Below are 116,618 nucleotides of genomic sequence, written 5' to 3'. Positions count from 1 at the left end.
GCAGTAAGGAAAACAAAAGAAAAATTCGGAGTAGGTATTAAAATTCATGGAGAAGAAATAAAAACTTTGAGGTTTGTCGATGACATTGTAATTCTGTCAGAGACAGCAAAGGACTTGGAAGAGCAGTTGAACGGAATGGACAGTGTCTTGAAAGGAGGATATAAGATGAACATCAACAAAAGCGAAACGAGGATAATGGAATGTAGTCGAATTAAGTCGGGTGATGCTGAGGGAATTAGAATAGGAAATGAGCCACTTAAAGTTGTAAAGGAGTTTTGCTATTTAGGGAGTAAAATAACTGATGATGATCGAAGTAGAGAGGTTATAAAATCTAGACTGGCAATGGCAAGGAAAGCGTTTCTGAAGAAGTGAAATTTGTTAACATAGAGTATTGATTTAAGTGTCAGGAAGTCGTTTCTGAAAGTATTTGTGTGGAATGTAGCCATGTATGGAAGTGAATCATGAATGATAAACAGTTTGGACAAGAAGAGAATAGAAGCTTTCGAAATGTGGTGCTACAGAAGAATGCTGAAGATTAAGTGGGTAGGTCACATAACTAATGAGGAGGTTTTGAATAGAATTGGGGAGAAGAGGAGTTTGTGGCACAACTTGACAAAAAGAAGGGACCGGTTTGTAGGACATGTTTTGAGGCATCAAGGGATCACCGATTTAGTATCGGAGGGCAGCGTGGAGGGTAAAAATCGTAGAGGGAGACCAAGCGATGAGTACACTAAGCAGATTGAGAATGATGAAGGTTGCAGTAAGTACTGGGAGATGAAGAAGCTTGCACAGGATAGAGTAGCATGGAGAGCTGCATCAAACCAGTCTCAGGACTGAAGACCACAACAACAACAACAACATGCAATATAAATTTTTCTCATGACGGATCTTATTGCAAAGAAATGACCCATATTTTTATAGGAGAAGTGCTTGCGGAAACTACGAATAAAATACAAACGTATGAACTGGAACCAAAATGCTTGTTTGGTTATGAACCATTGTGTCGAGAACGCCATGTACTCAAAATTGCGGATTGTCTTGCTGTTAGGGTGCAACGCTAATTTCTTGTGCTTAGACCTTGGCTGCGTTGCTGCCAGAAGCGGTGACAATTGCCCCATGTATCAGCTATCTCGTGCGTATCATTTTGAGATTGTACAAGTAATATGGGTTGTAATTCTAACGTATTTTGCGAGTGTAATAAAAGACTAACGTAGACTATACACGTCTCACTTTACTTTAAAGCATCTGCAGTGGACTGATTTCTTGTGCCTTGCTTCCTTGCTAATGTTTTCTCCACATAGGTGTTCGATTTCAGTAGACATAGGTAGTGTTCGCATAAGAGAGAGATTACTGATTCAGTGAGCAATGTCAATGGAATACTATTATTCCACGCGGAAAATGGAAGACATGGTGTTCTGCTATAGTTAAGCCAACGATGTTAATCAATACGCACATATCATATAACGTAAATGGATTCTTCGCCGCTACATTGTATCTGAAGAACAAAAAACAGTAAGTTGCTGCTGCAGCTTGCAGACACAGGATGATTTGAAACAAGGGCAAGCAATCGCGTGAGACCTCATACGATTCACACGGCAGATATAGAGGAATCAGTCTTATGGCGAGTAGAGCATGATCCCGAACAACTGTACCGTGAAATGAACGTGCTGAATTTGTTATATTACTTACCGTAGGACAAAGTTCTCAGCCTACAAGATAAATTGTAGCTCTGGCAGTGATTTAAGACGGGGTTCTGAAAAATCTACAGTTCACAGCTTGTAATTTGTTTCTGGAGGAAGCGACATTCATACAATATAGATCAAGAAACTACCACAGTAACCACGTGTGAACAGATGACAGTTGTAGCGAAAATATGGAAAGGCACTAGGTTTACTTTAGAATTAATGTGTGGGCAGGCATTGTGGCCGACAGGTTGCTGCCCATATGGTTCACCAGAGAGATCAACTGATAATGTTTACGGCCAGTTTCTGCTCTACGAATTACTATATGGTTACCCTAGCAGAAACATATTGGATAGGTTCGTGCACGAAGGTCTATCAGCATGGCTTCCACGCGTATCTAAGCTAAAGTTTCTTTCAACGGAGATATTTAATACTATTTGTGTTTCTCAAACCTGCCAAAAACGTGCATACGTGTACCTCATGCACGTCACCAAATCAGGGGGCAACCACATGTCTTCCTATGGGCTTCTGTTTTTTGCGAAGGAGACCTGAGGAATTTATGAGAATGAGTGATAAAAATATTGATCACTTACCCGTATGTTAACGAGTATTTGTTTTCGGAAGTATGTTTGCAGCATCCTTCTTTTAAGTTCGTTTGGCACATTACACAGATATACAATTCGACCACAGTGTTGGCAGTTCGGATGAAATTCACCTCTATCTGCAACTTACTGATCATAATAACCCGCTTTATGTGTAAATTATTATAGACAGGAACAATCTCGCAGTTGTTCTGAGTAATTTGTAGATACATCAAAATTTTACCTAGTGTACTTCGCTGCAGAAATCAGGCACAAATCTAAAGTCAATCTTGTGGGATCACATGACTTTATTCGTTGCCATTCGAATATTTGTGAAAGAGAATTATTTAAAGTTTGAATGCACTTATGGCAGTCAGTTCGATGGACTAGCAACAGGTTACGCTCTTAGTCTGTAACACTATCAAATTTTCATGGACAATTTGGAACTAGACTTCATATAAAAAGCCATTGAATTTCAAAATTATATACTGGATCAGGTATCTAGGTGATCTGGTTTTGGACTAGTACCGGATTTGGCTTGAGAAAAAATTCAGATATGACAACTATAGAGCTGACTGTTAAAAGTACAACAGCATAACTAAATTAATATTCAGTAGTAAAGAAAAGACTTTTGTCAGAGTAGCATATAAAAAAATCACCTGAAAGTCCTGTGGTAGTGTATTTTGGTCAGTTATGCAGAGCTAGGGCTGTTAGGGTATCGATACATGAGAAGTTGGAGACTAGAAAAGACAGATTCAACATCATGGAACTTCTCTTAACAGAAAACACTTCATACAGTGAAGACTGTGACGACTTGAAAATCAGACTTTAGAAAATCAGACAGCTGGACCTACGGAAAATACTTTAACTGAATAAACATCACACAGAAGCCAGTTTAATTTTAAATGATGGAGCATATTTTCCTTTTACCGCTCTGTTAAATTTATTTCCAACCATGCAAATGACAGATAAAGTAATGAACCCAATTTCAATTTTTATCTTTAGTTGTATGTAATGATTTCCGCTTACCGTAAAAAAAACTTCATTTTTTTCTTTTCGTTTTAAATGCAACGATTGCTGAATATTGTTAAAAAGTTATACCGTGTCATCATTATCTATCTTCTGTATAAGCGATATTAATATGTGTGTGAGTTGCACGTCATTTTATGTATCTTACGGTATTCAGTTGTCACCCTACGATGGTTTGAGAAGCCGAAATCTTGTCGTGATAAAATAAATTACGTTAAACAGAAGATTAGGAATAAATTTCTTACGTAACATTATCATCACCTTCTGTCAAGGCAAATAAAAAACTTTTCATTGAGAACTATTTTTCTTTTAAGAGGCTGTTGAAGGGCATCGTGCTCACAATTGTCTTTGCCATATCTGACAGGCTTCAGCAAAAATGTACTATAAAGCTTAATGAAGCCAAAGCACAAAACATGTTGATGGTTCATTCTTTAATGTTTCTGTCGAGTTTTGCTTCTATGATTTGTGTTTATTCATATGCTCACTTGCATATAATTAGATATTATTTTGGAATTGATTATTTTTCTTTTAGTTTAATTTTGTTGAGTTTTGAATTTGTTCTTTAATAATTACTGCTAGAGGTTCAGTTTATTTGAGTTCTTATCATTCAATTTTTTTGTTTTTATGGTTTTAATTTGAATGATTATGCTTTATTGTTCATTTGCTAGATTACTTTTTTCATCATGGTTGTTAAACCTACAATTTCTGAGAGTTGTATGATTTTCAGTTTTATTAAAAGTTCTAATACATCTTGTAAGGAGAACCTTCAATCTACTTTATTCACAGAAGCTCCTCCACGGACGTCGCGTCGTAATCAGAAACGTAGTGATTTCCAAAAGTCAATTCTCTTCTGGAAGAGACCCTTCTTCACTTCCAACTTTTCACCTATACGTAGGTACTGCAGCTCTCTCCCAAACGTCACTTGCGGCCAGTGCAATGGATCGTTATCCGGAGTTGGATTCCTGCAAAGTGTAGAACAACTTACTTAGGAACTATGTCACAAAAAGTGCAGCAAATATTGCCATACATAACTAAAAGCACTTACCAACAAATAAAATAATAATTGGTAAATTTATATCAGTTTAATATGCCACAGCGAAACGCAAGGCAAATGGGCGAGAGCAATATCCACATACAGCACGTTTTCAGAGAAGGCAGCTACAGTTACATAGTTCCAAAACAAAATAAAATATTATTGAACATAGGATCCTTCGCTCAAGTTATTACTACGTACCTCTCAAGCAAAAGCTGTTAGCTGTTCCATTCTTAATGACCAAAGAGTCTGAAGAAGTGAAATACAAACAACAATAGTTATTTGTATGCACTGCAACAGCAACTCGTAGTACAAATGGATGGAAAATCGTTTGTAACAGTCTATTGGCAAATTTTCTGGTTTCAGGATCGCATGCTTTAAGAAGCAGTGAATTGGGGCAGTTGGGTCTTATAGTTTTTATAAAAAAATAACTGATAAATGGACATTTCATAACACAAATATAAGTAGAAGAGTAACGTATACCATTCCTAAAGCTTGCTAAGGAGTCGCGGTAGTCCTGGTAGCAGTAGTAATCGTTACAGATAATACTTGTAGTAGAGTAGCTTTGTCTTCTAATCATTTGAGTCCGGAGATGACCGTATAGTCTTATGTGAGAGGTACGACGTAGTTTGCTTCAATGATGACAGGTGGTCCCAGTTGGAGATTTCCTCCCGGTGGTTCCTTTTCTTTTCCACGCCGCCTCTTATCAGTCGCTGTGTGTCTGTTGTTTTCTTCGAAAAGAAGTGTCCTGTGATGGACTAGTAATCTCTAGGATGAACGGTCAAGGGCTGAGGTCTCCCAGCTATTGATATATCTTACTGTTAGCCTTAATTAGGTCCCTAACTCGTTTTCAATTATCTCCCACACAGTGTTTGTCTATTGTTAAATCAGAGTAAAACATCTGTTTGATATGCAATTATTAGGCATGCTGACTAGATGCCCTACCTATTGCCACTGATGTCTTAAAACCATAGCATCTGTACTGGCTGTATGTCGCCGTTCAAGAATACTGACACTTGAAGGGCTACAAAGCTAAAGACACTAAGCTGAAATTTGCAAACATTGTGTTTTCTACTTGTTAGGTGGTTTGTGACAGGGCTTTTACAGAATAAAACGGGTCTGTCCAATGATGGCTAATGTAGTCGCTACGAAAGCCAGTAGACGTCAGGACAGGTGACTTCTGTGTGTTGTTCATACTAAATGGGTAAGTGTAGAACGAGTGACAATAGTTGGTTGTACTGGACATGCACTTCCGTTTGCTCCTGTCGTTTTGCAGCCTGTCTCTTGTGGGTCTTCATTGGCGATTAAATGGATAGTGAAAACAATATGAATTAACATAAAAAAGTGACAACGAGAAGCCAGTTGTTAAAAACCGCAAAGATGGGGGAATCGTTTTGTTCTCGATATTGTAATCAACACCATAGAAGTGGTTAGCACACTGGACTCGCATTCGGGAGGACAACGGTTCAATCCCGCGTCCGGCCATCCTGATTTAGGTTTTCCGTGATTTCCCTAAATCGCTCCAGGCAAATGCCGCGATGGTTCCTTTGAAAGGGTACGACCGACTTCCTTCCCAGTCCTTCCCTAATCCAATGAGACCGATGACCTAGCTGTTTGGACTCTCCCCCAAGCAACCCCAACCAACCAACCAAACACCATAGAAACAGTTCTCTATTAGCGAGCGTTTAAATTTGTTCACATAAAAAATTTTATGGACTTTCAGCAAGTTGCTGATATGCTGATAAACATAGTTACGGTAAATACGAGTTTTGCCTCATTGATTAATTCAGATATATATGGTAATTTAGACAAAAAAGGTATTTGGTGAAGTAGGGGGATGGGACAAATCGTGGCGAATTGAAGACCATATTGAATGATGTCACTGTGCAAAAACATTATTTTCAGAGAAGACAAGAGACATCAAAATTATGATGAAATACCTGCCTGAGGGGTTCAGTCATGCAATGAATTGTTCCGAGACTGAACAGTAAAATTGTTACTAGAGATAGAAACATTACGAAAGGTGTTTGGTGGACTTAGCCCGTCTAGCATTTCAGTGCAAATTTATTTATGTTTTCTTGGTGTTTTTGGCTCATGCCAAGTGATTTCTTGGTTTGCTAAAGTCAATGATCCAGTGTTAAAGTGGAGTTAGTGCATATTTACGTTCAAGCTCTTTGAATAAAGTTGATTCTCAGTGACCTAGAAAGTAAATTTTGTTACTTAGCCCCTTTAGCATGATAACCCTTCATTTGTTCCTCTATTTTGACATATTATATGCAGAACTCTTCACATTCATAGCTCTTTAAGATGTTGTCTGCAACATGTTCAAAATTCAGACCTATAAAACAACTGAATCGTATGAAAAGTTTTAGTTACATGAACCATGATTGTCAAATACTCAAGATCTTAATCTGACAGAGGATACTCCAGCACGATTAATTCTGTAACGAATTTCCGAATCTATAATTGTAGCATGTCGGGTGCTGTTAACAGCGCTGTGTATCATATTTACCTACATAAACATGGTTGTTTTATCGATCTGTTCGCAACGTATGATCCCGTAAAGTAACGGCTCGATTTGCTCGCGGTTTTCTGTAAAATAATCAGCCTAGACCATAGACGGTTTGTAGCTATATAACTTTTCCAGCAACAAAGTATCGGTTTTCTGTTGAAACCGCGGCGAGAAGACGATGATGAACTTCTCGAGATTACAAAAAGCCTCAGTGTCTTGCGAACGTACAATTTTGGCAGCAAGAAACATTGACGTCAATATGATCAACTATGCCATCCATGAACAAATAGCGGTTGAGTCTGTTTCCCACGAATCGTTTGAATGCGTCGTGAATGTGGACGGTTTTTGAAACTGTCCACTTGGGTTTTTGAATTCATGGGATCTTCCCTGTGTCTCACACCGTATATATCGTCACTCGAAATCGGAGCACCAATAATTTTTTTGCGCAACTCTTATCCATTTCGATTGTGCAGTCGAACCAGGCTCGTCGTCAAAGAACTTATGCCGAATGTTCCTGGGCCGACAATTCTGAGTGGTGTGTCAGACAGAGATGTGCTCATTCCACGCATTCTTTTCATTCTCTCCGACATGAAACTTCATTTCAAACGACAACCTCATATTCTCAGATGAATAGCAGCAAAGCGCGAAGAGTGTGTATTAAGTATGGAAAATTTTAGCTTTTTACAAAGTCAGTTATATGTAGCGTACTGACGATTGGGAGAGCCGAAAACTTGTTATAATTGTTATTATTATTTTGCACATGATGGTAAGATAAAAACGTTGTGTGCCCCAAAGCACTTGAGTAAACTTATTCACATACCTGTTTAATGCCATGATGAATAAATTATTCTTTTATTTGTTTTTTTACGTATTTAAGTGCTTTGCTTATGTGTATCTACTTCCAATAAATAACAAAATGTTTGATAGAGCCTTTACAATGCATGCCCAGTATTAATTAATTTACTATGTAATTAATTATTCGAATCGCAATGGAATGTAAGAAGGCGCGTAGGAAAGTAATGCCTCCGAATTTTTTATGGTAACGTTATTCGAATTCCATCCATGGAAAATCCAGTTTACCATAGAAATAGAAAAAGATGGCAAACTTCCTCTTTCTGACGCCCTAGATCGCCATAGGCCCTACGGATCGTTTTCCCACAAAGTAGACCGCAAGCCAATGCATACAGACTTATATCACCGTGCCTCCAGCTGTCACCGTCCCTCGAAGAACTAATGCGTGATTACTCACTTGCATAGGGCACACACCCTGCCGGCCGGAGTGGCCAAGCGGTTCTAGGCGCTTCAGTCTGGAACCGAGCTACCGCTACGGTCGCAGTTTCGAATCCTGCCTCAGGCATGGATGTGTGTGATGTCTTTAGGTTAGTTAGGTGTATGTAGTTCTAAGTTCTAGGGGACTGATGACCTCAGATGTTAAGTCCCATAGTGCTCAGAGCCATTTGAGCACACTCCATCTCAGACGAACAAAGTCAGGGGGCACAACTGCGGCACCTGTAATCCGTCTTCCTCTAGGATGGATACAGCAGTCTTCGGACGGTCCTGCGACGCAAGAGCCCCGAGAACGACACGGATGCCAAAAAACACGGGAGAAGACGAAAAGGATACCGCTTTAATTTTTTTTGCTGCCATATCGTCAAAAGTTGGCAGACTAACGCGGAAGCACCACGTAACACCACTTTTCCGCCCGCCAGGGATGTACGAAAAATGTGAAGAAAAAACTTACGCTGGGCAAATGATCACACAATCGAAGATCGATATACAGAACATGAGCGCCACACGGGTTAATTGTAGCCCAACAAGTCTGCAATAACAGAACACTACATCCAAAATGACACCAAATGAATTACTAGCATATTAAAGACCTGATTGCCATCGAAAAAGTTGGAGACTCCATTTTTGAAAGTGATTAAAATCCTTGTGTGAATGATAATTTAATCAACAGGGACATGGGTTTCCAACTGAGCAAGCTATATGGGAAGCAGTACTAAGCTCCATCAAAGACATGTGGAAACTGACTTCCCTCCTTCCCCGCTACCATCGCCACAGCGGCTCCACTATCATCACCGTAGCAGTACGCCCCTCCCCACCCCTCATAACAACTCCCAGCACGGCACGTGGCCGGTGACGTCTGAACGTATACCGCCAGTCCGCAGAAACCACATTATTCCATCTGCTGCACTAGATGATGGCGAAACGGTTTTTCGCCGAAATATCGTGGACCTTTGACGACTGGATCTGGCTGTCACCCGAAAACCTTGGAAGCAGCGTATACGCCGGGAAAACCTCAGATCACATGAGCAGTTATGTTTCTGAGAACACGAACATGACATTAGAGATTCGACAAAATTGGAGCAAGTATCGGTAGAAACGAAATGGATATTTATCGCCTTCAAAATGAAATTGAACTCATTAGTTGTATTTCAAAAGAACGTATAACAAGAATGAAGAGCGAAAGACTGTATCTCAACGTTACGAACTACAAACGAAGCTAATGGAGAAGTCTAGGCAGACGGAAAGACCGATAGCTATCTGGCCAAGCACACGCCACTTTCCTGAAATGAAGAATGGCTAAAATGGTTCAAATCTTTCTGAACACTACGCGACTTAGAGCTTAGAGCTACGTAAACATAACTAACTTATGGGACATCACACACATCCATGCCCGAGGTAGGACTCGAACCTGCGACCGCAGCAGTCCCGCGGTTCCGGACAAAAGGGCCTAGAACCTCTCTGCCACAGCGAACGAAGAATAGTTTAGAGAAGTATCGTCATCAGAATCACATAGAAGGCAAAACTGGATGAATGTTAGAATTATCAGACGAGTTGTCTAACGTTTCGCCCTTTTAAATTTCCACTAGAATAGTATGAATGAGGTTAGAAAGCAAACCTGAAGACATACTGGTCGATTATTTGGTTAAAAAAAAAGAAAAGCTAACACAGAATAAGTTTCAAATAAAATAATGAAAGGAATGAAAGAAACAATGTATATTTCCAATCCATTTTTTAGCTAGATATGGCATTACTGACACTATGAGTAGCAGTAGAGATGAATAAGTTGGGAGCAGATCAAAAGCGAAATAATTAAACGGCAATTTTAGAAGTTTTGTCTATAGCACGTACGTGGTGGCCATACAAAGACGGGAAGAGACGGAAAATGGTTTCATTCTAGTAAAAATACTGACGACTGTGAAGTTATTGGTAGAATTCCTCATATTTCGCGTCCTCAGTCATGAATGGTTTGATACCACGAATTCCTCTCTTGTGCCAACCTTTTCATCTCAGGATAGCAACTGCATTGTAATAGCAACTGCACTGTACGTCCTCAATTATACGCCTGATATATTCGAGCTCTGTCTTCCTTCACAGACCGAGCAAGGTGGCGCAGTGTTTAACACATTGGACTGGAATTCTGGAGGACGACGGTTCAGATCCGTGTCCGGCCATCCTGACTTAGGTTTTCCGTTATTACCCTAAGTTGCTTCAGGCAAATGCCGAGATGGTTCCTTTGAAAGGGCACGTCGACTTTTCTGCCCATCCTTCCCTAATCCGATTGGACCGAAGACCTCGCTCTTTGGTCCCTTCCCGAAAACAACCAACATATCTACAATTTTGTTCTCTGTAGCTGCCTCTAGTAGAGGACTTGACAACATAGAAGTTACTCTGTGAAATATTATGGCTACAAATGAATCAAATAAACAAAACTGCGAGTGTGCCACATTATCTTATTAACATATACTTCTACATTATTCTCGATTTTGATAGATGCAGCGTGCAATTTAGGTTAGTGTGAGTTTCTCAGGCGCGAGTTATTACTTTTTATTGCAGTGCACAACTGTTCACAAGCAAACTTGGAACGGATCGTTGATTATTACAGTAGCCTCCTGTTTGTGCGTGTCTATAGAATTCCAAGATCTTTTGTATTGATATTTGTCTTTGCACTCTATGTCACAATAATTTCTAATTGTAGTTCAGGTCTAATCTCTTCAATCTTCGGCTAAATATGGAGAAAGCAACAGATTCAAGTCATGGTCTAATGCCTTCACATTTGGAAAATATTTCTCAGATTCATCCTTAACGGATACTAAAACACATGAATAACGTCGAAAGTCTTTGTTAACAACAGCATGTTGCACTGAAAATAATGTGGCAAAATGAGCGGGATTCTTTTGAACAGCTGCCATTTTGCATACCTTTCGTACTGTGCAAAAGGTAATATTCCTCGCAAAGGCACTGCCAGTGTTATGCAATACCGACTCACCGCTGCTGCTATTAAGATGGTATCGCTGTCAAAACTGACCTCCCCTAGTTCACAGTAGACGCGCGCGCATTTCCCTCACATCCCGCCATGCTGCAGCTGCTCAGCTAGCGAATAAGAACATGGGCAGGCGCAAGTGCTCACACTCAAAATCTGCGAGTTGTTAAGCCCTGCTCTAGCGCCATGGAACTTATCCCCTGAATTCTTATTACAGGTCCTGTCATCCTGCCCCTTCATATCAGTGTTTTCCATATATTCCCTTTCTCGCCGATTCTGCTGAGAAGCTCCATATTCGTTACCTAATGTCCGTCTAATGTTCAGCGTTATTCTGGAGTGCCACATCTGGAACGCAACGATTCAGTTTTGTTCCGGTTTTCTCACAGTACATGTTTCACTACTATACATTTGTGTGCTCCAAACGTACATTCTCAGGATTTTCTTCCACAAATTAAGGTTTATGTTTGATAATAGAAGACTTCTCTTGGCCAGGAATGTCTTTTTTGTCAGCTCTAATCTGCTTTTTATGTCCTCCTTTCTCCGTCCATCATGGGTTACTTTTCTGCCTAACTAACACAATTCCTTAACTAATCTACTTCGTGACGATCAATCCTGATATTAAGTTTCTCGCTATTCTCATTTCTGTTACTTCTCGTTAGTTTCGTCTTTCTTCGATTTACTCTCTACATATCTTATGTCTTCTTCACTTTAACTGAGGATAGCAATGTCATCGTCAAGTTTTATCATTGCCGTCCCTTCACCCTGAATTTTACTCCCAGTCTTGAAAGTTTATTTCCGTCATTGCTTCTCCATTGAACAGTAGGGGCGAAAGACTAGATCACTATCTTATTGACTTTTTCATCCGAGCACTTCGTTCTTGGTCTTGGAGTCTTATTTTTCCCTATTATTTGTTGTACATTGTATATTACCCGTCAGTCCCTATAGCGTAGTTGTCGAACTCTTATTCCAAGTCGACAAATCCTATGAACCAGTCTTGATTTTTCTTCCATTATCAACTGAGACATGAGAACTGCCCCTCTGCTGCCTTTACCTTTCCTTAAGCCAAAACGACCGACACCTAACATATTCGCAATTTTATTTTCTTCCTGCTGTACTCTTAACGTTAAAGTCCTTGCTTTTAGTTTATCTATAGGTGATTTTCACTTTTCTGTGTGCTGAGTTAGTCCTTCGAACAATCAGTTCATTTTCGATTTCTTCACATTTTTGATGTAGTCATTTTGCCTTAGCTTCCTGCACTTCCTTTTCTTTCATTCTTAAGTGAGTTATGTTTCTGTATTTCTGAATTTCCCTGAGCGTTTTTATACTTCGTTCGTTGAACTACCATCGTCGATACAAGTCGCCTCAGATTTAGAAATCCTGTCATTAATGTGACGGCACATACGATCGTACAGTATACACACTGAAGAGGCTAGCAGAATGTAAGAACTTGGCGTATTTATCGACTCTTAATTTTTCATCATGGTTTGGTCATAAGGAAAAATGTAATTGCAAGTTTCTGCCATACTAAAACATGCCTTTCGCTGTTCATAAAGTTTAATTTCTCGCCTCGCGCTCCAGAACGGTTATTATTATTCTATTGCGATTATTGGTTTATTATTCGCTGCTATGTTTGGTGGTAGAATTTTACCTTGATTAATTTTTCCTGTTTCTCACATAATCTTCTACACCCTTGAAAATGAACTTTGTACAAGCGAAGCAAATATTAGTTTGTTACTTTTGTTAATATAGGTTGTTACGTCTTGTGGGGAAAAGCCTGTTTCTTGTGTAAAATAATTGCTATATGGATCCATAAACCGTTGCTTTATTTTAAAAGGGTACCTAAAATATGATTGTCTTATATTTCTGATGACTTTACAATTTCTTTGATCCCGTATTATTAACAGTGAGTAATTGCCATCTCGGATTTGATCCATAAACATTTTCTTTGTCTTTTCAGCATTCGATTCACTAATGTTTTGCTTCATCGTACTGCAGTAGTTCCGACCACGTCTAACGTTGCCATGAGTCCACTTGTCCACCAGTTTTATTTTTTCGTCTTGAACAGGTTAAATACTAAGCCGTGTTGGCTCGCTTTCCTTTTACAAACTGCCCCCACCGTCCGTGTGCGTTCGCGGTCGCGTTAGTAGGGCGTGGTGGTGGTGTCGCGGTCGGGGAAGCGAGCCGTTGCTGCCACAAGCAGTGAGTGAGCTGTAACCGGTCGTGCTCGCGTCGCGACATCCTCCTCTCTCTCTTTGTGTCACGTGACTTGAATTTCTGGCGAGGCATAGTCACTTTGGGCGAAAGGAAGTTTGTGTGTACAACAGCTTTCATGGGTCTGGCCCTTTCTTGACGTAGAGCTCACTCAAGTCTTCCTCAAGTGATTGCTTTGCCATGTCGTAATCCGGTTGCGCATGATAGCTGATTCGTCGCTGCGGAATTAAGCCCCCTTGTTGCTTGTTCGCCTGGTGTGATCTGTGACACCGACAGGCCCACTCCTTGTCTGAAAGCGTAGAGCGAACTTCGCAAGTGAGCGTCATTGTACGTCTCTTTCCCAGTACCGGAGTTGTGTTCCGAATTTCTGACTCTTTACGTTTGTTAGTCCATGCTTGGCAACAATTCTGGAATTATTTTTCTATTCTACCAGCTTGTGATACCCACTGTGTGTGTGTGTGTGTGTGTGTGTGTGCGTGCGTGATGTAACACATTTCGTCAGCCTAGCCATCTCGCTGAGCGGTGTAACTGCGGCAGTATCGACCATGCAGTAGTCGCCCGGACTTAACACGCGCCTTTATACTGTTCCAGCGTCGCTGGCAGCGCTGTCTGCCGACTTATGGGACTTTTGGACCGCAGCGCCTTTGCCGCTGTCGTGCACCATCATCGCCGAGGACGATGATCCTCGCTAAGTTACATTATTCTAATCTATTACCTTTTTAATTTAAATGATTTTCTTCATTATAAAGGCCTAAACGGTCAGTGGAGGTCACCGCTCGCTAACTTACTTAATTGTAAGATTGTAACTCTTTCATGTAACTGCTGTTTTTCTCATTCCAAGGCCCTAAGCGGCGAGTTACTCTATCCCAGATCAGTACTCCTTGTTTTAACATTGTAATATGCTTTTAAACTTGGCCAATTCTTCATTAATTAGTCTGTGAAGATACTCCTACTGTAAACAGCTCATCTTTTGATGTAGTACATTATTTAATGTAGTCGCCCCCTCCCCTTTGTTTTAATGTCGGGGAGTGTGACGGCACTGGTTTTGGGCACGTCGCACTTGGTTTGGCCACAGTTGCGTGTTTTTCTTAAACGCGGTGCCCTTGGCTTAAACCTCGTACTGGAGACATAGAGGCAATACCTAGTCAGAACATTTCATATTTTTTACCTTTTTTTTTAATTCTAAAATGCAGACCGTTGCTCCTTAGATTCATGGATGTTTAAATGGTGAATTAGCCACAGGTTATGGAAAATTGTATCTGACCTATATGCGCCCATTACTGGTGTCCCAAGCTGTGACCTTTGTTAAAATAAATAGTCTGTAGTTTCACCGGCAATAACATTTAGTCGTAATTTGACATTAGAGGTTTCCAGTTCTATGGGATTTTCTATAAAGAGTTATAATTTGGTAAAAGGCCCTGTTTCATTTTATAACTGTTGCTGCTGACTCAACTGTTTTCTCTTCTTTTTAACTTGCTGTTTAATGTATTTGTTGCTGGTCTCAGGAATTGTTTCTCTTAGTATATTGTTTCTTTTTAGGTAGTAATAAAGTTTGTTAATTGGTGAAACATATGCACTTAAAACCCTGGTTCAATTCTTTCACCTGCTTGATGTTGGTTAAGCCGCACTCTGAAAGGTCAGATTTCAAACATAATTCGTTTTAATCTGATTTTCTCCACTCATTTCCCTTTTTTTTTTTCTTTTTTTTTTTTCATCAGTCTACAGACTGGTTTGATGCGGCCCGCCACGAATTCCTTTCCTGTGCTAACCTCAGAGTAGCACCTGCAACCTACGTCCTCAATTATTTGCTTGACGTATTCCAATCTCTGTCTTCTTCTACAGTTTTTGCCCTCTACAGCTCCCTCTAGTACCATGGAAGTCATTCCCTCATGTCTTAGCAGATGTCCTATCATCCTGTCCCTTCTCCTTATCAGTGTTTTCCACATATTCCTTTCCTCTCCGATTCTGCGTAGAACCTCCTCATTCCTTACCTTATCAGTCCACCTAATTTTCAACATTCGTCTATAGCACCACATCTGAAATGCTTCGATTCTCTTCTGTTCCCGGTTTCCCACAGTCCATGTTTCACTACCATACAATGCTGTACTCCAGACGTACATCCTCAGAAATTTCTTCCTCAAATTAAGGCCGGTATTTGATATTAGTAGACTTCTTTTGGCCAGAAATGCCTTTTTTGCCATACCGAGTCTGCTTTTGATGTCCTCCTTGCTCCGTCCGTCATTGGTTATTTTACTGCCTAGGTAGCAGAATTCCTTAACTTCATTGACTTCGTGACCATCAATCCTGATGTTAAGTTTCTCGCTGTTCTCATTTCTACTACTTCTCATTACCTTCGTCTTTATCCGATTTACTCTCAAACCATACTGTGTACTCATTAGACTGTTCACTCCGTTCAGCAGATCATTTAATTCTACTTCACTTTCACTCAGGATAACAATGTCATCAGCGAATCGTATCATTGATATCCTTTCACCTTGTATTTTAATTCCACTCCTGAAGCTTTCTTTTATTTCCATCATTGCTTCCTCGATGTACAGATTGAAGAGTAGGGGCGAAAGGCTATAGCCTTGTCTTACTCCGTTTTTAATACGAGCACTTCGTTCTTGATCGTCCACTCTTATAATTCCCTCTTGATTGTTGAACATATTGTATATGACCCGTCTCTCCCTATAGCTTACCCCAACTTTTTTCAGAATCTTGAACAGCTTGCACCATTTTATATTGTCGAACGCTTTTTCCAGGTCGACAAATCCTATGAACGTGTCTTAATCTTTCTTTAGCCTTTCTTCCATTATTAGCCGTAACGTCAGAATTGCCTCTCTCGTGCCTTTACTTTTCCTAAAGCCAAACTGATCGTCACCTAGAACATTCTCAATTTTCTTTTCCATTCTTCTGTATATTATTCTTGTAAACAGCTTCGATGCCTGAGCTGTTAAGCTGATTGTGCAATAATTCTCGCACTTGTCAGCTCTTGCCGTCTTCGGAATTGTGTGGATGATGCTTTTCCGAAAGTCAGATGGTATGTCACCAGACTCATATATTCTACACACCAACGTGAATAGTCGTTTTGTTGCCACTTCCCCTAATGATTTTAGAAAATCTGATGGAATGCTATCTATCCCTTCTGCCTTATTTGACCGTAAGTCCTCGAAAGTTCTTTTAAATTCCGATTCTAATGCTGGATCCCCTATCTCTTCCTAAATCGACTCTTGTTTCTTCTTCTGTCACATCAGACAAATCTTCACCCTCATAGAGGCTTTCAATGTATTCTTGCCACCTATCTGCTCTCTCCTCTGCATTTAACAGTGGAATTCCCGTTGCACTCTTAATGTTACCACCGTTGCTTTTAATGTCACCAAAGGTTGTTTTGACTTTCCTGTGTGCTGAGTCTGTCCTTCCGACAATCATATCTTTTTCGATGTCTTCACATTTTTCCTGCAGCCATTTCGTCTTAGCTTCCCTTCACTTCCCATTAATATGTGTAAGTAGGCTGTTTATGTTTTCTTATTGGTAACACCACATAGCGCTCTGTATGAAAAATCACTGGCTCTGCTGTGCGCAGTCTGTGGCTAGTTTGCATTGTTGTCTGCCATTGTAGTGTTGGGCAGCGGCAGCTGGATGCTAACAGCGCGTAGCGTTGCGTAGTTGGAGGTGAGCCGCCAGCAGTGGTGGACGTGGGGAGAGAGATGGCGGAGTTTTGAAATTTGTAAGAATTGGTGTCACGAATTGATATATATATATATATATATATATAATGACTATTAAGGTAAATACATTGTTTGTTCTGTATTAAAATCTTTCATTTGCTAACTATGCCTATCAGTAGTTAGTGCCTTCAGTAGGTTGAATCTTTTATTTAGCTGGCAGTAGTGGTGCTTGCTGTATAGGAGTAGCTTGAGTAACGAAGATTTTTGTGAGGTAAGTGATATGTGAAACGTATAGGTTAATGTTAGTCAGGGCCATTCTCTTGTAGGGATTACTGAAAGTCAGATTGCGTTGCACTAAAAAATATTGTGTGTCAGTTTAAGCTCAGTCGTGCATAAATTGTTCAAAGGGGACGTTTCATATGTAGTCAATAACTTTTCTTCGGAATCCCATATCTTCATTCTCTTACATAGAAATCGTCTTTTGTTTTATTTTTATTAAGCATTTACATCCCTAAAGCAATTACCCATGAAATTCATGTGGTGTCTCCCGTCTCGTCTCTCAGTTCTGCTTACCACTATATTACACAGAATTTTATACTAAAGGCTTCACAGTGGTCAACTTTCTTGGTTTGTGTGTCAACTTTCTTACGCTGTATTAGTTCTCTTATTGTGATTCGACATTTTGGTTTCTGCTTTCGAAGACAGTGCTCTGAATATTTTTTTTATAAAAGAACTTTATTAAAGACTGCAGCTCAAAACTGGAAGTAGTTCCTCCCAAGAACTCGGATAAATGTACAACTAGTATTTCTTTTCGTTGCGTGGGGTACTTACGGAATATGTAATTCAATAACATGTGAAATTCTGGGCAGGAGTTAAATGTTACATTAACGATACCACAGAGAACAAGGATTAAAGTCACTGAATGTGCCGTAGAATTTTTGATGAACTCACCCTGTTTTTGCAAAGTCTGTCCATAGTTTAGTTAACTTCTTAGCCATTTCAATATCCTTTGCCGGTAGCTCTCCAGTTATTGGCATATATGGATTGTTTGAAAATAAGTAAAACGCTTCATCTCCATGGGCAACACCTGTAAAAACATACAATGAAAGTTATTTCTTCATATAATGCATATGGGTATTATGCACTACATACTGCCAGTAAGTCTCGAACAGCGGATCCCTGCTTTCCCTCATAAGTAACATATAAGTTTTTATTTAATTTTGGAGACTATTAGTGTAGATTTTATGTGTGTGACCACTGAAATATGAGGTCCTTGTGAACTAATAAGAATGTTTTGCTTGTAGCAACGTTTCAGTGCGAAAATTATGTAACTAGACATTTGCAATGATACTGTGATTTTTTATTTCCCTGCGTTAATATGGTTTCCAATGTTGAAACAGATTTGGAGATACATTAATGAACGTGTATCTGTTTCCTTACATAGGGAAAGAAGGTGGTTCAAACGGATGTGTGCTCATAATGATTTACATTTCTACTATTTCACTTAATCGAGCCAGGGGAATGAGTGGAGGTGCGGATTTAGCAGGTTCGCTTTCTCTGTAGGGACAAAACTTGCTTGATCCTTCTTGCATCACTTATAATTCTAAAGAAAATGGGTTTACCAGACTTACTCTAAAAGTCAGTGAAGAAGTCGATGCGACCATTGAAAAATACAAAATTTCTTTATCTGTGCAGAACAACAAACATATCTTCCCCAACAAAGTAAATACACTGGCCTGGAGCTTACCACGTGAAAAATGATGATTGTAAATAATGCAAATATCGGTAAATTATTTAAGTGATTGAAAAATATGATTATAAGGAGTGTAAACAACGTGGAAAAATTAAATGTGAATACCTTAAATACTTATAAAAATGTAAATAATGTAAGTAAAGGAAACAAAATTGTACATAAATAAAAATGTATGGAAAAACAATTTTGTATCAAAAATTTTATATATATCATAGTTTTTCTGTTTGAACTCTTGTTTTTCCTTCGTACTCCCTTTATAGTTTCTCCTTCACATAGCATAGAATGTTAGTGTGTCTCTGTCTTAACACAGTGTTTTAGATAGGCTGTGTCTAATAAGGCTAGCTGAAATGTGCAGAGGTAACTCTCTGCAGTGGACTCCATCTCTCAGAAGCAGCAGCAGGTGAGAGCTGAAATTACTCTGTTACATGCGTACTGTATGCACGTGTGTCAGTTACTGACAAAAAAAGTTCGAGTTCTTGAATATGTATACTTTATAGAGAGAAGGTTGTGAGTTAACATGTAATGACGAGAAAAAAAGTCCAAAGAGGGGGAATATTTAATTTAAAGGAAAGAAAAATGCTTCGTGTGTGTGTGTGTGTGTGTGTGTGTGTGTGTGTGTGTGTGTGTAATTACTTTCAGTTTTCTTTCATTAGTTCCAATCCATTGTGTGTACTCATTAGACTGTTTAATTGGAGAGCCAGCAGTTCTTCCTCATTTTTACTGATAATGACAACGTTATCAGCAAATCTTATCACCGATATCTTTGCATCCAGTATTTTAAACCCACTCGTGAACCTTTCTTTTATTTTCATGTATGAACAGTAGGGGCGAAAGACTACTTCCTCTCTTATACCATTTATAATCTTAGCACTTCGAACTTAGTCTTCGATCCTTAATTTTCCTACTTGGTTGTTGTACATAATTTGTATTTCCCGTCTTCCCCTATAGCTTACACTGGTTTCTCTGATAGCCCCTCTGGTGCCTTTACATTTCATGAAGCCAACTCATTATCATCTAAGAGATCGTCCCCATCAGGTCTACAAAAACCATCTAGGTGCTGTATGATTATAGTCACCACTGCTGGCCACAGGATTCACCAAACCTAATACTCATTTGGAGAATCGGACTTTCGATGTTTCCACTATCATCTTGACATTCTGTCGACTTCACATATGGAAACTATTCTCAAAACACGCACGAGATCAAAGCAGTAGCTTAAGTATTCCCGTGAACTGGCATTTGGTGGGACTTCGTCACTCGCGAATAAATTATTTCACTTCCACCTGATGAGAAATCTATCACTGTCTATTGATTAGCTAATTACAGCAAATATGACCAACGGTTTTGAGCTATGCTTTGCCATGCATGTTGCAAGACTGAACCACACTGAGGGAGCAAACTGCGTAAGTGTTCGCAATCCAGCCGTCATTTCAGGTAGACTAACTAAATACGAGAAAACGTTTGTTACGTCAGGCATGTAGCAGCACTGTTAAACAGTGGTATCAGGTCTTAAGCCATTGAATAATTTGTCATAGCTGACATTATTTATAACAAAGAAGAAATGGAAAGATTGTAATGTCCTGTTGACAGAGACATCGTTATGAGTCGTTCCCAGATTTGTGAGCTGCCTGAATACCCGTGTCACTTCACTGTGTACTCAGTGACTATGTTGACTCTGGTCAACAAAGTGCAGCAACGTCGACTGACGAAACTGAAAAATATAGATATCGGAGAGAAAGCAGCGCCATTACTCAGCCGCAGTGCAGTACTAAAAAGTTATTTCACCTAACAGATAACATACAATTTTATTTTTGTGTTTGATATAATAGTGTCAGAGATGAGATAAAACGGATGTTATTATTGGTAGAACGTGGTATGGGTTGGTCACTGTAGGGAACACCAGTTTTCTTTCATAAAAATAAGAAAACAGCTACTGTGCCACACACTATTACAGTTGATTTCAGTTACTCTACCCTCACTATATGGTATTCAACCTGTCACCTGTTTTGTTTTGTTGCGGCGAACATGCACCAACAACGTATGTACTCTGTATAATACAATATCACATTACACGTTAGTCGAAAATAGTCTTGATATTGAATCACTTGAGCAGCTGGATGCGCTTTTGCACTGTTATATATTTATGTAGTTGTAAAATGTCATTTCATCACATGGAAGTTCATAAGCAATACCTTGGCTGTAGTTCATCCATTTCTTAATGTTGCTATTTCTTCCTGGTTTGCTTGTCGTGAAAGATACGTAGGAAAGCGTCCGTGAAGTTTATAAACTGTGACTGAGGTACTGAGAGAACTGAGGGTGTTAGAGATGATCGTGTCTGCATAGTTCACACAGTAAGAGCGTTATTCGCTCTGGCTAGCTGACTTGGAATCCCGGTCCGGTACATTGTTTTAATTGTCTAGGTAGATTAAACAGTACACTCTCAACTGCAACGTGAAACATTCATTCCCAGAATAATTAATTTTATTGTATTTTGGAGTGAAGTTTAAAAAGCAACGGAATGGGTTAATTGACGAAATAGAGCAACCAGCCACTTTCTATGTAATCTTATTGCTGCTAAAATATCTTCCGAACTTTCAGCCATTTTCAGCTAGCGTAATATATTTGTACATCAGTACGGTCTCTTTGTCTATTTTGAGTTAACTGAAATCTTCAGCTTACTTTTATTCTGTAACTTGTACCTCCTTGATTTGCAATTACACGCATAACGCATGAGGTATTAGCTGCACTGATGTACTGATTTTTTTTTAGTCTTCACTCTTCTGACTGGTTTGATGGGACCCGTTACGAATTCCTCCCATGTGACATCCTTTTTACCTCAGAATGACCCTTGCAGCTTATGTCATCAATTATTTGCTGGATGTATTCCACTTCTGCCTTCCTCTACAATTTTTACCCTCTATAGCTCCCTCTAATACGACATGTCCTATCATTCTGTCCCTTCTTCTTGTCAGTACTTTCAATTTATTCCTTTCCTCGTCGATTCTGCGGAGAATCTCCTCATTTCTTACCTTATCAGTCCACCTAATTTTCAACACTCTTCTGTAGCATCACATCTCAAATGTTTCGACTCTCTTGCGTTCTGGTTTTCCCACAGTCCATGTTTCACTATCATGCAGTGCTGTACTCCAAAAGTACATCTTCACAAATTTCTACTGTTGCCAAAAACGCCCCTTTTGCCTGCGCTAGTTCGCTTTTTATGCTCTCCTTGCTCCGACCTCATCGGTTATTCTACTGCCTTGGCAGCAGATTTACTTAATTTTATGTGCTTCATGATCACCAATCTTGGTGTCAAGTTCCTCACTGTCGTCATGTCTACTACTTCTCAGTACCTTCGTCTTTCTTCTGTTAACTCTGAGTCCATATTATACGCTCTTTAGACTGCCCAGTTCATTCAGTAGATACTGTAATTCTTCTTCGTCTTCGCTGAGGATTCCAATGTTATCAGCAAATCTTATGAATAATATCCTTTCACCTTGAATTTTAATTACACTCTTGGAAATTTCTTTTATTTCCATAATTGCTTCTTCGGTGTATAGATTGAACAATAGGATGAAAGACTACATCCCTGTCTTAGGCCCTTTTTAATCCGGGACTTGGTCAGATACAGCACAGCATTCACCATGTGAGAGACGGAACTAGATTTAAGCATACCAGTAATATACTCCTACTTTTGTTTGGAGACACACACACATCAGCGGACTTGAGGACATATAAGAAAACTTGCGAGAATATAAAGAGTGCGAATTTAGTCACGCAGCGATTAGAGAATAGACGTCTTACAGGGGCGATCAATGCTGCTGCTTTCGACTCGTTTTTGAAGAGTCGTTAGCAGTCAGGTAATGCCAATGATTGGTCACGTGGGTGACTATGAAGTATAACCAAGAGAAATTGATGACGACTACGTTACGCGCGTGGTTCCCTGTTAGCATGAATTAAAAAGAAAAAAAATAGTGACATTCCATGGTTTAATGCAGCCCTTTTGCTCAGTTTCATTACGAAGTTACTTTTACAGAGGACATGGAATAACAAGTTGACAAACTTCTGTACCACTGCTCCGCCCCTGTCTTTACTGTATCTGAGATACTTCTCGTTCGGGCATATACATCCTTGATGGCTTGTTAATATATATATATATATATATATATATATATATATATATATATATATATATATATATATATTGCACAAATATTAGACATACTTGATTGCCATGTTGTTAGAAAATACTGCAATTATTTAACACTATTTGTTACCTGTGGCTGAGTTCGCACATCAGTAGTGTTGTTATGATGATTGATGGTGACTAAGTAAGCTATTAGTTTTATTTTTTACGGCCCCAACCGACGAACGGATGTGAAACACTGCAGAGTGGTTTGCTATTTAAACTGGCACGCTGGCATACGTTCTGGAGAACAGGGATTTAGCGCCACCACCTTTCCTTCCCTGCTGACCAAATACAGGATAGGAATGGGCTTACCTCAGCATCGAGTGCCACTGCTCCAGCGTGCATTAGCGACATTGGACATAGAGGAGGGTTAAATTAGGTGCTGTACATGCAATAACGTTAGCTGCCCTGACGTGTCTGTCCCTTTGGGTGGAAATAGCTCGTGATGCACAACCCCCCCCCGGACCCCCCCCCCCCCCCCCCTCACCCGCGGACCGTACCGTGTTGCCGTTGGTGGAGAGGCTTGCGTGCCTCAGCGATACAGATAAACGTACCGTAGGTGCAACCACAACGGAGGGGAGTCTGTTGAGAGGCCAGACAAACGTGTGGTTCCTGAAGAGGGGCAGCATCATTTTCAGTAGTTGCAGGGGCAACAGTCTGGATGACTGAGTGATCTGGCCTTGTAGTACTAACCAAAACGGCCTTGCTGTGCTGGTACTGCGAACTGCTGAAAGCAAGGGGAAACTACAGACGTCATTTTTCCCGAGGGCATGAAGCTTTGCTGTATGGTTAAATGATGATGGCTTCCTCTTGGATAAAATATTCCGGAGGTAAAATAGTCCCCCATTTGGATCTCCGGGCAGGGACTACTCAGGAGGATGTTGTTATCAGGAGAAAGAAAATTGGCGTTCTATGGTTCGGAGTGTAGAATGCCAGATCCCTTAATTGGGCATGTAAGTTAGAAAATTTAAAAAGGGAAATGGATAGGTTAAAGCTAGATATAGTGGGAGTTAGTGAAGTTCGGTGGCAGGAGCAACAAGACTTATGGTCAGTTGAATACAGGGTTATTAATACAAAATCAAATAGGGGTAATGCAGGAGGAGGTTAAATAATGAATAAAAAATAGGAGTGTGGGTAAGCTACTACAAACAGCATAGTGAACGCATTATTGTGACATAGATAGACACGAAGCCCACGCCTACTACAGTAGTACAAGTTTATACGCCAACGAGATCTGCAGATGATGAAGAAATTGATGAAATGTATGATGAGATAAAAGAAGTTATTCAAATAGTGAAAGGAGACGAAAATTTGATAGTCATATGTGACTGGAATTCGATAGCAGGAAAAGGAAGAGAAGGGAACATAGTAGGTGAATATGGATTGAAGGTAAGAAATGAAAGAGGAAGCCGCTTGGTAGAATTTTACAAAGAGAATAGCTTAATTATAGCTAACACTTGGTTCAAGAACCATGAAAGAAGGTTGTATACATAAAAGAAGCCAAGAGATACTAGAAGGTTTCAGATAGATTATATAATGGTAAGACAGAGATTTAGTAACCGGGTCATAAATTGTAAGACATTTCCAGGGGCAGATGTGGACTCTGACCACAAACTATTGGTTATGAATTGTAGATTAAAACTGAAGAATCTGCAAAAATGTTGTAATTTACGGAGATGGGACCTGGATAAACTGAAAAAACCAGAGGTTGTACAGAGTTTTAGGGAGAGCATAAGGCAACAATTTGCAGGAATGGCGGAAAGAAATACAATAGAATGGGTAGCTTTGAGGGATGAAGTAGAGAAGGGAGCAGAGGATCAAGCAGGTAAAAATACGAGCAGAAATACTTGGATAGCAGAAGAAATATTGAATTTAATTGATGAAAGGAAAAAATATAAAAATGCAGAAAATGAAACAAGCAAAAAAAGGATAACAAGCATCTCAAAAATGAGATCGTCAGGAAGTGCAAAATGACTAAGCGGGGATGACTAGAGGACAAATTTAAAATCCACGGAGAAGCAATAAAAAAATTTAGGTTCGAAGATTGTAATTCTGTCAGAGACAGCAAAGGACCTGGAATGGACAGTGCCTCGAAAGGAGGATATAAGATGAACATCAAGAAAAGCAAAATGGGGATAATGGAATGTAGTCGAATTAAGTCGGGTGATGCTGAGGGAATTAGAGCAGGAAATGAGACATTTAAAGTAGTAAAGAAGTTTTTGCTATTTGAGGAGCAAAATAACTGATGATGGTCGAAGTAGAGAGGATATAAAATGTTGACTGGCAATGGCAAGGAAAGCGTTTCTGAAGGTGAGAATTCTGTTAACATCGAGTATTGATTTAAGTTTCAGGAAGTGTTTTCTGTAAGTATTTGTATGGAGTGTAGCCATGTATGGAAGTGAAACATGGACGCTAAATAATTTGGACAAGAAGAGAATAGAAGTATTCGAAATGTGGTGATGCAGAAGAATGCTGAAGATTAGATGGGTAGATCACATAACTAATGAGGAGGTATTGAATAAAAATGGGGAGAAGAGGAGTTTGTGGCACAACATGATTAGAAGAAGGGATCGATTGGTAGGACATGTTCTGAGGCGTGAAGCGATCACCAATTTAGTATTGGAGGGCAGGGTGGAGGGTAAAAATCGTAGAGGGAGACAAAGAGATGAATACAGCAAGCAGATTCAGAAGGATGTAGGTTGCAGTAGGTACTGGGAGATGAAGAAGCTTGCACAGGATAGAGTAGCATGGAGAGCTGTATCAAACCAGTCTCATGATGAAGACCACAACAACAATAAAAACAGCACAGTTCCCTGCCCTTCCCCACGTGCTCCCCCCCCCCCCCCCCCTCCCCACCAACCCTCTCGGCCACAACACACGACGATGTAGCATTGGCAGGCTCACTGTCTTGCACTGCATGCGGAGGTCTGAGACCAGCAGGAGCGCACATATACGCAACGTGCTATCGAAGTAGCTGTAGATTACACAGTTTTTTATGCAACATATTTAATGCTTATTTAACATGCTTTATGTTCACTGATGTAAACAATGGTGTCCCAGCCCCTATTTCACAGTCTACGTGATCGACTTTTTTTCTTTCTGAAGTAGCCTGTGTTCTTTATCAGGGTTAACGCTATCTATGTACCAGATATCATGGAAACAGATTCAGCCATTTAGTCGTACTAATGTAACAGACAGTTATCTTCGCATTTATAATCTTAGTGTATGAACGCTTCTTGCATCACTAGACACAACTCTATTCGGCAGTCATCTTACACAAACACTTAATAAGGCATGCCCTGTCCAGATTTTCAGAAATTGCGAATTGTTCAGCAGGTAAGTCTCCATTTACCTATGAAATCAGTCATTGGATAACCGTCGAAGCTACTTCATTTCTCATTTATCTTGCCAATCCCCTTCATAGAACCCTTCCTATAGAAACATTACATTTCCCCAGCCTTTTTAGGCCATATTCTTCAACTCACTTTCTCGACATATTCGTGCTACGGTAAACGTTACTTTCCAGTTGTATCTACGATTTTCCACTTTATTGTCATATAGCTATTATCTTGTTATAGCTTTATCATCTTATCCCAGAAATGTTATTGCTTCCGTTCCATATTTTGATTTTAAGTCTGAGAATTCTTTTGCATTATATCTTCTTCAAAATTCACATCTTTTTTCAGGTGTTCTGAAATGTTCTACAACTTTACTGTAGATATTGTGTGACATCTTTTATCGTTTTTGAGGACCAAAACGCAGAATTCAGTTTATGTATTGCAGATTTATTCTGCCTGGTTACGTCGTTTGGGCATACGACAGGCATATGCCCCTGATGTCTTAGTTATTCTCAAATACTCAAAATGTATCCAGGCTGTAGTCCTCTATGTTTCAATGTTCAGGTCGTCCTCCATATTTTATCGTTTTTGAAAATATCGGATTTTCCTTATATTTATTATTTTGGCCCATATTTAACAAACTTGTTTGTTCCAAGAACAACGGATCAATAAACGCATCATCGACAGGAAGAAGAGTATACATGTTAGAGTCTTGTGACTTATTTTCTCTGGTTACCACGTTTTCTTCCTGATGCATTAAAAGCTTGAGTTACATGTAGAATTGAAGAGAGTTTCTACTACAATGTGGCATAATGGCTTGTGTCTGCTATTTGTGATTAAAGTTTGCTCCATATTTTCACTATGATAATATGATTGTATTTCTTATTTCTACGTTGCCATTTGACCAAAAAAATTCATTGTGTCGCACCAAAACTGATTTTGTGGAAGTGTGTCTCAGTTCTTTTGCAGCTCAGCAAAAATCAAGTATCTAGTAGTCCTCCGTTCTTTTCTCTACAAGATTTTGTGATGTCAGTTTCGTAACGAAAATATGTGTACGTATTCTAAGGACGTAAAATTTATATGGTGGCATGAACGTTTTTCAGAGCAACGTTCCCAACTAACGACGTCCTATTTCTTACCTTGGGAAACTTAGAAGACATATTATAAGTCATGAAAACTTGGCAAAGTTATTAGAGAAGAGGACCCTAAAGTATCAAGTAACATGCCATAGTGACCCTTCGAAAAACTTCTAATAATTTTGTAGAAATGTTACGTGGGCACTGGTATTTATCATGAAATAAAGATAATGGTTATTTCGTACTACATTATGCCAGTAATAGCTATGGACATCACGTGGTATAATTACATGATATTAAGTATTAAGAATGAAGAAATCGCGTGTGTTTATTCACGTGTTTTTCCTTTGTAAATACAGGGTGACAATTAATGAACTATAAGAAAAGAACTTAAATTAGTTACTAACTACGGCATGCACACACTTTATTCAACATGTAAACGCCACTACAGATATTCAGATTTAAGTTATGACATCTCCAATATGTCTGCCATCATTGGCGATGATATGGCGCAGACGAATAGCGAAATTCTACATGACCCAATAAAGTGTCGGAACATCGATGACCTCCTGAAAGTTTGTTTTCAGCTCAGCAATGGTTTTGGGGCTATTGCTGTACTTCTCGTCTTTAACATAGCCCCACAAAAAGGAGTCGAACGTATTCTGATCCGGAGACCACGGTGGCCAAACGGGGCTTATGTCAGTGTCGTTTAGGTACCCAGAACAACAATGCGGTCCCGTAAGTGCTCCTCCAGGACATCAGACACTCTCCTGCTTCGATGGGGTCGAGCACCGTCTTGCATGAACCATATATTGTAGAAATCAGTGTCACTTTGGATAAAGGTGATGAAATCATCATCCAAAACCTTCACGTACTGTTCGTTAGTCACCGTGCCATCACGGAATATCGCACCAATTAGTCCGTGACTGGACATTGCACACTCCACAGTCATCTGTCGATGGTGAAGAGACTTCTCGATCGGAAAATGCGGATTCTCAGTCCCCAAAATGCGCCAGTTTTGCTTATTGACGAACCTGTTCAAATGAAACCAAACCATACATGCTCCTACTTAAAAAATCCTACATGCCCCTGGCCATCCGTGCTGTTTGGAGTTCCTAAAGCAAACCGTTCAGAAGTTATGACGATTTTATTTCATATAGTTCAATAATTGTCACCTTGTATGTGATAATGTTAAGGGCTTCGCTGATTCTAGGCATGCATATAACATCGGAAAATCCTCCGTCATTCTCTTACCTATATTTACGTCGCCAATTGCATATATATCTGACATACTATATTTTCCTCTGTACGAAAAGAGGTAGTAATAAGTAGCTTGTGTATCGTTGTACCTCCTAATGGACTCGTCTGTTTTCCATGTAAATAAACCATCACTGATCATCTGAAAAAAAAGAAAACAGTATCATTTATTGAATGAAGTAGGTGTTTTTGATAATGAAACAGTTGTTTTGAGGAATTCTGCTCATAAATGACTGTGAGAACTTGGCAAGACACACAAATTTCAATGCACGATAGTGTCCTAAGAAACCATTCCTCACGTGACACGTTATTTTGTCTTTATACGCCGATAAGGTTTGCTGTAAAATGGTAAGAATTGTAGTCCGGTTGGGTTCTCACCGTACTTACCACTCCAACAGTGGAATACGCACAGCTAGAAAAAATTTATTGTTGCATTAAAACGACACTTCTGGTGTCGGTAGTTCTGTACCTGTTTACTGTATCGATGGAGATGTCTGACTGACCGAAGGTAGATGTACCAAAAAAACGATCTACTGTCTCATTCAGCTGTTGGTGTAAAACGTGGTACAGATAATGAAATTAACTGCAAATTGAGGCTCGAGAAACATAAACAAACAAAGGCGTTTTAGACAGGGAAAGATGTCCGCTCTCCTATAAATACTACACGCACTAGAATGATTTATCAGATTTAGATGGAAATCAATAGATTTCATGTATATGTACATACAAACAAATGATTAAAATTCCAGAAAAACAGGATGATTTATTCGAGAGAAAGAGATTTACAAGATTATCTACCAAGTCAATAACTCGTTGGTTCACCTCTGTCTCTTATGAAAACAGTTATTCGACTTGGCATTGATTGACAGAGTTGTTGGTTGTCCTCCTGAGGGATTTCGAGCCCAATTCTATCCACCTCGCTCGTTATATCGTCAAAATTCCGAGTTGGTTGGAGGGGGGGGGGGGGGGGGGGAACTACCCATAATACTGCAAAGTTCTCAACTGGGGAGAGATCCAGCAACCTTGCTGACCGAGGTAGGTTTTTGGCAAACACGAAGACAAGCGGTATACACTCTCATTGTGTGCGGACGGGCTTCACATTGCTGAAATGTAAAGCAAAGATGGCTTGCCGTGAAGGGGAACAAGCCGGGGCGTAGAATATAGTCGACGTATCGCTGTGCTGTAATGGTGTCAGGATAACAACCAAAGGCGTCCCGCTAAGAAGTGAACTGTTGCCCAGACCACCACACCTGGCTGTCTGGTCGTAGAGTTTATGGCGGTCTTCAGTCAGGTTGGTATCCCACCGCTATCAGGAACGTCTCCAGACACGTCTTCGATGGTCATTTGGGCTCATTTCGAAACGAGAGTCATCACTGAAGACAGTTCTACTTCATTCAATGGGATTCCAGGCCGAATATGCCCGACATCACTGCAAACGGGCTCCTGGCTCAATAGAAGTCGGCGCAGGGGGTGCCGTGAGGTCAGTCCCCTTTCTTCTAGCCGCTTATTGATGATCTTTGTGGTGACTGAAGTACCACTTGCACGTCGGATCGATGATAATGACGAATCCAGGTGCCGTTCTGATTACTGCTCGGTCCTCATGTTCTGTTGTCTCCCTAGGCCGACCTCTTCCTTTTTGACTCTGTGTCCGGCCTTGATTCACCCATTCCTGCCAACATCGTTAAATAGTGACATCTCTCCTATCAAAAAGTTAAGCGATTCACCGATTATCCCAACCGGCTTGTTTGAGCTCAACTGCATTTCGTCTCTCAAATGCTGACACTTGCGTACGTTGTTCAAACGCCTTTCTGCGAGGCATAGTTACTCTCCAACTGAATACACGGAATGAAATTCGCCAACACTTTTTGCCCTGGTGTCGACATGTCTGTCCACTATTTACGATCCTTGTCATCCTTGTCAATGGCGCGGAGAAATTGCACTGCAGCGTCACATTCAATTCAATGGCCACAAAAGTTTACGATTTTGCATTTTCCGTCAATACCTGCATGAATATCAGTTTGTGATTCTTTTTGTCTTAGTGAAAACGCCACCAGTCTCTTACGATTATTTATTTAGCCTGGAAAAGTTTTTAAGAGCAAAGTATTCTTCTAACATGGTGGATATATGGTGGGTCATTGACTTTCGTGCCGGGGTGGAAGTAATTCCAAAACTGTTAAGTCTTAAACAGATCGCGTGCCGCCGTGGTTAAAACGTACCGTGCGTGACAGATTGGCGCTATCCAAAACTAGTGCCTAATTATTGTGGTGCACCACAGGTCATAGATAACAGAGGTCAACAACGGCTGAGGAGACGTGTATGGGTGCACAGAAGTAGAGCTGTTCAGCAACTGACCACCGAGATGAACCAAGGGGCTACCAGCAATGTCTTCTCAAACACTATTCAGCGAAAGTTGCTGCGTGTGATTCATGCACCCAAGTCGACTGCTGTTCATCGGCTATGAAGGCTGAGATTTGCACACCATTACCGCAATTGGACGACCAATGTTTGGAAAGGTGGCTTTTTCAAATGAATTACGTTTTACGTTCCATTGGACAAGTGACCTGCAACAATAGTCGTAAGGGTCCAGACCGGAGGAGGGAGCGTTATGATATGGGGTATGTTTCCGTGGGATTCCCTGGGTGATATCGTCTTTCGGAAGGCACAATCCATCTATACTGGGGAACGTGACGACGAGAAACATGCAGTTTATTTTTCCTCGGTGAGATGGCATCTAATAGTGGGACAAAGCTCACAATGTAAGTACCTGGTTTGAAGAACACTGAGTTCCTAGCTACCAGACTCCCCGGGTATAGCTCTATTGGGCTGTTAGTGACAGCCGGCCGGTGTGGCCGAGCGGTTCTAGGCGCTTCAGTCTGGCATCGCGCGACTGCTACGGTCGCAGGTTAGATTCCTGCCTCGGGCACGGATGTGCGTGATGTCCTTAGGCTAGTTAGTTTTAAGTAGTTCTAAGTTCTAGGGGACTGATGATCTCAGAAGTCAAGTCCCATAGTGCTCAGAGCCATTTGAACATAGCCTGCTGTGCACGGCACGGGTGTCGGAACGGCTCAATATCCTTGTCGGTACCTTCCCAAACCTAAGTGATTTTCTTCCACGCTGAAAAGCTTAGTTAATGAGACTTCTGACAGGTGATCAAATTAATATGACATGGCCTGTATCTTAAAACCTATATTCCAATAAATACCACTCAGGCTTCCCAATACACCACGGCACAGTAACTGCATTAATCAAAATCTCTCCAAATCACTTTTCGGCATGTACCTGCTGCTTGCTACTCTCCACTTTTTCACCAGGACTCATTTTGAGCACAGCGACAGGACCTCACATTAAACTTGTAATCTCTCTAGATACACTGATGAGCCAGAACATTATGACCACCTACCTAATCGCACGTATATCCACCTTCGGCACGGATAACAGCGGCGACGCACCGTGGCATGGAAGCAATGAGGTCATCGTAGATCGCTTGAGGGTATTGGAACCCTATCTGCATACACAATTCACCTAATTCCCGTAAACACCAGAGAGGGGGCGATAAGCCCTGACGCCCCATTCAATAACCAGGTTTGTTCCATCGAATTCGGATCTGGCGAGTTGGTAGGGGGCGAGGAAAGCACTTCAACTGGAACTCGCCACTTTGTTTCTCGAACCACTCCGTCATGTTCCATGCCTCGGGACATAGCGCATAATCCTGTTTAAAAACAATCGTCATGGAGGGGTGTATGTGCTCTGCAAACAGTGAATGATTCTCCTTGGTGGTCATGGTGCCTTGCACGAGCTCCACTGAACCCATCGATGCCCAGCTGAACGTTCTCCACAGCATAATGCAGCCTCCGCAGTACAGATGACAAGAGCTATGCCCCGGGAAGACGACGACTTCGCGCGCTCCCATTGGCACGATGAAAAATGGCATAGCGCCAGCTTCCATTGCCGATGATCAAGTGCCCATTTCAGTCATTGTTTCCGATGTTGTGTTGGATGGGTCATCGGCTGCGAAGGCCCGCCGTGTTCCTACATTCTTATTCTCTGCCCAGCATTAAAGTATTATCTTAGTTCCGCCACAGTTCCCCGCCTAGTCCTGTTTTACCAGTATGCCCAGCTTACGATGTCCGACATCTGTAATGAGGGGTGGCCGCCCAACCCCACGACGCCTGGACGTGGTTTCACCTCGGTTCCGCTACGTGTTGGAGACACTCTCCACAGCACTCCTCAAACACCCAATAATTCGTGCAATTCCGGAAAAGCTCGTGCCGAGCCTCCGGGCTATTACAATCTGTCCTCGGTCAAACTCAGATAGATCACGCGCCTTCCCCATTCTACACACGGATAGCACGCACATTAATACTGCATGAAGTGTGCGTGTGTCTTGAGTAGCAGTCATTCCTCGCCAGGTGACACTGCTATCGCCTGGACGGGTTCATAACGGTCGGAGGTCATAATGTTCTGCCTGATAATGTGGGTGTTTCATTTCATTACAAGTTACTAAATCAGGCCTGCAGCCGAAAGACGAATGAAGACACGAATGCATTAACAGTCCAATACATGTTACCATTGATCAACACTACTATCAGTTTTACAATTTATTGATAAACTGTAAGCACTTTGTACCTTAGTGTCTGATCGATCTTTAAATTTTTTTAAACAACTTTTTTCCTAACTTACATTAGTAATTGTACTGAGAGAAAGTTTGTATTTAAAATAACTTAATTTTTTGCGTACTTACATTTGTGGATCCGTTGACTGTAAGGGGGTTGGATGAGAAATAAAAGTTCCGAATCCTCTCAGTTACCAGTTTAGCTCGTGGTGACGTCTGATAAGCGAAGCAGATGGGGAAAAGCTTGTCGCTGTTACGGTCCAGGTCTTGTAACATCGTGTTATATTCAACGAAAGCTGTAAACATACGTTAGAGCTCATAGGATTTGTATATATAATAAAACAGCTGCTGCTTGTTGTACTAAGAGCTTAGATTATGTCTGGTGATCCCTACTGCATATATCTTGGGTGTCCATATAACTAGCCCTTGAGACCGACATATCAAGTTTTGAATCTCATTGGGGCCGATAAACAAATTTTCTAAGAAATTAGATAATTGTAACGAAATTAATTGTTATTTGACACGAACGCAAGATTCAGTGAAAACATCACGTACGACTTACTACCGTTTAGTACGATTTGTGAGAGATATAAAATTTTTATTCTGAATCCATAATTTTTTCAGACTGTGACTCTGACTTCCTCTGTTGTATGAGTAAAATGACTTGTACTTCCGTATTTAAAATGCATAAATTTCATCAAAGAAAATATCTGTTGACAGCTGTAGGTGGTGCGAAACAGAGATGGTGAACTTCGTGCACATTTTTTGATCTTGAGATAGTTTTCTTATGGAAGAAACTCTCAAAACTAAACAAGGCTTCCTTCTTTAAACTTGTCGTTCACATTGTCATCAGACTGCGAATTAGTGTTTTCCGCCTGATCATCTTCCACTTCACAGGAAAAGGAGGTCCGCAATTTTTGGGCCTCCTTAGAATGCGCATCTATATCTGAGAACTGGGAAGAGAATTCTTTCTTCAGATAAGGCATTTCCATTGTAAACAAAAGTGGAAAATTTGAACCATGTTCACGCTCCAACGACCGACAGTTGGCGAAGTATGAGAAGATTTTTTCTGTTTCACGTTGGGTTAAGAAAATATCAGTTTCTGTCAGAAAATTTTAACTTGTGTAAAGGTCACGAATAATATTGTCGTCCCCTTGAAGTTTTTTATTCAGTCCATTCAAATTTAGAGGACTTCAGCCAACAAAGCTACATTCCATAGCTGTTCTCTGTTCCTATATAACAGACGACAGACACTGGTTGCTTGTCTTTCAGTCTAATGAAAAATTTCGTAGTCCACTCTGTATTGAAGATACGATGCTCGCTATCTACTTTTTACTTTTAGTTTCTACAGACATATTTTCACACGCATTCGAAGTAAGAAAACTTGAAATAACAAACCGGCAAACAGCCGGGAAGTCACAGTTAACTTCAGTCGGGCGCTCCTGGTCGCATCCCCGTTATTTATTAAATCCCTTCACGGGCCGGATGCAACCCGCGGGCCGTATTTCAGACATCCCTGGTATAAACAGTCAGCTTCAGTTCTTCTTTTACGTGTGTGTCAGACACACACTGAAGTTCCGAAAATGTGTTACAATGAATATTTACTGGAGGCGCATTAAGATGACTACAATGGGAACATAAATCAATTATTACAACAAAAAATAAATGTCCTTAAGCAACAATTTTTATTATTACGAGTCAGAAGCATCGTCAGATGTGGGGACTCAAAAATAAATAGGATTTAACAAAAAGGTTGAAACAGATGCATTGAAAAGGTACACGTACAAATTTTGTTGTTACTGTATACAGCAAATCAGTATAGATCTATTTATGAAAAAGTCACAGCAAAATTCATTTAGTTCCACATCTTAATACGAGTCATTTCTCTTAGTTGGACAGATGAGTTTAACAACAAGTTGGTCTTGTGATTTAAAATAATGTTACAGTTTACTGTTATGCTGCTGCATCGTATATAAAACTGTTTCTGTGTTCATAATGTTATATTATACTATAAGCACCAGTAATAATAAAATATAAAGGAATTATGAAACATGATATTAAAATATCACAAACAATGTGTAGTAACCGTAATAAAAGAAAAAAAATGTTAAGATGCGATACGAGACTGCGTTGTCCAGAAGCAGAGCATGTCATGCAACGAGCATGGCCTGCATTGTTTATTAACCGGGCAAGCTAACTACACGGTTTTTCTGCCTCAGACTCTACAGATATTACGCATCGCACATCTCATGAACGTTCTGTGCGAGAAAACGATTACACAACTTTATATAGAGTGTCATCGTAAATTTTGTAACAAGCGGCATGGAACAAATCATTTTGCTCGTTAAAATCTTCATCGCGGTCTTTTCTAGTTACAATGTAAATTTTCAGCAGTAAAATTTTGATAACGCTGTGCATATCATTTTCCATTCATCGGCGTACAAATATATTTCAAACGCAATTTTATTCTAGGTTTACGGGTGTTCATTAAATTAGTTTGTAAACATGCATCTGTCTGCCAGACATGAATTTTCGGCAGTCAGTACATGCCATTTTATAGGTCCGCGAACGACAACATTTCTTGGTCTTTTGTGAAACATCATGTCACACAAATGTTATTCGTTTTGAATGTAGCTTTAATGCTGACTTTACATAACGAATACTGTTTTCTCCGATGGAATCCTGATAAGATACGTTTCATAACAGCCTATTTTTCTTAATTATATGTTCATTTCCATGGCTGAAACATCGTGAAAAGTCAGTGACTTTGTATTTCAGTCTAAGCTAACAACTAAAGGAAAATCAGGGGATTTCTGAACGTGTAAACAAGAGGCAAAAACATCCTAAATGCATTGTGCTCCAATTTTAGGTATAAGTACTATTATTAATCAATAAATACAAAATGTAAATACATATTGTGTATACCAATTTCCTGAATGCCTACTGATGATACTTTACAAACCAAAGCGAAACGCATCTGATTAAAAATACTCTTAAACTACACCGAGATGGACAAGCCAACAATAATTAACAACAATTATTTACAATTAGATCAATACAATGAAATGAAAACCTTAGCCCCATACAGATGTTGATATACATCAACGGGGACCGTTGAAAATGTGTGCCCCGAGGGGACTCGAACCCACGATCTCCTACTTATATGACAGACACTATATCCATCTGAGCCACAGAGGATACAAAGGATAGTGCGACTGCAGGGTCTTATCTCTGGCTCGCCTCCCGTGAGACCTACATTCCCAACTTATTGTCCCACACTATATTCGTAGTACCCCTGCTCATTACACTAATTACTAGTGGCTTTACCGATTCCCGTAAGAGTTCGGGCAATGTGTGTGTATCCGCACAGAAGATGGTCAAATGGCCGGTCAGCCTTAACTGATATATATGAAGGTGGTATCTGTTTTTTTGGAAATGTCCGAAGGAACAAACGCCATCGGTGACCGTGCAGCTCGTTAGAATGAATTAAAAATCAAATTAATAAAATGGAATGAATACCCTTAGCTGCATACAGGCGTTGATATACGTCAACTGGAACACTTGAAAATGTGTGCCCCGACCGAGACTCGAACAAGGGATGTCCTAATGTAACTCTTCAGGCTTTCCCAACGAGATCTTGACATGTGGGATAATCGGGTCTACTGCCGGATGTTTGTGTCGCTCTGGCACAATATTTCGGCCACGTAACTCGTTGCCTTCTTCAGGTGCTACCTGAGACTGCCGTGTTGGAGGATCTTGTCCAGTATTTATGCTCAGAGGGCGCTGGGTGCTCTCTCTGCACACATTACAAGCAGCGCCAGGTGGGCGCGGACGGCAGACAGAGCACCCAGCGCCCTCTGGGCATCAATACTGGACAAGATCCTCCAACACGAGTCTCAGGTAGCACCTGAAGAAGGCAACGAGTTACGTGGCCGAAATATTGTGCCAGAGCGACACAAACATCCGGCAGTAGACCCGATTATCCCACATGTCAAGGGATGTCCTGGTTACATGGCAGACGCTACATCCATCTGAGCCACCGAGGACACATAACGTCTGACATATGAGCAGGAGATGTCGGGTTTCTAGTCCCGGTCGGGGCCCACATTTTCAAGTGTTCCCGTTTACGTATATCAACGCCTCTATACAGCTAAGAATATTAATTTCATTGTATTGATTTAATTATAACGAGCTGCACGGTCACCGATGGTATCTGTTATTTCGGACATGTCCGAAATAACAGATACCACCTTCATATACAAGAATTATTGATGGTTTTGTGTTGCACTTTTTTGCTTCTTACGTTGTATACTATTATTTTACGTTGTAAAATGTTGTTCACCCCTGACTGGCCATGTCCGCACTCTGCGACCATTTAACCAAAGAACTGGAGGTGATTATAAAAACTTCCTGTGATAACAGTAATCGCATTATCTTCTAGAACGCAGAGTAACAAAATGATTTTTTATGCTGAGCTGAGAGAGATGATGTTTCATAAATAATTTCACTTTAGCAAGGTGGCCTCTTAGAACTAGAAAAGCAGTGTTTTCCTTTTACTACTGAAATAGATAACAACAAATAAGCATTCTCCTTTACAGTTAACTCTCTGATTTCATACAAGTAACACATGTTTGGAATTGAGCTATAGTCGTTCTTGTAACAACTTTGTTAAAATTTACCTTACAGTTATTTTGAACCTGAGCTTTACTTACAAAATATATGCTTAGAACAAACGGCTCGCATTTTAAAATACACGGCGATAACGATAGATGATTTGACTTTTAGACAGTTTATTTATCCTTGAGTGTCGTTTGAGACTTAGAACGCCTTACCCTCAGGCCATCTAAATCAAAACAATAAAAAAGCAATCTGAAATAGTTTTAGTTGCATGTATTTAGAAACAAGTCTGTGTTTGCTTGACAGCTAATAATAACAGCATTTGGTTGAAACAACATTCTAATTTAGATACTTGGTTAATAAACAACAAACTGCACTAGTTTCTCGTAATAGTAGGTTACTATTTGAATATAAAATCCATTTGTAAAATGGCACGTCATTAAATAAAAATTTTATGTCGGTTTATGTGCTGGAGTGACAAAAAACAATCTTCGATCCTAAGAATATTTCAGCTAAATAACGTTGTGTGATTCCATTTCTTAAATCATAACTGAGTTGCGGTTTTTAATCTATTAATAGCAATACAGGACGCTTCATGTTTACGAATGACTATGGTCCACTGAAAATGGATTTGTTACTGTTACGCCATAGAGAACGAGGAGAGTGATCAAGAAATACTTTATTGATTAGTTCGTGGAAGAATGTAATCTGGAATACATTTTATGACTACGAGGTTTGGCAGATACTAGTCTACATCCTCAGTCATAGCTGGTTCTAAACTTTCACGTAACAAATAATCTGGCTGGCAAGCAATTCTTCGCCCTTTGTGCTGGTTTGGAATTAGCGATTATTTAAATTATTCTTTACAGATTTAAATCTTGAGCCAAATTCAAACACAAGAATTCTCATGTAAACTATTCTTTGGATACAAAATCACTACATGGTACGTAAGTGGTTTAGGTGCCATACTCCTTTCTTTATTTATCGCTAGCTGAGTACCTCACGTTGCCTGAGTAAGTATTTATTTCAGAGTTATATTAGCCGATCTCCTCCTTTCCCCTCTCAACCAGCCCTCTCTCTGTCCAACTCCACCACTCCTCTGTCCATCTTCTCCTCCTTCCTTTCTTTGCCCATCTCCTCCTTTCCCCATCCGCCGTCCATTCCCTCCTCCCCTATGTCTGACCATACCGTACTTCTCCTATCTGAGACTGTGTCCCCCACATCATTCGCTGTCTGTCATCTCCTTGTCCACCTTTCTCTTTCCACATCATGACACACACTCCAATAGTAGGATAGGGTTTCTTACCCCTACAGTATTTCCTTCCAAACTCATATGTGCACCAGTTTCATTCAAATAGTTCCAGGGGCTTAGTATGAGCTTTTTACCAGTGGATTTGCTTGCTTATGCACATTTAAATATTTATTTCACACATATTAATATATGTTAACATATTTTGGTTGTCTGGTTGATTCAGTGGAGGAGACCAAACAGCGAGGTGATTAGTCCCATCGATTTATGGAAGGAAGTCGGCCGTGTCATTTCAAAGGAATCATCCCGCCATTTGTCTAAAGTGATTTAGAAAAACCACGGAAAACTTAAATCAGGATGGCTGGACGCGGGTTAAAAAGACATCCAAAGAAATGCGAGTCCAGTGAGCTTACAATTGCTCCACCGCGCTTGGTAAGCATATTCTACGCGTATTTGTACACATACTTCACTTCTGTGTTAGCGAATTTTCCCTTGCAGTTTAATTTTCACTGCGCTTAATGTTTGTGAACTACACACATAAAAAAGGTATTGCATCACCCCAGTTCCCAGAACTCCTAAATATAGACATTGACAGTGGATATTGTATCACAGACACAGTCCCTTTGACTGTTCAGAGATGTCACTAAACCCGCCCAAACATGTAAAAACCATACAGGGTCAGCGCCTATTAGACGGAGGGGATGCGACAGCCGATCAGTTCCAGTCATTCCACCAGAAAGAGCTACACAGTTCCTGTTGTCTGTAATTCAACCATGCCTAGGCGGTCAATAACGCGGTTCGATCGCGTCCGCATTGCTACTTTGTACCAGGAGGGCTCTCAGCAAGGGAAGTGTTCAGGCGTTTCGGAGTGAACCAAAGCGACGTTGCTCGAGCATGAAGGAGATACAGAGAGACAGGAACTGTTGATGACATGCCTCACTCAGGCCGCCCAAGTACTGCTACTGCAGTGGATGATCGCTACCTATGGATTACGGCTCGGAGGAACCCTGACACCAACGTCACCATGTTGAATAATGCTTTTCGTGCAGAGACAGGATGTCGTGTTACGAGTCAAACGGTGCGGAATAGGCTGCATCATGCACAACTTCCCTCCCGTCATTCATGGCGAAGTCAATCTTTGCAACCACGACACCATGCAGCGCTATACAGATGGACCAAACAACATGCCGAATGGACCGCTCAGGATCGGCATCACGTTCTGTTCACCGATGAGTGTCGCGTATGCCTTCAACCAGACAATCGTCGGAGACGTGTTTGGAGGCAGTCTGGTCAGACTGAACGCCTTAGACACACTGTCCTGCGAGTGCAGCAAGCTAGAGGTTCCCTGCTGTTTTTAGGTGGAATTATGTGGGGCCAACTTAAGCCGCTGGTGATCATGGAAGCCGTAACGGCTGTACGATATGTGAATACTGTCCTACAACCGATAGTGGAACCATATCGGCAGCATTTTGGCGAGGCAGTCGTCTCCATGGACGACAATTCTCGCCCCAATCGTGCACATCTTGTGAATGAATGACTTCCTTTAGGACAACGACGTCACTCGAATAGAGTGGCCAGAATGTTCTCTAGGCATGAATCCTATTGAACTTGCCTGGGATAGATTGAAAACGGCTGTTTATGGGCGACGTAACCCACCAACCACTCAGAGGGTTCTACTCCGAATCGCCGTTGAGTAGTGGGACCATCTGATCAACAGTGTCTTGATGAACTTGTGGATAGTATGCCATCACATTTTTGCTACATTAGGTCTTTGGTCGTCTCCATAAACGCCCTCATCGAGGTGAACGGCGGCTCTAAACTTGCAGCGCACCACGGACGCAAGCTTGTGGGAGCAATGTTATGCTATGGGACACATTATTCTGCGCTTGCATGGGACCTGAGGTAGTAATCGAAGACACACTGACATCTGCGAGCCATCTGCATCCCTTCATGCTTGATGTCTTACCCGACACGGACGTCCTATTTCAGCACTATAATTGTCCGTGTCTAGTGCCAGAACCGTGCTACAGTGGTTTGACTACCTTTATAGTGATGGCGGACCAAATTCGCCTGATGTGAATCCTGTGGAATCCATCTCCATCATTATCGGGCACCATCACAGCGTATGAAAATCAGCACACGTAACCGATCCTTGGTTCTCAGAACCAGTGATGTATTTATTTCCAAATAGGGACAAGAGAGCTATTAAGGAAGTGGTCATAATGTTTTGGCTCATCAGAATACATCCGTTTTTATAATTTATATGTATTCTCAGGAAGATAGGAGGCTTTGCATGTACTGTCACTGTTGTGAGAAGTTGTTCAATACCTTACATCCCAACACATCAACATTTTTTTTTCTCAAACACTGAAGCAATCGAATCACTGCTGTATCAACGTCCACAAAGGAGATGCAATGGTCTTTTACCTCCAGTAAATACGGCTCCTTCTTCTGAATTAACTCCTACAAGCCATGGAATAGAAGAGTGAGGCTTTAAGTTCAACGGGTCGTCGGACAGGAATGAATCTTCACTTTTTTTCTCCACTACTGGGCGTAATTGCGCCATAGGGCAGAAGAACCATTTCTGAAACAGACGAAACAATACTGTAAAGTACGATGTATAAAGCATTGTAGTCATATTCGGCATCCAGACCTTTGCGTCCTTCACAAAAAGTGTGACTCCGCTGAAAAAAGTCATTTTGATATTTCTACTGCTGACAGAATCTTCCAAGCTGCAGATTTCACGTTTCATTTCAGACTGAATAGTATATCAAGGAAAACGTTTTGCTGACAAGAAACAAAATAACTAATTGCCATTAGCTGTCATTCAAATATTCCATATGTATCGCCGAGCAGTTTCTGAAAAAACGGAAGACAGGAACGGAATCCAAACAGTTGAAATGCAAGACATGATAGACTGTAGTTAGGCGTCTTTAACACATGGGCTTCTTAATTTTTTAGCTGTGTAACAGAGATTTATCGATAGAATTTGGTGAGTTTTCTTCCAGGAAAAAGATGGCGGATAGAAAATATACTGAAAAAGCTGGATTCCTACTTACATGGATCTAGAATGTAGTGATTACGAAATATATTCATTGGTCGTAAAACTAAGTTATATCTCGTAGTAGAGAAAATTCTATAGTATAGTCCCAGCCTTTCATTAAAAAATATAAATGTTTTCAATTTGTACTGGCGTTCAGGACCGCACTGTTTACTTATAAATCAATTAAATTAATACTGCGTTTACTCAGAAATTTAAAAAAGTTTCGACGTCTTAGTAAATACATAATAATATATCTCAAAACGGGAACGAAATCAAGACTTTCTTTATTACAAACATGTAGAACAAGAGGGAAAAACTAGATGTAGATTTTAATGTTACAAATATCGAAGGAATCTGACAGAATAACAAGATTTGTTTTTAAAATAAGCAAAATATATTACATAGAAATCATTTTAGTGTATGCAACAAACCGTTTACATTCTAACCATGAAGTGTAAGATCTCAAAGAAGAGCTGCAGAAGCTGATAAAGTCAATCCCACGAGAAGGTAATAATGGAAGTTTTTCGCTTGACAGTAATATAAAAACTGAAGAACGATTGTTCAGTGGAATGCTTCGGATACGACACCAGAAATGGCAGGTCACACATCAGAACAACTGTCAAAGCACAACTACATGTTCGCCTCCAAAGCCATTCACAGAAATAAAACAGACAATTAACGTAGCAAGGACCAAACAGAACTAAAAATGAAATTTACAAGATTTCATCAAACAAATAAGAAATTGTGGAAGATGTGGCGGACCTAAACCAACTTTATATTATCATGTGATCATAGACTCCTGTGAGTAAGCATGGGCCGCACGAATACTAAAGAGATCGTGAACACCAAGGTCAGGAGGAACATAAGAATCGAATCGGATCACTATTTTACAGAAGTCCAGTGCTAGTGGATTCCAAACAGGGGTAGACAGCTCCAACTGAAAAGAGCACTCGGAAACATGTAGATAAACAGAAAAAGGATGCAAACGATCCAAATACAAGAAAGGAAAATGAATGGGATGCTGTGCAGCAGAACATGGGGAAACAGGCTGACATATTAGGAAAGAAAAATCAGCAAAAAACACCTGTGGTTGAACAGGTACTGTGAGGAAGCGGTAGAGAACAGCAGAGAAAACTAGGGAGACCAGAGCTGGACTCGAAAAAAAAAAAAAAGGTTTTCAAGGAAAAAGGAAGGAAGTGGTCAGAACTATAAGGTGGATCAGAAGACAAAGGATGAAGTAGGAAGTGAACCAGGTTGAAAAGAACTACAGAAAAACAAACTGTTGAGTCTTCTTCGGGAAATTCATAGAGAGTTTGACTGGACAGAAGGTCAGAGAACAGTTTATAAGTGATCAGAAAGACAGGTTAGGTTAGGTTAGGTTAGGTTAGGTTAGGTTAGGTTAGGTTAGGCTAGGTTAGGTTAGGTTAAGATACTTGCAGAGTACTTGCACAACCTTCTGAAGTACGAGCTGTAATTGGAGTAGACAAAGAAGAGTGTCACACCTTCCAACTAGAGATGAGGCCGAACAGGCCATAGTCGATCTAAAGAGTAATAAGGCAGCTGTAGAAGAATGAGGAGCACCCGAGGTGATAAGTGGGGAGGCGACAAGGCGATAGGCAATAGGACCAACGTTAACTGTCAGATTTGCAGAACAAAGACGTTATCAGAAGAATGGAAGAACGGAGTCATACTACCAAAACATAAGAAGGAGGACAATAGGATGAAAACAATTACAGCGGAATATCGCTACTGGGGATCGGCTAAAGGCGAGATCAACTGTCACTGATTTTGTTCACCGTAGCACTGGGCGAAGTGGTCAGGCAGTGGAGAGCAATAAACAAGAAATGGCACTACCAAAGACACAGCCGGCCGCGGTGGCCGTGCGGTTCTAGGCGCTCCAGTCCGGAGCCGCGCTGCTGCTGCTACGGTCGCAAGTTGGAATCTTGCCTCGGGCATGGGTGTTTGTGATGTCCTTAGGTTAGTTAGGTTTAAGTAGTTCTAAGTTCTAGGGGACTGATGACCACAGCAGTTGAGTCCCATAGTGCTCAGAGCCATTTGGACTACCAAAGACACATCCTGGGAATAAAAGGACACGGGGCCAACTAGATTGTCTATCCTTTACGGACAACATAGGGATAGTAAGTGCAGGAGAAAACGCAAAGACGCAACTTGACAACCTTAGTGAGATAGCCAGAAAGATGGGACTGAGGATCGCCTACAATAAGACAAAGACTTTGATTACCATTGGAGACTGTAAAACACCGGAAGGTACCATGCAGCAGGTGGGTAAATTTGAATACGCCGGAGGAACATGGCAGGAACAAATAGGAGCGTGGAGGCAAGAACACAGAGGATAAGGAAAATGAGGTCAGCCTTCTATATGACCAGAATATATACAATAAAAATACATCCACAGACGGAAAGATCTGAAACTACAAGACAACGGTGAGGAATGTAGTATTGTATGCTGCTGAGAAGATAACATTAGGAAGAAATTGAGCAGAACAACTAGAGAAAGAAGAGAAAAAAATACTGAACAAAATACTTAGCTCTAAAAGAGGTGATGAGAGATAGTTGCGAAACCTAGGGATAACTGTACCTGGACACGGAGATAACATCAGGAGAAACCAGATTATAAAGTTTAAGGTTTGCCGGACATGAATATGGATAGAATGACAGTGTGGGAAACAACAGGGAGGACAAGTGGAAGGACAGGACCCGAGCTGGTTGTTGAATTCTGGAAGACTTGGCAGAGATTGTAGATCAAGGTGGAAGAAAACGAAAAGCCGAGAAGCAAAGACACATCGCCGACCAGTATGCCAGGCATCGACGATGGGAAAGGATACAGGAAAAAATAGTCACCAGTGAAGCAGAGAAGAGAAGAGGACACTGAAGATCTCCGAAGAAGAGCGGATTGGAAGAAGAGAAAGGTTGAATATTTTCTGGGAAGAGAAGAGGTCATTGCAACCTATAAGGGGCTACCCATAGTCCTACAGAAGCCATAACCCAAGAAGAAAAAGCGTCACAAAGGCACAAAGAAATTGAGTCATCAGGCAGGAAGTCACAAGAGTAGGTTCCAATATTTAAAAATAGCAAGGTTTCTAGACTAAATTAACCAATAATTTAAGGATACGCAAACATAGACATAAAAAAGAGCTTCTAAAAAGGGAGGAGGGGGGGGGGGGGGGAGGAACGTGATGGAATATATTCTCTTAGATACTATCAGCTACAGTAAAATTCTTCTGGCTGTAGGCAACATAATCTTGTAAAATACTGAATCAAACAACGTTGCGTCCAGTGTGCAATAAAATAACAAAAAATCGATTATGAATTACAATTGATAGTGTTTAAGTTGTCAGCAATGTTAGGATGTAAGTTATAAGCGATAACTAGATGGAAATAATTTTTTCCACGAAAACTTGGGCATCTCATACTTATCCAGGCTCTTTGGGAAGACATACGTTTGTAATATCTTTGTAACATAGTTTGTTTTCACATGAACACTATGAGTCATGTGTGAGGATTTTTGTACACTAAAGGAGGCACAGTACTAGTAAGTAAACAGACGAGTAATACTATTTGCTAACATTAGCAATAAAACATCACAAGATACATATAAGAACTGCAGCAATAGAATAGAAGCAGAAAAACACACCCACACAAACATTACACAGACGCATGGTATTACGCACGAAAACATGTAACTGGTGCAGTGATTTATTACTTAAATCATAAATTAGTAAACCTTAAAACTATCGCAATATACCGTTGAATCATGTGTAATGTATTGCTGAGCTAATCGGTCCTTCAAAGGAACTTAGAAACTGTGTCTTCGATGTTTCACAGAGCAACTGACAGAAAGTGAAAATCTCTATGTACTGTATCTGCATCCAAACAAGTAACCGATTTGCAATATATTAACGAAAATTAGGCATTCTGATATTGCGCCGAGATCATCTCAGATGTTTGAAGCAGTTGAACATACAGGGCGATTCAGCAACTCCTACCGCTGTCGTTTGGTGCAGCCCTAAATGTTATACAGGGTGAGTCATCTGACGTTACCGCTAGATATATTTCGTAAACCACATCAAATACTGACGAACCGATTCCACAGACCGAACGTGAGGAGAGGGGCTAGTCTAATTGTTTAATACAAAACATACAAAAATGCACGGAAGTATGTTTTTTAACACAAACCTAGGTTTTTTTTAAATGGAACCCCGTTAGTTTTGTTAGCACATCTGAACATATAAACAAATACGTAATCAGTGCCGTTTGTTGCATTGTAAAATGTTAATTACATCCGGAGATACTGTAACCTAAAGTTGACGCTTGGGTACCACTCCTCTGCTGTTCGATCGTTTGTATCGGAGAGCACTGCAACATACTTCTACAGAATGATCTGCCAACGATGCTCGAAAATGTCCCACTGGAACGCGTCGACGTATGTGATATCAGCATGATGGTGCAACTACACATTCCGCAATTAACACTAGGCTGACCCTTGATAGGATGTTCGACGGGCGTTTCATAGGACGTGGAGGAGGCATAAATTGGCCAGCCCATTCTCCTGATCTTACACCTCTGGACTTCTTTCTGTGGGGTACGTTAAAGGAGAATGTGTACCGTGATGTGCCTACAACCCCAGAGGATATGAAACAACGTATTGTGGCAGCCTGCGGCGACATTACACCAGATGTACTGCGGCGTGTACGACATTCATTACGCCAGAGATTGCAATTATGTGCAGCAAATGATGGCCACCACATTGAACTTCAATTGGCCTGACATGTCGGGACACACTCTATTACACTCCGTAACTGAAAACGGAAACCACGTGTGTACGTGTGCCTCACCCCTCATGCTAATGTACATGTGGGTCAGTGAAAAAGACCAATAAAAAGGTGTTAGCATGTGGACGTAATGTGCTGTTCCAGTCTCTTCTATACCTAAGGTCCATCAACGTTCCCTTTGGATCCCTACGTAATTCTGTGCTCTCCGATACACACGATCGAACAGAGGAGAAGTGGTACTCAAGCGTCAACTTTAGGTTACAATATCACCGGATGTAATTAACATTTTACAATGCAACAAACGGCACTAATTACGTATTTGTTTATATGTTCAGATGTGCTAACAAAACTAACGGAGTTCCATTTAAAAAAACGTAGGTTTGTGTTAAAAAACATACTTCCGTGCATTTTTGTATGTTTTGTGTTAAACAATTACACTAGCCACTCTCCTCACGTTCTGTCTGTGGAATCGGTTCGTCAGTATTTGATGTGGTTAACGAAATATATCCAGCGGTAACGTAAGGTGACTCACCCTGTATAAGGTGTTTACAAACTAGCTGCGAGATTTTCATATAGCTCACTCGCAACGTGCGGGCTATTAGCTTTACAGAAGAAATGAACAGCGTCTTTTTTTTGTAGGGAATTTAATGTAGCTAAAATTTATACAGGGATCCGTCTGCGCTAAATGCCATAATCTTCTAGTTATTTGAGAAAAACGTACAAAAGTAACGCACCCCCCTCCCCCTCCCTCCATATCCAGCGACTGCACGAACTATTCCCGCTATTAGACATTTTTTTGTCTTTGCTGACTAGCCTAATTAGGCCACCGGCTTGGCGGAGCACTTACAGATAATAGACGAGACGTTAGTGTAAATATACCTAACAATTTAGTGAGTTTTAAACAGCATGAAATAAACAATAATGTGTTGTGCTCGTAAGGCCTTCTGACTAGGAAACTACAATGATTGTAAGGGCTGAGTCTTGATCGAATCGCCAATGTAATTACTTTTAACGTAACGTTTACAAAAGTCGGCTTTCTTTCATCACCTTCAAGAGCACATTTAAAATAATGCTGTTAACTAAACAGACGACTATGCTGTCAGCGTAATGACACAACCAATATACACCAAAAAAGGTCGTTTGTCGATAACAGTTCGTGTAGCCGGAAATTTTTGTGCAATGGCAGGGGGGAGTGCCACGAAAAACAGACTACAAATCCTGAGTGGTGAGGGATGAATGTGACTGTGGAGGTGCGTTTTAATATATCTTTTGTAATTTTTTCTTGAATAACTTGAAAACCGGAGGCCAACAAGGAAAACGTGTCCCAGTGCAAAATTTAACTAGATTAATTTTTCTACAAAAACTGTACCATTCATTTGTTCTATAGGAGTAATAATGTGCGCGTAGCGAGTGAGAGAATATGAATACCTCGCATGTGGGTGTTGAAGGCTAGATATAAAACTGCGGATGGCAAAAAACAGAGGTACAAAAAGAAATGATTGTACGGCCAGTGGCCGGGAGTTCCCAGGCGGGAAGTTGGGCCGCCAAGTGCAAGTCTTATTGAGTGCGAAGCCACAGTGAGCGACGTACGCGTCGACAATGGGGATGAAATGAAGACAACAAAACACCCAGTCCCTGAGGGGAGAAAATCTCCCACCCCAGCAGGGAATCGAACTCGGGCCCCCTTGCCTGGAATTCCAACGCATAAAACAGCAGTAAGGATAGCAGTTCAAGAATCACAAGAGGAGGAGGTATACTGGGAAAAGATCGGATGAAACGGAAAGATTTCAATTAGATTTCGTCACGGTCAGACATAGATTCCGAAATCAGATACTGGATTGTAAGGCCTTCGTACCCAAGAGCAGATGTAGACTCAGATAATAAAGTGGTACTGTTGAAGATTAGGCTGAAGTTTAAGAATCAGGAAGAATCAACACGCAAAGAAATGGGATACTAAGGAATGACGAGATACTCTTCAAGCTCTCAAAGGCTAAAGATACAGTAATAAGGAATAGCTCAGTAGGCAGTACAGCTGAAAAGGGATGGACGTCTCTAAAAAGGGCAGTCAAGGAAGTTGGAAAGAAAAAACATAGATACAAAGAAGGTAACTGCGAAGAAACCAAGAGGTATCAGAAGAAATACTTCAGTAAGTCGATGAAAGAAGGAACTAAGAAAATGTTCATGGAATTTCAGGAATACAAAAATAAAAGTCGCTGAGGAATGAAATAAATAGGAAGTGCAGGGAATCTGAAACGAAATGGCTGCATGAGAAATTGGAAGAAACCGAAAAATAAATGTCGGAAGGAGTGACTCAGCACATAGGAAAGATAAATCAACCTTCGGTGAAACAAAATGTAAGGATAGTATCATTAACGGTGCAATAGGAATTCTACTGTTAAAAGCAAAGGGAGAGCGAATAGGTGTAAAGAGTATACTGAAGTTCTGTATGAGAGGCAAGATTTGTCTGATGTGATAGAAAAGGAAACAGGAGTCGATTTAGAAGAGATAGGGAATTCAGCATTAGAACCAGAATTTTAAGGGACCTTGCGATGACTTAATTTCAGATAAGGCAGAAGGGATAGATAACATTCCATTAGAATATCTAAAATAAGTTGGTGAAGGGGTAACAAAGCGATTATTCAAGTCGGTATGTAGAATGTATGAGTCTAGCTGCAGACCATAGGACTTTCGGAAAAATATCATCCACACAATTCCGAAGACTGCAAGGTCTGACAAGTGAGAGAATTATCGCACAATGAGCTTGACAGCCAATGCATCAAAGTTACTTACAAGAATAATATACAGAAGAACGGAAAAGAAAATTGGGGATGGATTAGATAATGATCAGTTTGGCTTTAGGAGAGGTAAGACACCAGAGGAGGCACCAGAGAGGCAATTGAAAATGGCTCTGAGCACCAAGGGACATCTATGGTCATCCGTCCCCTAGAACCTAGAACTACTTAAACCTAACTAAGCTGAGGACATCACCACATCCATGCTCGAGGCAGGATTCAAATCTGCGACAGTAGTAGTCGCGCGGTTCCGGACTGAGCGCCTAGAACCGTTGACGTTTTGGTTAATAATGGAGGCAAGACCAGAGAAAAATCAAGACACGGTCATAGGATTTGTTGACTTGGAAAAAAAGTTCGACAAAGTAAAATGGTGCAATATGTTGGAAATTCTGTGAAAAATAGGAGTACGTTGTATGGAGAGACAGGTAATAGACAATACGTACAAGAGCCAAGAGGGAATAATGCGCGCCGATTGCAAAGAACGAGCTGTTCGGATTAAAAAGGGTGTAAGACAGGGATGTAGTCTTTCGCCCCCACTGTGCAATCTGTACATCGAAGAAGCAGTTGTAGAAATAAAAGAAAGGTTCAGGAGTGGAATTAAAATTCACGGTGAGAGGATACCAATGATGTGATTGACAGATGACATCGGTATTCTGAGTGAAAGTGAAGAAGAATTACATGATCTGCCGAATGGATTGAACAGTCAAATGAGTACAGAATAATTACTGAGAGTAAATCGAAGAAAGATGAAAGAAATGACGAGTAGCAGAAATGAGAACAGCGTGAAACTTAACATCAGGTTTAATGGTCACGAAATAGATGAAGGAATTCTGCTACCTGGGCACCAAAGTAACCAATGATGTAAGGAGCAATGCGGACATCAAAACGAGACTATCACTGGCATAAAGGGCATTCCTGGCCAGTAGAAGTCAAATAGTATCAAACATTAGCCTTAATTTGAGAAAGAAAGTTCTGAGAATGTACGTTTGGAGCACAGTATTGTGTGGTAGTGAAACATGGACTGGAAAAGTGGAACAGAAGAGAATCGAAGCATTTGAGATGTGGTGCTACAGATGAATGTTGAAAATGAGTTTGACTGGTAAGGACTGAGGTGGTTCCGCGCAAGATGTAAGAGAAAAGGAATATGTGGAAGACACTGACAAGAAGAAGAATAGGACATCTATTAAGACGTCAGGGAACGACCTCCATGGTACTAGAGGGAACTGTAGAGGGCAAAAACTGCGGAGGAAGACTGAGATTGGAATACATCCAGGAAATATTTGAGGACATAGGTAGCAAGTGCTGTTCTGAGATGAAGAGGTTGGTACAGGAGAGGAATTCGTGGTGGGAATTCGTGGCGGGCCACATCAAGCCAGTCAGAAGAATGAAGACTGAAAAAGAAAAAAAGAAAGAAAGTGGCTCCTGAATCACCTTGTGTATTACTACGAGGGGTATTCAATAAGTAATGGAACACATGTTTAATCTCGGACATCTTCGGGTGAAAAAATGTGGATTTGGTTGTGAGGCAACTTGGAATTTTCCCTCTTCAGCCCCTATGGTTTCCATTAAGTTCCAGCTCTTGGCGGCGCTATACGTAAACTCAAAATGGCGTCTGTAACCGCAAGCATAGAGCTGGCCTTGAGTTTATTCTGGCGGAAAATCGGAGCGTGGCGTAGCTTCAGTGGCGCTTTGAAAACGTCTACATAGACATGGCAGCGAACAAAATCACGGTGAGTCGTTGGGCGAGTTCGCGCTGTCATGTCCGATCTCTCCTAAGGCCCGGATCTCGCAACTTCCGACTTACATCGGTTTGACCCAATAAAGGACGCATTCCATGGGAAGCAATACTAGGATAATGGGGAGGTCACTGATGAAGTAAGACGTTTGTACAACGTCGACCATTAGAGACGTAACATGCGGGCATACCGGCCTCTCAGTAAGGTGGCGTAAGGCCATCGCATTGAACGGAAATTATGTTGAAACATAGGGTTTGGGAGCCAAGAGGTTAGAGAATAATATGATGTACTGAAATACTAAATAAAATAAATCTGTTTTCAGACAAAACAATGCGTTGCGTTACTTATGGAGGGCGCTCGTACTTCAAGGAAACATTTCTGCACTGCGTATCTTGCACTAATGAACGTAGACTCTTTGACCTAACCATTTGTAGTTAGTAAGTCGTCAATTATGTTTTACGCAATGTGAACATTCACCGGTAATTGATGCCTCTGAACTTCAATCAAATGGTTGAAATATACTAGTTCTTAGCAGTTCTAAGTTTATGCTGTGGAAGTAGTCATTGTGTTTTTTGTTAAATAAATATTATTACAGTGAATAGCGCTTCGGATCCATAAAACGAATCTTATGTAAGTTCTAGTGTCAGCCGCACAAACGATGCAATTCAACTGCTGTTACCTGGATAAAAATATCTGAGTCGTTGATATCAAGATATATCAGACGTTTTTAGATATAGTTTATTAGAAATTATATATAACCTTAATAATATTTGAGTTGATGAGTTTGGACTTCAAGTTACATCCGATATTTCATAATATTGGTAGGGCCTCTGCATTTCTGTAGAGATTAGCATCTTTGCAACAACTACTAAAAATGTATTCAAAAGATATAATAATCCCTTGAACTGTTGTTACTATTCGTGTCATGGTAATGAGGGTCATCATCAGCATTTCAGGCCGCTACTAGCATCCTACTGAATGCTGTTCCTCAAATTATGCTAGGCGAAGTCTTTCAACAGGAAAATGATCCTACTGACAGGTGTAAACGGGATGCATGCTACAGAACACGCTGGGACAGCATAGGCACCCATGTGTATCGCCAACTGAACATAGTAAATCTGCTGAATATTGATAGTTGCAACGTTTCAGAATGTTCTGGCTTCAGGTGAAAATGGTTCACCACTTGAATCTAGTGACGCGGTACCAGTTTTGAGGTTGTTCTGCGTCAATCAGTATCCATTAGATGAGCATTTTGTGTTGCAGTCAGATTATAGACACATTTTCATTAGTACTGATATGTATGTGTACTACCACTTCATTTCTTACTAAAAACATGAAAAAAATAAAACGTCAGGGTCACTTACAGTTAAATTTAATGCTGCTGCAGTGAGTATGGGTTCGTCGACGCCCCTGAGGCATTCGACCAGCGCGGCACTGGGTTCTGATGGGCATCCCACCAGGACAGCAATCTTGCGGGCGTTATCTAGACCGGGCTCTGGACGCGCCCAAGTAGCCAGTGCAACACCGCTCTCTGAGATAGCCTTGTTGAAGAGACCTGGAGTATAAATAGGAGACTGACTACATTTTTAACTGTGAAGACATTTTTTGGGCTAGGGCATGAAAATCGGTGTTAAGAAGGTTGGAGGGCGGGAACGGGAGGGGAACGAACAGTGGAAGAAAAAGTGAGTCAACGTAGCTTAGTAAGCCCTCTAAATAAAATTAGGTGGTTTGATATACATTCACATGTTAAGTGTTTGTAAATAGTGACGGACTGCTAAAGAAATGATTTCTACAAACTGCAAATATTAAAAACAGTTATGTGGTACACTTCTTCCAAATATACGGCTGCTACGCTAAATATTCGTGCAAAATGATTCTTTTCTGAAGTGTGCAATGGGTTTTGTTTTTCACATAAATGAAACTACTTGCCCTTGTTACTGTCACAGCTGATTAAAAAATTTATCTTCGACTAGGATTGTTAAAATTTTATTACTTCATTGTAACACGTGTTCTATACCCATTAACGAAATGAATTATGACCTCAGCACCAGCGCTCGAGAGTAAACACCAACTGAAAATATCATAGAGTACAAATTAGAATATACCACTACGTTTTGTTAAGTCTGCATAGTTACAAACACTATAAACGGGGTGGAGGACTTCACAGATAGGTAAGTATAAGACTGCATAGTATATGTAAATTATTGTTCTGTATGGTCTTATCCTGTCTGTATGTATGCTCTTGCTAAAGTGATTGGTTGATAATGAGACGGAAGATGGCAGAATCTCAGGACAGTCAGAACTCAGCGAACGAAGTATCAGCCTCCCCAAATAATCCGCAAAGTCGCATGTACAAATGTTCGATCTTGAAAGCCCATTTAGCGCTGGGTAGCAGGAGTTGCCTAAAATTTGGCATTAGGCACTTAATTAGGTAACGAAATAAACCGATGTACGAAACGAGAACGGCCATCAGGGCACCTAAGGGTATTTCAGAATTTTCATCCATAGCTGTGGTTGAACGATCTGGAAAACTGGTCATCTTGTGATAGATCCTGTGGCAGGGTTAATTTTTATTTTATTTATTGGTGTTGAATTTCTCTTTTTAGTCTGCTCTGACCAAACTATAGTTGATTTGTTCTGCATTATTATAGTTGGGACTACTGTGTAATTGTGTTCGAAAGTGTTCCCACGCACAAGAGGCTCTTGCTGTGAGAGGTGCGCTGATAAGTGACGTAGGAACATACGCTGAGCGAGCGTGTTGTGTGTTGCGACGAGTAAACCTCTGTATGTGAACACTGCCTTACGCACCACAGTATGTAAATGAGCTCAACTTAACAAAATCAAATAAAACTCCCACAAAGAGGTATTTTAGAACAGTATTTACAAAAAGTGACAACAGAAATATAAATAGATTTCAGTATAGTAAAAATACATCTATAATTTTTGCCTGGTATGGTGAGGTCCAGACAGTTTAGTTTACTGCCTGCTTAGTCTCTAATGTGAAACTAATTTATTTTGTTGAACTGATTATATCATCATATAAATCTTGTGTGTGTGTGTGTGTTTGTGTGTGTATGTGTGTATGTGCAGACAGAGACAGAGAGAGAATGAATGGATGTGTTTGCGTGAATGTGTGATTTACAGATTATGCAAATTATGGTTTTGATGTAATTATATGGCTGTATAATTTTTTGTATTATTATGTATAATCGTTTCAATAATAGAAAATTTTGTAGCACTAAGCACTTAATCATTCCATAAGTGGGTCAACAATCACAGAAAACGTGTATTGCGAAACGCACACCGATCTAAGCTGAGCCATCCTTACTCAACGGTGCAGAAATTGTCGTCTGGCATGGTCCTCCTTCATGACAATGCGCGATCTTACATCAGTGCTGGTACCAAGCATTAGGTTCAGAAATCCCTTTTCGATTATCCCTCTAGAACATATATATAGTTAGTTCTGCACAGAAGTGCTCCGCCTGAAATTGAAGTAGTCGAATTGAAATAGTCGACTGCCCGCCAAGTCATTAATTCCTGTGTTAATAACAGCTGGCACGCTAAATGTCTATACCAGTGGTCCTTACTTCTCGAATACGCTTCGTGTTTAGCCTTCTAGCCGTCGATATTGGGCAACATCTCGTATCTTGTACATTCATGTTACATATTACAATGGCTGAATCACACTATGGTGGACTCCTTGTATACTTACGGGAGTAAGAGCAATATTTATCGTTTCCCATCAGTTAAAGGTTCATTGCTATATAACCAGTTTTAAATCCTAATTCAGCGCTGTCTAATATTACATTTCCACTTTGTCACAAGTTAAAAAAAAGATCATTGTTTGCTCAATTGTGTTTGGCTCCGTTGGTGAACAGTTTCATTTGGACTTCTGTGAGCAACAAAGATAATTAAAGCTTACAAATTCGCAGAAGCTCTTGAGGCGCAAAAATTTCCGGTTTACCTGCATTGAAATGAGATTGTTGAATGGAGACATATATTCCTTATTGCCAGAATGTAGCACAAACGTTTATTACTACCCAGTTTCTTTGTTGTAATTACTGTTACTATCCACGAGGATGTATACATGGAAGAAGGCTGTAGATACTGACAGGTTTCAGATAGATTATATAACGGTAAGACAGAGATTTAGGAACCAGGTCAAAAATTGTAAGACATTTCCAGAGGCAGATGTGGACTCTGACCACAATCTATTGGTTATGAGCTGCAGATTGAAACTAAAGAATCTGCAAAAAGGTGGGAATTTAAGGAGATGGGAGCTGAATAAACTGACTAAACCAGAGGTTGTACAGAGTTTCAGGGAGAGCATAAGGGAACAATTGACAGGAATGGGGGAAAGAAATACAGTAGAAGAAGAATGGGTAGCTTTGAGGGAGTAGTGAAGGCAGTAGAGGATCAAGTAGGTAAAAAGACGAGGGCTGCTAGAAATCCTTGGGTAACAGAAGAAATATTGAATATAATTGATGAAAGGAGAAAATATAAAAATGCAGTAAATGAAGCAGGCAAAAAGGAATACAAACGTCTCAAAAATGAGATTGACAGGAAGTGCAAAGTGGCTAAGCAGGGATGGCTAGAGGAAAAATGGAAGATTGTAGAAGCTTATGTCACTAGGGGTAAGATAGATATCGCGTACAGGAAAATTATAGAAACATTAGGAGAGAAGAGAACCACTCGTATGAATATGAAGAACTCAGATGGAAATTCATTTCTAAGCAAAGAAGGGAAAGCAGAAAGGTGAAAGGATTATATAGAGGGTCTATACAAGAGCGATGTACTTGAGGACAATATTATGGAAATGGACGACGATGTAGATGAAGATGAAATGGAAGATATGATACTGCGTGAAAAGTTTGACGTAGCACTCAAAGATCTCAATCGAAACAAGGCCCCGGGAGTAGACAACATTCCATTAGAACTACTGACGGCCTTGGAAGAATCTGTCCTGACGAAACTCTGCCATCTGGTGAGCAAACTTTATGAGACAGGCGAAATACCCTCAGACTTCAGGAAGAATATAATAATTACAGTCCCAAAGAAAAAAGGTGTGACAGATGTGAAAATTACTTAACTCTCAGTTTCATAAGTCACCTCTGCAAAATACTAACTCGAATTTTTTACAGACGAATGGAAAAACTAGTAGAAGCCGACCTCGGGGAAGATCAGTTTAGATTCCGTAGAAGTATGCGAACACGTGAGGCAATACTGACCCTACGACTTATTTTAGAAGCTAGATTAAGAAAAGGCAAACATACGTTTCTATCATTTGTAGACCTAGAGAAAGCTTTTGACAATGTTGAATAGAATTCTCTCTTTCGATTTCTGAAGGTGGCAGTTATAAGAGTCGAGGGACACGAAAGGGAAGCAGTGGTTGGGAAGGGAGTGAGAGAGGGATGTAGCCTCTCCACGATGTTATTCAATCTGTATACTGAGCAAGCAGTGAAGGAAAAAAAATTCGGAGTACGTATTAAAATCCATGGAGAAAAAGTAAAAACCTTGAGGTTCGCCGATGACATTGTAATTCTGTCAGAGACAGAAAAGGACTTGGAAGAGCAGTTGAAAGTAATGGATAGTGTCTTGAAAGCAGGATATAAGAAGAACATCAACAAAAGCAAAACGAGGATAATGGAATGTAGTCGAATTAAGTCGGGTGATGCTGAGGGAATTAGATTAGGAAATGAGACACTTAAAGTAGTAAAGGAGTTTTGCTATTTGGGGAGCAAAATAACTGATGATGGTCGAAGTAGAGAGGATATAAATGGTAGACTGGCAATGGCAAGCAAAGCATTTCTGAAGAAGGGAAATTTGTTAACATCGAGTATAGATTTAAGTGTCAGGAAGTCGTTTCTGAAAGTATTTGTGTGGAGTGTATCCACGCATGGAAGTGATAAATGGACGATAAATAGTTTGGACAAGAAGAGAATAGAAGCTTTCGAAATGTGGTGCTACAGAAGAATGCTGAAAATTAGATGGGTAGATCACATAACTAATGAGGAGATATTGAATAGGATTGGGGAGAAGGGAAGTTTGTGGCACAACTTGACTAGAAGAAGGGATTGTTTGGTAGGACATGTTCTGAGGCATAAAGGGATCACCAATTTAGTATTGGAGGGCAGCGTGTGGGGTAAATGAATACACTAAGCAGATTCAGAAGGATGTAGGTTGCAGTAGGTACTGGGAGATGAAGAAGCTTGCACAGGATAGAGTAGCATGGAGAGCTGCATCAAACCAGTCTCAGGACTGAAGACCACAACAACAACAACATCCACGAGGACGTGTCGAAAAGTAGTGCCTCCAATTTTTAATGTGAAAATTCTAAAAGTTCTTTTAAGTAAATTAAACAAACATTATTAATATTCTGCATCCGTATTCGATGTACCAACATATCTGAAGCCGCTAGAGGGCTTCAGATCGTAAGGTGTAATCAGCGGGGTGGGACGTAACTATGTCGGTGCGTGAGAAACAGCTTGCAACAGTCGAATTTAGAATTCCAAAGAATTCGTCTACGACGGAGCTTCCTATCCTTCTGCATGCAAAGTCAGATCACACACGAGCTTGCACATCTGAAACAATCTGATCCAATGTTATCGATCAGTCTCCATACAGTTCCGACTTTGCACCATCCTATTTTCATCTATTCCCGAAACTTAAAGAACCCCTTCTAGGAGCTCACTTTGATAGTGATGAAGCAGTGCAAGCAGAAGTGAGGTTGTGGATCCACCACTAAAGAAAGACATTCTACAGTGACGGTATCAAGAAACTGATCTCTCGTAGGGAGAAATTTGTTAGTCTCCATGCTGACTGTTTAGAAATGAATATGTAGTCATGAAGGATACAGATGTAGCACGCTAATAACATTCGTTTATTTAAGCCACCTAAATAATAGACTCTAAAGCAAAAAAAGAAAATAAAAGAACAGCTGACGGACGCAAATTGGTAGATGCATACACGTACACAAACAAATGGCTAGGATTTCATATAAGTTGAATGATTTATTCAAGAGAAAGAGCTTCACAAACTGTGCAAGTCAATACACGTTCGTCCACCCCTGGCCCATACGAAAACACGTATTCTGCTTGGCACTGATTCATGAAGTTCGATGCCCTCATGAGCGATATCGTGCCAAATCCTGTACAACTGGGTGTTAAATCGTTAAATTCCCGAGCTGGTTGGAGAGCTCTGTGCATAATGCTCCAATTGGGGAAAGATTCTGTGACGTAGCTGGTGAAGCACGAAGATAAACAGTAGAAACTCTTGCAGTGTGCGGGCGGTAATCGTCTTGCTGAAATGTAAGCCCATGATGGTGTGTCATGAGGGGCAACAAAACGGCGTGTAGAATATGGTCGACATGTCGCTGTGTTGTAAGGGTGCCGCGGATGTCTACCGAAGGAATCCTGCTATGGAAAGAAATAGCATCCCAGACAATCACTCCTGCTTGTAGGGATGTATATTGCGGGAGAGTCAGGTTGACATCCCACCACTGTCCAAGGCGTCTCCAGAGATCGCGGCTCCTTCGAAGCGTGACTCAACACTGAAGACGGTTTGAAGTGAATGAGATTCTAGTCTGGAGACGCCCTGTACAGCAGTGCGATACCAACCAGGTGTCATTTCGTTTCATAGCAGCACCCCTTTTGTTGATACTCTCGGGTCCGTTAGAGTACAGCGTTATGTTGAGATATTCTACGACCCGGTATGTTGCCTGTCATGCAAGCAATCACGGCCTTATATTTCAGCAGGATAATCTCCACCAGCACAGCGCGACAATTTCCACTGCTTGTCTTCGTACTTACCAATTCATACCCTGGCCACATAAAGTCACCGGATCCCTCCTCCAACGAGAATGTTTGGGGCATCATGGTCAGGACCTTCAAACAAACTCGGTATTTTGACGATATTACGCGCCGTTTGGACAGCATTTGATTCGATATCCTTTAGAAGGACTTTAACCAGTCTATGAGTCAATGCTAAGCCGAATAACTGCTTGCATAAGGTTCAGAGAAGGGCCAGTGCGTTATTGACTTGCTCAGTATGCGTAGCTCTTTCTATTGAACAAACCATAGAAAAATTTAATGATTTCTTTGTTTATTCATGTACTTTTTTGTCTTTGATGTATTTCATTTGGCAGATCATAGTTCGTATTTGTAATTACTTCTGTCTGTGACAGATGGGAAGGCCACCAGAGTTACTAAGTTGTTGTGGGGTGGATGGTTAAATTCGTTGTTTGATTTCCGTATTTCGGTCAGTCTATTCGCCTGGATCCTAATGTCTATTGTCCATCACACAACAGGGGCAAGTATACTTACTGTGGAGGTATCCTTAAAATAGTCGTAAACGAGTTACCTATAGTCTGCATTCCACTTGTGTACACCTTAGCTGAAAATATACTCTACTTTGATACTGTGAGGTAGCGAGAACGTAACTACTGAGGTCACGTAGACAATATCTCACGAAATAACCGATATTGGCAAATTTCCTTTGCACAACGTGCAATAAATACTGACAATCCAGCAAAATCGTTTCCTTTCCTCGGTACACAGCACAATTAATAATCAAAATCTTATTCATAGTTTTACATACTCTGTCTTTATTAAACACCAGCCGGAAGAGTCAAAGATAGTTTAGCTCGCCTTTAAAGTGGAGTGTTTCGATATTCCACTCGCCACAAGCATTTCAGTACGAAAGGCATGCAAAAAGTCGTTACACTGAAATGAACATTTGTCTAATGTTCACAGGAAATTACTGCTGGACTACTTAAAATTGTCTAAGGCCGCGTTGCGCTCGGCAAACGTAATGCTTTCTGCCAGCTCTGACACGTCACCACTATACTCTTAAAGCTGTGTTTACAGCGTGTGTAAACAGAGGGAACTCAGTTGGTTGCTCTGCTTTTTTCACTAATCGTTCCCTCAAGACGCCACTGCCTCAAGAGTTTATTGTGTTTGCTGTATAATTGTAACCGATTCTAAGGGCACCGTAGCAGATGAGATGTGTCTACAGTATTTGTACCTAGCGGATAAAGTAGTCCAGAAGATCCAGGTCGTGCTGCTTCAGTTACAAAGATTGGGAAAGGAGGCGTTTTTCTGCTGGGTAGCAGGGCACATGGATATTACGGGGAACGAAATGGCAGATGTAGCAGCGAAGGAGACATATCACGATAACCCGATAGTTCAGTGCACTATCCACCAACATGCTATCACATCACTTTTGATGAACAGAGACTTGTATACATGGGAAGAAGAGTTGTTGGCAGTAACCGATAATAAGCCGCTTCTTGTAAAGCAAAAACTCGACCAAGTCGTACCTCCTTCCGTTTACGCGGGCGGAATGAGGTCCTTCTCATTCGCCATCGTGTACTACAGTGTTCACAAAATGCCGTGGCCGCTAGATGCGCAGTCGGCTGGGGAAGCGTGGGGAGAGCGGCAGTGGTGTGGGGTTCGGTCTCACATTTTTCGTTAAAATTAAGTGGGGCCTTCCACTCTCACACTTTCACGGTGACCATTAGGAAAGATCTACTGTCACCTCTGCTTTCGTCAGTATGTAAAAGAATTCCGCCGAAAATGCAGCGATATTTTCGCCTGGCTTGTTGACCATCTATAACTGTTAGAGAAGCGTCATGAGTGGTAAGTTTTAACTAAAACCTACAAATGACTCGTAATATTGTCAAAATTTGCTTCCTTTACCAAAACACAACGGAGTTTACACTGTCTCACCTCACAAACATGGGGAGGGAATTCTGAAAAGTAATTTGTCTATTGAGGAACTGAGGAAAAAAGTCAGTAGCTTATGAAAAATTACATCCTCATTACAAAAAAATTAGTAATGTCTTCAAATATGTTATTCCAAAACCCATAGCATTTCTCGATCTATCAGCTATCGATGACCCTTAAAAATTACATTCTTTCACCGAAAAATCTGTAGTTATTGGACTAACACGGTAGATAATAAAGTTTTAAATAATAACGGTATGTTAAAATACCCTCCTCTTTGCGTGCTATCATTTGCCAAAATCTCATTTCGATATCTGAAACCATTTATGAAATATGAGGAATGTTTTGGATATTTCACTGTGGCTTTATCGCTAGCGCTGCGTTATCACAAATGACTGTACTACATTGGATGAATTTTCTCGAGATTGGTGAAAGATGTATACCTCTACTCAAGTCTACAGAAAAATTCAATATCTTACGTAAAGTTCATAAGCAAATACTTATTATGTAATATGCACAAAACGCAAAATCGTAGCGACTTCTGTTTTTCATTTCAAACTTTTCCGAATTTCACGCATTATCTCATTTTCACATAAATATCACAATAACTACGACCATTAAGGGTACAGGGTGCTTAATAGTGGAAAAACCGAATTTTTTATGACTTTATTAAATTATATAGTCTTTCCTGATTACTTTTATGTGTATATATTATAGGATTCCAAATGCAAAATGACCTATTTACGCCAAATTTTAAAGTTACGGTCATGTATGCCACAGCGCCCCCTTTATTTCTGTCACAGAAACCATTATTATTTCGAAAAGAGCTGTGATCTTTCTGTTTCCAGCGATTATACGTATGATACATTGTATATGTTGGTAACAGTGCAGGTTTCCAATGTCTGTAAAGTATTATCTTTGCTAGTGTTTACTTTTGTTTCGCTAAAGCAGTTTGTCCATGTATTACTGAATGTTTGTTGCCCAAGTGCTACATATATTTGTGGAAGTGTATATCCTTAAGTGTGCAATAAATACGGACTATGCCACGCATCAAGAAATTCAATAAAAGGAAATTACGTGGTAACCAGTTCACAAACAAAGCAAGCCACACTGTTGAAAGTAATCTATGTATCAGTTCTTCCGGGAAGAAACTCTTACATGGCACGCCTCCTGCTGCTTCAAATTTTTGTGTTAACAATGACCCTTTTTGTAGTGGATTTGTTGTTGTTGTTGTGGGCATCTTATCTTCTTTGAGAAAGGAAGTGGCGAAATGTAAATAATGTAATGATGCAGGCTGTCTGGAAATAACTGAACAGCAAAGCAGCAGGAAAGGTTTAGCGTCAAAATTAGTTGTACTGTGTAGATCATGCAATAAATCTACCTCAAATATAACCTCAAACATTATGCATAATCCATACGACGTGAAGTTATGGTTAGTCTGTGCAATGTGTCCAATAGGAAAAGGAAAAAGGCTGCTCATATATTTTGTGGTTTGATGGACATTCCTAATACTCCCAACAGGTTCAGCAAGCACATAAAACACTTTTAGGTGCCTTGACGATTGTGTCTAAAGAATCTCAGAAACACGCAGTAGAAGAAACTGTAAATATTAGTGGAACCAGGGGAATTGATGTAGCACTCGATGGGACATGGTAACGTCGAGGACACCGTTCCTTGAATGGTGTTGTAAGTGCTACTTCTCTGGAGAATGGAAAAGTTGTTGATGTTGAGTGCTTATCTAAGCACTGCCACACCTGCCATGGTAAAACTGAAGGACATATTGAACATCAGTGTTCCAAGAATTGTGATGGTTACAGTGGAGGTATGGAGTGTGATAGAGCTCTAAAAATAGTTTAGAAGTTGTTGCCGTTTATAACGTTAGATATACGAAGTACCTAGGTGATGGGGACTCTGAAGCTTTCAATAAAATTAATAAGTTCAATGTCTATGGTGATAGCTTGGTAACAAAACTGGAGTGTTGTAGACATGTGCAAAAGAGGACAGGTGTTAGATTGAGGAAGCTACAAAGAGAAAATAAAGAAAAGTTTCTATTTAATGGAAAATCTCTGTCTCGCCGAGGCAGATTGACAGAAACTGAAATAGACCTACTTCAGAGTTATTATGGACTGGCCATTAAACGAACTGCACTTCTGAATGATGTTACAGCAATGAGAAAGGCTGTGTGGGCCACCTACGTTCATACGTTGGCCACGAATGACCACCTTATTTATAAACTTTGCCCTAAAAGAGCAAATTTTGGTGTGGTTACCAAAAACCAAAAGAAAGTAGTCAAACATACCATCATAAGTAGTCTCTTTCTGAACCTGTTATGAATGAAATAAAACCAATTTTTAGAGACCTGACTGACCCTGTTTTACTTAGTAAATGTCTTCATGGGTGCACTCAGAATACAAATGAAAGTTTCAACCATTGCATACGGCAAAGATCACCCAAGAATGTTTTTGTAGGACTAAATAAATTAAAAGTTGGTGTACTAGATGCAGTGATATGTTTAAGTGATGGAGTGATAGGAAGATTGGAAGTCCTGAGAAATTTAGGCATAAAATGTGGCTCTAATGTGAAAGATCAGTTGCTTGCGTGTGCAGAAAACGGGTGCATGAAGCTGAAAGATTCGCTCTTCAAGTTACCAAAGAATTGCTAGAAGAAATTCCAAGAGGAAGCGTAAAGATGAAGAAATGATGCAAGGTGAAGACTATGCTCCAGGAATGTTCTGAGGCGCAGTTTAATTGGACTCATATCTTGATTCGCAATTTCACGCAAGCTGTATTTTTCAGAATTCGGGTACAAATATTTCCTTAAGCATTGCTGTAATTTTTTCTGTATGTTGCAATAGTCAATACTTATATAGCAAACCTAAGCTTTATTGCAGAATCAACTCAATTATAGAAAAATATAAAATTATTATTAGGAAAAAATTATAAAAATTAAAATGTAGGATGTGATATTTTTATCCTGGTAATATACATAATAGGTGGAATTAAATAGGTCTAGTACCTCACCTATTATATCATGCACATCTGGTAAAAATTTTGTCTCCTTCAAATGTATAACATTTGAGTAAATGGTACCTCAATTTGAGAACGCATTTTGGAAAAAAATGCATCAGTTTCTTTGTAATATATTTAATAACCCTAAGCAGGTTCAAAAATATTCAAAATACTTCTAATTTGTTTAGAAAGTGTGCTGCGTTACCTGATATCAACAAAAATATGTAAACCATATACATTACAAACAGTTGATTTTTACATAATATTGAGCCGGAAAAGTACCCTGTATCCTTAACGAAATAATGGGCACATCATCATAAACTTGACATATAAAGCTATAGTTAAAGCAAAATTTATTTTTGTTTACCAAATAGTTTCCGTAAAATGATTTGAGAAAGATTGCACTGTGCACGCCTCGATTTTGTCGTCACCTACCGGGTGAAAGGTGGAATGGAAAACACTTATGGGCCTCCCCTCCTGAAGAAACGAATTACCTTGCGTAGCGCTTTGGACGAAAACTGGTCACTGCCATAGGCCACCGTGTCCTGCGCGTGCTATACACCGCTTTCTGACGTGTGCTTTCGTGTTGCGGCGAGAGGGTCCTCCTATGTGTGCTTGTGGTGTACATTCCGCGAGTGAGGTTGGGTGAGCATGGCACTCTGCGGGGCTTCCTTTCCTTATTAGATGACGTTCTTAACCGTTTCAGATACATTAGTTTCTCTAATCCATGTAAGGTTGCCGATAACCTCGCCACTGAGCGGGCAGTGAACCGCCGACATGTACCGCCGACACACACACACACACAGAGAGAGAGAGAGAGAGAGAGAGAGAGAGAGAGAGAGAGAGAGAGAGAGAGAGACCACAAAGACACGTTCGAACATGAGGAACGACATTCAATATTTGGCAACAAAAGTCAAAATAGAGCACGAAGAAAATGTATGTTCATAGTCTCAGCGCTACGCTACTGAAATTTCGGAAGACTGAAATAAGAAAAGTAACTTTAAAACCAGCAAAAAAGTACACTTACAGAGCATTATTAGCAAACCTTGTGAGTAAAAATTTGTAGCATTATTATGTTACACAAAGTCAGAAAGTGAACGTGTTTAATCGGAAAGTACAGCGGATAATACATAAAGCAAGATGACGTACTCATTATATACCTCTGTTGATGTCTTTCAAAAATAAAGGCAAAATGCGCGTCGCATTTTAACATGGTGTTATTCAGTTGTTCCTAGACGAACATATCTGAAAATTATGAACACGTAACTGAGGACAGCGTTACAACAAAATTAAAGGGTTTCCCTGACGTTTCGAAAACTGCCCTAAATTAGAAACTACACAGAAGGCTTTGGTTTTATTATTTTGTAAACGAGTTGAGAGATTTCATCATAGCAAATGTCATATGTGTACTCCTTTCAATGAAGTGAGTCATAATGTCAATGAAGTACACAACGACCCAATTTTTCGTATTTGTAGAATTCAATCTATGTGATAATTACCTAACGATCAGAAAAATAATGTCTAAACTTATCAATGAGGGCATTATGTTAGACACAAGTAGGTAGCTGCCCCTAAGAGGCAATATACCAGCCTTCTCAAACCAGTAAACGAAACATAAGAAAAAGAGATTAGGTGTTATTCCCTGAACGTTCCGAAAATTATAATCTGTGAATCACTGTCTTTACTTTTCAACGTTAACTTCATGCTACTTACGTTTATCATATCTGGATTTCATAATGCTCTATTACTCATCTGTACATAAAACCTTTAGTTTACAAACAGATTAAGTTATTAAAATAAATGTTCGCTGAATGAATATCATGAAATTCAGAAAATTTGTTACTACTGCTGATTACCCGCTTTGAAAGTTAATAATGTCTCTATTTTTAAAAAGTAGCTCATACTTGTTGAACTTGCCTTTTGATGCAGTAGATAACATATGATAGTGCGCACTAGCGGCTCCTACACTGTTACCGAAGAGCGTCACATCGTCAGGATCACCACCAAATGCCTCTATATTCTCTTTTACCCACTTCAAGGCTGCCACTTGATCCTTGAGGCCAAAATTTCCTGGACAGTTTTCGTCATCCGTGCTCAAGAAACCTGCAAAAAAAGGGTCAACGATTATCCACTTCGAAGGTATCATACATACCAAATCTAGAGGAAATGTAACTAACGCTAATCGGGCAACTCACAAACACTGCGTTATCAAGGCTATTACGCTTAATCATAGGAAGAGTTCATGTTGTCTCGAAGAGTTATGGAGGCAGCGACTATCTCTTCGTATAAACAGAGAAGGCTTCACTTAGGCACATGAGGGGGCTATAATTAAAACGTGCATCATTTAGCTATAATATAGCAGGTCAGCAACTGGAAGCAGTTAATTCCATAAATTACCTGGGAGTAGGCATTAGGAGTGATTTAAAATGGAATGACCATATAAAATTAATCGTCGGTAAAGCAGATGCCAAACTGAGATTCATTGGAAGAATCCTACCGAAATGCAGTCCGAAAACAAAGGAAGTAGGTTACAGTACACTTGTTCGCCCACTGCTTCAATACTGCTAACCGGTGTGGGATTCGTACCAGATATTGTTGATAGAAGAGATAGAGAAGATCCAACGGAGAGCAGCGCGCTTCGTTACAGGATCATTTAGTAATAGCGAAAGCGTTACGGAGATGATAGATAAACTCCAGTTGAAGGCTCGGCAAGAGAGACGCTCAGAAGCTCGGTACCGGCTTTTGTTGAAGTTTCGAGAACACACCTTCACCGAGGAGTCAAGCAATCTTTCTTTCCACGAACAATACGAGACTGGAATAGAAGGGAGAACCGATAGAGGTACTACAGGTACCCTCCGCCAAACACCGTCAGGAGGCTTGCAGAGTATGGATATAGATGTAGATCATGTTCTTCAGCAGCATAGATAGGGTATTTTTGATACTATGGCTTTTCAGCGGCCTTCATGTTACCTAAGTAGGTGCCATTCTTTAATGGATAAAAATAAAAGATAATTACTTCGTGTCTCCATTGTCAAGTGACAGAAGTGAATGGAATCGCTTACTTCGACCGTCAAATACCCTGTTGAGTGTGACAAAAGGTATAGTGTATTACTGAAGTCTGTCACATCGGAAAGAGGGGCCACTCTCAATATGCCGGTTGGTTCTAATTGAAATGCAGCTGCCCACAGAGGTCCAGTTTTGGCTGTAATTGTCGCATGGCAGCGAAACTTGGTAGATATCCCAATGCGTTAATGCTGAAGCAATTTGAGCAGTGGCAGCTTCCTTCTTTCAGATCTCTCACCGTGCGCACAGAGAACTAGCAATTTCCCGCCGCAGAGAGCGCTTTCCAAAGAGGGGGGAGGGGGGGAGGGTGCAGCACTACCGCTTGCGCCCGGGGGGTTGTGGGTTGTGGTCAGCGAGTATGGTTTGCTGTATCAAGTCGTACTCGGCTCCACTGGGAATGATGAGCGGTGTAGGGAACTGGTTTGGTCACGTTGGCCGTCAGCATTTGGTACGAGGCCTGTTGACGCGGTGGTTCTCCGACGATTGTCCTGTGTGCTCATTATTGTAAGTGATCTTGGCCCTGTGGGTTCCTCGAGCATCAAAATTAATTTCATTTGTGCGTTTAAGTCATTTTACTCTCATCTGAGGACTCAGCCTGTATGAACTAACGTACGGATTGTCTTGTATTTTGGATAATATCATTCATTAGGTGCTTTGGACTTGGCATGATGGAATTACCGTGTTGTCCGTCGCCCCAGTGAAGCTTGGAGCTGGTTAAGCACGTTAGACGGTCTAAGTCAGCACAAGGCTGTATCGGCGGTGTTTGGGTTTGTTTACTGTCACGGTATCTTCCCTCCCGGTTCCGGGCACAATCAGAGGGCTAAAATGACCGAGATGTGCTTCTAGTAATTGTGTTGTTGATCCGTATACTCAGCAGTAAATCTAACAGGGTAAAAAATGAATAGTAACTGCTTCTGCGGGAACTGTCGACCTTCCCGGGAGTAGTGCCTGCTTCGGGAATCCTTTCATGACTCAACACCCTATTACGGGAGATTGTAAAAAGGGCCCGTGGTGCCACAACTTAGACACTCCCTCAGTTTGTTCCAGTCTTCGGCTGTTGTGGCAAACGCAGAGGGCACCGAGTCTGTTGGCCCCCATTGTTCGATTGTGGACCAGCCGCCTGCGTGCATCGGCTTCCGACATTTTCTTAGTCAAACCAGCCTTCTACTGCACTTCTCAAGCCGCAGAGAATTAAGTTTCATAACCTTGTAACCGGCATCTGTCGCAATAATTGTAATACTTTTGATTTATTTTCCTTATTAATGTAAGTTTAAAAGTTTAACTCTATTGCATTACTGTTTTCATGTCCGTAGACGGCCGTTGCCCTGGTTATTACATTTGCTTAAATTTTATTATCTGGTGTTAGGCAGGTTGAAGTTTGTGAAGAGCCGTGATTTACCGTTTCCTAATTTGCTACATTTTCGAAATATTTTTCTACGTGGCACTGTCCAATTTTGTTTAATTGAAGTTGCTCTTTTCTCTCTCTCTCTCTCTTTATCGCTTTTCTTAGATGTGGAGACAGTGTGTTAATGGTGGGCTGCATTTATAAGTTATTGTCCTTGTTACCCATCATTTTCTTGGTTTCATATTAGTTGGGACCCTATTTGTAGATTTGAATTGTGGTATGAGATTCAACAAGCTAGTTCTCTTCATCAGAACAATTACGCCTCATGTTTGCATTGATTGGTTTTTTCCTTCTTTTTCTAAACGTTTAAAGTCAAAGTTAGAGTAAATTCAGTTATTTCTTGTTCAAGTTTTATTTAAGTGCCTCCTGAGCTTGTTTCTAAACTGTTAAAGAATTTTTTTTGGATTCAATCTATTTTAAATTTATCGAGCTGCAATAGGCGGTGGTTATATACAGAAAATTTTCCTATTGTGAAAAATAATTGGATGTTTGCGCTCTGTAATATTTTATAATAAATGTTTTGAAAATGATGAATGATGATTACGTGAACCCCGGTTCGGTCGTTCCATGTAATTTATCCTGAGCACACAGACGCCATTTGACGATGTACACTAGAAAAAAGTTAGTTGCAGTATTGGCCACCAGGTGCAAATCTGGCTCTGTGAAGGCAAGAAAGACGTATAGAATTGTTCCCACATATAATGGATTAGGAGCGGGGTGTGGACAGATAAGTTCAAATAAGTAACGAATGCGCAATGTTGATTTTATTTTAACTGTCACTTACACAATTCATACAATTCGAGCACTGGAGACTTCAATGAGATGATTTACAGCTTCAAATGTGCACTTGATGGACAAATTTGGAACTTATTTTTTCCCAGTGTAAATAAGTTTTGCTTTAACGCATTAGCATATCTACCAAGTTTCGCTGCCATACTGGATCTCTGCAGGCTAATTATAGGCACCTACTGTTTTAGAAGCCTTGAGATATTCCCTATCGATTGCAGATTCTATTTGACCTGTCCTCTTGTCTACTTTGTACTGTCTCAGAAATAAAGTGAATGTGAGTATGTCTGTAGTGTGATATGTGACAAAAAGTATGACAAGTATAATGAAACATATTTGGAACCATAACACCAGAAGACATGTGGGATGTACTCATTAGACTGTTAATTCCGTTCAGCAGATCATGTAACTCTTCTTCACTATCAATCAGGATAGCAATGTCATCAGCGAATCGTATCATTGATATGCTTTCACCTTGAATTTTAATTCCACTTCTGAAACTTTCTTTCATTTCCATCATTACTTTCTCCATGTACAGATATAGACTCAAAATTATTTCTCTAGAACCTCGAATTTAGCGAGGTGGAGCGTGCTGTAAACACCTGAGTAACTTAAGACTGATCTCATCTGCGGAGACTTTTACGTGGAGCCTCGGAAAAATAGAGGAAACTGGTATTTCCACTCGCGAATACCGATGTCAGTGATGTAACAGTTTCCAAATCATCCTTATAATTTACAAAGTCAACACAGGTGTTTCTGATGTATAATAATGGTTCAAATGACTCTGAGCACTATGGGACTTAACATCTGAGGTCATCAGTCCCCTAGAACTTAGAACTACTTAAACCTAACTAACCTAAGGGCATCACACACATCCACCCCCGAGGCAGGATTCGAACCTGCGACCGTAGCGGTCGCGCGATTCCAGACTGAAGCACCTAGAACCGCTCGGACACACCGGCCGACTCTGATGTTTAGTGAACCAGCGAACTTGTCTTCCACCCGTCTTTCACCTGCTAAATCCTCACACCTGCTAGATGCACACACCGATATTCCCTCAACTAAATAAAGGCGATAAATGTGAAGAAACAGTCAACCGGACAATTTACATGGGAGGGAACAATGGTCCAGTACAAACATACGTCCATATTAAATCTTCTCAAATTTGCACGCGATGACGAAAGCTATCCTACACATACTAAGTATTAGTTCGCTATTCGGCGGTCTAGAGGACGAAACTGTTAGGTCAGCTACGTTGCTGCATCTCTGACAGGAAGTCACTAATCTAGTCACATGTCTGAACCGATTTTCCATAAGAACGCAATTTCACTTTAAGCCGCTTGTGTGGTACAGTGTCTAAAGCCTTCTGAAAATCCAGAAATACGGAATCGATCTGAAATCCCTTGTCAGTAGCACTCAACACTTCATGCGAATAAAGAATTAGTTGTGTTTCACAAGAACGATGTTTTCTAAATCCATATTGACTGTCTGTCGCCGGCTGGGGTGGTCGAGCGGTTCTAGGCGCTACAGTCGGGAACCGCGCGACCGCTACGGTCGCAGGTTCGAATCCTGCCTCGGGCATGGTTGTGTGTGATGTCCTTAGGTTAGTTAGGTTTAAGTAGTTCTTAGTTCTAGGGGACTGATAACCTCAGAAGTTAAGTCCCATAGTGCTCAGAGCCATTTGACTGTGTTTCAATAGACCGTTATCTTCGAGATAATTCATAATTTCCGAACACAATATATGTTTCAGAATCCTGCTGCATATAGACGTTAATGATTTGGGCCTTTAATTAAGTGGATTTCGCCTACTACATGTCTTCAATATTGGTGTGACCTGTGCAACTTTCCAGTCTTTGGGTACGGATCTTCCGTCGATCGAACATTTGTATATGATTGTTAAATATGGAGCTAATCCATCAGCATACTCTTAAAGGAACCTAATTGGCATACAGTCTGCACCAGAAGACTTGCTTTTACTAAGCGATTTAAGTTGCTTCTCTACTCAGAGGAAATTTACTTTTACGTTACTGATGTTGGCAACTGTTCTTGATTCGAATTTGTGAATATTTACTTCGTATTCTTTTGCGAAGGCATTTCGGAAGTCTGTGTTTAGTAACTCGGCTTTGGCAGCACTGTCTTCGATGGTATCTCCATCGCTATCATGCAGAGAAGGCATTGATTGTCTCTTGCCGCTAACATACTTCACATACGACCAGCAACTCTTTGGATTTTCTGGCAGGTTTCGAGACAAAGTTTCGGTATGGAAACTGTTGTAAGCATCTCGCATTGATGTCCACGCTAAATTTCGAGCTTCTGTTAAAGATCGCCAGTCGTAGGGATTTTGCGTCTGTTTAAATTTGGTATGTTTGTTTCGAGTTTCTGCACCAGTGTTCTGATCCGTTTTGTGTACCAAGGAGGATCAGCTCCGTCGTTTGTTAATTTATTTGGTATAAATCTCTCAGTTGCTGCCGATACTATTTCTCTGAATTCAGGCCAAATCTGATCACTAATATCATTAATTTGGAAGGAGTGGAGATTGTCTCTCAGGAAGGCGTCAAGTGAATTTTTATCTGCTGTATCTACCACCTTCTGCGAGCCCATGTATAAACTGGCTGAGTTACTGCGACAGGACTGTGTATTAACCATTCGAATGAAATGGGAACATGTTGTCATAGCTTCGCTAACATTGTACGATGTGTAAGGTCAGTGCCAAACAAAGCCTGCTCCTGCAACACGAGGCAGTATAAAAGACAGTACACGATCCGGGAGAAGGCCGAGGATTTTGCTACTGCATTGTGGTGCGTCCCCAAACTAAATACAGGTACTGCAGTCCAAAGCAGATCTGCATCCCTCAGGGCCCATTCACGTCTATCACCCCAACATGCTATCAGCTTTATTCCGTACCATCCAACAGAGAAAAATTACGAATCATAAAAGCTCCACTAACTTCATCCAATAGAGAACTTGATAAGATATTTAGCACATCTCTCTTCTCTCATATATTGAAAACAAATACCATCTGCAGACGTCGAGCACATGTGACAATCCTATTAAATATACAGGTATTGATCCAGTACATGGACCACTGTAAAGTTGCATCCCCTGTATTGTAGGAGGATGACTGTATCCCATGAACTGTACTGTAAGTCGCAAGAGACCCTCCCTGTGGCTCTGTGTCGTTGTTTGAAACATTGTTTCTTTTTTCTGTCGTAAGACGCTATGTACATTGCCATACATTTTATTTTTTCCCCCACGTCTTCGAGGTCTGTGTCAGGTTCTAAACTGACATTAACACTTTCTGATCCATTGCTTCTCACAAAAACTAGACGTTGCACAGTATAAGTCATGTTACTACTATTACCATAACATACCTTACACACTGGATTATTTTAAGTAAAAGACAGTTACAACATAAGGAAACTGGAAGAGTTTGGCGGCGTTGTGAAGAGTTTCCAAACTGCTGCCAGAAGGTGACTGACGACCTCTAAATTTAAACTCATCTGTTACAGTGACGGAATAGCTGATAGTTCTGCATTACGTTTCGACTGATTCTCATGTTGCAGTCAACTACGTGATCACTGTTTCGGTGCTAGCCATCCCCAGAAGGTGTTACCCCTCCACCAAAATACTTTTTCCATTTTAAACAAGCGATGTCAGTCAATCATTATGTGGTAACCAACAGTGTACCAGTGGACAGATGTGATGGAAAAGACACTGTGTATGTTCTGTAACAATAAGCATCACAGTTGATAGTGCGAACAATTTTAGCAAAATTACAGTAATTTCAACACCGATCAGTGAGGCGACAGCATGTTCCCCAAATTCAGTATCTTTGCTAAACCACCCCTTCCGTACTTTGCGAGTATCATTACGAATGTACAGGGTGTTTCAAAAATGACCGGTATATTTGAAACGGCAATACAAACTAAACGAGCAGCGATAGAAATACACCGTTTGTTGCAATATGCTTGGGACAACAGTACATTTTCAGGCAGACAAACTTTCGAAATTACAGTAGTTACAATTGTCAACAACAGATGGCGCTGCGGTCTGGGAAACTCTATAGTACGATATTTTCCACATATCCACCATGCGTAGCAATAATATGGCGTAGTCTCTGAATGAAATTACCCGAAACCTTTGACAACGTGTCTGGCGGAATGGCTTCACATGCAGATGAGATGTACTGCTTCAGCTGTTCAATTGTTTCTGGATTCTGGCGGTACACCTGGTCTTTCAAGTGTCCCCACAGAAAGAAGTCATAGGGGTTCATGTCTGGCGAATAGGGAGGCCAATCCACGCCGCCTCCTGTATGTTTCGGATAGACCAAAGCAATCACACGATCATCGAAATATTCATTCAGGAAATTAAAGACGTCGGCCGTGCGATGTGGCCGGGCACCATCTTGCATAAACCACGAGGTGTTCGCAGTGTCGTCTAAGGCAGTTTGTACCGCCACAAATTCACGAAGAATGTCCAGATAGCGTGATGCAGTAATCGTTTCGGATCTGAAAAATGGGCCAATGATTCCTTTGGAAGAAATGGCGGCCCAGACCAGTACTTTTTGAGGATGCAGGGACTATGGGACTGCAACATGGGGCTTTTCGGTTCCCCATAAACGCCAGTTCTGTTTATTGACGAAGCCGTCCAGGTAAAAATAAGCTTCGTCAGTAAACCAAATGCTGCCCACATGCATATCGCCGTCATCAATCCTGCGCACTATATCGTTAGCGAATGTCTCTCGTGCAGCAATGGTAGCGGCGCTGAGGGGATGCCGCGTTTGAATTTTGTATGGATAGAGGTGTAAACTCTGGCGCATGAGACGATACGTGGACGTTGGCGTCATTTGAACCGCAGCTGCAACACGGCGAACGGAAATCCGAGGCCACTGTTGGATCACCTGCTGCACTAGCTGCGTGTTGCCCTCTGTGGTTGCCGTACGCGGTCGCCCTACCTTTCCAGCACGTTCATTCGTCACGTTCCCAGTCCGTTGAAATTTTTCAAACAGATCCTTTATTGTATCGCTTTTCGGTCCTTTGGTTACATTAAACCTCCGTTGAAAACTTCGTCTTGTTGCAACAACACTGTGTTATAGGCGGTGGAATTCCAACACCAGAAAAATCCTCTGTTCTAAGTAATAAACCATGTTGTCCACAGCACACTTGCACGTTATGAACAGCACACGCTTACAGCAGAAAGACGACGTACAGAATGGCGCACCCACAGACTGCGTTGTCTTCTATATCTTCCACATCACTTGCAGCGCCATCTGTTGTTGAAAATTGTAACTACTGTAATTTCGAAAGTTTGTCCGCCTGAAATGTACTGTTGTCCCAAGCATATTGCAACAAACGGTGTATTTCTATCGCTGCTCGTTCAGTTTTTATTGCCGTTTCAAATACACTGGTCATTTTTGAAACACCCTGTAGATAGATGACTGTGCAGTACATTCATTTATTGTTAATTCTCAAACACATACATCATCAAAGTATGCTAGGCAGTGCTTTCTAGCACATCGAGCATAGTGCGTAATGTAAGATCTGTTTCTATGCACCTGGGAGTCACAGAGCATTGTCGCAGTCTTAGGATAAAATTAGAGACTGAAAGAACCCGTCGCATTTTCTTTGACCAGCCCACCCTGCAGCTCTGTTACCGATTTAATCTGCAGCTGACCAGAAGTAAACCGCTACATTCAACGTCTCGTGAATGAATGGATTTAGCCGAGTCCTCACCCTTCCAATTACACAAGATTTCTCCAGATGCATCCATGTCGAGGAGGTTAGCACCCCTTATCGATCTATAGTAACAGATTTGAAAGTTTGTGATAGCAGACGGTTAAGAAGAACAATAAATGGCTGGTGTTTGTGCATGTGGAGTTTGAAGCATTTTTACGTAAATCAACCACGCTATCAACTCTAACATATTGTTCTAGAGCCTGGGGTCAGTACCTGGAAGGTACTGGTAAAAGAGAACATAAACACACACACTCCTAAGGCTACAAGGTTCCCATTTAAAACAGACTATGATGTTAGATCGCTCCAGATTCCGACCTATTAGTCGTATGGATTGTAACACTGTAAATATTCCAATGTAAGACGTATATTTCTAGCACGTGACGTACATCCTTCTTGCAGATTCCTGTACTATAAACTATGGTAACAAACCGTAAAATGAAAGAAACTATTTCCTTAAAATATCGATTCTGTGTTATAAGTGCACAATATAGCTTTCCAGAGATGTATAGCGTCCACTGTTCACACCAGATCACGGTTCAGAAATTATGCTACGCCCACATCAATCCTATATAAATTGATCGTTGCCGGCAGGAATGACCAAGCGGTTCTAGGCGTTTCAGTCTGGAACCGCGCGACCGTTACGGTTCGAATACTGCCTCGGGCATGTATGTGTGTGATGTCCTTAGGTTGGTTAGGTTCTAAGTTCTAGGGGACTGATGACCTCAGATGTTAAGTCCCATAGTGCTCAGAGCCATTAAAATGATCGTTAGTAATGGAGAATACCTCTTACAAGGAAACAGATAAAGGCATAGCAGCGGCGTTTGACATGTGAAATTACGCGTTATTCCGCCACTAACTCTGTAAACAGGACATCAGTCGAACTAATGTATACATAGGGATTGCGGTGCCTCACAAACACCTATCGCTAATTTAGTATTATCTTAGTTATGAAACTGAAGTCTCGATTTTATACGCAAGATGCGACAGGGGAATGGAGTACACCGCATAAATCTTCGGTGGAATGTGTCACGTTTCATCACACTTGAGATGGAAGTCCTCTGGTGACCAAGAGGTTTACTGTTAACAACCGCAAGCAGACACCACCGTAAGTCCCACACAGAACAGTCGGTTGCATATGAGTCGGAACGCAGGCTATGTCACACAACTGATGCATCCTGACACAATATCGGAAAAAATGGTCAAATGACCTGCAGCAACATCTCCCTTCCTCCCTCCCTCCCTCCCACACCCCCCTCTCTCTCTGTCTCTCTCTTTAGAATGCATCATCAGTCTACCATTAAATCGTAATTCGTTACAACTCCATCTCAACAGACCACTTCATCCACTCTCTGCCAGCCTTTAACACCTATACAAGTCAGTTTAGAGGCAGGTGGTACTCTGTTTTTCCTGGAAAGCATCATAGACAGCAACTCATGTGTATCACTGTTACCTCAATAGACATACAGTAAATGCTGCCTCGACGAAAAACTGACGGTTTCCCTGGTTCCCGATGCTTCCGTGACAACGTTGCCTCGTATTCGTCTTACTGTCGCATACTTGTTCGCAAGTATAAGAATTCTTCCACACCAACCAGAAGACACGCAAGTACATCCTCAATTTCCCTGCATTTCGGTGTATTTTCTCTCAATTTATAGGTATTTTCGATCGTGTTTCGTAACTTTATAGATATTACGTCACTTCCATCCATGCGATCAAGACATGACGTCTCGTCTCGTGTTCAAAAATTGCTTGTAAAATTAGTATAGCTGCCAATACCTAGCGCAAATGCACTATCTTTTCTAATCGGCAGGCATAGTATAGCACTGTACTCGATTTCATCCAGTCCCCTCTACCCACATATTCCACATTCGCAGTGAGTTTGCTGTGTTTTCTGTATGTCTGTATACAGGGTGTTACAAAAAGGTACGGCCAAACTTTCAGGAAACATTCCTCACACACAAATAAAGAAAAGATGTTATGTGGACATGTGTCCGGAAACGATTAATTTCCATGCTAGAGCTCATTTTAGTTTAGTCAGTATGTACTGTACTTCCTCGATTCACCGCCAGTTGGCCCAATTGAAGGAAGGTAATGTTGACTTGTGCAATCAAGTCATTAACACAGATTTTCTGTGAACATTTGGGCAGGCATTGTTGGTGATGTCTTGATTGGGCTCCAAGTTCTTCCACCTACGCTCAATGGAGCACGTTATCATGATTTCATACGGATACTCTATCTGTGCTGCTAGAACATGTGCCTTTACAAGTACGACACAACATGTGGTTCATGCACGATGGAGCTCCTGCAAATTTCATTCGAAGTGTTCGTACGCTTCTCAACAACAGATTCGGTGACCGATGGATTGGTAGAGGCGGACCAATTCCATGGCCTCCACGCTCTTCTGACCTCAACCCTCTTGACTTTCATTTATGGGGGCATATGAAAGCTCTTGTCTACGCAACCCCGATACCAAATGTAGAGACTCTTCGTGCTCGTATTGTGGACGGCTGTGGTACAATACACTATTCTTCAGGGCTGCATCAGCGCATCAGGGATTCCATGCGACGGAGGGTGGATGCATGTATCCTTGCTAACGGAGGACATTTTGAACATTTCCTGTAACAAAGTGTTTGAAGTCACGCTGGTACGTTCTGTTTCTGTGTGTTTCCATTCCATGATTAATGTGATTGGAAGAGAAGTAATAAAATGAGCTCTAACATGGAAAGTAATCGTTTCCGGGCACATGTCCACATAACATATTTTCTTTCTTTGTGTGTGAGGAATGTTTCCTGAAAGTTTGGCCGTACCTTTTTGCAACACCCCGTATGTGCATATGTAGCGGTAATATTTTCTCAACGTACTCTCATAGAAAACATTGCTTAGTGCACTTTTACGGATATGACTCTATATTGGCATTTTTTATGTTTGAAAAAAGAAGCAAAAGACAAAACACGTGTTTACAGTTTTTGAGCTTTAAAGTGATTTTACCTCAGAAAGCTGCTGTCTCATTCATTGTTTAACGAAGCTATTAAAATGTGACTCTATGTTCTTGTGTTCATTTTGTGTTTCGACACCATGGACATGTCCGTAAAGAAATTTATGTGCCAGCAATAGCACCACAGGCTGCACAATCCCCTTAGGCTAACGATTGTGAAATGCTGTCCACTTAATTCCTGTTTGGCGCTTTGTATTTTAATCGTGTTCGTAGAATATTACAGTGTCATATAACAGTGCTCCGCAGCATCCCCTGGTAGGCTGTTGAATGACTTATTTCGTTTCACTGTCCACAATTTGTAAGTATTTTGTGCTAACATAGATTAGTTTCTTCTCCCTAGTTAAGTTCTGATTTACAGTGCAGTTCTGTTTAAAATCAGCTCTGATTATCACGTTTAACGTCAGCGAAAATAGAAAAAGAGAAATAGAAAAAAAAAAACAGATGGGTAGCAGTTGGTTCGAAAAGTGTTCAGTCCTTCCTTTCTGGAAGCGACAAAGTAGAAGGACGAAGGCTTAGCTCGAAACTTCTTCTGTTTAAAGAACGGGGTAATAGGTGCGAAATAATTGACACCAAGTTATAAGTGGCAAACATATCATTGGTAAAGGCCGTCAGCAGAACAAGCATAAGAAATTGGAGGATGAGGGCAGTGACAAGTAATAGGTCGTTCTTAATCTGGTTTGGTATCTAGTAAAGTACCTACATTACCAGGGGATAGTTGTTTTCCCATCATGGAGTGCTGCTGATACAGTAGACAACCGCTTCTGCGTTTGAAACCTCCAGTTTCCCTAGTTATGCATGCTTCAAATCACTGTGGAGTCTGTTTACTTACCCAGAGGCCCGAGGCGATAGTTTATGGTGACGAGCACCACATTTTTGTCGATGAGGTAGCCTGCTTTATACCCTGCACCGGTTCCTGAAACCCAGCCACCACCATGAATCCAAAACATGACTGGGAACAGCTTCTCAGGTTTCAGCTGAAAATCAGTAAATAGGTATAACTGTTACACCCATTGCAGGACACTTCGTTAGAGGTTTTTATTGAATTCCCGAAAAATAGCCACAATGGTAATTACCTTCATGAAACGTTTCACTTATTTTCATATAGGTTCATTCACATTTGTACAGGTATATTTATAAAAAGTAAATCTCTATTTAATAAATTAGGTCCATATTCAAACTGACTAGATTTTGGACTGCCTTCCTGGGCAAGGTTGTGATGATAGATTCCTGTGGTTATTTTCCGTCAACGTGCTGTAAAAAAACAGACGTGTATCCGCATCGTGTAGGAGATTGTGATGACAGTATGTGTAGTACGGTGTTGTAATAGGTGAACTGAAAGCAGGGGATAAAACTCGATGACACAGGGTAGTCCACTTTTTTTGGATAGCAAGTTGGGTGTCCACATAAATGTTTGCATCCGACGCAACCAATGGAGGAACACCATCGATGGTGCCATGCGTCCTGCCATCGGTACATCATGCGCTGGTAAGAGATTTGGAATTTAACCCAGGACATCGGCACAAAACGGGCTTATCGGAATAGTACACATTAACTGTTGGCTGTATCTGTTTGTGTGTGTGTGTGTGTGTGTGTGTGTGTGTGTGCGTGTGTGTGTGTGTGTGTGTGTGTGTGTGTGTGTGTTGTGAGAGTGAGTATGTGTGTGAGAGAGAGAGAGAGGGACAGAGAGAGAGAGAGAGAGAGAGAGAGAGAGAGAGAGAGAGAGAGAGAAAGGGTTATAATAAGAGTGATAGGAGAGAAAGTGGTGCAAGGGAGGGAAGGAGATCAGGTAGATCGAATGAATTATTAATTAAGGAGTACATATTTTATATGCATCCTTATTTCATTTTAACACATGAATAATTGTATTTCTAGTGACCCAATTTTTTCGTTTTATCTATTAATTTGTGGTGCCGTATATAACTGATATACTACATGTTCAACTAGTTTGTTAGATACATATATCTTAAACCGCGATCATACTGTGTTTTGGCGAGGTGGAAAAGTGTTTTCATCAAGATATTTGTGATAAAACCGGCTATACTTGCGTGTGCATCACTACACGTCAACATAATGCGGGAAATGAGAGTGCTGGCCACGGAAAACTATGACAAGCTACAACATAAAAGGGATCTGTAAATTTCACATTCATCAATTGTAAAGTGCAAAATAAAAAGGAAACCCACTGATGATGGCACAGTGGTGCCGAAACATGTTTGGGTGTTAAAGAAAAACGGTGTTTTGCATAACTGGCGGACCTCAAATCCAAAATATCTTAAATAATATTTGGGTCACTACAACAGTGTTGACTATTAACGTAATTGTATTTTTATTAGTGTTATGTCATCAATTTAGGGTTTGTACTAAATGTCTCTTATTTATCTTCTACCTGCCTAAATGGTCGTTAGCTGCCGGAGGCCAAATAAATAAATAACAGAGGCATTTGTCTTCATTTGGTTTCTGCTTTCTGTACGTAATTTGTAATAGGAAGAAACTTGCAGTAGAAGAGATGTGTTCCTCGGAAGCGAAGATAAAAAGTGCTCATAGCTCTTAAGGTATACGTTTTAGTGTCCATGTTTACTGGACATTTTCATTTTGTTTTTTCCCATACTACCATCTCTTTTATTTAACATCCTGTATAACATTTTTCACTTAACTAGTACGACACAACGCACAGACAGATATTCTATTTACATTACATTGCCGTAGTGCACAGAACAGAGTAAATATACCTCTGGAGTGAAGACGTTCAGGTACAGGCAGTCTTCCGATTCTTTAGGTCCCAACTTGTTATTCTGTGGACATACAGGCCCTTGAGCTGTGGCATCGCGGATATCCACCCAAGGGTCTGGAGCTTGAGGGCTCTGTAACAAAAATAAATAATCAAATTACAGAACTACATTACTTTGCTAGATTTCCTTTCACAAAACTCAGGTAAGTTAAGGATCAGCTATAATTGATTTTCTATTCAAATAGCCATGGCAACATTGTGTCTTGTAAGTTGTGTTGGAAGAAAATGTATCTTGGTCCACTTCCTTACATCACCAACAACAAAAAAAAGATCAAATGGTTGACATGTAGGTTTTCGCTATAATTTCCATGCATTTAGAGTTGTGCGTTGTTGCCAGCTGATCCGTAACAAGGCAGAATTGGAGAACAAGAACACAAGTTGTATCTGAGCTGTGCATGGCCCGTGTTCATGCCTTTTACTGTCTGTCATCTTCTATTGCGGTACTGCCACCTCGATTTCTTATTCCATTTACTGGCGTCACTAACGTCTTCCCTTACTCGGCCGTGAGCAGCAGCAGCAGCAGCAGCGCGTATCGATAAGTGCACTGTCGTACCATCTGTGGAGCGCCAGATAGTATGTCCGGGTAGTATGTCTGGCAGTCAGTTGGACCCATAGTGCAGTGGGGACGCAGTAGCAGTGAATTGGGGACGGAGCGCTGGTGAGGCGCCGACAGGCAGTGCTCGCCCACCACTGGCGACACGCATGAACTGTTAGACGGAGGGAGATTGGAGCGGGACGACCGTTGGTTGGTCATTCGGTTGGTCGTCTCATCGGCAGACGTATACAGGGTGTTACAAAAAGGTACGGCCAAACTTTCAGGAAACATTCCTCACACACAAATAAAGAAAAGATGTTATGTGGACATGTGTCCGGAAACGTTTAGTTTCCATATTAGAGCTCGTTTTAGTTTCGTCAGTATGTACTGTACTTCCTCGATTCACCGCCAGTTGGCCCAATTGAAGGAAGGTAATGCTGACTTCGGTGCTTGTGTTGACATGCGACTCATTGCTCTACGGTACTAGCATCAAGCACATCAGTACGTAGCATCAACAGGTTAGTGTTCATCATGAACGTGGTTTTGCAGTCAGTGCAATGTTTACAAATGCGGAGTTGGCAGATGCCCATTTGATGTATGGATTAGCACGGGGCAATAGCCGTGGCGCGTTACGTTTGTGTCGAGACATATTTCCAGAACGAAGGTGTCCCGACAGGAAGACATTCGAAGCAATTGATCGGCGTCTTAGGGAGCACGGAACATTCCAGCCTATGACTCGCGACTGGGGAAGACCTAGAACGACGAGGACACCTGCAATGGACGAGGCAATTCTTCGTGCAGTTGACGATAACCCTAATGTCAGCGTCAGAGAAGTTACTGCTGTACAAGGTAACGTTGTCCACGTCACTGTATGGAGAGTGCTACGGGAGAACCAGTTGTTTCCGTACCACGTACAGCGTGTGTAGGCACTGTCAGCAGCTGATTGGCCTCCACGGGTACGTTTCTGCGAATGGTTCATCAAACAATGTGTCAGTCCTCATTTCAGGGCTAATGTTTTCTTTACGGGTGAGGCTTCATTCCAACGTGATCAAATTGTAAATTTTCACAGTCAACATGTGCGGGCTGACGAGAATCCGCACGCAATTGTGCTATCGCGTCATCAAGACAGATTTTCTGTGAATGTTTGGGCAGGCATTGTTGGTGATGTTTTGATTCGGCCTAATGTTCTTCCACCTACGCTCAATGGAGCACGTCATCATGATTTCATACGGGATACTCTACCTGTGCTGCTAGAACATGTGCCTTTACAAGTACGACACAACATGTGGTTCATGCTCGATGGAGCTCCTGCACATTTCAGTCGAAGTGTTCGTACGCTTCTCAACAACAGATTCGGTGACCGATGGATTGGTAGAGGCGGACCAATTCCATGGCCTCCACGCTCTCCTGACCTCAACCCTCTTGACTTTCATTTATGGGGTCATTTGAAAGCGCTTGTCTACGCAACCTCGGTACCAAATGTAGAGACTCTTCGTGCTCGTATTGTGGACGGCTGTGATACAATACGCCATTCTTCAGAGGTGCATCAGCGCATCAGGGATTCCATGCGACGGAGGGTGGATGCAGGTATCCTTGCTAACGGAGAACATTTTGAACATTTCCTGTAACAAAGTGTTTGAAGTCACGCTGGTACGTTCTGTTGCTGTGTGTTTCCATTCCATGATTAATGTGATTTGAAGAGAAGTAATAAAATGAGCTCTAACATGGAAAGTAATCGTTTCCGGACACATGTCCACATAACATATTCTCTTTCTTTGTGTGTGAGGAATGTTTCCTGAAAGTTTGGCCGTACCTTTTTCTAACACCCTGCATTTGGTCCTTTCACCGTTTCCGGGACTGGGCGGTCGGTCGATTGGTGTGGAGCAGCAAGGAAGTCTCCGTCACGCGTACTCTGGCCGGGGCCGCTGCCGGCGTGCACGCGTGGTGGAAGGGTGGGGTGCCACTTGCGAGTGCTACGAAGTTCGTTGCCCAACGACCTTGGACATGAAAGTTGAGTTCTCCCTTAACTTACCATAGACCCTCAACTGTTTACATTTCTTCGTTTGATCCTGGTTGTCGCTTTTGGGACATTCCCGCGAGCACCAAAGTGTGTATATTTAAGTCAGCCAAGATTCCAGCCGTCTTCCTGTGAAATTTAACTTTACTTAATGTAGGCCTATACCCTGTTTTGGAAGTTCATCAGCGGTATCTTCTGCCTTGTGGCCGTTGACGTAATTTTAGGCAGTGTATTTTCCTCGTCGTGTTGTTGTTGTCCAGTGCGGCGTGTAGTTCGACAGCTGAGGTGTTGTTGGTCGGTGTGGGCGCAAGTATTCAGCGTGTCTTGCATTGAAATCTTGTGGTCGTTTTGTTGGTTGCGGGAGCGTGACTGATTTGGTTGATTGATCGGTCGGCTGTCTGTCTGTTGGTTTGCCTCCAGATTAAGAAGTTGTTGGACAGGCTGCCTGTCTCACCTAAACGAGCGTTAGTGTTACAATCCCAAGCCGACCCTTGGAAACTTCTGAGCGCCGTTCCTTGTGTGTTATGTAGTAATTTCCCTGTTTGGATTTTAGTTATTTGGTTGATGTGTGGCCTTCAGCCGAGTTTTAATGTCTCTTAAATTAATGTCCTTGTCTAGCCCTTACGGCATAAGATTGTTATGCTTTTGGTTTAAGATAAGGCCTTCTGCCTTTTTGACACTCTTCTTATTGCCTAATATGCAGCGTCCAGCCAATTTCCATTAAAATTAAATTGCCAAGGCCTTCAGCCTATTTAGATTGAATATTTAGAAAATATTCTAGAGTTAAACCTCCAGAAGAACCTCGTATTTCAATTTCTTGCTTAGGCCTCGTGTCTTGGATTTTTAGTGTGGCCTTCAGTCGATCTAAAGATAATCAAAGGAGGTCGATTAAAGTTTTGAGTGTTTTGCGACCTTGTTGTAATATTGTGTGTTGACGAATAAAATTTGTATGTTGAGTGAAACTGACAGCAACATACTTTGGCCCCCTTGCGTCTTCTAATATCGAATTCCTTCCTGCAGAATATTTCGCTCAGTCGAGTCTCCATTTACGATGTGGTGGCTGAATCCGATTCGGGAAAATGCTGTTGTGCGTTCCACTAAAGAGGGCATAAATACTTTTTGAGGGATGCTATTAATTTATAGAGCTTAGCAGTTCCTGTTTCAGCACAGTTCAAAATACAATCACGAAATATTACACAAGATTCCACATGACTGACTGCTTCGAGCGACACGAACTTGACCTTCTACAGAGTTTAACAACACGGCATATTTACGACGAATAATAACTGTTTTAATAAAACTGTGCGAAAAGTAGTATAGTTTTGTAGAAGACATGCCAGTGTTGTGGATCCCATATTTACGAACGTTATAGAGGTTTCTATTAAACTATAAGCAGTATTCAGTGTTAATGATTTTCCCAGTTCATCAACCTTCTGCATGACCCTCTTCTATCATCATTATTACCAAGTGAAACATTATTCAAAGACATATTATTTAACCTAAAAGATCTTGAATACACTTCCCATTAAAACTTTAATTTCGCTAGTTCATAAATAGAGAAGGATTGATAAGTTACTGAGGAAAAAATTTAGTGAATTTGAAAAGTAAATCTAAAATAATGGCAAAGTGAAGTTATTCATTATATTTAAAAGAAAGTGAAAACTTTTTATATCTTCTGTAGATATATTAGATGATCTCAGTTCAGGACCCTGTGGTCTAGGGTACCATCACCGGCCGGAGTGGCCGAGCGGTTCTAGGCGCTACAGTCTGGAACCGCGCGCCCGCTACGGTCGCAGGTTCGAATCCTCCCTCGGGCATGGATGTGTGTGATGTTCTTAGGTTAGTTAGGTTCAAGTAGTTCTAAGTTCTAGGGAACTAAGGACCTCAGCAGTTAAGTCTCATACTGCTCAGAGCATTTGAACCATTTTCTTGGGTAGAATCTTTGAGTAGTAATCAAATCGATCTCGGTCCTGGGTACAAAAACCATCACCGCTTAAAATTTGGTTAATAATTAGCATTGGAAACCGAAGGCATAAGAAGACACCCTCATTCCGCCAACGATCTTGTCAAAGTGGGCGGAGGAGCAGACAGAGGCTCAGGACGCTCTCGTGTCCTTTGGGCGGGAAACTGCCCCTAAAGGCGGAAGAATCGGCAATGATCATCTGCAAGAAGATGCAGAAGGCAATGGAAACCATTGCATTAAATACCCATACCTGTATCCACAGGACACGTAGCCTGTAATTGGAAAAATTGTCACTGTGATCTCTGCAAAAGATTCCGGAATAGTCTCTCAATCGGATCTCCGGGAGGGAACTGACATGGGGGAAGTGAACATGAGAAAAGGTTCAATAACCAACTAAAGGCTAAAGTTCTGTGAGTCGTGGCGTGGAATGTCAGAAGCTTCAACGTGTTAGGGAAGCTAGAAAATCTGAAGAGGGAAGGGCAGATGCTCATTCTAGATATAGTTGGGGTCAGAGAAGTGAAATGAAAAGAAGAGAATTATTTTTGGCCAGATGATTATGGAGTAATATCAACAGCAGCAGAAAATGCTTTAACAGGAGTAGGGCTCGTTATGAATAGGAAGGTAGGGCACAGAGTGTGTTACTATGAACAAATCAATGACAGGGCTGTTTTTGTCAGGATCGACAGCAAACCAACACCGACAACGGTAATTCAGGTATACATGCCGACGTCGCAAGCTGAAGATGAAGAGATAGAGAAAGTTCATGAGGATACTGAAAGGATAATGCAGTAAGTAAAGGCAGATGAAAACCTAACAGTCACGGAGGACAGGAACACAGTTATGAGGGAAGGGGTAGAAGAAACGGTTACAGGAGAATATGGCCTTGGGTCAAAACTAATTGAGTTCTGCAAAAAATTTCTGCTGGTAGCGAATACTATGTTCAAGAATCAGAAGAGGAGGAGGTACACCTGGAAAAGACCGGGTGATTTCGGAACATTTCAGAATGTTACGAATTAAGAAACAGATTACATCATGATCTGACAGAGATTCCGAAGTCAGATGTTTGGTTGTAAGGCGTACCCAGGAGCAGATAGAGACTCAGATCACATTATAGTGCTGATGAAGAGTACGCTGCCAGGCCCATGTGGCCCAGCGGTTCTAGGCGCCTCAGTTCGGAACCGCGTGACTGCTACGGGCGCAGGTTCGAATCCTGCCTCCGGCATGGATGTGTTTGATGTCCTTAGGTTAGTTAGGTTTAAGTAGTTCTACGTCTAGGGGAATGATGACCTCCGATGTTAAGTCCCATAGCGCTTAGAGCCATTTGAACCATTGTTGAAGAGTACGGTGAAGTATTAGATATTAGTCAGGAAGAATCAATAAGCAAAGAAGTGGATACAAAAATACTAAGGAATGACGAGATACGCTTAAACTTCTGTAGGGCTATAGATACAGCAATAAGGAAAGCTCAGAAGGCAGTACAGTTGAAGAGGAATAAAAATCTTCAAAAAGGGCAATTACAGATGTTGGACTGAATAGCATATGAACAAAGTAGGTAACTACGAAGTACTGACAAGTGAGAGAATTGTCGCACAATCACCTTAACAACTCAAGTATTCAAGTTTCTGACAAGACTAAACTACAGAAGAACGGAAAAGAGCCTTGAGGGTGTGTTAGATGAAGATCAGTTTGAGTTTTGGAAAGGTAAAGGTACCAGAGAGGCAATTCTAACATTGCGGTTGATAATGGAAGTAAGACTAAAGAAAAATCAAGACACGTTCATAGGACGCGGGACTGCTACGGTCGCAGGTTCGAATTCTGCCTCGGGCAAGGATGTGTGTGATGTCCTTGGGTTAGTTAGGTTTAAGTAGTTCTAAGTTCTAGGAGACTGATGACCACAGATGTTAAGTCCCATAGTGCTCAGAGCCATTTGAACCATTTTTTCATAGGATTTGTCGACCTGCAAAAAGCGTTCGACAATGTAAAATAGTGCAAGATGTTCGAAATTCTGAGAAAGAAGTAGGGGTAAACTACAGGGAGTGACGTATAATATACAACATGCGCAAGAGCTAATAGGGAATAACACGCGTCAACGACGAAGAACGAAGTGCTCGGATTCAAGAGGGTGTAAGACAGTGATGTAGTCTTTTGCCCGTGTTGTTCAATCTGTAAATCGACGTGGCAATATTGGGAATAGAAGAAAGTTTCAGGAGAGCGATTAAAATCCAAAGTGAAAGGATCTCAGTGATGTGATTCGGGGGAGACATTGCTACCCTGAATGAAAGTGAAGAAGAATTACATGATCTCCTGAATAGAATGAACAGTTTAATGAGTACAGAATAAGAATTGATGGTAAATCGAAGAAAGATGAAAGTAATGAGAAGTAGCAGAAATGAGATAAAAGAGAAAAGTAACATCAGGATTGATGGTCACGAGGTAGATGAAGTTAAGGTATTCTACTACCTAGGCAGCAAATAAGCAATGACGGGCGGAGCAATTAGGACGTCAAAAGCAGACTAGCACTTGCAAAAAGGCAATTCCTGGCCAAGAGAAGTGTACTAGTATCAAACACATGCCATAATTTGAGGAAGAAATTTACGAAAATGTACGTAAGAAGCACAGCAATGTGTGGTAGTGCAACATGTACTGTGGAAGCACTGGTACAGAAGAAAGTCGAAGCATAATAGATTTGGTGTTACATACCAATGTTGAAAGTTAGGTGGACTGATGAGGTAAGAAATGAGGAGGTCCTGCGCAGAATCGGAGAGGAAAGGGATGTGTAGAAAACACTGAAAGGCGAAGGGACAGGATGATACTACATCTGTTATAACAGCGGGGAATGACTTCCATGACACCAGAGGAAGATGCAGAGGGCAGAAACTGTAGAGGAAGACAGAAGTTGGAATAAATCTAGAAAATTGTCGAGGACGTAGTTTGCAAGTGCAACTCTGAGATGAAAAAGCTGGCACAGGAGAGGAATTCGTCGCAGGACGCATCAGACTATTCAGAAGATTGATGACTTAAAAAAAAAGAAAAAGATGAAAAAGGAAACTCTCGCGATTTCGGTGCTGTCTAAATTCAGTGCTATTATTCTGTGACATCGTGTTGAGCTTAAATGCTATGTAATCTGGTATGGAATATTGATTCGTGATAGGTTTTGCTTCTGAAAACCTGAAACAGTCAACACTATCGTCAGTGACGTTTCTGTCTATACCGCACTATATGTTGTTAGTAACAAATCAGTATTGGTTTCCCATAATTCTAGTTTTCAGTACAAAAATACGTAACTTTTTCATGTAGTTAACGTGACATTTTGATTTGAGCTTGCACGTGTGCATTTACCGGTGCCATCTCAACGCATATCAGTAATTGTTACGTAAGAGATTCAAAAAAACTTCGAGAAATTTGTGCTCTCTGCCCAGACCTGAGTTGGCGACCGTAATCATCATTCTCTGGTTAATATTTCAGTCAGTCTGAGTTACGTAATGAATTACGATCTCGGCTAACTATATATAAGTAATTCGCTTGATTAGAAAGTTTGTTTTGGGTCGCTGTTGAGCAGTGAATTAATTTTCTCAATAATGATCAGTTACAATCTTTCTGGCATCCTTCGGTCAAAGTTTACTCTTCTGAATCGGTGCCCTCTGCAGTATAGAATAATAGGTTACTTGTGTCTTTAATATACTATAGAGTGCTGGGGGAGGGGGGGATATATCATGCAAAGAGTCATGCAAATAACCTTCTCAGATGGTAAGTGTGAGTACTATCGCTCAATCAACGTAATAGTTAGTGCATCGCTGTTTTGTAACTAGAATAATATACAGAAAAATGTCAAAAAATATTTAATAGTATCTTAGATGACTAGAAGTTTGGGTTCTGGAGTGAGGGTGATTCAGCGGCCCTTCTATGGGTTTTATGCAAGCTGCAACGCCTTCAAGAACAACGCTTAATATGTTCAAATTTCCTTCGTCACTACATGTAAACTATTAGATCCACACAAAAAAAAAAAAAAAAAAAAAAAAAAAAAACACGGGACTTTTTGTAAGAAATTTAATACATTTAAATTTTGTACAGGGATACGTTTTCGCTGAAGGCCACGTTTTTCGAGTTATACAAGAGAAACGCGTTTCAAGGTAACTTTTATACGTTTTTATAGAATTATTGGAAAACTAGAGCCTCTATCAAAAACGTATCCCAGTACAAAAGTTAACTAGATTAAACTTCCTATAAGAGGGTCCTGTTCAATTTTTTTTCTATAGGACTGACGGTTTGCGAGTAGCGAGGTAGAAAACTTTAATATTTTGCTACTGGTATTTGGAGGCGTTGCATACAGTCTAATACCTACAGGCAGGGTTAGCTACATCACAATACATACAGGTTGTGGCGCTTAAATCCGAAGAAATGAAACTTTCTTTTGAAAGAAAATTTATTATAACAAAATAAACTGAAAATGAAAATCCTTTTAAATATAATTAGTGGTATCTTTCAAGAGTAACATTACTCGATGTAACTCCCTACAGCCCCAGTCCTTCAATATCGTCCTGACGCGATCGCACGCACTCTTGAAACAGCGCTGCCCATATTCGCGAATGCTGCTTCCATAGCTGTGCGTAGAGATGCGACATTAGGGTGCCACATCTTCCTGGTAACTCTTTCGCTCCAAACATAGCAGTCAAGGGGGCTCAAAACCGGGCTATGTTGGGGGCCAGAGCTTCTTTGACCATAACATGTCCACGTTATCCGAGAGCCATTTTTGGGGTAATGGCTCGTGTGAGGTCCTCGTCTGCCATCTGACGCATTGTTCGCTCGTTCACATTCAATACTCACGACAGTTTCCCCAGTGATTGCCCCGGATCCCCCCAAATCGGCGCCTGAGACTTTTCGATGACTGACTTAGTTCGTGACACACGTTTCCTCGAATGAGGTTTCCTCGCCGGGTTAGCAGAACCTTCCCCAGACTTCTCAGACGCCTTGTACTTGGCCACAAACAATTGATCTCGGGTACCCGAAGAATCGGATTGTTTTAGTCGGCGAAAGCATAGAGAGAAGACTTTCGACAATAGCGGCTCTTCGACTGCACTCCGCACTTGTCCGTAACATTCCGGTCGTTTTGAGTTTCTGACTATTTACTAGATGCCTGTGGCTTTCAAGAACGCCACTTGCGGTCTCCGGCGGAACTATCATATGGCGGGAAATTAGAATTGAAATTTGTCCGGATTTAAGCGTCGCTCCTAGATGAGAGGGAGGAACCGAACTGAAACTTCAAGGATTCAGAGAGTACGTGATGTTATTGTAATGTATACAAAAGAATTTCTACAGTGTGGCACACAAGGTAAAGAAAGGATTAGGTAATGAGATGAACAGGAATGGGACGTTTATCCAGAGAGAGTAATTATACCACCACGATTTGTGGTGGTCTCCTGTACATTACAAAAGGAGGGTCGTTGTTAATAGCAAGGTGTGTCTTCACCATGAACGGCAGTGTATGCGTTGCAACGTGGTCCCATGATGGCTGATTGGTAAGGAGTTCTTACATATGACGTCTCATTCCTCCTCCAGCGCAGTTGAAAATTGCTGTACGGCCGTTGGTGCATGTGTTGCATTGACCATTCCACACGAGCTTGATGGAATTTAAGTCGACGGAACGGGAAGGCCGGTTCATTCACATGATACGCTCGCGTTCCGAGATTTCCCTCATCTGCGCAGTTCGATGCAGTCACGCATTCGCATCGATAAAAATGAAGTCAGCGCCGAATGCACCCTTGACAAGACGCACATGCGGAAGGAGTACAGTGTGACAATAACATTGACCGGTCACTGTACCGTGTTCAAAGATTTGGAGATCAGTATGGCCAAACCATAACATCAGGACAATGGAAACGATCATGTTCGACACCGTTTCTGGGTGCACTACGTACCCTCATTTCTGTGTGCGTCACTACGTATTTCCTTCCGTTACCTTGTGTACCATATAGTAGCAGTTATTTCTGTGTATGATCTAAGTTCCTCTAGCTATGTTACTTGGCAGTGATGCATCATGCAAAAGTTACTTTCGACCTTACGTTTTGCATACCAGTCTTGTACGACATTGCTTTCCTTCTGGCCTGGATGGTGCACTGATTCGGTTGGTAAAGATGTCAAAAACAGTTTATCCTCCCTTGCGACAAGCTGTTTCACAACTGTCGTAACAGTTGATATCCTGACTGCTGGCATTGAGACGGTGTTGCAGACCTAGCTGGTTGGTTCAAATGGCTCTGAGCACTATGGGACTCAACTGCTGTGGTCATTAGTCTCCTAGAACTCAGAACTACTTAAACCGAACTAACCTAAGGACATCACACACATCCATACCCGAGGCAGGATTCGAACCTGCGACCGTAGCACTCGCACGGTTCCGGACTGCGGGCCTAGAACCGCGAGACCTCCGCAGCCGGCAGACCTAGCTGGTCCCAGACAAATTGTATCGGTGACAGATATGAGAATCCTGCAGAGGGTTCAAAGAGAAAGGTGTAGGGGTTTTTCCGTTGAGAAATGGCACCACCATACTGGCGTATGAGAGATAACACAAGAGGAAGCATGGTGCCCGTGAGTTGCGCCGTCAGAGATAGCTCAATCAGTACGAGCCGTGACCTGAACTCATACCCGAACGCTCCCTACAGCATTACGCCAGGAATAACACCACTGAGTCTTTGCAAACCATTAATGAATGGGACCTCTCTCCAGTCGCCGTCATCTCTCCGACTATGGTCATCAGGATTAGTGCAGAAACCACAATTTATCGCTGACCGCAATACGACGCCTTTCATTAGCAAACTATGCTTACTTGCCGCGGCACTCTTCCAAACGCAACCGCTTGTGTTGTGGTGTTAACGGCAGTCTAGGCATGGAGTGGAAGTAGTCCAGCTACTGCTAGTCTCCAACCAATGATGCGGAATAAAACAGACTGCTGCCGAATTACCTGTGCTCGGATGGTAGGCACAGATGTTAAGAGGCTATGATGTGCTCGCTGCAGAATACGGCGATCTCACCATGTCACGATAGAGCTTATCGACCAGAATCTTTACTGCGAGTATACCTGCCCTCCGGTTCCCATGCAGCCTAACATCGGATGAATGTCACATGCGATGCCCCATGAATCTGGATATTGCACGATTAGTTCTGCCAGCCAAATGGAGACCCACAATAAGGCCCCTTCGGACCTCTGGCAGATGCTGAAAACTCTGTCTCTGTCTCACCGAGTAAGACGCTTTTAACGTTCCTTATACACCCTACCAGGCCTGGTGACAACACTAAACACGAAAAACAGTCATGTAGTGTGGTGGCCATTCTAAAAGTCTTAGGGAATGTAACTTTAATAATTTGCATACCCATCCAGTGTCCGAAGGGACAGTGCCTTATCGAAGGTACCTTCAGTACCGGGCGGAAGGGTTTGCGTGCTCCAGCGAAGTTGAGGGCTATGCCGGCGGTAGCCTAGATAATGGCAGGGTCACCCAAGCCGGACAGGCCTCAACGGTGGAGCCAGACGAAATGTGTCCCACCTATGGAAGGGAGGTCTATATAGGCATGGTGAAGCCAACCCTCCTATGGTAGTAAACCCTGATATCAAATTCTCGTCCTCCAAGTTGGGGGTTGGGTCAAAGGGCCAGCACCCCATTATCCACAAAAAACTTCTACAAGCTCGAGAATCTAAACCGGAGCCTCAGAAATTGGATACAAACTCTTTACGACAATTATTGACAAGGAAAAGGGCATTGAGAGTTGGTACATGGAACGTTCAAAGCCTGACAAATAAACACGCCGAAATAGAGAATGAAATTAGTCCACTGAAGGTAGACGTAGTTACTTTGTCAGAAACAAAAAAGAAGGGACAAGGGAATGAGAAATTTGGAAATTTCATCCATCTGGAGTTGATAAACATAAACGATCAAAAGCAGGCGTTTCCATTTTAATTAACAAACCTCTGAGCGCTTACATCAAGGGCTATGCATTTATATGCGAAAGAATTGTCACTATTACCATCAAGTTATATGGAATTGAAACAGTTATAATAGGGGTGTATGCGCCAAACGACGATGCGGAGCGGCAAACCGAAGACCATTTCTACCAGAAATTAGACCATCTACTCAACCAAGTCGAAAGGCACCAAGAAGTAACAATAGCAGTTGATTTTAAGGCGAGTGTTGGCTCACAAGTAAATGATGCAGTAGTAGGAAGATATGGAGAAAATGTCATATGAGTTCTGGAGATAAACTTGTAGAATTCTGTTACCAATATGACTTGAAAATTCGACAAACACACTATTCACATAAAAATATCTACAGATATACATGGCACAGACCATCATTGCAGCAGAAATCAATAGTTGATTACATCATTACCAAACAACGGCCAAAAATGGCAGTTCAAGAGTGTAGAGTAATGCAGGGAGCCAACTTTAGGTATGACCACTACTTAGTTTTAGCGAAGTTGACATACCTATTCAGGAGAAATCCATCGACGGACAAGTGGCTGACCACAGCAATCATGAGAAATTAGAGCAAGCAAGGTATAAGCTCTTTCTCCTGATGACATTCAGCATCAAGGATTTACTTCAACGTAGATTAGAAAATGAACTAAAAGCGATTCCAGAAGATGACATTGTTGAATCAGAATATGAAAATATTAAGAAAAACTTACGAAAATTTCTCTACAGGTATTAGGGACTGAGAGTAAGAGTCTAAGTAAACGGGATCCCCCATGGATGTCTGGTGATCTGAAGATGTTGATTAGGAAAGAGGAAAATCTCTGCAAAAAAATGGTTATAAACTAAATCACTACAGGACAGGCAAAACTACCACACAACAAATTACGAATTAGGAAACAGAATTAAATTAGAAAAGAACAAGACGTGGTAACAGAAATCTATCTAATTTGAGAGTCTAATTGGTGAATCAGAAATAACAGAAGTGTGGAGGACAGTTACTAGTATGAAGAAACACAAGTAAATATGGCAGTAGACAACCTAATCCCCTTAAAGGAATGGAAAAAGCGTTGTGCAGACCTTTTAATTGAAGGTAGGCCATATTAGACGAAAGGGAATGAATAGAAAACGGAGGTAACTGATCGGAATATAAACATTACAATAGAGGAAGTGAAATGCGCATTAATTAAAATGAAGAATGGCTGGTCACCTGGTCCAGGAATCATTCTTATTGAATTATTGAAGGCTGAAGGACGATGTCTGAAGAAACGAATAACCTGCCTGATGAACAACTGTTGTAAAAGGATAAAAATTCCCTCAGAATGGAAAAAGTCATATATGGTTTCTGTTTTCAAGAAAGGGAATAGTTAAGACACAAACTACTACAGAGGCATTAGAGTCAACTGTACAATGAGCCACTTATTTGGCATTATAATGTTTGAAAAAATAAGACAATATGTTGTCCACCATATTGGGGAAGACCAGAGCGGGCTTAGGCAGAACAGATCATGTACAGATAACATATTTATTTTACAACAACTAATGGAGAAATTAATTGCATTTTCTTTGTATATTTAGCGAAAGCTTACGATACAGTCCTTAGATCTAAGCTGTGGGAAGCTATGAAAGATATAGATTATCACCTCTTACGAATTACTATTGAAATATACAGAGATAATGTGGTACAGATTAAACGAGATTCAAAGTTATCAGAACCTATTAATGTCACTATAGCTTTGCGACAAGGTTGCAGTATGTCACACATCTTCTTCAATTTATTTGTAGACGTGGTTCTCTGAAATTGGAAGAACAACTGCAAAGGAATGGGACTCACTGTCAACGATGTAGAGGTATTTTCATTAACATTCGCTGACGATCAAGCTATTATAATACAAGATGATTACGACCTTGAGTTCATCATACGACGATAATATCAGACTACAACAGATGGGGACTACAAATGAGTCTAACAAATACAGAGCAGCTGGTGGTGAATAGTGATGCTAAATTTGAAGTGCACATCAATGACAAAGAAGTTATGAGACAGGTAGAGAAAATTTAACTATCTCGAGCACACATTGATAAAAATGGTTTTAGCCATATAGAAGTAAAATATAGAATACAGCAAAGCAAAAAAGTATTAGGGTGTATGAATTATTTTTGGTATGATAAGAATATTTCCAACAGCAATAAGAAAAGAGTAGGTGAGATAATGGTTGAATCAGTGCTATCGTATGGATGAGAACTATGGATCTTAAATGCGGATCTCAAAAGAAGACTTATAGCTGTGGAAATGGATTATTTGCGTAGGAGTGCCAGAATATCAAGAATCGAAAGAAAAACTAATGATGAAGTAAGAGCTAGAATGAAAGCAAATGATACAGTGAAAGAAAATTATTAAAATGGTACGGACGTATGGTGAGAATGCCAGATCATCGGTGGCCAAGGAAGGTTTATGAATGGAAACCACCCGGCAGTCGGAAGGGCGGGAGACCAAGACGTTCTTGGACAGACCACATAAATGAAGTATAGAACATCGCAGAACCGACAAGGAAGATGCGCTGGATTAAGAGACTTGTCGGAGGATAACAAGAATACAATAAGATGTTATTAATTAATCTTTGTATTGATTAATCTTGTAATAATACAGAATTTAGTAACAAATAAAAATGCTTACAGAGACTGTCATATTTTGTGATATGCTTAACTTTAATCGACGTTGGAAGAGTCTGCCGTTTCAGAATGGTAAGTAGCGCTGAAACTTCGGGGATAGGGAATGTGAGAATGTTTATCTTCCAGCAGTGACAACAGACGGGCGAGGAAGATCATGCCGATCAGCTGCTCCGGCATAAACTTCAAACTGAAGTGACGTGGATTCGTGTCTGCACTTTATACAAATGCTCACTTCAAATGCAGTACCTGTTTGTAGCAAGTAATGCGAAATTAAATTAACGCTGTTGTAACAGAACGCAATGAATAGAACAGTGAATTAAAAAACAAGTAAAGTTACTGTCTTGTTTTGTGCCATCAGTCTTCTGACTGGTTTAACGTGTCCCGCCACGAATTCCTCACCTGTGCTAAACTTTTCATCTCAGAATGGCAGTTGAAACATACGTCCTCATTCATTTGCTGTACGTCTACTTCGATAGTTTGTAACCTCTTCAGCTCCATCTAGTACCATGGACGTTGTTCGCTGGTCTTAACAGATGTCCTATGAACCTGTCCCTTCCTCTTGCCAGTGTTCTCCATATATTCCTTTCCTCGACGATTCTGTGGAGAACCTCCTCATTACATACCTTAACAATATACCCAATTTTCAACATTCTTAAATACTTCAGTTCTCTTCTGTTCCGGTTTCCCACAGTCCATATTTCATTACCGTACAATGCTGTGATCTAAACGTTCATTTCCAGAAATTTCTTGCTCAAAAATTTAAGTCTATATTTGATGCTACTAGACTTTTCTTGTTCAGGAATGCCCTTTTTGTTTGTGCTAGTCTGCTTTTTATGTCGTCCTTATTTCGTCCGATATGAGTTACTTTGCTGGCTATTCCTTGACATCGTCTATTTCGTGATCCCAGTTCTGATGTTTAGGTTATCGCTATTCTCATTTCTGCTACTTCTCATTACTTTCGTCTTTCTTGATTCACTCGCAGTCCATATTCTGTTCCCATTCACCAGATCCTGTAATAGTTCTTCAGTTTCATTGAGCATAGCAGTGCCATCAGCGAATCTTTTCATTGACATCCTTTCAACTTAAGTTTTTAAATCTTGTACTTGAATCTATTTTTTATTTCCGTCATTGCTTCTTCGGTGTATAGATTGAACAGTAGGAGCGATATACCACATCCCTCTCTTATACCCATTCTAATTCGAGAGCTTCGTTCTTGGCGTACCACTCTTATTGATCCCTCTTGGTTCTTCCCTACAGCTTACCCCCAACTTTTCTTAGAATTTCAAATACATTGCACCATTTGGCGGTGTCGAACTATTTTTCCAGATCGGTGAATCCCAGGAACATATCTTAAATTTTCTTCAGTTTTGCATGTATAATCAACCGCGACGTCAGAATTGCCTCCCTGGTGCCTTTGCCTTTCCTAATGCCTAACTGATCGTCGTCTAACAGATCCTCAGTTTTCTTTTCCATTCTTCTGTACGTTATTCTTGTATAATTCTCATACTTACGGGCTCTTGCTATCTTCGGAATTTTATTGATGATGTTTTCCCGATACTCACACAGTCCATAGTCTCATACAGTCCACACACCAACACGAATAGTCGTATTGTCGTTACTTTCCCCATTGATTTCAGAAATTTTGATGGGATGTTATCTATTCCTCCCGCTTTATGTGACCTTAAGTCGTACCTACCTCATACGACAAGCCCTCCCTCACATACAGGCCTTGAGCATACTCTTTCACCTATGCAGTCTGTCCTCTGCATTGAACTAAGGAATTCCCGTAGCAATATTACCGCTCTTGCTTTAAACGCAGGTTGTTTTGACTTCTTATATCCTGAGTCAGTCGTTCGTACAATCATTTCTTTTTCGATTTCTTCGCATTTTTCATGCAGTCATTTCGCCTTAGCTCCCTTGCATTTCCTATTTATTTTATTCCCAAGTGACTTGTTTCTCTGTATTCCTGAATTTCCCTCAACGTTTTTGTATTTCCTTCTTTCGTCGAACAGTTGCAGTGTTTTGTTACCCGTGGATTCCTCGCAAGTTACTTTCCTTGTACGTACATTTTTCGCTCCAACTACTGTGATTGACGTTTTTAGAGATGTCCATTCCTCTTCAACTGAACTGCGTACTGAGTTGTTCATTATCGCAATATCTATAGCCTCAGAGAAATCCAAGCACATCTCTTCATTCCTTGGTATTTCGGTATGCCACTTCACTGCACATTGTTTCTCCCTGACTAGGCTCTAGGACGTCAGACCACTCTTCATCACTATCAAATTGTGATGTGAGACTATATGTGCTTTTGGGCACGCCTTACAATTCAGTATCTGATTTTAGAATCTCTGAATGACCATGATGTGATCTTCCCGTTTTCCCGGCATTTTTCAAGTATATCACCTCCTCTTGTTATTATTGGGCGACATACTCGCTATTATTAGCTGAAATTTATTGCGGAACTTAATCAAACCTTCCTCCATGTTACTACCAAGCCAATATTCTCCTGTAACTCTTTCTTCCACTCCTTCCCCTACACCCAAATTCCAGTCCCCCTTCCCCCCCCCCCCCCCCCCCCCGGCGACTATCAGGTTTCCATCTCCCTATACGTACTGACCTTATACTCGTTCTCTCCCTCTTCATCTTGTGCCTGCGACATCGGCATATGTGCCTCAACTATCGTTATCCGTGTTGACTTGCTGTCGATTCTCATGAGAACAGCCCTATCACTGAACTCTTCACAGCACTACTCCATTTTCTGTTGATATTGAAATTACCCTATACTCTTCTGCCCAGAAATCCTTGTCTTCTTTCCATTTCACTTCACTGATCAGCACTAATGTAGATTGAGCGTTAACATTTTCCCTTTTCAGAATTTTTACGCTACTAGCCATTACAATTTCTACAGCACGAAGATGACGTGCTACAGACGTGAAATTTTACCGACAGGACGAAGAATCTGTGATATGCAAATGATTAGCTTTTCAGAGCATTCACACAAGGTTGGCGCCGGTGGCTGACACGAGGAAAGTTTCCAACCGATTTCTCATACACAAAAAAGAGTTGACCAGCGTTGCCTGGTGAAACGTTGTTGTGATGCCTCGTGTAAGGAGGAGAAATGCGTACCATCACGTTTCCGACTTTGATAAAGGTCGAATTGTTGCCTATCGCGATTACGGTTTATCGTAACGAGACATTGCTGCTCGCGTTGGTCGAGATCCAACGACTGTTAGCAGAATATGGAAGCGGTGGGTTCAGGAGGGTAATAGCAACGCCGTGCTCGATCACAACGGCCTCGTATCACTAGCAGTCGAGATGACAGCCATCTTATCCGCATGGCTGTAACGGATCGTGCGGCCACGTCTCGATCCCTGAGTCAACAGATGGGGACGTTTGCAAGACAAGAACCATGTGCACGAACAGTTCGACGACGTTTGCAACAGCATGGACTATCAGCTCGGACACAATGGCTGCGGTTACCCTTGACACTGCATCACAGACAGGAGCGCCTGCGATGGTGTACTCAACGACGAATCTCAGTGCAAGAATGGCAAAACGTCATTTTTCTGATGAATCCAGGTTCTGTTTACCGCATCATGATGGTCGCATCCGTGTTTGGTGACACCGCGGTGAACGCACATTGGAAGCGTGTATTCGTCATCGCCATACTGGCGTATCACCCGGCGTGATAGTATAGGATGTCATTGGTTCCACGTCTCGGTCTCCTCTTGTTCGCGTTGACGACACTTTGAACAGTGGACGTTACATTTCAGATGTGTTGTGACCCGTGGCTCTACCCTTCATTCCATCCCTGCGAAATCCTACATTTCAGCAGGATAATGCAAAACCGCACGCTGCAGGACCTGTACGGGCCTTTCTGGATACAGAAAATGTCCGACTGCTGCCCTGATCAGCACAGTCTCCAGATCTATCACCAATTGAAAACGTCTGCTCAATGGTGGCCAGGCAATTGACTCGTCACAATATGCCAGTCATTACTTTTGATGAACTGTGGTATCGTATTGAAGCTGCATGGGCAGCTGTACCTGTACACGCCATCCAAGCTCTGTTTGACTCAATGGCCAGGCGTATGAAGGGCTACGGCCAGAGTTGGTTGTTCCGGGTACTGATTTCTCAGGATCTATGCACCCAAATTGCGTGAAAATGTAATCACATGTCAGTTCTAGTATTATATACTTGTCCAATGAATACCGGTTTATCATCTGCATTTGTTCTTGGTGTAGCAATTTTAATTGCCAGTAGTGTAGCTTCCCTACCGCGTTCTACTTCTAACATTCCACGGCCATACTCGTAGATCGTTATTTATTTCTCATGGTCACCTACTTCTTGTAAGTACGCTCACGGAAGTCCGAATGGGAATATGTACGGAATCTTTTTGCCAGTGGAGAGATGATCTTAACAATTTTTCAGTTACAGGCCTCATGTCCTATGGATACACATTAGGTGTCTTAAATGCAGTGATTTCTGTTGCCTTCTGCATCCTCATGCCGTTCATTATTCCTGATTCTTCCGCCTTTCATGGGCTCTTTCGCACTGCAAAGGCGAGTGCGTGGCCAGAACCTCTGACCGCTCCTCCGACGCGTTTGACAAGGCCGTTGGCAGAATGTTGGTCGCTTCTTATGCAAGTCTTCGCCTGCCATTGCTGATTAGGTTTATTGACATTTTAAGCAGTGGAGGGTTCGAACGCGGGACCGAGATTGTTTTAATTACTAGTCAAATATGCTACCTCTAGACCATGAGCGGACAGTTACTGTTAATAATCAATTAACTATTCACTCATCTAAACAACACAACGGTGCGTCAGGCAGTTGCAGTGTTACAAAAAATGCAACAGCTCTTCAACCAATTACAGTGTTATAACTCTGGGGACGCTGATGTTGGCTGTTAGCCCGGAGAAGAATCAACACGAAATATTCCGAATGGTGCCGAATTTTAACGATCAGTACTTGGGGCCGGGCGCTAACTTATCGCACACTGTAGCTATTCTGTTGGGGCTCACAGCATACTTATTTATGTAGATTGCCAATTAATAATGAGATTGGTACATATGCGGCCTGAGGTGTAGCCACACAAAGTCGGTATGGCTCATAAGCAAAAATGTTTGACGACCACTGCTCTAAAGCAAGCACTTTCCCAATTCAGCTGCGTCATTCTCCTCTGGATGCGTGTAACCATACACTCTCTGCTGCTCCATCAGGAACAATGTCCCATGTTGGAAACAAGCTGCACCCGACCTCGGCCGTCAGTCCACGTAGCTGCCTCGCTGCTCCGCCACGCCTCCAGCTTCGTCTCCAGGCGGGTGTTCCCAAGCTCCAACTAGCTAGAAGCGTCCGCTTTCGTTGGCTGATTCCAAGTGCTTCCGCTCTCCAACCACGACGGTGGCCACGACGTCCACTGCCTGCAAATGGCCGCTTTCACAGGGCAACCCCTGTGCCAACCAGGCTGGAAACATCAACAAGCTCTGTCGGTGGAACCGTGCCAGACCTGGCACCGATACACATGTCTCGCCTGCCACTACCCACAACGGAATGACATTAGATGCAGGCAGATGAGGTAAATTCGATTCTGGTTGTCAGACTTCCAACCGGTCTGACTCGACGCCGCCCCACGCTTTGCCGTGGCACTGAGCTCGCCCTATTCGCAGATACGTGCTTCCTCTAGTGTGAAAGAGCGTATGAGCAGCCGGCAGGGAATTTAGTTGTGCCATGAAATTCTAATTCTCTGCCTAAATTAAAAGGTTGTTATACCATAAATCATCTCCAATACTCCAGTCCCATAAACGGACGTACGTGATGCATGGTTGGCCAAATAAAACTGACCTTTAAAATGTATACAATTGAACGTGAGTGTATGCATATAACCTCACACCGTGTCGCGCACACCGTGTGTACGCGCGCCACGTGGTCCACACCGGTTCAGAACGAAGTGCGGGCTGTGATTACAGCAGTGTAAAGGGGCGATGGTCTCCCAATGGAGCAGCGGGTGTTCGTTGTGGAAAGTTACCTGACAATAAAAACGTAGAAACGTTGTGGTCAGTTGATTGCTGTCAAAGTATCACCAAAGAGTGCCATGGAAAGCATAGTCTGAAAATGGCGTCAGTCAGGATCTGTTTTGAACAAGTCAAAAAACATTCCCAAGTGTGCCCCTACACCTGAAAGTGTGTCTGCAGTTCATCAGAAAATGCTTCAGAGCCCTACCAAATCAAACCGACGCCTGTCACAAAGGCCGGCATATCGCATCGACCAGGAGGATGAATACTCCTCCTGGGCCCGCACATGCGTCCTCCCGAGCGTCTAGTGTCTTGTTCATCCATTAAAGCCAGCGTATTTTCCTCAGCGTTTCCATTTTTGTGAGCGGCAGACATGCAGACATGTTAGCTGTAGGCCCTCAACCGGTCTATTTCTAACCGACACATGGCTGTCACTGGCACCGTGACAGGACCAGCTTTCATCAGAAAACAGAAGAGTCCTCTACCTGCCCTCCAAATAGATCTCGCTTGATGCCGCTGAAGTCGCAGATGGCGATGGTCTGCGGTCAGTGGAATGTAGGTACAGTGCGTCTGACTCGGAGCTGTCCTTGAAGTAACCGCATTGTACCAGTTCGTTGTGTCATTGTGGCGCCAACTGATGCTGAGACTACTGCTGCAGATGGAGTACTATTGGCTAAAACCATACGCGGAATACGATGGTCTTACATGTACATTCCAGTGAATCCTACCGCCAGCAATCACGCCAATTCTTTCTGCAGTATCGCAGAAGGAACATGCAGCTTTTCTGTGTCCTATTACACGACCTCGTTCAAACACAATGGAACACAATGGAACCTTTGCGCCTTAAAGGCGCTCTTGACTAGCATCAAATCACGACTTCCAAAGGTAAACAATGCTCGCGACAGTTACAGCGTGTATTTAAAGCAAATCCGTAGGTGTGTTACTGGCGCCTCTCTTATGCGATTGTCGCGAAATTTGAATAATAATTTTTCAGAATTACAAACATGCTACCACCTTTCGTTTATGTCACAAAAGTATCCTTGGTGTTCCGATTTTTTCCGTCAATGTAAATACCACTCGAATTGGGCCCTCTCCCCGAAATGTTCTCAGAAGATAGGCGACGTTCTGCGTACACGATAGCGTATGGATGTGAACGTAATGCTGAAAACCACTACAATACCAGATGGTGAAGCCAGCTAAGTTTTGCTGACTTTGCCTCCATTAGCTGCCTGAGCTTGTGCCCATATGCTGACAACGTGGCACCTTCGCTTCACTGGACCGTCTACTGGTGACTAGCTACTGTTGATGGCCAACTCTCTGGTTGGCCGTGTATGCGATTCTGGGCTTCCCAGTTGCACAGCTGAGCAACATTTTCGCTCTTCAGTAGCCTGTGAGGACCATCATTATTGCTGGCCGCTGCCTAATGTGAGTTTAACCTTCGACTTTGGATGTCCTGATAACTACGATTAAACAGAATTCTATCTGGTGTTGTATAGTGTGACCACGAGTTAGTCAACCAGCTTAGGGCTGCGTCATACATCGTCGGAGGCGTGCAGCCGTCGTTTATTGGCCTCGCTAACATCAGCGGCCATCACTGCATGCATGTAGTATCTCTCTGACATATAGATGCTAGCATCGGCACACTATGCCTCTGCAGCCAATTACGCTGCCCAGTCACATTAATGTGGCTACGTGTCAGAAACCTGAAATAACAATCTTGCCAGCGCAGACCACTTCGAGGCGTGGAGGAAGAGAGTCGGTGTGGTTCTGGAAGGTACTGACAACGATGTGGTGTAATCCGACTCAAATACCCTGGTCAGCTGCGCAAGGTTGATCTGTTGAAAATCCATGATGCGAATAGACTTGTAAAGGTGGTTCGACAAATAATCGATTGGGTTGAAAAACCGGAGATTATGGTAGTCATGGGAGTTTGGTAAATTCTTCCTGGTGCTCTTTGAACCATGCACGTGCACTGCGAGCTGTTTAACATGTTGCATTCTCTTGCTAGTCTATGACCAACTGCATGTAGGGGTGGACATAGTCTTTTAGGATGGCTGCACACTTGTGTTGATCCATTATTGTGCCTTCCAGAATGACGAGATCAACCTGGGAATGCCACTAAAACATTCCCCAGACGATAACGCTATTTTCGTGTTTGCTTTCAGACTTTTCAAGTCATCTCTCCGATGGAACATAGAATCTGATTTATCTGAGGAAACCACCTGCCGTCACTCAGCTGCGGTATTGGCGGGTTAATTGCAGCCTTCATCATCAGTGAACAACAGTCACCATCGATGCATGAACTACGCGCCTGCCGCGGAGGCCCGTATGCAGCGACGTTCATTGAAGGGTCGTTGACTGGGCTGCAGTTGTTCAACAGTTTCACGTTTATTCGTCTGTACATGTTTTCGCAGCCGTCGTTTACTCCCGTCATCTACGGTCCGAGGCGAACCACAGTTACCACGGCGCCAGTTTTGGATAGCGCCATTTTCCCAATGCACGATATGCTTTAATCACAGCAGCACGCGAACACTTTACAAAATTAGCCGTTTCGGAAATGATTCTACCCTTGGCGGCCGCAGCTCGTGGTGTCGCGGTCGAATTCTGGCTTCCCGAACACGGGGTCCCGAGTTCGATTCCTGACGGGTCTGAGTAGTATGGGACTTATATTCTGAAGTCATCAGTCCCTAGAACTTGCAACTACTTAAACCTAACTAACCTAAGGACATCACACACATCCGTGCCCGAGGCAGGATTCGAACCTGCGCGCGGTTCCAGACTGCAGCGCGGCCACACAGGCCGGCCCTTTCCCGACTGGGTCAGGGATTTTCACCTGCCTCGAGATGATTGGGTGTTTGTGTTGTCATCATCATCTCATCATCACTCCTGAAAGTGGAGAGATTGGACTGAGCAAAGATTGGGAATTTATAAGGGTGCTAATAACCGAGCAGTTGAGCGCCCCACAAACCAAACATCATAATCATCATCCACCCTTGGCCGAAAAGCCAATAATCATGTCCTTTTAGACGTCAGATATATCGCTCCGCCCGCGTTACAACAACGACTGCACTATTTCCTGCGTCCTGCCGATGCGCCTTACATTCCCCTCGCTGCTAGTGTTTCCGTCTGCCGTCTGTGAGTGGTTATTACATATTGACGTCGAATGTAGTTGCTGATCGCATTAATGTGAATGGACCGTGCATGTCACTCAGGACCATAGCCTTCGCGCCACCTAAGATCTTGTATTTGTACCTCACATGAATATAGGATTTTCTTAGCCAGGGACGTCTTGCTAACGGTCCGTTGTGTGACTCCAGCCAACTCCACCTCTCACACCCAACATCCAGGAGGACAAGTGACGATTCACCGCTTTCGTAGCGGTTATGTCCCGACACCTGCGCGAAAATCATACCCGACACAGAAGGGAGCAGTACTGAATGCATGTTTTGGGACCTTGATTAAATTTTATGGTACTGTTGCCAGCTGCAAGCATAATGAATGACGGAACGTTTTTTCTAAACAAAGCATTTTCACTGTTATACGTGCAGTAGTGATAAAAAGATAAATGGGGCAGTAAAGCAAATGAAGCGTAGCTACTCTGAACCATGCCACTTCAGACAATTTGTTGCTCAGAAGGTATCTCCAAGAAATCACCAAAAGTCAGTCGTTTGAGTTTAGGTTCACACTGTACAGGCTATCGACGTCTTGATTAACTACGCATTGCACATCAGTGCCTGTGTCCGACTATCCATGGCAAAAAAGTGAATGATGTGGTGGTGGTGGTTGTGGTTAGTTTTTAACGTCCCGTCGACAACGAGGTCATTAGAGACGGAGCGCAAGCTCGGGTTAGGGAAGGATGGGGAAGGAAATCGGCCGTGCCCTTTCAAAGGAGGTGAATGATTGTCACATAATCTGACCATAAATGTTTGTCGCCAAATTACAATTCTGATAACGCGGTAAAGTTACCAATGACAAACGGAGTTAGTAAACAGTGCTTTCAGAAATTCCTTCCCCCCGAGAAGCTGCAGTATACTAACCAAGAACATTTCTTAGCATAAGTAATTTAGAATTAAACACTCTCGGAATACCCAACCAACGTTAGTTATTTAATAAATGCAAACCCTCGATCCAGACTGTAGGCCAATTAGATTCCTTTCGGATTATGCTGATGGAATAGCTCAACTTCTAGCAATCACATACAACTGCTCTCTTGAAGAAAGATCTATACGTAACGACTGGAAATGAAATACGTGGAAGAAAACGACTAGATGGGGACGCAATCAGAAGTTGTTATTGTGAAACACAGCTTGCCCTTTATTCACACGATGTAGTGAATATTAACGACAAGGGATGCCGAATTGATTTTATATTTCTAGATCAGTTGTGAATTCTGCCTAAGTTTTTGGCACTCTCGCTCCAAAACGGCTTCTAATCAAATTTTCTGCCTATGTAGTATTGCGTCAGTTGTGCAATCTGCCTGTCAGGAAAGTCCCAGTTGGTGGTAATTGACGGGAAATCATTAAATAAAACGTAGGGGAAATCTGGCATTTCCAAAGGTAGCTTTATAGGCCCACATCTGTTCCTGATCTACATAAACCATTCAGAACACAATCTGAACAGCCCTCTTTGAGTGTTTGCAGGTAATGCTCTCATTTACCGTCTAGCCAAGTCATTAGAAGATTAAAACCAACTGCAAAAATTATGTAGACAAGATATCTGTGCGCTGCGAAAAGCGCCAGTTGACCCTAAACAGTAAAAAATGTAACGTCCTCCAAAAGACTGAAAAAAAAAAATTCCGTTTAAATTTTGATGTGAAAAAAAAACTGACATAAACTTAAAGGTTACAGATTCAATTAAATACACTCTTGAAACTGACACACAGAGAGAGATATAGAGAGGACAAAAAGAGTGAGGGAGACGCACAAAGGGAGAGAGAGAGAGAGAGAGAGAGACGCACCACAAAGGAATTATCTAGATGCAAAAATTGTGCAAATCAATTGAAGCCTTTGGCAAAATATTTTAACTGGACCGAAATTAATGCTCAACTAATGGCACCATTCTTATGTATACCGTTTGGATTTTACGTAGAAAAAAAAAGGTCACCATCGCTCGAATGCTTCTGGCAAGAAACACGTTTTTTGTGAGGTATTCTACGCGCGCAACCTCTGTGTTTAAAGCGCTGCGTTCGGATATAATTAAAAACTAGTTATGACAGTTAATTATCGTTTCCCTGTTCATACGTTAAAGATTTCATTCATCTGTGTCTTAAAATCATAGAAACGCCTTTGGATGTGGAAAATAAGCGAGTACCAAATCAGAATTATTCCTAGTCATGTGAAAAGTGATATACTGTTTGATCGAGCATTTACCGCTTTATCGACGACAACGCAAAGAATTTCACTGCCGGAAAATTGCTGTAAAAATAACAATCACAATAAAGGTCACCTTACTTCTATCCCGTAGATATATACATCATAGATGTTTGAGACATTACGCATGTAGTTTCATTTAATTAAAGCAGCTATGCCTGGGTTTCAAGCAGGATCTCCCGTTACGTTCGATGCTCCGGTGCTATTCCAATACAATTCGAGAACCTCTGCAACGGTGTTAGAGTGGACTGAGTTGCTAATAGGAAATTGGAGTGAGGCGTGCTGGGATAGCGTAGTCATTTCCGCATATGCCTAGCGAGCAGGAGACCTGAAAAGAGGAAAGCTTAAAAGGAGAAACTGAAACTAAAAATAAAGTAATATTTATTAATAAATTTTGCTGTTTATATGTGTATGTTTCTTTTTAAAAACGAAGGTTAGAATTCCGGCCTTGGTACAAATTTTCATTCGACCCTTCGGACTGTATATTTAAATTCAAAAACTACTATGATATCTTGTAGAAAATTGATTTTCGGTCAAAATTGGATGAATTTCTTCAATTTTCGCACAGGTTTGAAAGTTGATAGTAATCAGTCAGTTTTCGTACAGGATTGAAAAGTTGGTATTATTTTGTCGTGCATGCATGGTTTAGCAGTTCTTCTGTTTGCTTCAGCTAGTCATACACTTAATTGGGACTGGTTGTTACAATATTTAGAGGTAGAGAAAAAGTTGGGAACCAGAATTACAAATCCTCCTGTCATAACACAAAAAGGCGAATATGCACAAAAAAAGGGAATATGTTCTGGACACAGCTTTTCAACTGATCTGGCAGCTTTAAAGACGTTTAAATCAAAACGTTTTGACATATTCGCATTTTTCACTGGATCAGGTACTTTAGCCTATAAATTTCAAGATTTGCCAACTGCAGATGTGCAAACACCTTGAATTAAGAGAGTTCACTACGCTGGGGAAGTTGTGTTAACTCGTAGGAAAGAGCAAATATTCAAGATGTTTTGATTTAAATGTCTTCGAAGCTCCCGGATACGTCGAACTTCCATTCTTCTACATCCCCAACTCTGTCCAGGATGTATTCGCTTTTCTTGTACTATGATAGAAGCATTTTTCATTCTGGTAATAGACAAGTAGATATGGGATTACCTTTACGAAGAACTTGAACTGGCGCCATCACACGGAAAATATTGAGAGGAGCGCAAACCAAAGAGAACGTTTATTCGCAGAATATTGAGAGGAGCGCAAACCAAAGAGTACGTTTATTCGCAGAACACTTATATTGTTGAAACGCTAGCGTCGCTACCATTGGTTTGGAAGAACTTTGGTTCTATTCCCTGTTCCTCATCGGATTTTTCTGAGGGTGGAGGTCTGGAACAGGGTGCTTCGTGAGGCCAAGAGAGGAGGTGCTTTAATAAAGATGCAGCGGTGTCTTCGGGATTCATCTACTGCCAAAAGCGCTTGGAGTGTTTTGGCATCAAACTGATAAAAAATTGTAGAAACAGAGACCTCTCGTCGTACTGTTTTGAAGGGGCAGTGGGAGCAGGCTTAACGCCTGATCCGTGAATGATGACTCAGTATACTCTTAGACGATGCAAAAAAAAAAAAAAAAAAAAAAAAAATTGTAGAAAAGAGCATATCTATACTAAGCTTCTGCGACCTGTTCTGGGTTATTGCTGTGCGGTAAGGCGTCGTTATCAGATAGTATTCACGGAGTTCGTCGAAGAAAGTCCAAATTAGAGAATCTCGTTTTTTACTACCGCGCAATGTAGGAGACTTGAGGTGGCAGTAATTAAAATACACTGAGGTGGCAAAAGTCATCGGATACCATCTAATATCGTGTCGGATCTCCTTTTTCCGGCGAAGTGTAGCATTTTGACGTGTCAGGGGCTCAACAAGTCGTTGGAATTCCCTGCAGAAAAACTGAGCCATATTTCCTCAACAGTCATCCATAATTGCGAAAATGTTGTTGTTTCAAATGGCTCTAAGCAGTAAAGGACTTAACATCTGAGGTCATCAGTGCCCTGTCCTCCTCGCAGCCGGCACGGTAGCTCAGCGTGTTGGGTCAGAGACCCGGCTGGCCTCTGTAATGAAAAACTGAGTGGAAGGATCAACCACCGAACTTGAACAGGATGTCTTGCGACGTCCGCAACGACCATACACAACAAAAAATAACGAAGGAAAAAAATAGCTGAATGGGCAGCGTAACGGACTATCGTCCTAAGGGTCCCGGGTTCGATTTCCGGCTGGGTCGGGGATTTTCTCCACTCAGGCGCTGGGTGTTGCGTTTTTTTCATCATCATTTCATCCCCATCTGGCGCACAGGTCGCCCAATATGGCGTCGATTGTAATAAGACCTGCACCAAGGCGGCCGGACTTGCCCTGTAAGGGGCCTCCCGGCCAATGACCCCAAACGCTCTTTCCCATTTCCATCAGTCGTCTACATTTAGAACTACTTAGACCTAACTAACGTAAGGACGTAACACACATCCATTCCCGAGGCACGATTCGAATCTGCGACCGTAGCATAGCGCGGTTACGGACTGAAGCTCCCAGACACGCTTGGCCACAGCGACCGGCGAAAGTGTTGCTAGTGTAGGATTTTATGCACGAAGTGAACTCTTGATTATGAGTGTTCGATGGGGTTCACCACGGGTGATATGGGTGGCTAAATCATTCTCTCGAACTGTCCAGAATGTTCTTCAAATCAGTCGTGAACAATTGTGGTGGATGACTGGGCGTATTGTCATCCATAAAAATTCCGTTGTTGATTGGCAACATGAAGTGCGTGAAAGTCTGCAAATGGTCTGCAATTAGCCTAACATAACGATTTCCACTCAGTGATCGGTTCAGTTGGACAAGAGGATCCAGTTCATTCCATGTAAACACAGCCCACCCCACAATGGTGCCACCAGCAGCTTGCGCAGTGCCTTGCTCACAAGGCCACGATTTTTCAGTCGTCTAGGCTCCAACCGACATGCTCACGAGTGTAACTGAGGAGCTGCAGGCGATGTCGTGCTGTTAGCAAAGGCACTCGCTTCGATCATATGCTGCCATAGTCCACTGACGTCTACAGACGTTGAAGTAACTTCTGTCGTGTCACAGAGGTGTGTTATGGGACCATTGCTTTTCACAATATATATAAATGACCTAGTAGATAGTGTCGGAAGTTCCATGCGGCTTTTCGCGGATGATTCTGTAGTATACAGGGAAGTTGCAGCATTAGAAAATTGTAGCGAAATGCAGGAAGATCTGCAGCGGATAGGCACTTTAGGGAGTGGCAGCTGACCCTTAACATAGACAAATGTAATGCATTGCGAATACATAGAAAGAAGGATCCTTTATTGTATGATTATATGATAGCGGAACAAACACTGGTAGCAGATACTTCTGTAAAATATCTGGGAGTATGCGTGCGGAACGATTTGAAGTGGAATGATCATATAAAATTAATTGTTGGTAAGGCGGGTAGCAGGTTGAGATTCATTGGGAGTGTCCTTAGAAAATGTAGTCCATCAACAAAAGACGTGGCTTACAAAACACTCGTTCGACCTATACTTGAATATTGCTCATCAGTGTGGGATCTGTACCAGATCGGGTTGACGGAGGAGATAGAGAAGATCCAAAGAAGAGTGGCGCGTTTTGTCACAGGGTTATTTGGTAACCGTGATAGCGTTACGGAGATGTTTAACAAACTCAAGTGGCAGACACTGCAAGGGAGGCGCTCTGCATCGCGGTGTAGCTTGCTCGCCAGGTTTCGAGAGGGTGCGTTTTTGGATAAGGTATCGAATATATTGCTTCCCCCTACTTATACCTCCCGAGGAGATCACGAATGTAAAGTTAGAGAGATTAGAGCGAGCAAGGAGGCTTTCAGACAGTCGTTCTTCCCGCGAACCATACGCGACTGGAACAGGAAAGGGAGGTAATGACAATGCCACGTAAAGTGCCCTCCGCCACACACCGTTGGGTGGCTTGCGGAGTATAAATGTAGAGGTAGACGCCAAATTTCGCCGCACTGTTCTTACGGATACGTTTGTCGCACGTTCCACCCTAGTTTCTGCGGCTGTTTCACTTAGTTTTGCTTGTCTATTAGCACTGGAAACTACGCAAACGTCACTGTTCTCGGTCTGTTCGTGGTGACAGCTAACGCTTGCAAGTTTTGAATTCTTGCTAGGCTCTTGACACTGTGGATCACGGAATATTGAAATCCGTAACGGTTTCCTAAATGAAATGTACCATACGTCCAGCTCCAACCACCGTTGTGCGGTTCAAAGTCTGTTAATTCTCATCGTATGGCCATAATCAAGTCAGACAACTTTTCATATGAATGAGTGCAAATGACAGCTCCGCCAGTGCACCAGCCTTTTATACCTTGTGTGCGCGATACTAATTCCATCTGTGTGAGTGCATATCGCTAAGTCATGACGTTTGTAACCTCAGTGCAAAGACTCTTCGTCGCTCCAAAATACTGTCAGGAAATTTCAATAACCAACTCTCTCCTCCAAATGTGAAAATATTCTGTCGATTGTCAGTTACAAAGGGAGAGATCACCAGCATTGTAAAATAACAGAAATCAGAGCACGAACGGAAATAATGTGTTCATTTTCCCACGTGTTATTTGAGAGCAGAAGGGTCAAGAAGCAGTCTGACAGTTGTTCCATGGGCCCTCTAACAAACAGTTAAATGTCAACCGGGAGTTGTGATGCAGCTATAGATGTATTCAACAAGAACCGTAATTGGTTTCACAGTGTACTGTATACTGTGGCACGCCTCACTCACTCTGAAGCGCAGCTGTCCCACGGGCGGCTTGGCGTACGGCAGGTTTTGGAAGCCCAGGAACTTGCGACCGCCGTATGAGGTGTCGAATGCCCCTCGCACGAGTCCCTGCTTCGTCCGTACCACGGGCCCTACCGGGTCGTCACCCGACAGGAACGCCAGCATCAGTGATGCCGCCGAAGCCGCGAAGAAGAAGAGGGTGGGCGACGCCGCCGGCATGGCTGGACTGGGGCGAGGTGAGGTCTGCACGAGCGCGACTGCTTCTCTCCACTGCCGTGCAGCGCGACCAGGGTCGCGCACGGCCACGCTGACAGCTGTCGTGGCCTCTGACCCTTCCCAGCTGCGGAGCGTTGCTTTATTTAATCGGAATCATATAAAACTGGAATTTTTCCGTTTTTGGTTGCAAGCTGGCACACAGTCGTCAGCTGACACGGGATGACAGCCATCTGGAGATCGCTAAGAGGATTTTTCTGTTGGGAGAAATCTGCGCTGTCGCAAGAACTGTGGGAAAACCTTGCCTGAAGACACACTACGTACATTTTCTTCGGGGGAATACGTTGAACGAATTACTCCCATTACCTCAGATTACACTGGTCAACAACATTTTTGTTGCATTTCAATCAGCAGTGGTTCTTACCTATTCTAACGACGCTGGTTTCAGATTTGAGGTCGCTTTAATCTGAGAGCGGCACTGTTTTGTGCATTAGTCAATATTTCAAGTTCCCACCATCAGATCGTAAAGCAGTTGGATAAAAATTTGACTGAAGTCTCTCGAAGTTACATGGGTAACACAAATTAAATGTAGAAACAAAGTCTACATCAGTTAAGAGATACAAACTGGAGCAAATACCATCATCAGTAAGGTTACAGTTGGATGAAACTGATTTACTACTAACTAAAACATTCCAGTGTGGCAGAAAATTTCGTTTCAAGTTTGTGGACTACTTCAGAGAGAGCTCGTTTAATACTCTAGCAACAGTCTGCTATCATACGTTTATCCCATCACCATTGACAGCGCTCTTCCATAGTGTTGGGGTCCTAATGGAACCATTCGCCTTGCTCGTCAATGACACCTCCTAAGTTTTCAGGGAATTTATGAAGATGACTGTATGCAGTTTGACACTCAAATTACGTCCAAGCACTTAAAAATCTGGCAGCATGAGATCTCCATAGTTGAGAGCTTTTTTATTGCCGCGCTGGCCGCGGTGGCCGAGCGGTTCTAGGAGCTTCGGTCCGGAACCGCGCGACTGCTACGGTCGCAGGTTCGAATCCTGCCTAGGGCATGGATGTACGTGATGTCCTTAGGTTACTTAGGTTTAAGAAGTTCTAAGTTCTAGGGGACTGATGACCTCAGATGTTAAGTCCCACAGTGCTCAGAGCCATTTGAACCATTTTTTTTTTCTTCCAGTTGTGGAGTTCATTAGGGAGACCTCGTTTAATACTCCAGCAAAAATCTGCCATCGTATATTTGTCCCATCTAGCTTTTAAGTAATTAATCTAAGCGCAAACGGTTGGAATTGAAAATCTGAATTGCATGAAAACCTGAGCATGCAGAGTAAAACCATCACTACAACACAGACATTAAAATTAAAATAATCTCATGCAACTGAGAATCAGAAAAAATTTATGCCCAATTTTATGAAAATGGTACCAGAAAGTGTTACAATTGTCTACACTTTCCGATGCCCCTTTGAAACGAAAATAGGCCTAAGCATAATGCGCATCACCTCGATTCCGAGAGTTCCGACACCTGTACAGAAAATTGGAATAGAGATCAACATAAACATCATTTACGCCCTTTTTATTGCTCATGACAACCACACATTGCATGATGTAGTACCATACAGCGAGACCGTCAGAGTGGTGGTCCAGATTGCTTTACCCCCTCAGTAGCACGTCCTCTTCCATTGATGCATGCCTGTAATCGTCGTGGCACTTTCGGTCCATATTGTCTTACTCCTCAACTGCGGTTCGGCGTAGATCCCTCAGAGTTGTTGGTGGGTTACGTCGTCCATAAGTAGCCCTTTTCCATGTATCCCAGGGATATTCGATAGGGTTCATGTCCAGAGAACATGCTGGCCACTCTAGTGGAACGATTTCGTATCCTGAAGGAAGTCATTCACATTATTTAGCGTATGGCTAATACAGACATATCATGAAATTACATATACATATGTACATATTGACACACAAGAAACTTAAGTTTGTCTTTACAACTGAATATCCAGTCCTTCAATCCAGCGCACTGCATCTGGAGTTGCTAGCAGGAAGTCCTCTTTGGCGCCGTGATAGGCTCGAATCCTGCATTAACTGACAATGTGGTGAACAGTCTGGTATGGAGCCCCGCAGTCACAAGCTGGATCAGGCAGCTTCTTCCACTTAAAGAGAGCATCCCTGCATCGCCCATGGCTGGTACGGATTCTGTTGAGAGTAGACCAGGTCTTGCATGGTAAGTCGAATCCACTTGGAAGTTTAGCACCTGAGAAGATGTTATGCAGGTGCACATCTGCCATTGCTTCCCACCGATCTTTCCATTCTTCAAGAGGTTTGAAATTCTTAGCAACCATGTCAGCAGCATCACGCAGAGTTGGATGGCTTGATTTCAGTCTCTTGCGATTTAAAAGTGGCAGGTCGCTATGCACGGGTAGGTTATAATTCCTGGAGATCTTTTGGAATTCTCTCATAAGGGCAGTACATCTGCGTAGATCAAGAGGCATTATACCGGTTAACAGTGGAAGCCAATAAACTGGAGTAGATCTGATTGTGCCAGATATTATGCGCATTGTCCTATTGAGCTGGGTATCAGCAAGCCTTGTATGATGACTATTCATCCAAACAGTTGCACAATACTCAGCACTTGAGTACACCAAGCCCAGATCTGGCACAATCAGATCTAGTCCAGTTTATTGGCTTCCACTGTTAACCAGTATAATGCCTCCTGATCTACGCAGTCATTCACAATTTGTGCACGATGGGGTCGCGAATTGTCGTCCATGAAGACGAATGCCTCGTGAATATACTGCCGATATGGTTGCACTCTCGGTCGGAGGATGACATTCACGTGTCGTACAGCCGTTACGGCGCCTTCCATGACCACCAGCGGCGTACGTCGACCTCACATAACGCCACCCCAAAAACATCAGGGACCGTCCAACATGCTGCACTCGCTCGACGGTGTGTCTAAAGCGTTCAGCCTGACCGGGTTGCCTCCAAACAAGTCTCAGACGATTGTCTGGTTGAGGGCTTATGCGACACTCATCAGTGAAGACAACGTGATGCCAGTCCTGAGCGGTCCATTCGGCATGTTGCTGTGCCCATCTGTACCGCGCTGCATGGTATCGTGGTTGCAAAGATGGACCTCGCCATGGAGGTATGGAGTAAAGTTGCACATTATGCAGCCTATTGCGCACAGTTTGAGTCGTAACACGTCCTGTGGCTGCACGAAAAGCATTATTCAACATGGTGGCGTTGTTGTCAGGGTTTCTCCGAGCCATAATCCGTAGGTAGCGGTCATCCACTGCAGTAGTACCCCTAGGGCGGCCTGAGCGAGGCATGGCTCCTAAGTGTCCAAACAACATCGCTTTGGTTCACTCCGAGACGCCTGGACGCTTCCTTTGTAGAGAGCCCTTCCTGGAACACGGTAAGAATGCGGACGCGATCGAACCCCGGTATTGACTGTCTAGGCATGGCTGAAGTACAGACAACACGAGCCGTGTGCCTCCTTCCAGGTGGAATGACGGGGACTGATTGTCTGTGGGACCCCTCCGTCTAATAGGCGCTGATCATGCATAGTTGTTTACATCTTTGAGCGGGATTAGTGACATCTCTGAACAGTCACAGGGACTGTGTCTGCGATACAATATCCACAGACAACGTCTGTCTTCAGGAGGTCTGGGAACCGGGGTGTTGTAATAATTTTTTTGATGTGTGTAGTTATAATTAACACCTTTGACTTTAGCTATGTGTTTTTCGGGTTCAGTACCTCAGTGACTAAAAACGGAACCATTATACACTCCTGGAAATGGAAAAAAGAACACATTGACACCGGTGTGTCAGACCCACCATACTTGCTCTGGACACTGCGAGAGGGCTGTACAAGCAATGATCACACGCACGGCACAGCGGACACACCAGGAACAGCGGTGTTGGCCGTCGAATGGCGCTAGCTGCGCAGCATTTGTGCACCGCCGCCGTCAGTGTCAGCCAGTTTGCCGTGGCATACGGAGCTCCATCGCAGTCTTTAACACTGGTAGCATGCCGCGACAGCGTGGACGTGAACCGTATGTGCAGTTGACGGACTTTGAGCGAGGGCGTATAGTAGGCATGCGGGAGGCCGGGTGGACGTACCGCTGAATTGCTCAACACGTGGGGC

General features: G+C 41.7%; 1 protein-coding gene across 1 annotated transcript; it reads right to left on the bottom strand.

Moving 5' to 3' along the window:
* Positions 1 to 3,879: 3,879 nt before the first annotated feature.
* On the bottom strand, positions 3,880 to 112,512 carry LOC126354703 (juvenile hormone esterase-like). Its single transcript, XM_050004523.1, has 10 exons — positions 112,250 to 112,512; positions 80,882 to 81,013; positions 78,982 to 79,126; positions 66,086 to 66,271; positions 52,803 to 52,993; positions 41,502 to 41,658; positions 33,338 to 33,504; positions 28,594 to 28,738; positions 17,938 to 18,073; positions 3,880 to 4,254 (listed from the first exon to the last, which is right to left on the bottom strand). The coding sequence occupies exons 1-10, from the start codon at positions 112,463 to 112,465 to the stop codon at positions 4,107 to 4,109; spliced, it is 1,623 nt and encodes a 540-aa protein (XP_049860480.1). The 5' UTR covers positions 112,466 to 112,512; the 3' UTR covers positions 3,880 to 4,106.
* Positions 112,513 to 116,618: the final 4,106 nt, after the last annotated feature.

The sequence above is a fragment of the Schistocerca gregaria genome, chromosome 3 (assembly GCF_023897955.1).
Source record: "Schistocerca gregaria isolate iqSchGreg1 chromosome 3, iqSchGreg1.2, whole genome shotgun sequence".
Lineage (NCBI taxonomy): Eukaryota > Metazoa > Arthropoda > Insecta > Orthoptera > Acrididae > Schistocerca > Schistocerca gregaria.
The sequence above is the reverse complement of the archived record's forward strand: the minus strand, read 5'-3'. Positions and strand labels throughout refer to the sequence as shown.

What these genes read in the sequence shown, in the direction of transcription:
- LOC126354703 (XM_050004523.1), bottom strand. Translation starts at nt 112,465, where the DNA reads ATGCCGGCGGCGTCGCCCACCCTCTTCTTCTTCGCGGCTTCGGCGGCA. An exon ending in AATTGGCGACGTAAATATAG is followed by an intron (nt 18,074 to 28,593) that starts GTAAGAGAATGA and finishes ATGTTTTTACAG; the next exon opens with GTGTTGCCCATGGAGATGAA. An exon ending in ACAGACTTTGCAAAAACAGG is followed by an intron (nt 4,255 to 17,937) that starts GTGAGTTCATCA and finishes TACACTTTGCAG; the next exon opens with GAATCCAACTCCGGATAACG.